General features: G+C 40.4%; 1 protein-coding gene and 2 long non-coding RNA genes across 11 annotated transcripts; 2 read left to right on the top strand and 1 right to left on the bottom strand.

The window, feature by feature from the left end:
* Positions 1 to 1,324: 1,324 nt before the first annotated feature.
* On the bottom strand, positions 1,325 to 89,976 carry RAB30 (RAB30, member RAS oncogene family). Of its 4 annotated transcripts, none has more exons than XM_070623995.1 (6): positions 89,078 to 89,291; positions 85,326 to 85,436; positions 24,017 to 24,117; positions 20,938 to 21,021; positions 15,207 to 15,390; positions 1,325 to 10,453 (listed from the first exon to the last, which is right to left on the bottom strand). In XM_070623995.1, the coding sequence occupies exons 3-6, from the start codon at positions 24,107 to 24,109 to the stop codon at positions 10,203 to 10,205; spliced, it is 612 nt and encodes a 203-aa protein (XP_070480096.1). In that variant the 5' UTR covers positions 24,110 to 24,117; positions 85,326 to 85,436; positions 89,078 to 89,291; the 3' UTR covers positions 1,325 to 10,202. The 4 variants fall into 4 exon arrangements, with proteins under 4 accessions (XP_070480096.1, XP_008537242.2, XP_070480097.1 ...); XM_070623996.1 differs by lacking the exon at positions 85,326 to 85,436 and adding an exon at positions 69,909 to 70,010 and having other exon boundaries at positions 7,316 to 10,453; positions 89,078 to 89,294; XM_008539020.2 differs by lacking the exon at positions 85,326 to 85,436 and having other exon boundaries at positions 89,078 to 89,976.
* LOC103563530 (uncharacterized) lies at positions 89,385 to 92,374 on the top strand. Of its 6 annotated transcripts, none has more exons than XR_011541113.1 (3): positions 89,385 to 89,531; positions 90,000 to 90,239; positions 90,485 to 92,374. It is a non-coding gene; the product is annotated as an uncharacterized lncRNA (long non-coding RNA). The 6 variants fall into 6 exon arrangements; XR_011541116.1 differs by having other exon boundaries at positions 89,427 to 89,531; positions 89,970 to 90,239; positions 90,485 to 91,803; XR_011541114.1 differs by having other exon boundaries at positions 89,441 to 89,575.
* Positions 92,375 to 100,125: 7,751 nt separating this feature from the next.
* On the top strand, positions 100,126 to 111,672 carry LOC103563535 (uncharacterized). The gene is made up of 3 exons (XR_547904.2): positions 100,126 to 100,248; positions 102,228 to 102,298; positions 111,412 to 111,672. It is a non-coding gene; the product is annotated as an uncharacterized lncRNA (long non-coding RNA).
* Positions 111,673 to 113,695: the final 2,023 nt, after the last annotated feature.

Below are 113,695 nucleotides of genomic sequence, written 5' to 3'. Positions count from 1 at the left end.
AAGGTGAAATAACTTGTGCAAATTCCCTTAGTGTCAAAAAAGAAAAGCAAATTGAATAAAAACACTTAAGAATCAAAGTTTCTCCTCCAGCTAGTGGTATTTGTCTCCTAGTCTTTGCTGCTTATGACTTAACAAATTCATATTAGAATCATATGAAATTGCCAGTATCTGACTGGTTTTGACCTACAAAAACACAATTTCATGTGGTTCAAATAAATATTAATAGAACACAAAACCACAGTATGTGTAAATTCAGAACAGAAATTTCTGCAAATATATCCTTTAATGAAAGTGCTAAAACAGCAAAAATAGTCTCATACCAACTGCAGAGAAGCTGTCATTGGACAACAACATAAAATTAGTGATTTTGCGAAGCCCAGTACCTTACAAATGCTAAATGATAATGACAAATAAGGTTACAGATTGCCTACGCTCAGATAACTAAAGAACACTGTGCCAGGGAGTCTAAAGTCATAGGTTTGATCCCTTTGTCAGCCTGTTTACTCCACTGTGCTCCCTGACCCACTGTACTCACTCCTAATCCAAGACATTCATCTCTTAAATGCACGTCCCAAGGCCGAGGGTGAGAGGCAAGGATTGGAGTGGGGATGAATTTCAAGAAAAGGTACAAATCTATGTCTCCTGCAGTGGAGCTAGGGATATCTAAAAGCAGATTCCTGTACTTGCTCTATAGTATATGCTCAATAAATTGTGAATAAGTGAATGGGTGAATGAATGAATGCCTTATTTGTAATGAATAAGTAGTCTTATTCCTAATTATGATGAATAATATCTTGAGTGATATCTCTAAAGAATATAGAACCATATAATGTTTTAGCTGGAAGGGACCCTAAAGAAATCTAATCTAGTGTCCATATTCTATAGTTGGGAAAATTAAGCCTTGAAATTAAATGATTAACTCAAAGTCACACAGCTTCTTAGAGCTGGGACTAAAATTTATGACTCCTCGTTCTCATTGTGACATTCCTTCCAATATATCATAGGACAAAGCATTTTTCTCACCATTGGAAATAATTAGAATATAATTTTTACATCCTGAATATAACAGAGTACTCGTATTTAGTGTTATAATTGGAGGAGGCCTTAAAGATTATTCTAGCGCCTTATATTACAGAGGAGAAAACCATAGTACAAACAAGATATTAAATGATTTGTCCAAGGTCAGCCAGTTAGAGAATCGACATTCAAACTAAGGTCTCCCCATCCCCAAATCCAGAGCACATTTCACATCATGCTGAAGGACATTAGTGTACTTAAAACTTATTTGCATTTTACACATTTTGATAGCATATGATCCTCCAAATGTGGGCAACAGGAAATGTTTATTTATATACAAGTACATGGGAAAGCAATTTCCATTCATCTTTTTAAAAAATTCTGTACAAATAAAAAGTTATTAATACATTCATCCTTTTCACACAAAATACATTCTTTTTACTTTTACTCTCAGTATGAATTATTTCTTAATAAAAACTTAAGCTACAATAAACAGTCAGGTGGTTTGATGATTTGACAATCTTTTCTCATGAAGGAAAATCCAAACTTTAAAAGACAGTCAACATATAAAGAAAATTGTATGTTAAAAGTGTCCCTTCCTTGAATCCTAGAAAACTGAATGAGTACTCCTCTCCAGTACGATTTGTAGCTGTCCTTTAAAACGATGCAGAAGACGTTAAAAATTCTCTACGTAACGACAACTCAGTTTCTACAAGATTGAAGCAGTGTTCATGAAATTGATTATCATGTCTAAATGATAGGCTCAATGAAAACTTTTTATGGACATATTGGGGAGTTAGCCATTATTCAGGGGTCTCCTAACTGACCAGTTGATGTAAGATTATAAATTGCATCCTCTAAGTAGGATTTTAAGAAGTTCTCTTAAAGACAAATGACTTGATTTGCTAGACTAATTACTTTTAAGAAATGTGGAAACATATACCCACACAAAAAATGTGTACGCAAATATTCATAGCAGCATTATTTATAATAGCCAAAAAGTGGAAACCACCCAAATGTCCATCAACTGATGAATGGACAAATAAAATGTGGTATATACATACAAGGAATATTATTTAGCCATAGAAAGAATATATTGATTCATGCTACAACATGAAACTTGAAAACATTATGCTAAGTGAAAAAAGCCAGACAGGAAAGACCACATATTGTATAATTCTATATATATGAAATGTCCAGGATAGGCAAATCTATAGAGACAGAGGGTAAGTTAGTGGTTGCCAGGTGCCGGGGTTGGAGGGGGGGTGACTACTAATGAGTACAGAGTTTCTTTGGGGATGAAAATGCTCTGGAGTTAGTGGTGATGATTGCACAACTTTGTGAAAATACTAAAAGACACTGAATTGTACACTTTAAAAAGGTGAACTGTATGGTGTGTGAATTATATCTTAATTTAAAAAAGAGAGATGCAACTTCTTTTAAAAATATTTTGTTCAGATTCCTGTTTCTTCTCCCCTCTTTTAAATGTTGATTGAAGTTTTCATACAATCGTCTTTCTACAGAATGTTTTCAGCTAATTACACTCAGGTCATCATGGGCTTATATTTCTAACAGGCTTTTTATTAAGCGAAAAAAAAATACATGAACACATAAGACACAACAGTGTATTGTTAATATCTGTATATTAACATTTAAAATAAGTATTATGCTTGTATTGAAGCTGCTGGTTAGATTTTATATACTGGTGTATTCAGATATTACTGAGAGCCTATGCGTAAAGTCAACAGCCAAATATTAAGAATTGAGTTCATAAGATATGATTAATATGTTTGTTAAAACTACGTGTATGTTAAAGATCCACGTTTTAAAGGAAAGAGATAGGAAAAGGAGGGAAATCAGGGATTCTCTAAGTCTTCATAAAACAGCTTCTCTAAATATTTTAACTAGCTGCTGAGAAGACCTCCAGAATTGTGTATTTTGCATTTTATTTCATCCCTATACTAAAAGTCATGCATTAAAGTATGTGCAACAATATATATGGGGCACACTTTTTCCCTTTAGATTATCAAAAATCTCTTCTTAACCCCTTCTTATCTAAAATTTTGAACAGTTATTTTGCTGAAAACAGCACCTTTACTCACACACTAGCTCAAATACACTCTGTAGCTCCCTTACATACCGTCAAAGGAGCTCCAAACATCTGGTATGTCTAGAGGACACTTCAATGAGCAGAAATTAGAAGCCAGCATTCCAGTCATTTCAAATTTTCTACAACAGAGACATGAAAGCCCCAACACGCCTTAAAGGGATAAGAGGATTAACAAAATACTTTTTTAAATAAATCAATTGGCAATCAATATCAAATAGCTTAGAAGAAAGCTCCACTAGCATTCTGCAATTGTATAGGACAAGAATATTTATTCCTAAAGATTACATTCCAGAAAGCAATATGTTTAGCAGCTGTTTTTCAGAGGGCTTATCAAGTTTTGCTATTGTTATTTAATCTAGGCATAACTGAGTAACCTTAAAAAAAAGCTGTGCACCAATCAACCAACTAGTGACAAATCCTAAACAGCCCAGCATCTTATCTTTTGTTATTCTGTACATGAATTTTTGCTTTATTAGGCATTTGGTACTCTGATTTTTATTTCAGAACTCAGTGCACAAGTAGAAAGGGAAAGAAATCCTGCTAAATTTGGGCGTTGGTAATTATGTCCATCAAATAATGTCATATATGAAATTAAATTCTAAAATCAGATGACAAAACAGGGATTTGTGACTCCATTTTTACCAAGAGGAGGAAACAAGAGCCACACAACCAGAATAATTCTTCAGAAGCAGACTTTGCTATCAATTATGTTACAACTAAAGAAGAAAAATACATGTATAATTGAAGAGTTAATCAACAGTACGATTATGATTTAATCTGATACCAATAAGAAGCTAAGAGTTTATAAATACTCAGCCTGACATTCTCCAAGGGAATAATTGTTAATTTTGATGAGCTTTTTCTGTCGTTAAAAAAAAATGAGGCAAAAGGGCAATAATAAATGGCAAACATGGCCCCTTTAAAAGGAGATAGGATCAACCCCAATTTTTCTTCCCATGGAGAATGGGATGAAGAAGAAAGAGGTTTAAATTGCACTGTGAGGTATTTCAGTAAGAAGGTTAAGTTTCCTGATAATGAGGAGTTTACAACCCTGGAATTGCCTACTGGGAGAGAGAGTGAGAGAGAATAGCTTTCCTGAAGTATGGAAAGTGAATAGCCTATTGGGTAACAGTAATGCCCAACGGCAGAAGGATACATAAAATAAGTGACTTCATTTTAAGGCCCTTTTCAGAAATGGAGCTCTTTTCTTCAAAGTCAAGAAGGGTTCTTTGTTTTGTCCTAAGGATCTATACTTAGACCATCCAAAGTCTGCTCTTAATCAAGGAGAAAAGAACTAATATTTGAGTGCTGTTTACCAAGCACTGTACTTTCAATTTATCTCATCTAATTTTCATAATAATCCTAACAGGTAATATAAGTTTATCTCATAGATGAGGAAACTGATGCTATAGAGATTGTGCTTTGCATCAAGTCACAGCTAATTCGTGGCAGTACTAGAACTCTTCATACTCAGCCTAGTGTTGGCCCTGCCATACACCTCCCTACATCAAAGTGTCAAAGTCACCCACCAAGGATTCTATCAGGAACTAGAACACATCTCCAAAAATTCTGCTTTTACTCAGTGGCAAAGTAAAATTTTGACTCATGCATCTCAGGAAGTCAATTAAAGAAGAAGTGGCTAGCTTTTGTGCTCTGACCTCTTATCCAAAGGATTCAAAGTCTTACCCAATCTCAAGTATATTTCTTACCATATTGATGCAAGACCAATGAAGAGCCATCAGCTGGCAAGGATACAAGTTATTTTGCAGGTGGAATCATTTGGGTCACAGGCTTTGTTAGCAAATGCTGCTTATAGTTATCTCGGATTTTCAAATCACAGACTTGTGTCTTGTCACTTTCTACATGAAGTGAGTTGGCCTCAGTTCTTTTGAAATCATTCTCAGATCACGTTTTTTCAAGGGAATCAGACAAATGTCATTTTAGATTTTTCCAAAATAGATCTTGGGGACTGCTGTATGCCAGTGACCTGCTAGCCCATCTCTGATGGGAAGTGCAAATCTTTAGTCAGTATATTAATGGGATCTGTCACTGAAGACTCTGCTCTGCTAAAAAGGCCTATTGAAGCCCTGAAGAGACACCAATAATTCACTAAACTCAGCATGACCTATGTTTGGTTAAGTGATAAATACATAATTTCCATGATTTCATGTACCTTCTACTTTCTATTTTTAACTCAAGAACCAGTTTGTGTTTTCAACAGGTCACCAATGAATGAACTGACAAAGCCATCCCAGCCAAGGGCATAATGGTAAGCCTGTCTCTTGGCCTAACGAAATACAACCAACCTCCTCACTGGAGGGTGACATGCACTTTTGGCAGAAGGGCAAAACCTTTAAAAAGAAAAGTCATTAGCTGTGAGTCAATAGATATTTAATGGAACACATTATGAAAGGCAAAGTACTGCATCACAGAATTTTAAGTTAACAGGTCATCTGGTCCAACCCCCACTTAGTGCTGGGATCCTCTGCACATCATCTTTGCTGAGTTCTTATCTAGCCTCTGCTTGACAGAGACTATTACCCAAGGCAGCCCCTTCCATGGTGAATCAACTTCTTGAGAAAGTTCTCCCTGACATGGAGCCCAAATCTGTGGCCTTATGGCCTCTGTTCAGTGGGCCTCATTCCATCCCTTTGAACCAGAGTCTTACTCTAATGCACTAATTATATTCCTCTCTCTTCCCCAGGTTAAATGTCCCATAATCCTTCAAATATTCTTCAAACATCTTAAATTAAGTTCCTTCACCATCTTTGTTATGCCTCAATTTGTTTTTAGTTTCAAAGTATGGCTCTCAAAAATGACTATCATGCCAACATCATGGACTGAGGAACAGAGATGAAGCGTCATCACCCTCGTTCTAACACTACGACATTAATTAGCTATTTGAAGGGATGATGATTTCTGAGTTCAGTATGCTTCACACCCAGTGTGAAGACTGTAAGGAAGGCAGCTTTCCTTCCAAACACGAGTAGGCTCATGTCCCAGAAATGAAATCCAAAAAGAAGAAAGAGAAGAAAACACATCCCTCTCTTATTCCAAAATTAGTGTTCAACCATACTGCTTATGTGGAGTACATTTTGTCTGAAGCATGAGATACACGTTTTTTCACTGCTTTTAATTTTCAAGGTAACTCTCAAAAGTATTATTATAGTTGCATTAAAACACACCTGTCAGGACCTTGGTCATGGAAAGTAAGTAACCAGTTGCAGTCAAAAAAAAAAATTCTAGAAAAAAGAAATGGCAAACTCTAGAAGAGCTCTTTCAGAGAATAATAGGACAGTGATCCCTAAAGTACTTTATGACCTGAGATACACAGTTTTGCAGGATTAATAAATAGAAAATGTCTATCTTTAAAGCCATTGGTTTGGTTGTGGGAAAAAAAATGAAGTTTTTTTCTGATTATAATAAGGTGATACCTGATTCATGTGGCTTGGTTTATAAAAAAACAAGTTTTCACTTTAGTCAGAAGACCAATTCAAAATCACTTGCAACTGGTATTTATTCAGAATGATTCATTAACTGAAACTTGATGCTGGATCTGGAAGAATTATGGGATAGCTTAAAGGTTAAATGAGGCAAATCATTGCTCTAACACTGGAAGTCACTGGTGTCCTCCAAAGGCATCCATTCATGGACAGAAGAAGAAAGAAGAGGACTCCAGTCGTCTATGCACTTCTGCCTCCTCCCTCCAACAAGTCTAAACTGCTTAAAATAAATAATCCTAATCCAAATACCTTATTTTGGCCAGTATTTTTCACCATACCAAACTCTAAATCAGAAATTGACATATTGTCAAATCAATCCTTTCGACTTTCATTTTTAGTTATTTTCTTGCAACTTTACTCAGGAAGATATGCGAACACGAAATGACAAAAAGGGAAAAAGAAAAGCCAATGGCCTAAGCTAAGTAATCCACAGAATGGACAAATGGCCCAGTATAATCAAAATTAAATGTTAATAGAATTCAATAGATCTAATAAAAGTATAGGAAAGCAATAAAAAGCCTTGCATAGGTAAAGGAGAAAGCACAAAATCCTTTGAGGCTACAGTCTACACAAAGCCATAATAAAATATCATTAATATCAGTAAGCTATATGATTTCACAGATTCTCCCAAACCCGACTCCTTGCCATGAATACGATGTATTTTCATTGGAAATTGAAAAAAAAATTACCATATATTTAGTAACTTTATTAAAAGAAGAAAAAGATAATACCAAAAATGGAAGCAGACATGGATTCTGGTAGTCTTTGAGTCAGATCAAGTCAAACTGAATTATGAGAAAGCAACTCTCTTTTTCATCCACCACTAAAAGAGAATTCATTTTTATTTAAGAAGGCTCACGTTAGCAAATATTGCCATGACAATAAGAACTAGTAGAAAGCCCAACAAGTTTCGGTCCTGGCCTGGGTTAAGATGACCACATTTCATTAGTATCCTTTCTCAAGTTCTGTTTGAGAAATTTCTCTTTAACCAGAAAAGCTCCTCTTGGCACTAAGTTGTTTATTCAACTAACATTTATCAAGCACCTACGATATTGTCAAGGATTGTTCTCAAACTTGAGATACAACAGTGAACAAGTGTCCACAAGGCCTAACCTGGAATTTGCACAACTAAGGGGAAAAAATGAAAGCAAGCCCTACATTCTCCTGTGTCCCCACTGATGGGCCATGGAGGGGTGACTATAAGTTACAGGAAGGCTGGGAGGAGTAACAGGGAAGAAAGGGGCCAGGGGCAGAGCCTTCTAATCCCCTTCTGAGAGTGGCCAAAGTAGACAGAGAAGGCTGAGCCCTGGGAATAAGAATTTCAGAATGCAAGAGTGGTCCTAGAAGCTGTTATTTTATGACAAAATTTGTCCAGTCTAACAAAGTCCCATCCTCTATGTTCACAAAGCAGCTTTATTTTCAACACACTTGCTGCCGTGAGACAAAGCTGGGCCATGATGTGCTGGGAACATTAGATTTATCATCTTTCATTTAGGGCAAAAATCCAAACTTAAGGACATTTCCTCACAGTTTAAAAAGAGAAGTTCTTCTGCCCACCTTGATCAACTTGTTTTCTGAATACCTTTAGTTGCTGGCTCAGTGAGGAAGAAGGGGAGGGAAAGGCAACGATTATAAATTATTTTGGTTGGTGTTTATGAAAACGATGTTTCTCTCCTGTAGAGATAGATTCTAAAATAAAAACAATTCAAACTTCTGGGAAATCTTTCCCTTACCCACAGGATCAGGACAGACACAGTGAGGCCAACCTAAAGTATCAGTCCATTGAACAATACATATAATTCCCAGGTGCAAGAGATTGGTCACTCTGAAATGTGCTAGAGAAATGCTAGAAATGCTGTATCAAGATCATGTCTCTATATGACTCACTTCTTTAAAATTAAATAGCTTTCAAAGATCAACACAGCAGGGTGGAGACTGCCACCATCTACAGCAACAGGGAAATTACATATCATCTCCTAATTCAATTCTCATCCATCCGTTATGCTAAGCAGCAAGCTACAGAAACATCTGACAGCATGAACAGCATACAGGTTTAATTATTTTCCCAATTTGCATTTATATCAGTAAACAAATTAGAAGGTATCAAAGTATGGCACTGAAGAAACAGTAACACATATTCAGCAGCATGTCTTCCATTTTGAGTCCTGTTTTAAAATTGGCTATGTAAAGGCATATACATCTCCATCTGAATTGGAGATTTGCAGCAACACATGCATATAAGGAAGGGAGAGAGTTTAGGAGGAAAGCAGGAAGAGACCAGGAAAGAGAGAGAGAAAAAGAAAAAGAAACAGGAAAGAATGTATGGTCATGAGTCTGAGAGTAACGTTACTACAAGAAGGAGGTGACAAACGACTACTCAACCTGCTTCCACAAGCAGAATTTTTCTAAGGTTATCATTGAAGATACAAAAATGGTTCGTGAGACTTCATCTGATGCTATTCTCACTTATCATACTAAAAACATCTACAAAAGCCTAAGCCTTGGTCTGTCCAAGATGGATAGTACCAGGAAGTAAAAGGTGCGACCTGCTACCAAGGACTGTTCTCTGCTTGATCTCTGCACTGCAGTCCGTTAATCCACAGTATTTTGGTCAGATCTGGTCTGTTTCCTCACACGACTCATAATGTCTTAGAGCTAATCTTTTATATTGGAATCTCATCAGACCATTGGGTTTTTTCATTTTTCAAACTTTTTTGTTTACTTACAGGGCAGGAAAGATGAGAAAATAGAAGAAGGTGGTAGAGATTTAGAGGGGAACATAAAAGGAAAGTATTCTTTTTTCCAACACACCCACCCTAGAAAAGGTAGTAATGAGACTTTGAGAAAGAGTGCTGATTCATAGACGTCCCTTATTTTTTTTTTATTTCTATGTAATACATTTAAGGACATCAATGTACTAAAACGTTTGGTCTGTGATAGAGTGGAATCATTAGCACCAAAAGGAGTCATGGAGCTTGGATATATTATTAAAACAATGACTGTTACTGTTGGTGATGGGTAAAGGTTTCATTTCATTTTTACATCCCAAAGTTCTTGAAAGTGCCTGTGGACAAGAGAAATAACACTTTTGAAAATCTCCATGGGGTCGTCAATATGCACCACAGAGACAGGACTTGGCCTTCCCAGTTTTGGTTTGTCTGGTAGACAAGAAAACCAGGGCCCCCAGAAGCCCTAAAGAACAGCCCCTTCATGCACCCACTGACGTGCAGGAGGGAACCCTACAGTACATTTCCCCCTGGGCTGTGCTCAGGAATGCGCTTTTACTTGCTTTTTTAAAAAAACAAAAGCAACATGCTCTGCAGATCATGGAGCGCCTAGTGCAAATTTTCTCCTTGCTCCGACTCCAGACTGCAAAAGGGTGAAACCATTATATGTTCTGCTAATGCTGGCCTGTGGACAAGGCCCTTGGCCTGCCATGCTTTGTAAGCTCAGGAGCCCACAGGAGTGAGAAGGTCCGAGAGCGGGAACCACAGTCATAGCCACATCTCCCTAGCAATTCGTGGCCCATCAGGGCAGCTGCTGATTCCTTTTGTTTCTCTTTGCCTCAGCCTTTAGTTGAAATTACAACAAGTCAAATAGCTAATGCTTTTCCCTTCTCCTGGTAAGGGTGAGGATACATTGTTCACAAGTGTGTTCTGCCTGGCTTCACTGATGAGGCGGCACGCCAAGTCAAGGAAGAGTTTCTCCACGTTATCGGATTCCTTGGCTGAGGTCTCCAGATAATACATGTCCTGAGCTTCTGAGAATTCTTCAGCTCTCTGCTGGGAGACCTCTCTCCTTTCGGCCAGATCAATCTTGTTGCCTAAAACAGGAGTAAATCAAAGAAGGAATCATCATTTGACTTTTGGCAGGCTCAAAAGAATCAAAATTCAATTCCATATCTGAAGTCAAACCAGACAGATGGGCGAGTAAAGCAAAGCAAATGTGACTGTGATCACTGGAATGTTTATTTTTAAAATATTAGTGCCATTTGTAATGGCAAAGAACTGGAAACAACCCAAATGTCCATCAGTGGGGGTGTTGGCTGAATAAACTATGGTGCATCTAAAGTTATTTGGAGTTATTTGCCACTGTAAAAAGCAATGAGGAATATCTCTCTATGCTGCCATGGAATGAGACACTAGGATATATTAAAGTGGAATAAAGCAAAGTAGAAAAAAGTGTATATAATACACTACTGTTCATCTACGAAAAAGGGATGAAGAAAATACACACGCACATTTTATTTGCTTATTTTTTCAATGGGAAAATAAACCAAAATCTTAATTTTAAAGATAATGCTTACCCATGAAAGGAACAAGGTTGGGGGATGGGCAGGAATAGAAACTAGACCTCTCTAAATATACTTCGTTTTATAGATGTGACTTCAGAATCTTATAAATGTTTTACATAATTATACAATTAATTAGAATTATACAATTAATACGAAATTAAATTTGAAAAGCAATTCCTAAAATTGAAAGCAAAATTAAACAAATGAGGCTGTTTATCATGAAGTAGCATAACCACACAGAGAGGAACTATTTTAAGTGAGTTTAAGATACAGCCATTTAACCAGGCATCGCCAGTGGTATACACCCTAAGGACAAAAAGAACTGAAGGAAAAAATCTTGACCCACTGCAGTGATCATCTTGTCAGTGGCAGTGTTGGTACTGTTATTCCAAGGCTGCTATATGTGGATAAGGGGATAAAGCAAATGAGCAATTATGCGGGTGTCACTGGGACTGTGATTTTTGGCATGGGAAAAAGGAAATACAGATATAAGATTAATGAGGTGAAGCATAATTTCTTCAGTCCTGAATTATAAATGGAAATATCAGTGTGAATAATTCATGGTGTATTTTATCTTTAAAAGATTTTCTACGTCTCTTCTCCCAGAAACCTGACAAAGGCAATATGTCAACTGTGTTACTTGGCAACCTTGCTTATGGTAAAAGTGACCCCTGATTGATAAATTCCATCTGGCCTGAGAATTTTATGTATGAATTATAAATATCTAGTGGAAAGCCATAACTTTGGGCTTCCCTGAGTGTGGCAATTCTTCACCTGAAGAGATCCTGAAAGTTAGGACTATGGAGTTGTTACAAGGGAAATTGGCTCCTATGGAGCATTGAGGCTTCTAGGCCAGGACAGATCCTGCACTTGCCTGAAGTGAGCCTTTTTCCGTCCCACTTGAACTGTCCGGGAGGTCCTGGACAGCTATGTGGATTGCTACGAGGACTACTTCCACTGAAGAGGAATGGCTGATGCTGACCTGCTCTTGAGCCACGTTTCCTGTCCTGTATCCTTCTACGTGAACATGATGCCAAGAGTGGCCTCTGGTACTCTTGTGAGTCAAATGTTTAGTAGAGCCTAGTAAGACAATCCCTTGCGGACACTACAGAATTCACTGCACGCACACACACACTAGTTCTGTCCACTGAAAGGCCTAAAAGCAATGACCCATCCACTAGTAAGGAGGATTCCTATCACCTAGGTTATAGTCTCTAAATACAGCTTTCCATTAAAGAGAAACAGTGCTTCTTGAAGAAACGGCTAATTCCAGGTTTGAGATAGGAAATGCACAAGTGTGCCTGGAACACTTCCACCAGAAAGCAAGAACATTATCAAAGATTCCATGTCATGTCAAAAGGACTCAGGAGCCCATTTGAAGAAGCTCCACTGTGAAAGCTGGAATAATTGAAGCATCATAATAATAATTGCAAGGGACTGGAATACATCAAACATATTGAAATTTATAATGATATCCAAAATATAAACAAACTTTAATAGTTTTAGAAGACATTAGGGAACAAACTCATTACTTTGAAAAGTAGTAAATAAAAAAGAAAAAATCAGGCAATTTTTATTGACTGTCCTATGAGAACTATCTTTCAGAATGCCAATTATAAGGTATTTTTGCTAAAAAGAGAAACAAACAGGGGCTGGCCCCATGGCCGAGTGGTTAAGTTCGCGCGCTCCGCTGCAGGCGGCCCACTGTTTCGTTGGTTCGAATCCTGGGTGTGGTCATGGCACTGCTCATCAAACCACACTGAGGCAGCATCCCACATACCACAACTAGAAGGAGCCACAATGAAGAATATACAACTATGTACCGGGGGGACTTTGGGGAGGAAAAAAAAAAAAAAGAAAAACAAACAAAAACTGAATCTAACCAGCCTATAGATTTACCTACAAATCTGCAAGAAAAACAAGTGATAGAGAAATATGTCAAATGACACCACAGGAGTGAAATAACAAAATTCAGACTGGAAAACTCTATAGGACAAACAAATGCTTTAAACAAATAAATTCCAAGGGAGAAAAAATGGAGAGATAACCTACAGATAAAAGGAGAATTAAAGGACATAAAAATCAATTACAACATAAGGATCTTATTTGGATCTTGATTTGAACAAAATTTTTAAAAATGTATGAGTCAATCAAGGACAGTTTGAACACTGTCTAAATTTTTGATGCTATTAAAGAATTAATATTTTTTAGGTGTGAAAATGGCATTGTGGTTAGGTTCTTTTTTTAAAAGAAAATATTATCTTTTAGAGATATACACTGAAATATTGAAAGATGAATTAATACGACATCTAGGATTTGCTTTAAAATAATCTGAAGGGGAGGGCAGACAATAGATGGGGAACAGATAAAATAAGATTGGCCATGAGTTGATAATTGTTGAAGCTGAGAGATGTGTACATAGGGGCTCATTATACTGTTTTCTCTACTTTTGCTTATGTTTGAAATTTTACATAATAAAAAGTTTAAAAAAAAACAAGCCAAGTGCCTCTTTCACACTGAAATGACTAATTATCTCCCCTCAAATCTTCATTCAGCTTTCTTAGATAGAATCCCAGGGAGTCATGCTTTAACTCAAGTTCTCAAGGGCTTTCTGTGAAACAGAAAGAAAGCCCAAGTCCAGAGTGGGGGCTTCCAATGCTTCATGGCAAAGGTTCTCCAGTGTGCAAGAGGGTTTCCAGGACTGGGCATGGAGCACTAGATCAGAGAGAGGCAAATACCTAATCCAGTGGCCAGAAGGAAAAGTCCAGCAATTTGTTACAAAGCAGCACATTACAGTTGAACAAACACAGGATTTGGAGTCAATGTTAGATGCTGTGCAACCTTCAGCAAAGAACTGCACCTCTCTGAATTTTGGTTTCCTCAACTGTAAATTAGGGATCATGACATATAAAGTTCCTTGTATGATTCCTGGCACACATATCCTAGCTATAATGCTTACCATAAAATGTTTACTTAGGGGCCGGCCTGCTGGCATAGTGGTTAAGTTCACATGCTTCACTTTGGAGGTCCACAGGTTTAGATCCCAGGCACAGACCTACACACGGCTCATCAAGCCATGCTTGGCAGGATCCCATATATAAAACAATAGAGGAAGACTGCCACAGATGTTAGCCTAGGGACAGTCTTCCTCAAGCAAAAAGAAGAAAGAATGGCAATGGATGTTAGCTCAGGGCCAATCTTCCTCACACACAAAAAAGAAAGTTTACTTAGCTTACTGTTAACCATAATTTGTAACTTCACAAGGTTTCTGAGTTTTTCTACCCTAATTTCTAAAATTCAGGTCTTGCTAGAATATACATCAATTGTTCTTTCCTGGGGAGAGAACTTTTTTTTTTTTAAAGATTGGCACCTGGGCTAACATCTGTTACCAATCTTCTTTTTTTTTCCCTTCTTCTCCCTAAAGCCCCCCAGTACATAGCTGTATATTCCAGTTGTGAGTGCCTCTGGTTGTGCTATGTGGGACGCCACCTCAGCGTGGGTTGATGAGCAGTGCCATGTCTGCACCCAGGACCTGAACCGGTGAAACCCTGGGCCACTGAAGCGGAGTGCACGAACTTAACCACTCAGCCACGGGGCCGGCCCCTGGAAGAAAACATCTTAACAACAATATATTATTAACATTTTTCCATCACCACTAGAGGTGTTTTTAAGGATCTGGTCCATTTCATTGCAATTCCATTTTTAATGGGTGTATGTGTCACCATAGAAAATCATGAGTTGTTTTCTGCTTTTCCCTCTAACTAAACAGAGGTTCTACCCTCCAAGATGAAACAAACTGCAGAATTGCCTTTAGTGCATTCTTTATGAAAATCAGAATTTCTCAAATCAGCATAAATGTAAGAAGAGAAATAATAAACCAAAGTACATTTTTTAGGCAATAAGCAATTGCTTCAATAATGAATTCTGTATCAACCTAAGACATATATTTACTTCTAGACCAGCAGTGTCCGTGATCTCATAATTAGATTTTTAAAAATGTTTAGCAGCCCACATAACTTTCATGGCAGTCCATCTTCTTCCCTAGAGCCTGCACTGATAAAAAATCAATCAGTGATATTTTCTCCTTTACTTTTCTAAACCATTACCATGGGATAGGACCTATTTCATTTTCTCTTCAGTTGCAGAAGAACTGAATATTGACTACATGAATTATATAGCTGTACACTATATTCTTGGAAGGCACCAAGGCACAAGGCTTTGTGTGATTATAAATTCTCTGATGCCCATAAATCAATTTCCCTCCTCGTTAGTGCTTACTTACCCACTAGCACAGTGATGACCTTGTTGCTAGCATATTGTTCTATCTCCCGCAGCCACTCGGGAAGGCAACGGAAGGATTCCTCACAGGTTATGTCATAGGTGAGGATCAAGGCATTGGCGCTTCGGTAGTAACTCTGGGTAATGGACCGAAATCTCTCTTGACCTGCTGTGTCCCAGATCTGAAGCTGTAAAGGCGTAAGAGAAGCATCAGGTTGCAGAAGCAGGAAAGAAAGCAAGCATTGTCTTACTTTAGTTTAGAAATGGGAGCAAATAATTTCATGGTTATTTTTCTGCCCTAAAAATAAAGCACTTCAAGTTTTTTTAATTTGTTGATTGTGTCTCGTTTAGGAGAGGGGCTTACTTTGCTTTTTGTTTTTTTCTTTGTTAGATTATTTAAGAGTTTCCCCTTTATTCTTAAAAAAAACACACACACACAAAAACATACCAAATATTTATCATGTGCCAAGTTCTATTCTAAGCACTTTACATGTAATAACTCACTTAATCTTCATAACTCTATGAGGTAGGTACTATTACTATATCCATTAATCACTTGAGGAAACTGAGGCACAGAGAGATTAATTAACTTGCTCAGCATCTCACAGCCAGTATATCCCAGAGTCCATGCTCTTAACCACAATGTATTATAAAAGTCGGGATACATCGCAAGCTGTCATTTTGTGATTATTGGCATTTCAGTCAGCAACTGGAGAGGGAGAAAATCCATCTTCACTACCTTTTCCAGTTCAAAATTCAAACGACTATATTAAGGCACTATCTTTGTTAATGAAAATAGGAACAATGCCACGGCAGACAGAGAAAATAATTTTCTTCCACTACTTTCAAACCCTGTGACCTTGGGCAAGTCACTTAATCTCTTTGGGCTTCAGTGGTTTCTTTACAAAAAATGATTAATACTATGAAACCTGCTGAAAGTTCACATTTTCTGAAGTCATCTACCAGTTCTAAGACCTAATAACTGATGGTTCTAATAACAACGAAGGCAGAACACTTCTTGCTTCTCCCTGAATTTCCCCGCACAGAGCAGAAGCCAACAGGAAGAGAACTGTTTCCAGAGAGATCGCTGTGTGGAACGAATCAGAAGGACTGAGAAATAACATCAACAATAGTAATAATCTTCCCTTCTAACTGCATAAATTTGACATGTCACAAGGTGCATTCACCCCCACTAAAGGAACATCGTTTCCTCAGGGAAGGTCTTCTGGAACCTTCAGACTCGGGCAGGTTCCCCATCCTCTACCCCCCACATATTCTCTCCTGCAACCCACCCTGTAATTGTCCCTCACAGCGCCTGACGTCTTTGAATTATTTATTTATTTGTACTAATTTGTTTAATAGCTGTCTTCCTCACTAAACTGAAAGTTTCATGAGGGAGGAAGTTGGGGTTCATTTTACTCACAGGTGTATCCTGGGCACCAAGTAGAGTGTCTGGCAAAAAGTAAATATTCAAATATTTATTGATGGTCTCATTTAACCCCTTTAACATCCCAGTCAGGGAGGCAAGTTTACGCCCCCTGCTTCATTAACAGGCAACCCCATCTCCTCACTGGCCGCTCACGAGGCTGGGACCCAGACTCCAGGCCTTTCTTATTGCCAGCTGAGGACTCATTCCAGGCCATCATGCTGCCTTTGCCCCGGAAACTGATTTAAATATACACCTGCATCCAAAGAGGATGAGGCAGTTGGTGTCACCCTCTGCTCATACCAGTTTAGCTGAAACTGATGAGTGACCGGCAGTCCCTGCCACCAACAGCAGCACACAGGCTCTCCTTTGATTTGAAGCTGCAGCTGCTCTTCGATGATGCACATGAAAGTCTGTGCATGCTGAAGGCCACCATACAGATGTTAGGGCTTCTGCTGGGACAAAAGCTATTTCTCTGCTCTGCCTCAAACCTAGGGACGCGGTTCCCCTCTGCCAAGATGTGCCTTAGAATAACAGACTATTGTCTGAATGCCACACTGAGCCTCTAAAAACACTTGTGGTTGGAGTGAATCCTGTCAATCATTAGAAACCAGCATGTTCTCATGACTGGCACATCCTGAGAACAGCTTTGAGAATGAAAATCACTGAAATATTTTCTAGAATAGTGATTGTATGGCCTTGCCAAGATGTGTGCTGCTTTCTCATAGAAGGCTGCCTGTTTCTAGCTTTATAGTTGATTCTTGAGGATATCTGTATTCCACTGCCCTTATCATTCAATCTGGTTTCGTCATTCTTTCTGCATTTCCTTTGCTCCTTTTCAGCATTTACAGGTCATTAATATATGCAGAGTGTTGTGCTAAGCACAAGGAGAATACAAACATGAATAAAACACGACCCCTGATCTCAAAGAGCTCACAGTCTATAGGGAGGACAGTCACAGTTAACTAACCATAAGAAAATACAAGATATCCTACTAAAGAGGCACCAGCAGGAGAAAGAGTCTCCTAGTGTTAGTCTCTTGCCAGTCACTATGTTCTCAATACCACAGCCATGGTCTTTCTTACCCTCTCACCTCCAGCACACACTACTCTGTTCATCTACTCTCTTCTTTGCACCACTACTCACACCTCTATTGCCATACCATCATAATAACCTACTGCAATCACTGGTTTACTAGTGTGTCTCCTTGCTAGACAGTTCTTTGAGGTAAGGGCTGTCTGTTATTTAACCCTATACCACCAGTGCCTTCCTAATACAGTACCTGGGTACGTGGTGGACACATTTGAATGACAGCTAACTGAATGAACAAAAGATATGGACTCACAAAGGAAGAATTAATTCTATGCGATGATTAGTAGGGTATTAAAGAAGGTTTCATAGATAAAATGTTTGAGCCAGATGATAGCAAGTTCCTTGGGAGCAAACACGTTTTACTTAACACAGTACTTGGCACAAAGCATCTACTATAACAGAGGATGGACGAATAAATGGATGGAGGAATGGTCAAATGAGCAAATATATGTGCATACTTTTAAGACTTTCTTATCTATGCAATACATACCAGATTCGAGAGAAATCCAGCAAATCTTCTATTTCTAATATGATTAGTCTCCTAAGGTTAAAATGTAGTTTGAGCTTAGAGTTTTGCTTATTACTCATTAATTTATGATTGACTAAAAAAAAAAAAATCAATGGATACAAGAAAATTCTATATATGTTTTAATTCTATTTTCTGCCCGTCATAATACAGACCACTTTAAGAGAGGGGCCTCTTCCTCAACTTTGCCTTTACTGACCTGGCACTAAGCCTTAATAGCTACTAACGTCTTACTAATACCTTTCATCCCCTGCCTTCAATCCTGGAGCCATCCTAGAAACCCTCCAGGAAAGAGGAGGCTGAGGGGGTGATGAGAAGTCAGGAGAGAGATCCAGGTTCTAGTCCTGCCCTGGCACTCGCGTGGCAGGTGATCCTGTACAAACCACCAGTGGATTCTCTTTTCCATTGCCTCTATGGGGCTCTGAGAAAGCCTGCAAACTGCTAGCAAGAAGACTTCAACGTCACCAAGAAGAGGCATTCACCAAATGTTAAAGAATGAGGACAACAATAAGACAACTGTTTCCTTGGTGAAGCCTGAGCAGCTCTGCCCTCTTCTACTGAAGGACTGAGAAGTTGCTCTTCATGTGTCCAAGTGTTAATGAGGCCCTTGGATTAATGTGGTTGAAGAGGGTCACTTTGTATCTTGAATCTACATATATGGCTAGAAAGAACCACAGGTGAATTAATTAGGACTGGATTTAGGAGATTAGCAACACTCACTTCTCATAGATTAAGGTCTAGAGGCCTAAAGCCACGACGGGGACAGGAGCTGTACCAACACAAGAGGAGGAAGATAGAAACCTTGCTCTTGGAGAGCCTGTGGTCTCATGGTGGAGTCAGATGTTATTAAAAAACAAAATGGATTTTAGCTGAGTGTAATAAGCACTTAAAAATGAGGTTATGGTTCACAGAAAATGGAATAAATATAATACCTACACCCAGGGATTCAGGAAAGAAAAACGAGCCAGTTCTTTCACAGTGGCCACCATTTCTTATCCACATCTATTCATTCCCAGTGCCTAGCACACGGTAGGCACTAATATTTCTGGTCAAAGGAATGAACTCCCACACATACATGTATATAAATGAGAAACTCAAACATTTGGAAGTAAAATGCCTGAACCAGTATTTATCTTTACTCCACTCCTCGGGATGACAATCACTTCCACTCTGCTGGAACAATAGAAAGCTACCAGTGGCTCTTCCCACCAACACCTCTTGGGGCCACACTCCTGTGTCCTTCCCATCCCCGCATCCTAGCTCCTTCTCCCCACCCCAACGCACTACTTTTCTGAGCTTTTCAGTTGGCATTTACGTGAATTTTACACTCTGCTTTTGTTTTCCAGGGCCCCCAGCTCTCCATCACCATCATTTTGGGTGTAGATGTGTCTACAGTAAGGAATCACTTTGAGGAGTCAGGGCTGGAAGAGACGCTGGGAGAGCTTCTGCCCCCACTCAGGAGCCTCATCCTAAACACTTCTCTGTGGGCCTATGAAATGCCGCAAAAGCACCTGGAGCTCCTCTGCCCTTGCCAAGGCATTCGAAGGCAGGAGCACACGTACACATGGGAGAAGGGTACAAATGACGCGGACTCAAACTTGGGATGCTTAGGTTGGAATCTAGCTGGAACCCTGATGCCACAGTTTTCACTGTGCTGCTAATGCCAGGGTCATCGCTTCTTTCCATGGGCCTCAGCTCTGAATGATCTGAGAGTGGAATTTCACAAACTCTGAGGGGCAGGTAGACCACCGTGCCAAAGATCAGTCTCTCTATCCTCCTTCCACATGATTCAGTCTCACTTCACATTTCTTCCCATCACCTTCTTCCTTTCCTTGCTCCAAGGGGACAGGCCTATTGTGCCTTCATTCCTCTCTTCTCTCACGGCAGAGGAGACCCAGGGAGGCAGCGGGTGCCCTGACTCAGTAAACTGGTTCAGATCCTGCCTACCTTCCTAACTGTTTAGCCATGGACAAATAAGTCACTCAACCTCTCTGAAACCTATAAAATGAAGACAATTTACCACTTACCTCACAGGGTTCACAGTAAGGATTAAGTTAAATATGACAGCACATGTAAAAGCACCTAGCAGAGGGACTGCCACATATTAGGCCCTGGATAAAAACTACCTCCCTTCACCTGTTGCTGGACATACCATAGTTCTTACAGGTACCAAACCATCCAGAGGCCACAAAGGGGAAGAGAGAGATCATGGATCCCTCCTGGGCCCCTCATTTAGTATTTCTCTCTTCCTAGGGATAGGGGTAGGGTGGGAGAGACAGGATGACTCTAGTAAATGATTCATATAACTGAATGACCCACAACAAACAGAGGAATCAGGAGGCTCTCTCCTGGGGCTGCTGTTCAGAAGAGGTAGCACTGCTTATTGGCCCAACTCAGATGATCCCAAAAAGAAATTTCTTCCTTTTTTTCCATCACCTCTGATGGGACAGGAGACAGGACCAACTTGCCTGAGCCCTTCTCTCTCTGTCTTCCCATCTGTAAACACATCATCCACAACCTCTTCCTGCCCCCATAAAGGAAAGAGAAGAATTCTGTTTGGAAATAAACTGCCAGGGCCGAGTATATCATTTTCAATAAGGGTTTCAATGAGGAGATTAAATAAATGTTAGGAAAATACTACTTCTTCTCACACAGCACAATGAGAGCCTTACTGAACACTTTGCATCTTACCTTCACTTTTTCACCATTAATCTCCACTGTCTTAATCATAAAATCAACTCCAATTGTGGCTCCTTGACCTGGGGGGAAAAGACCCTACGGAAGAAATAATGGAAAATAACAATTAAGCCAATCTTTCAATTAAATGACATTCTCCTCCCTGTCTCCCATCAGTACCCATTGCCAGCCCCTTCTTTTGGCTGAGTTAACTAGGAGAAAAGAGAACTCTGTTTAGTGTCCTAGGAGCCCTGTTTAACTTAACTTTGCACGTATGTTTTGAGGGGAGGAGAGAGAAGCGAGGAAGGGGAGGGAGAAATGCTTGAAAGAAGAAGAAAGAAAGGGAAAGGGGGAGAAGGACAGAGAAGCTGAAGGGAGAGAACTGGGAAGGGGCAGGGGGATCTGATGTCAAAGAATGAAACAGAAAAATCAGACACAAGGATACAACCGAGGAGCACAAAGCCACAGGGATGAGATCAAGACTGTGAGAACGAGGACAAAACAGACAGGCGCTGTAAAAGAGGCAAAATCAAGGAAGATTAAAACTGGTTATCAGGCTAGGGCATAGACAGCCACGGGGTGGACAGCCAATATGAAAAAACAAATAAGCACTCAGTACGAGAAGTATGAATGAGACAGCGAAGCTTTTGAATTTCCCTCTGCCCTGAGGGTGACAACTATTTTCCTCAGTGCAATGGTACCATACATACATAATTTCATGAGATCAGGGTCAATGACACTGGGAAAATAATCAAGGAAAATAAAATCACTCAGGGAGAAAATATAGTAGAAATAGTGCTAAATCAGGAGGCAGTAGCCTTAGGATCTCTGTGTGATCTCAGGCAAACCAGTTCCCCTCTCTGGGCTCAAATTCAATAAATTTGAGGCTGACGCATTTCAAAACAAAAACCCAGCTTTACCTCAAACCGAAAGCTGAACTAGAAAGATAAGATTTTAGCAAAATTACATGTATAATGTAATTTACTGTTACATAATATTTCCTGTAAGCTTAGGGAGGGAATTGGAGGTAGTAGTTCTATCAAGAACGAACTCCTCACCTCGTTTCTCTTTCCACTTCACTTATATTCCAGAATTTCCAGAAATTAAAGTAAAAGAGACTCTATTAGCTCTAGCAGCTAAGACTGGGGCATCTTTAATTAAGTCCATTCCCTAGCAAGAGAGTTCTTTAATTAAAATTTGAACTTAAAAGACTGAGCTTCAAACCAATAAAAATGTTCCAGTGCACGTCTGCAAAAGATGTAAATATAAACATTCATAACTTTACTTACAAATATTGAATCAATTTTCTTCTATTTTGGTTTGGCTCAAACACAAGGCTGCCAAGCTTGAAGTTTATAGCTCCAGCTGTTTCTCAGTCTAACAAATGCCAAAAAATAAAACAAATCCTCCCCAATGTCTCCCCCATCATTTTGTTCCCCAACTCCTTAGGCCTCAAGAACAGCTGAATCCAATTCATTTTAACTGTCTATTAAATAACAAACAAACATAATCCTGTCTATGAAATATGAACTTTGGGGGCAGTTGAGGGACTGGGAGGGGTAAAAAGTAGACAAAAGAGAACAATAAGAGGTGGTGTGCTTATTGGTAAAAATCAGTGTTCAAAAACAAGCACTTTTACCTCTAATAACAAGGTTTGTTTTAAAAGAGAAAAGCCAGATTTCTATGGTCTCAGAGCTTAGAACATGCAGAAGATAAAAATGATCAGGCTGAAAACCAGGAGACCTAGGTTCTAATGCTAGCCTTGCCACTAACATGACACAAGAGGCTAACAAGTCATTTCATCCCTCACATCTGAGTTTTTCATGTGTGAAAGGAGAGTAGTGGGCAGAATAAGCTCTAAGGGATCTTTCAGTAATAAGACAAGGTCAAGGGCAACTTTTGACACAGGGACTGAAAACTTCTCTACATCTCTGCAGTCTTGTCCTCCTGCCAAAAGCAGAAAAGATGACTAACGTAAAGTGGAAGTAAAACCAGTTGGAGTTTCCAACATAACGCCATGGTGGTTGACTGAGCCCAGATGCCTGTTAGCTTGCTACTTTTGATTTCAACCAGGCCAAGGCTTAGTAAAAAGCACGTGCTCATTATCACGGGAAAAACCTTGGCATTTCCAAAGGTGCCCATGCCCTGAAGCTGTTTGTGTTATCCAATCTGCCTCTCCCGTTTTCCACAGAACCACAGACTGGCAGAGCTTGAAGGGGCCTTGGAGATCACCAGGCCCCTCATGTGCAGCAGAGAGGCAGGGAGCCCCTCCCTCATCACATGATCAGCCTCGGGCAGAGCCAGGACTAGGACCTGTGTCTCGGCTCTCGGGCCAGTGTTCTTTCCATGGCACCAGGTTGCCCTGCGCCTTAGAGAGAGGAGCTACTCTCAACTTTCCCAACTGGCACCTTATGAAAATGCATGATAATCCTGAAAAGGATGCCATTCATATTCTTCCAGGAAAACACAAAAGAAAAGTCAATTTCAGAATGATTTCCTACTCATTTCTATATAAAAACAGGTATATAATCGCTGGCAATAATTCTCAAAAGGGTAGCTCCAAAGAGAAATTGTTCTTAGATCATGCAAATTTCATTCCCATTTAACAGATCTAGAAAAATCAGCACATGTGGTTCTAAACGAAAATGATTCATTCCGTTTTCTGGGAGGACAGGAGAAGGCATACACAGGGAGTTCGACTGGTTTAATTTGTATTTGAGTTTTAAAAAAATTAATAGGTATAATTTGATGTCCAGATTCATTGGTTTCTACCTTTGGATTCCTATTAACTAATAATCTATTTCTTACCTAATAATGTATTTTTGATACTACACACTGAAAGCAAAACTACTTGCCCTTTTCATTAAAGGAAGCAACAAGAAGAATGGTGGGGGGGTGATCCACACAGCCATACTCCCTCGAGAAGGTTTAAAAAAGTCTAGTCTAGGCTGCAAAGCTGGAGCACTTTCAAAGGGCATGTTAAGAACTAGCAGCCAAGAGCCTAGCACTGGGACCCCTCACCCTCCCTATTAGGTTCCCCTAACCCCGCAGGCCAGACTGAGAAACCCAACCCTGGCCTTGTGAGTTCTCTTACCTGAGTGAATCGTCGGACTAGGCACGTCTTCCCCACACCAGCATTGCCAATTAAAACAATTTTAAACAGGAAATCATAATCTTCCATACTCATTTACACAGCTGCAAGGCAAACACAGGCAAGTGTGAGAGGGGCCTGGTCAGACTTGCCCACGGAGCTCACGCTGCACCAGCCCCGTCTCCTGGGAACAACGGGTCTGACTCATTTGAAGAGCAATTTAATGCTCCCCTCTGGTGACCCTGCCCGTGAAAGAGGAACACAGGTGTTTGGTCGCAGACAGACTTTATGCCTTCTCAGTTACGTCACGCCACAGAGAGTAAATGACAGAGATGTCCTTTCACCTGGTAACCTTTATTCTTCCAAGTAGTCAGGTCACAGGTCGCTCCTGTGATAAGATCTGTGTTCTTTTAGCATGGACAGGAGATTACAATCTATGTGCAGACAAGCTGGAAGGGCAGGGAAGCAGAGACAAAAGGGAGCCCTTCCAAAGTTTAAAGCAGATTACGTAATGACTGTGTATGCCTCTAGGAAGGAGGCCTAGGGACTGGGAGACTGCATGACTGGGAAGGGCCCTCTCAGTCTCCTGAAGGCCCTGGGGACCTTGGGGTCTTACCAGTGGGAGTTATCGCCATCTTTTCCTTCTACCAGCACCCCGTTCCTATGGACCTCCTGTCAGCCAAGCTGATGCTGCAGAGCCTCCCAGAGTGCCTGTCTTCTCACGCCTATGAGCTGTGGTATATCCTCTGCCTGGGATGCCCTCCCTCCCACCCTATCTGCGGCATGAAGTCAATCCTTGAAGGTTCAATGCAACCATTTCTTTCTCTCTGAATTTTTCGCTGATCTTCCCTATTTTTAAATAAAGTTAAATACTTTCATCATTTCTTTGTCCTAAAACTTCACTTGCTGTGTATAATTATTTGTTCCAATGTCTGCCTCATCCTTGAAGGAAGGGATTACCTCTTTCAGCTCTCTTCTCCTAGCCCATGAGACAGATTTACACCTAGTAAATCTCTACAGAATTAAAGAATTAACGGACATATTGCTTAAGTGTAGGCCTTAGTTTCTCCAACTTGTGCTAAAAAGAATACTACATGTTCATTTACTTCAGAGGACTCTTGTGAAGATTTAAAAAAAAAATCTTGGGGCTGGCTGGATGGCATAGTGGTTAAGTTCGTGTACTCCACTTCGGTATCCTGAGGTTCGTGGGTTCAGATTTTGGGCGCAGACCTACACCACTCATCAAGCCACACTGTGGCGGTGACCCACATACAAATAAATAGAAGAAGATTGGCACGGATGTTAGCTCAGAGCCAATATTCCTTACCAAAAAAAAACTATACAAAAGAGCCTTGGTATCCATAAAGCCCTACCCTGGTGAAAACAATTGGTAATCTATTGAGTCCCTAATATAGTACTGTGCTAATCACTGTAGGAAGTACACAGTTGAGACAGTCTCTGCCCTTGAGACCAATAAAGTTAAATACAATTCAAACCAGCAAAGGAATTCATTTCATAAGGTGTAGGCAAAACAAGCCCAGTGGACTCCAGAGGAAGAGGAAAAGGATGCTCAGGGACTCCATGAAGGGAAGGATGCTTGGGAGAAGCAGAGAAGCCTCGGGGTCACCCCTACCAGTGAACTGAAGCTCAAGTGACTGCAGGGCTGCAGGCCAGAAGGAGAGCCCTCTGCACTGAGACCCGGCAAGTAGCTCAGGGAGTAGATTCCCTTCTACGAAGGTGATGCAAAGGTGATTTCTAGGTGGATTTCAAGTGGTCCTTGGAAAGATGACTGACAACCAAGCCAACAAGCAGGTGGCAGCTCATGGGGTTCTGTCTCAGTTCATGGGACCGTGAAGGGAAAACATTTCTCTGTCAAGAATCTGGGTCCATAAGCAGTCATTGAACTTGCTATATGCCAGACACTATACTGGGCACTTTATGTATATTCCCATTTGTTTTTACAAGTCTATGAGCTGGTATTTATTAATATGCTACCTATTTTACAGGTAAGTAAACTGAGGGTAGTCCAAAGTCATAAAGCTAACAGCCAGACTTCAAGTTCAGAAGGCATACAGTATCATCAATAGAACTCTAGCTTTGGAGCTAGAGAGACCTAGGTTCAAATCCTGACTCTACTATCTTCTAAGTCTGTGCCTTTGGGTAAGTGACAATTTTTCAGAGCCTAAACAAAATGGGTCTAATAACACCTATATCACAGAGTTGTGATGCTTGAAGGAATTAATGGAAACCCCAAGGATAATACCTGGCTCTTAGTCATTCGAATTCCTCAACGTGACTCACAAGTTTTCCATGGTCTGATTTCTGACTTCATTGCTAGTTCCATGTCTCACCACTCTCCTCACATCCCATGCTCTGGACTCACTGGATCTCCTCAGTTCCTTAAATACCACAGGACTGCTTTTCTCTTCAGACTTTCACGTATACTGTTTCTTCTTGCCCAGAACACAGAACATAACCTCCCCTTACTGCCCCTCGCCGAGCTAACTTTTATTCCTCCTTTCAATTTCACTCGAACATCACTCTCTCTAGTATGCTTCTCTGACCTGAGACGAGGCTGGGGCTCCCTGCTGTGCACTTCCACAATACTCTCCGCTGCCCTGTAGTAATACTCACTGTGCTTTACTCTACTTAATTCTTTATACCTGTCTCACATTCCAAGTCCATCCCTCAGCACCTCTACCCTACACTCACACTCATACACACACATACACGACTGTGAGCAACATGAGAGCAGTGAGTGTCTGTCTGGTTGAGTCCTGATCCCAACCCCTCTCCATCATCGTTATTGTCATTGTCATCATCATCACCATCATCATCTCGCTCTATATTATTAATTCATTTCATCCTCACATCACTCCTATTGGTGGACACTATTAGCATTCTAACTTGACAGATGGGGATCCTGAGGCACAGGAGATGTTAAATAAGAAGATGTTAAGGTCCCACTTACCAGTGAGTTCCACTTAACCAGTAGAGCTGAAATTCCAGCTCCCATGTCCTGGAACCACTACCCTGTAGTGCCCTTCACAATGCCTGGCTCATAGTAGGAGCTAAAGAAAGATCTGATGAATTGAATGGTGAAGTGCAAACACTCAATAAATGTGATTTCCTTTTCCTCTTCCCTTCTGGCTTCAAATCCAAAACTCTTTCTACCCCACTATAGTAGTTTAAATAAGAATCAAGGTCAGACTCCAGGAAAAAACTCAGGGACATGGTATGTTAACTAAAACTCAATAAAGCTGTTAAAAGCAAAAAGAAAATACAAGTCAAGGATAGGCACAAGGAGAACAGGAAGATGGGAGGCCCTGCAGACCACACACGGACAACTCGCTGCTTTCAAGAGCCAATGAGCAGAGAACACAGGACTTGGCTCCATTCTGTTTCTGTGCTTAAACTGTTTGCCACACATGTATTTCTCCATCTTTGGCAAAGGTTAAAGAAACAAAGCAGAGAATCCAGAGGAGAATGTCCAAAAATAAAGACCTGAGAAACAAGGCTCCTAAGAGAAGGTTAACAGGGCCCAAATTATGCACCTTCAGGAAAAGAAGGCAAGAAAGTCACTTGGTGAGTGTCAATGCTCATAGTCAAGACTCATGTGGTTACCACCTGGAAAGAGCCACAGAGTAAACGTGAAAGCCGTTCTCCTTTCTATAAGAAATTATAATGCTAATGCTCTGTTGAATGTTTTTTAAATGAACATCTGGAAAAAACGTGTTTGTTCTCTTTAAAAATGCAGGCTGTCTGTGGCAGGGCTGGACTTAACGTGCAGGTTACCTGCTGTGGTTACTGTTCTGTTTCTAATAGAAAACACACTGGTGAATGAAAAGCTCACAGGATTCTCTGGAAACTACTCTGAGGAAGCCCTTCTGTTTGGTAGGTAACAGCTCAGGCACCACCAATCACAAGGTGATGAGACAGCATCCCAGGAGGGGGAACCCTTTCAGAGGCGGTTAGTTATTCTCAGCCCTAAATCGACAAGAAAACTCATACTTTGGGGAACAAACATGTTGCAAGATACGCTAGCGGCCAAGCACTACTCTAGGGATTTGAGGGTCTATTATTGTCAATAATAATAATAGTTGACACTTACTCAACACTTATTATGTGCCAGGTACCCTTCTATATGTATTCACTCAATTAATCCTCACAACAACCCTGTGAGGTAGGTACTATCATTATCATCCCTAACTTACTGAAGAGGAAACTGAGGCAGGAGGGGTTATGCTAAAGTCACACAGCTAGTCAGTCTTAGGACAAGGATTCAAATCCAGATCCATTTGACTCCTTCTGAAATAGGGTGCTGCCGTCCCCTGCCTCATGCTATACCTGTTACGAGGTTTCAGAGGCTCAGCTGAATGGAATCCCAGGCCCCTTTGAACCACAGTGTTCCAGAATCTCCCTGCTCTGGGAGCAGCACACCCACATTGATAGGGCCACACACAGATTCCAGATCATACAAACCCTGCTCCTCTCTGCGCCCTCAGAGCCCAGGTCTCTTTTAGGAACTGGACCTACCAGACTTTTCCCTCGCATACCTCTCCCACAATTCAGTCATCGTTCATCCATGTAACTTAAGTACCGGGCACAGAGGATATAAATAGGAACACTACTTGGATAAACAAGCAAAACCCCAAATATCATAATCACCACAAAAGCTCTAAATAAATGGATGTATATATGAGACTCAACAAGGGAAAAATAGACGAGAAAAAGAAAAATGATTTTTAAAACGACACAGGAAACAAGACATACTATGAAAAGCTTAAAAAGAAAAAAACATTCTAAGCAATGTGATTTTGGCAACACAAATCATTTATCAAAGTGACTTTTCTTTTAAAAAAAAAAAAGCCAACTGTATTCACTGTTGTACATCAGTACATTTTTCTCCTTGCCCTTTGGGCTCAGTGTAACAGATAAAGTCAAGGTTTCCAGTGAACAGACGCCAGATCTCCACCCCACCGTCCTGCCTTCTGACCCTCAGCCCCCGCTCAAGAAAATGATACTTTGGCAACTCGTCCTTGTTCAAAATCCACGTATCTCATTCAGGTCCTCTTCCCTTTTGGGGTCCGAACCTCGGTCTATAAACCGAGGGAGCTGGGTAAACAGGCGCCTGGCCCCTGCTCAGGACAGTGTGTGCTGCCATTCTCTCAAACCAAAGAGACAGCACGCGCCGGAAATCAAGAGACCTGGGTCTGCCAAAGAGCTGTGTAAAGTTTCCTTATCCATAAGATGGGGATGACAGACCCTGTATCACTGAGTTGCTAGAGAGGCAACTTTAAAAAATATAATAATCAAATGTTTTCTTAACCCTTTTGACAAGAGTCATATATATTGAATGCAGAAAATACAGCCAAACAAAAAGGAAGAGAAAATCGCCTATTATCTCTTCCCTACCCACACCCACTCCTGGAGATAATTATGGTTAACATTTTGGTATACATCTTTCTAGTTTTTTTGTTTATATACACCCACATCTATGTGCATATTTTATAAATTTTTAAAACAAAAATATAACCATAATATTATACAAAGGTTTTTTGTTTCCTACAGAGTGGTATTTTCCCAAAACCCAAAATCAGAACTCATGATCTACAAACAGAACTGATTCCCAAAGACCCCCAGCATTCAGCCAACGTTTGTCCAACGATACTAAACACTCAGGAAGGGGGAAGGGGGGAAGAGCTTCACGGGGACATAACTCTGAGAAATACTAAATACAATAACTCAATCTTGGAGATGTCAAAGGTACTGAAAATCCCCATAATAAAGAAAACTGGCTAACCGTGTTTAATCCTGGATTTCTCAAACATGATTTCAGCTGAGAATTCTGTTCCAATACCTTTTAATATCGCTCGCTACTTAGGCTCCATGAAACATCAGTATAGCAAATGCCATTTTATAGTATTTCAAATCAGGGCTGCCCAGGTAGGGTTGTTAGACAAAAGAAAGAAAGAGAAAAAGAGAGAGAAGGAAGAAGGGAGGGAAGGAGGAAAGAAAAAAGAGGACATCCAGTTAAATTTCAATTTCAGATAGCAACAAATAAATTTTAACATAAGTTTATTCCAAATATTGTACAGGACATACGAATAATTCTTTAGTACATGAGTACAACCCAAATGTTGCATGGGACATATTATACTAAAAAATTATTAGTTGTTTATGTGAAATTCAAATTTAACTGGGCAGCTTATATTTTATCTGGCAACCCTACTCAGAGAAAAATTAAGTAGTCAGGTCTAATAGGAACAGAGGTCCTAAGAACAAGACCAGGCCCACCCAGAAGCCGTGGAGGGAGAAGAGCAGGGCATGAGAAACAAGATATGCCTGATGAATCCAAAACAACCAAACAGAGGAACACAAAAGGAGAACAAGTAACATTTGAAGAAGGCATTACTGAGCTGGGGTTCTTTAGAATTTGGGCCAGACTCCAGAGACTGGGTTCAGACTGACATAATGGGCTCTGCAGGTGAGTCTTTCCCTCCTGGACGACCCCAGGGTAATGGGGACCTTCCTCCAAGCACCTCTCCACGTGTGCATCTGCCTGGTGAAGGGGGCTGTGCTCCACATGTCAGTTGCCCCTACTGACCTTAAGGACAAGGACCATGCTTCAACAAGACACTCATGTCTGCATATCCCACTGCTGTGTTCAAGATGTATACATTGAACTGAAAGCACTTGATCCCACTGTCACTCTAACAAGGTTCTGTCTCGGGAAGCTCGTTATCGCTTAATTACCAGAAGGCAATTACGAAACATTACTGTCATCAACGGCTGCAAGCTCACTTGCTATACATCAGCTGCTAATTTCACGTTACTGCAAGTTAATTATTCTTCCTGGCCAGAGATGTCAAACACCCACCTGTGCCGTGGCTGCTCCTCATTCACTGGGCCATAAGCTCCAGCATTTTTATATGGCTCTTTACAGTTTACAAAATACTTTCATAGAAGTGATCTAATCTGGACCTGCCACCAGTCTCATGAGCTAGTTCTCATCATTCATTATGCAGATGAGGAAAACTGAGGGTTTAAGTCATGACGTGATTCACCATAAGTCACACACTAGTGTGTTGCAAGGTGACCTCTGTATCCTAGCCACCTAGAACTTCTTCCCTTTGCTGAACAAAGGGAATGTTTTCCCAGGTTCCTGGGTATCTGGACCATAATTTGAACACTTACTATGTGCCCGGAATTGTGCTAAATGTTTTCCATATATAATTTTTTTCTAAGATTTTATTTTTTTCCTTTTTCTCCCCAAAGCTCCCCGGTACATAGCTGTGTATTTTTAGTTGTGAGTCCTTCTAGTTGTGGCATGTGGGATGCCGCCTCAGCATGGCCTGATGAGCAGTGCCATGTCCGCATGCAGGATCCGTCCGAACCAGCAAAACCCTGAGCCGCTGCAGCGGAGCGCGCAAACTTAACCACTCAGCCACGGGGCCAGCCCCTCCATATATAATCTTATTTAACTTTTTCAACAGCCTCATTAGGTAAGTATTACTATTCCCATTATACAGATAAGGAAGTTGAGGTTCAGAGAGGTTAATTAATTTGTTCAAAATTACACAGCTAATGAGTAGAAGTGCCGGAATCAAAACCCATGTCTTTCTGGGAAAAAATTAAGTTGGAACTCTATCTCACTCGTTATACTAAAATAAATTCCACATGGATTAAAGATTTGGATTTTTAAAAATAAAAGCATAAAAGTACTAGAAGACAGCACGATACGTATGAAAGCTTAAAGTAGGGAAAGGCTTTCTAAGAATTACTCAAAATCAAGGCCATAAAATAAAGAGATTGATGAATTTGACTAATTTAATTTTTTAAAAATTCTGCGTGGCACGTTATTCACAATAACCAAGACATGGAAGCAACCCAAGTGCCCATCAACCGATGATTGGATAAAGAAAATGTGATGTATATATATATATATATATATATATATATATATATATGGTATATATATGTGGTATATATAAATATATATATATATATAATGGAATACTACTCAGCCATAAAAAAGGACAAAATCATCCCATTCACAATAACACGGATGGACCTTGAGTGTATTATGTTAAACAAAATAAGCCAGACAGAGAAGGACACACTGTATAATTTCACTCATATGTGGAAGAAACACACAGGCAAAGAGAACACTTCAGTGGTTACCAAGGGGAAGGAGTCTAGGGAGTGGGCACAGAGGGTGAAGGGGAGCACTCACATGGTAACAGACAAGAAATAATGTACAACTGAAATTTCACAATGTTGTAAACTATTATGAACTCAATAAAAAAAATTCTGCATGGCAAAACAATAAAAGATGAACTAATTAAAATATCTGAAATACATATGACTAAGGACTAATTTCCTTAAATGTGTAAAGACTTCCTGCAAATCAATAAGAAAAAGAGAATAACCCAATAGAAAAAAACGGGCAAAGGACATAAGCAGATAGTTTACAAGAAAGAAAATAAAAATGGCACTTAAATATTTTTTAAACGATCAGCCTCACTCATAAGAGTAAATTCAAAACTCTAATGAATTTACAATTGTAATTTTAAGTATCAATAAATTTTTTTTTGAGGAAGATTAGCCCTGAGCTAACTACTGCCAATCCTCCTCTTTCTGCTGAGGAAGATTGGCCCTGAGCTAACATCCATGCCCATCTTCCTCTACTTTATATGTGGGATGCCTACTACAGCATGGCTTTTGCCAAGCAGTGCCATTTCCACACCCAGGATCCAAATTGGCAAACCCTGGGCCACTGAGAAGCAGAACGTGCTATCTTAACTGCTGCGCCACCGGGCCGGCCCCTAAATAATTTTTTTTTAAAGATTGGCACCTGAGCTAACAACTGTTGCCAATCTTCTTTTTTGTTTTTTCTGCTTTTTCTTCCCAAACCCCCCCAGTACATAGTTGCATATTTTGGTTGTGGGTCCTTCTACTTGTGGTATGTGGGACGCCGCCTCAGCATGGCCTCATGAGCGGTGCCATGTCCATGCCCAGGATCCGAACCGGCTAAATCCTGGGCCGCCAAAGCAGAGCATGTAAACTTAACCACTCGGCCATGGGGCTGGCCCCAAGTATAAACAATTTATAATGAAAACTATAATGACTTTATAATCAGAGGCCATTTTCCATCTCACGTTGGCAAAGTTCACTTCGCATTGGAGAGGGTATAGAGAAGTGGGGTACTGATATACCACTGGTGGGAGGTAAATCAACACAACCTCTATGGAGGGCAGTATTCATTTAGAACTAAAAAGACTATGACACACCCTCTGACCCAGCAATTCCACTTCTAGGAATCCATCCTACACTTATACCGATACATGTGTACAAAGACACATGGAGGAGGGTATTCATTACAACAATGTTTGTAATAGCAAATAGAAAAATAACCTAAAAGTCCATCAGCAGGAGAATGGTTGTAGAGATTATGGAACCTCTAGATCAATGCATGCTGCAGCCTGCTATGGACACCTGCAAGATGCATTAAGTGAAAGAAGCGAGTTGCGCATAGTACATAAAGGGAAGCATATCATTATTTATCTGTTTATGCATAAAATATCTCTGGAAGAGTACAAAAGAAAACTGACAACAGTGTTTGCTTCTGGGGAGGCTGTACTATCTAGCTCTTTCTAGGGAAGAAAATAACCTCTAACTCTTAACAAATTATACTCTGCCCTTCCATTCAGTCTATAGTAGTGCTTGAAAAGCAAGACAGTTTTCCTGGGGCTGGCCCGGTGGCACAGAGGTTAAGTTTGCACGTTCTGCTTCTCAGCGGCCCAGGGTTCGCTGGTTCGGATCCCGGGTGCGTACATGGCACCGCTTGGCAAAAGCCATGCTGGGGTAGGCGTCCCACGTATAAAGTAAAGGAAGATGGGCATGGATGTTAACTCAGGGCCAGTCTCCCTCAGCAAAAAGAGGAGGATTGCCAGTAGTTAGCTCAGGGCTAATCTTTCTCAAAAAAAAAAAAAGACAGTTTTCCTAATATAGTGAGAGGCCCTTTTAAAAAAAATCTGTTTGCAGTGCTCTATTTCTACCTTTTTGTTTTTCTCTGTTACTCTGCTGCACCCCTGCACAAGGCAGGTAAGGAATGCCCCACCCAGACTCTGGGGTTGCTTTATCCAGTTTACTGTGTATACCAGTGCTTCTCTGTTAAACCACGTCTCAGCACAACGAGTCCCCTACATGGTGGATTCATTCTTTCATTCTTTCATACCGACTTCCCTCAAACCAAGTATCCATTGTATGACAGCCAAAACCAAGAGGTAGAACAATAGTTTATTTGTGTCACTAATGAAAACCAAACTCTTGCACATCTGTATCACGTATTACCACTCAGAAATCACTCTCACTGCACTCTGACACAGAATCTTCCTGAAGCAGGAGGAGCCATCTTTTTTCTCCCCATTTTACAGAGATGGGATTTGAAATCAAGAGAGTGACTTACCTCAGGCCACAGAGCATTCAAGCAACAGAGCCAGAAGGGCGTACACAGGTCCCCTGACTCTAAGTCAGAGCTGCTGCCAGGATAAATGAGGTCTGCAAAAATAAATCCCTACTGGGCAAGGCCATGGGCATAACCACCAGGGGAGGCTGGCATGGACCCATCGATGAGAGGGAACTCAAAAGCAGCCCTTGGGAATATTTTTTAAAACATGGAGAAGATAAAGACAAAAATGAGAATAAAAACTAAAGTAGGCCTGAGATTGCCAGAATACTATTTTCAAAAATAAAAAAGAAAGGCAATAAAAAAAATTATTATTTTATTCTTTACATTTATTGTCTTTTATATTTTCCTCTTTCCCAGAAATACACAACAGATTTGAGGTACCAGACGTAAGGAAAATGAAAATCCAAGAAACAGCATTTCATCAGCATCAACCAAAGCAAATGTCTGAATTATCTTGTTGAAGTCATAGTGCTCTGTCACTTTCCACAGTGAGAAGGCGTCATTCACTAAGCACAGATTTGGTTTTCCACAGAGAGGTGAGAGGAGAAGGAAGGCCCACTGCTGGGACCCACGGGGGGGGGGGGGGGGCCCCCATTCAGACAGCTCCCCAGGCAGACCTAATTTGTTTTGTACCACAGCACCTGGGCGCAGGTGCGTGACAAAAAGTCTTGAATGTGCCTGGAAATACTGGCGCCTTGCTTCCCGGGAGAAAAGAAAGATAACCTTCCCACTCATTAATCCCTTTCTGAGATGGGGAGCTTCTGTCTGTTAAACATGTTTGTTGAACTGATCTAAAAAAAGGCCTTCCCAGACCCAACCTGCTGTTTCCGTCTTCTGCACAAGCAGGTCAGGCTCCCTCTGTTGTCCTCCTCCAATTATAATCAACAATACCACTCCCAAGGAGTTTGGGAGGGGCCGTATTTGTCCCACTGCCTACCCCGTTGTTTTCACTAAATCAGAGAATGTGTCTAATCTTTCCTCTGCAGAGGCTTTCCTGCGCCTGTTTGGCTGGACCGGAAGTGCCTCCTTATCCGCATCTTCAGTCTCCTCCCCCAGGCTGAGCACACAATGCAGCCTGGCCTGGCAGCCAGAGGTCAGGCTGCAGCCCACAAGTGGACTCAAGTGGTTCCCTCTGCCTTAGGGACCCAAGACCTACCAAACACAGAGGTATCTCCTTCCATGCTGGAAGACCGTCAATCCAGCCTGGACCCTTCCCTCAGCTGTTTAAACAGATTCCCTCCTCACTGGAAGCAGGAGAAAAGTAAAAGGGAAACAAGTGACCACGTGCTCTGAGACTCAAATGGAGGAGAATAAAACGTAGGAATTCTCCTACATCTGTCTCCCTAGTTTGTGCCAGGTCCTGTGTCACTCAAGAGAATGACTATTTGTCTACAGCCTTGGTGCTCTACACACACCAGCCCATTTCATCCTTGAAACAGCTCTGTTGGGCAGGATTGCTTGGTTACCACCACTGTCAACAAGTTTTTTCATCTACACAGCACCTCAAGTTTGTTTTCCTGTAAATTATCTTATCTGCATCCTGACAAATTCCTGTGTGGAAGATAGGGTAGAAATCTCCTTCAACATGGTCCCCCAACACACATATACAAAGCATGCCATAAGCCATCTGTCACCAAGGTCTGCAGATTTTCTGTCAGAAATGCAGCTTGCATTTTCCCTCTGCTCCATCTTTGTCCCCACCCACCAACCTGGCTCACGCCCTCATCAGCTCTCACCCAGTCAGTCTACTACAGACTTCTAATCAGGTGACATATTAAGTGGCAAAACTTTCCTCAATAGCAAGTTTTCAATATTCATCAAAAGCCTTAACAATGTCCATATTCATTTACCTAGCAATTCTCCTTGCGGGAATTTTCCTAAGGAATGAGTCCAACATGTGCACAAAGATTTATTCACAAGAAAGTTCACTCTAGTATTACTTAGAATAGATCCCAAAATAGAGAGAGGAGTAAAGCCTTTATGCAATAATAGAGAAGAGGTTATACTTTCATAGAGCCACATGATGTAACATTATGAAATATATACTTGGAAGGAAAAATATTTTTTAAGTGGATATTTTATTTCCTTCTTTATATATTTATATCTTTGCTAAATTTTCTTCAATAAAGATGACTGATTTAGGGGCCAGCCCTGTGGCCGAGTAGTTAAGTTTGTGCGCTCCACTTCAGTGGCCCAGGGTTTCACTGGTTCGGATCCTGGGCGCAGACATGGCACCGCTCATCAGGCCATGCTGAGGCGGCATTCCCTACATGGCACAACTAGAAGGACCCACAACTAAAATTATACAGCTATGTACTGGGGGGCTTTGTGGAGAAAAAGGAAAATTCAAATCTTAAAAAAAAAAGATGACTGATTTAAAAACAATACACTTTATCAAAATATCATGGAGGCTCAGTAGTGGTACCTCTGAGAAACATGAGACACGTACACACGTGCAGAGCTAGTGACCATCCACATTTAATCTGCTCTTCTAGAAAGCAGGATCTTACTTGGTACAAACCAAAAGCCATAACCGAGTTCAAACCTTTTATGCAGTGAGCTCACTGCTGGGAATTCACTTTAAGGAAAGAACTGGACAAATTCAAAATACAAAATGAACAAAAATGCTCATTACAGCTTATCTAAAAGAATTGGAAACAATCCAAATGTCCAACAAGGGATAGCTCAGTATGGAACATCAACACCATGGAATGTGGGGCAGCCATTAGAAATGCCAATAATGAAAACTATGTAGAAATATGAAATAATGTTGACAATAGGCTGTAAAATAAAAAGAATACACAGAGCTGCATTTGTCAGGACAGCAACTATGAAAAGTAAGCATGTATGTGAACAAGGGCATTCCAAAAGTAAGAACATATGCTGTGTTAGGATCATGGGATTACAGGGAGATTTTTATTTTTTAGGTTTTGTCTTTTTTTTTCCCACAAGTTTTTAACATTTTGCAGTACCACAGACATATTTTTTAAAACTTAGAAAACACAGAAAAGGGAAAAATAAATTAGCAAAAGGAACACAATCACTGTCAGCATTTTGATGTATCCTCCCTGTCTCTTTCTCCTTTGTACTGGGTGGTTTTGTTTTGTTCATTGTAATCATGTCAACATTTTCTTTAAAGTAGTTACAGGAGTCATGTCAGCAACTGGTGGAGTGAGCTGTTCCCTTTGTCTCTCTCCCTCTAAATTACAACTAAATGGACATTCGTTAACCACCAAAGGATACCCACACAGCACAACAGGATGCCTGAGCGACCCACGCAGCTATACATCTGAAGGTGGGTGGATTGGATCCCCGGAAAGCAGTGGAACTAGGTGAGCACACCCCCTATCCCCCGCGGCAGCAAGCCAAGTCTGGAGCCTCACACAGCAGCCGGCGTGACTCTAAGAGGAGACGGGGCAGCCCAACCTGCACGCAAATGCAATTGGACAGGTAGCCCAGCCTGTGGGAGCACCCACTGTGCTGCAGCGGCCCCACCAGTGGGACCACTCCCCACTAAGAGACCACACACCAAGTGCAGTGGCCAGAGCGACTATAAGAGGAGGTGGGGGCAGACAGGCAGACATGCAAACGCCTTCAGAGAAGTATCTGGGCTGTGGGAGTGCCCACCGTGCTGTGGCAGCCCTGCCAATTGAAATGCTCCCCACTGAGTGGCCATGGCTCAGCACCTGCGAAGGTGCCCCATCCACCAAGCACAACAGCTCAGCCAAACCACCAGCAAGCACAGTGCAGACCTGCACTTGGGCAACCCATCCACTGAGCACAGAAGCCATGCCTAGCGGCTGTGGCTAGCCTGCAGAAATGCAGAACAGCCATACATGCACAATTTCCAGCAGACGGCAGGATCAGAAACACAGCTCCTGCTTTCCCCCAGTGGTGGCAGTTGGAATCTGCAATCTGACACTACCACAAATGCGCTGGCAAAGGATGAGTTAATCAAACACCATGAAAAACTACAGTAATACTTCAGAGCAGAAGGAAAATGACAAGTCTCCAGAAACCAATCCTGAAGTCACAGAAATTTATAACCTAAATGACAGAGAATTTAAAATAGTGGTCATAAAGAAACTCAACGAGTTAAAGAAAACTCAGAAAGACAGTTTAATGAGCTCAGGAATAAAACTAATGAGCAGAGGGAATACTTCAGCAAAGAGATTGAAGCCCTTAAAAAAAAAAACTACAGAAATTCTAGACATGAAGAACACAATTAATGAGATAAAAAATAATCTAGAAACCATAAAAAGTAGAGCTTATATTATGGAGGACAGAATTAGTGAATAAGACGACAGGAATCTAGAAATGTTTCAGGTGGAGGAGGAGAAAGAACTAAGATTTTTTAAAAATGAAGAAATTCTTCGAGAAATATCCAACTCAATTAGGAAAAGGAACATAAGGATTACAGGTATTCCAGAGGGAGAAGCAAGGGAGAAAGGAGCAGAGAGCTTGCTCAAAGAAATAATAGCTGAGAACTTCCCAAACCTGGGGAACAAAGTAGACTTACAAATACATGAAGCCAATAGAACTTCTAATTACATCAATGCAAAAAGACCTTCTCCAAGGCATATAACAGTAAAACTGGAAAAAATAAATGACAAAGAAAAAATATTAAGGGCAGCAAAGCAGAAGAAAATAACCTACAAAGGAACCCATACCAGGTTTTTACCAGATTTCTCAGCAGATACCTTACAGGCTAGGAAAGAATGGAATGATATATTCAAAATACTGAAAGACAAAAACTTTCAGCAAGAACACTCTATCCAGTGAAACTATCCTTCAGATACAATGGAGAAATGAAAGCTTTCCCAGATAAACAAAAGCTGAGGGAGTTCATTGCCACTAGACCTCCCTTACAAGAAATGATAAAGGAAGCCCTCATGCCTGAAGCAAAAAGGCAAAGGTTTACAAAGCTTTGAGCAAGGAGATAAATGGACAGACAAAAGCAGAAAATTGCAGCTCTCTATCAGAGCAGGTTAGGAAACTATTATAACATAAAAGATAAAGGGAAAGAAAGCATCAAAAATAACCATAAACATTTCAATGTAGTCACAAACTCACAACATGTAACAGAATAATTTGTGACAATAACTCAGAAGAGGAAGAGGAAGGGGATGGAACCTGCTTAGGCTAATGGAGATAAGAGGCTATCAGAAAATGGACTATCTCATCTATGAGATCTTTTATACAAACTTCATGGTAACCACTAAACAAAAAATCAGAGGAGAGCCACAAATCATAAATAAAGCAAAAACTGAGAAAACCACCACAGAAAACCACCAAACTGAAATGGCAGTCAGAAATACAAGAGAAGAGAAATAAAAGAAATATAGAACAACCAGAAAACAAGAGATAAAAGGGAAGCATTAAGCCCTCTATATGGATAATCACTCTGAATGTAAATGAGTTGAATTCTCCAATCAAAGGACAGAGTGGTGGGATGGATTAAAAAACAAGATCCAACAATATACTGCATCCAGGAAACATATCTCAACTCTAAAGACAAATGTAAGCTCAAAGTAAAGGGATGGAAAACAATACTTGAAGCAAATGGCAAGCAAAACAAAGCAGATGGTACCATACTTACATCAGACAAAGTGGACTTCAAGATTAAAAAAACAATGAGAGACAAAGAGGGACAGTATATAATGATAAAAGGGACATTCCAGCGCCTCCCTATGGACTAGTGGTTAAGTTCAGTGCCCTCTGCTTCAGTAGCCCAGGTTCATGGGTTTAGATCCCAGGCATGGACCTACACCACTCGTCAGCCATGTTGTGGTGGCAACCCACATACAAAACAGAGGAAGACTGGCACAGATGTAAGCTCAGGGCTCACCTTCCTCAAGGGAAAAAAAAGAAGAGGAGGATTGGCAACAGATGTTAGCTCAGGGAGAATCTTCCTCAGCAAAAAAAAAGAGGGACATTCCACCAAGAGGACATAACACTTATGAACATATATGAACCTAACACAGGAGCACTAATAGATATAAGGGGATAAATTAACAGCAACACAATAATAGCACGGACTTCAACACCCCACTTAAATCAACATATAGATCAACCAGACAGAAAGTCAAAAAGGAAGTAATGCACTTACATGAAACACTAGACTAGATTGAGTTAATAGATATATATACAACATTCCATCCAAAAAGACAAGAACACACATTCTTCTCAAGTGCACATGGAACATTCTCAAAGACAGACCATACGTTGAGAAACAAGGCAAGCCTCAATAAATTTAAGAAGACTGAAATCGTATCAAGCATCTTTCCTGACTATAATGCCATGAAACTAGAAATCAACAACAAGAAAAAAGCTGGGAAAGTCATAAATATGTGGAGACTAAACAATATGCTACTGAACAACCAGTGGATCTTTGAAGAAATCAAAGGAGAAATTTAAAAATACCTGGAGACAAACAAAAATGAAAAACACAACTACAAACTCTTATGGAAGGCAGCAAAAGTAGTTCTAAGACGGAAATTTACAGCAATACAGGCCCACCTCAACGAACAAAAAAAATCTCAAATAAGTAATCTTAAACTACAGCTAACAGAACTAGAAAAAGAAGAACAAAGCAAGCCCAAAGTCAGCAGAAGCAGGAAAATAATAAAAATTAGAGCAGAAATAAGTGAAATAGAGGGTAAAAAGAACAGGAGAAAGGAGCAGTGAAACTAAGAGATACTTCTTGAAGAAGATAAACAAAATTGATAAACCCTTAGCCAGACTCACTAAGCAAAAAAGAGAGAAGCCTCAAATAAATAAAATTAGAAATGAAAGAGGAGAAACTACAATGGATATCACAGAAATACAAAGGATTATAAGAGAATATTATGAAAAACTATCGATATGCCCACAAATTGGATAACCTATAAGAAATGGACAAATTCTTAGACTCATACAACCTCCCAAAACTGAATCAAGAAGAAAGAGAGAATCTGAACAGACTCATCAAAAGTAAAGAGATTGAAACAGTGATCCAAAACCTCTCAAAAAACAAAAGTCCAGGACCAGATGGCTTCTCCAGAGAATTCTACCAAACATTCCAAGAAGATTTAATACCTATTCTTTTTAAACTAGTTCAAAAAATCAAAGATGGAACACTTCCTAACTCATTCTATGACGCCAACATTACCCTGATACCAAGACCAGACAAGGACAACACAAACAAGGAAACTTACAGGCCAATATTGTGGATGAACATAGATGCAAAAATCCTCAACAAAATATTGGCAAACCGAATACAGCAATACATTAAAAGGATCATACACCATGATCAAACAGGATTTATACCAGGGACACAGAGATAGTACAACATCCACAAATCAATCAGCGTGATGCACCACATTAACAAAATGAAGAATAAAAATCACATGATCATCTCAATAGATGCAGAGAAAGCATTTGACAAAATCCAACATCCATTTATGACAAAAACAAAAAAAAAACCTCAATAAAATGGGTACAGAAGGAAAGTACCTCAACATAATAAGGGCCACATATGACAAATCCACAGCCAACGTGATACTCAAAGGCAAAAAGCTGAAAGCCATCCCTCTGAGAACAGGAACAAGACAAGGGTGCCCACTCTTGCCACTCCTATTCAACATAGTACTGGAGGTTTTGGCCAGAACAGTTAGACAAGAAAAAGAAATAAAAGGTATCCAAATTGGCAAGAAAGAAGTGAAACTCTCACAGTTTGTGGACAACATGATCGTATACATAGAAAACCCTAAAGAATCCACCAGAAAACTATCAGAAATAATAAACAACTACAGCAAAGTTGCAGGGTACAAAATCAACCTACAAAATTCAGTTGCATTTCTATACACTAATAATGAACTAGGAGAAAGAGGAGTCAAGAATGCAAACCCACTTACAATGGCAACAAAAAGAATAAAATATCTAGGAATAAATTTAACCAAGAAGGGAAAGACCTATACACTGAAAACTATAAGACATTATCGAAAGAAATCGAAGAAGACATAAAGAAATGGAAAGATATTCCATGTTCACGGGTTGGAAGAATAAACAAAGTTAAAATATCCATATTGCCTAAAGCCATCTACAGATTCAATGCAATCCCAATCAGAATCCCAATGACATTCTTCACAGAAATAAAACAAAGAATCCTAAAATTTATGTGGAACAACAAAAGACCCCAAATAGTTAAAGCAATCCTGAGAAAAAAGAACAAAGCTGGAGGCATCACAACCCCTGACTTTAAAATATGCAACAAAGCTATAGTAATCAAAACAGCATGGTATTGGTAAAACAAAACAAAACAAAACAAAACAGATGCACAGATCAATGGAATAGAATTGCAAGCCCAGAAATAAAACCACACATCTATGGACAACTAATCCTCAAGAAAGGAGCCAAGAACATACAATGGAGAAAGGAAAATTTCTTTCCAGTTGGGAAAACTGGACAGCCACATGCAAAAGAATGCACGTAGACCATTCCCTTACGCCACACAAAAAAATTAACTCAAAATGGATTAAAGACTTGATTGTAAGACCTGGAACCATTAAACTCCTAGAAGAAAATAAAGAGTACACTCTGTGACATTGGTCTTAGCAGCATCTTTTCGAATGCCATGTCTACTCAGGCAAAGGAATCAAAAAAAATAAACAAATGGGACTACATCAGACTAAAAAGCTTCTGCAAAGCAAAGGAAACCATGAACAACATGAAAAGACATCCCACCAACTAGGAGAAAATATTTGCAAATCATATATCCAACAAGGGGTTAACTTGCAAAATATATAAAGAACTCATACAACTCAAGACCAAAAAAACAAACAACCCAATCAAAAAATGGGCAGAGGATATGAACAGACATTTTTCCAAAGAAGATATACAGATGGTCAATAGGCACATGAAAAGATGTTCAACATCACTAATTATTAGGGAAATGCAAAGGAAAACTAGAATGAGATATCATCTTACACCTGTTGGAATGGCTATATTTACCAAGGCATAAAATAACAAATGTTGGAGAGGATGGGAACCCTCATGCACTTCTAGTGGGAATGCAAACTGGTGCAGCCACTATGAGGAACAGTATGGAGATTTCTCAAAAAATTAAAAACAGAAATACCATACAATCCAGCTATCCCACTGCTAGGTATTTACCCAAAGAACTTGAAATCAACAATTCAAGGAGACTTATGCACCCCTATGTTTGTTGCAGCCTTATTCACAATAGCCAAGATGTGGAAGCAACCCAAGAGCCGATCAACTGATACATGGATAAAGATGTGGTATACATATACAATGAAATATTACTCAGCCATAAAAAAAAGACAAAATCATCCTATTTGCAACAGCATGGATGGACCTTGAGGGTATGATATTAAGTGAAATAAGCCACACAAAGACAAACACCATGTAATTTCACTCATATGTGGAAGATAAACAAACATGGATAAAGAGAACAGACTAGTGGTTACCCCAGAGGGGAAGGAGGTTCAGGGGTGGGCATAAGTGGCAAAGGGGCACGTATGTATAGTGAAAGAAAAAAATTAGACTATTGGTGGTGAGCACAATGCAGTCTATACAGAAACTGATATGTAATAACGTACACCTGAAATTACAAAGTTATAAACCAATATGACCTCAATAACATAATTGAAAATAAAGTAGTTACAAAATCATTTCAATTTTTAAAAACAAGAAAACTTAAGACCCGTAAGAGCACATAGTGGGGGGTTTTTTCAAGCACTATCAAGAGAACCGACCTAATACAACGCCTGTTTATAAGCAAAAAACAGACATATTGCACCATTACGACAGGACAGATGGATTGTTCAAAGTTCCCAACACCTGCAGCAGACTCTTAGGCCTATTTCAACAACCAGAAGCCAGGAGCATGGAGAGTAGAGTGTTACTAAAGCCGATATAGTTGGAAATTAGAAAGAATTTTACTAGACTTTGAAAACAGAAAGATACAATGATGCACTAAGTTTTCAGATCAGAAAAAGCTTTAAGGGAACAAATCCAATCAGTCATTAGGTCCAGAATATTTAACCTCCTTCATATCTCTCATAGCCTTATTCTCCCATCCACTTGCCCCGACCTTCACTGGGGTCAACCTCTGGTACCTCGGCAGCAGCTGCCCTGTTCTGCCTGTTCTCTCGACCTTCTTCCCACTTCTCCACTCACATGCAGTCCTTCCTCTACTCTGCTGTCATCATACACAGGCCTAACTTCCATCCGTGCCCCTCTGGACTTCCCCCGGGGGAGAAACATGGACAGGGAAAATCGCTATCTAAGCAATGCATGGGCCCTGCTGCCCATTAAGAGAGAGTAACAGGCCCTAGAGAGAGGGAGAGGGGAGGCTATCTGCTGTCGCCATGGAGGGGCTCAGGTTCTGCTGGAGTGTGACGCTTTTGTGCTTTTCAAACAACGGGGCCCCTCAACACAAACTGATCATTCATCTTTTACATGTGCCTCTCCCAGAGACTGCCCTCTGTTCCGAGGCTAGGGGGAAAAGCTGGTGCCTTGGGCTGCCTGAGACATGAGATGCCACCGCTAACATAGCAAACCTCACTCAGATACTTGTCACCTCAAGGAAAATGTAACTCTGCATTTTTTGCCTCAGATGATTTTAGAAACTAACCCCTATACAACATGCAACGCAACTTTTCCAAAGAACTAATCTGACCACGTCATTCCCATGCTTAAATGTCCGCAGGAGCTCCCACCGCCTACTCAAAGCCATGTGTGAGATGGAGTACAATGCCCTGGTGAAGAGCGCAAACTCTGGAGCCGAGCTGCCTGAGTCTGAGTCCTGCCTCTGCCCTTTGAGTTGGGTGACCTTGAGCAAGTTCCCTTGGTGACTACCTTTCTTTATTTGTAGATATGGATAACAACAGTGTCTACCCCATAGGGTTGTTGTATGGATTAAAGGAATTAATATAATAAAGCATGAAGGAGAAAACCTGGTATATAGCAAGTGCCCCATAAATGTTAGGTGCTGCTCCTGTCACTGTTATTGTTGGAGAAAAGTTCAAATTCACTAGCAGAGCATACAGAGCTACCCATGACCCAGTCCCTGCTCTTCTCTCTGGCTTTGCTTCTCACAACCTTCAAGTTGCCACTGCCACTGCGATCACACAGCCATGCCAAGCTCCCAGAGTGTGGATCCGGAGGCAGGTGCATCCCTCCACATCTTTACTCACACAGCCATTCTCTCCTTGTTGGCTGGTGAGCAACCACGTATCTGTGAAACGTTCCTTCCCCGCTCCATGTGAATTAGCCACTCTTGTCTTTGTATGGAGCCACTCCTCCACTATGTTCTACGGAGACTCTTCACAGACACTTGATTATCTTCACTGGTTTCTGTATCCTGCTTCCCCCACTAGACCTTAAGGACAGAGGCCCCTATGAATTCCTATCTGTATCCCCACTGCCTGGCACTCAGTAGACCCTAAATAAATATGTGTTAAATAAATGCAAAAGAAAAATTGACGGAAACACACAAAAGCTAGGAATACTTTTCAGAGAAACTAAATACCACAATGAGGAACTCAAACCCCAAAACACTTTGATCCTAAGGAGAGTTCATTGGCAAAGATCATATAACCAAAGAGAAGAAGAAATTTATAATTTCCCAAGAGAAAGCCAAACCTTGTCATAATGCAGTGTTTCTCTGTGTACTGGGGGATGGGAGACAGAAGTGACATTAATAATGGTTCTAAATTAGCTGATGTTGACTATTCATTGAATAGTCCTTTTTAAACCTGTTTTTCAGAAAAAACAGTCACAGCTGACTCGGGAGTTCCTTTCACCTGTCCACAGTTTGTCTTATTTAAATATAAAATGCCACAAGGGACCCAGACTAGAGGAAAGAAAAAGAACTAATCCTTGTTGAATGCCTATGATAAGCCACATACTTAAAAAATAATATAGTTTCTATTTATTAAACACGATGTGCTGGACACAGAACTATTCACTTTGCATGCAGTATCAGATTAGTAACGCAAGTCCTCAACAATTCTGAGACATAAGTATCAGCCTCTCCATTTCACAAATATGAAAAACACGTTCATTCATTCCACACATTGTACTAAGCATCTACTCTATGCAAGTCTCTGATCCAGGAGCAGAGAATACAGTGAGGAACAAGCAGACAAAGGTCCCCCCACCCTAGAGCATATGTTCCAGTTGGGCAGAAAACAGAGCAATGGATGAATGGGGAAATGAGCATATATATAAACGAACAAGAAAAACGTGAGATAGTGATGAGTGCGAGCAGAGAATTAAAATAAGAAGGGACAGGGAATGACCAGACAGATATTTTAGACTGAGTTGTCAAAGAAGGCCTCTCCGAGGGGCTGTGTGAGTACGAAAGAGCCAAGCACATGATGACTGGAAGAAGAGCATTTCAGGCTGAAGGAACAGAAAGTGCAAAGGCCCTAAAGTGAGAATGGACTTGGCATATTCAAGGAACCAAAAATAAACAGTGAGGCTGGGTGCACGGTCAGTGAGAAGAGGCTGAGAGACAGACATGGGGCAGGTCACTCAGAACTTGGTCAGCCAGGGCAAGGACTTTGAATTTCATTCTGACTGCAATGGGAGGCCACCTGGGGGTTTTAAGGAGCATGACACAAACCAATTAACATCTTCTCAAGATTTCTCTGGTTGCTGTGTCGGAGGTTATTGTAACAGATACAAGTAGCAGCAAGGAGACTACTGAGAGGTCACTGCAAGTAGTCTAGGTAGGAAACCATGTGGCTTGGACTAGGGTGCTGATAGTGGAGATAGAAGGAAGGAGACAAATTTGGGAATGTTTTTGAAGATAGAGAAGACAGGATTTGCTGAAGGATTAAATGATGATGGAGAAGAAAGAAATCAAAAGTAATGCCCAGATATTTTGGCTTGAGCACTTGCGGGGATAGTAGCACCACTTACTGGGGAAGGGAAGATGGAAGGCAGAGCAAGAATGGGATGGAGACAAAATCAAGAGTTCTCTTGCTGCCATGTTAAATTTGCAATGCCTATTAGACTTCTATCTAGACATGAGTCTGAGGTTCCAGAGAAAGTCTGAGGATGCAGATAAAAATTGGAAAGTCATTAGCAAACGGCTGTTACTGAAAGCCACTGGATTAGAGGAAGATATCTAAGGAAAGTGAATAAATAGAGAAGAGAAGGGGGCCATTGCAGAACATGGGGTACATGATCACTTAGAGGTTGAAGAAAGCCCAGAGAGAAAGCCCAGGAAAGTGGAGTGTCGAAGAAAACAGTGATCAGTCTTGTCAAATGCTGCTGAGAGAATACATAAGATTAAAACAAAGCAGTGGCCTTCAACTTGGCAACATGAAGCTCATTGATCGACACAGACAAGAATAGTCCTGGTGGAATGACAGGAAGAGATTAGAGGGAGGGGAAGAAGTCAAAGCCAAAACTATGGACAACTTTTAAGTTTTACTGAAAAAAGGAACAAGGAAACTAGAAGAGGGGAGATATAATATTAGCAGAGTTTTCAATTAAATAATGAATTTATTTTGCAATATTTAAGAGACCAAATTAAAAAACATTTTGGAATTTGATCTTTTGGTTTGTCTGTATTCAGATAAGAAACAGTAGAGCACGCTTATTTGCTCCTGAGGATTATCCAGTGATGAGTGTAAATTTCATGATGACAGAGCAAGTGGGCATAATTACAATATCAAAGATCTACAAGATAGTCTTAACAGGGTTAATAACATGCCCACAGTAAAGAACCGGTAGGCAGAGGAGCTGGGATAGTAATCCAGATCTGCTTTGACTCATAAGTGCCTCTCTTTCCACCACACTATTGACTGTAATACAATACAGTAGCATTTGCAAAAGACCCCAACTCCAGGATCTAAAGATAATCAGCACAGTTGAAAGGAATCTTTAAGAGAACCTGGAAGAGCCAACACAAACACACAGCTCCTTCTTCTACGTAAGCAGGCTCTGTTCCTCATGTAGACTTCCGTTATTACATTTTCATTCAACTGTCATTTGTTTGCACATCTGGCTGTGGTCCTACTAGCTGTAGGACCCTCAGTTGCCCTTTTATGTTCAGAGTGGGTTTGAGAAGAGGATGGGGACGCTGAGATAAATCAGAATTCAGTGTAAAGGGGAACACCAGAGGGAATAAACTCTCCAGTGACTGTAATAAGGTAGTAAAGATATTTTTTAAATGTGAGTTGTGTATTTATATTCAGTAAAAGTGAAGAAGAAAATTAAGGTACATGATCATTTTGTTTCTTTTCTCTTTACATGGCTATCTCAGGAAGCAAGCGACTATGGTTGTGCTAGGAAGTGGCCTCTTGTCATCTGTTTTTCACACCCACTCCTGCTCTACTACACAGCGGCACAACCCTATCCCTCCAGCCCCATCTTTCTCTCACCTACCTGGCGTCTCTTTATCTGTTCTAGTTTACTTCTTCCTTCAGAGCAATATAGATGCCATCTCCCCCATGAAGTCCTCCCTGATCTCTCTTTCTCTGAACCATTATAGCATTAAGTACTATTACCACACAAATTCAGCTCTTGAACATATTAGGTCTTAAAAAAGTACTCTCTGATTCAAATATCAGAGAGTAACAGTACTTTTCAGTAGGAAATTCAAGACAATTGTTGGCCATTGTTACTTTAAGATGTAGCTTAAAGTGGAGAGATTCAGATGGACTTGAGTTGAAATTTTGGCTCTGTTCCACCTGACAAGCTGAGTGATCTTGGGCAAGTCATTTTCTGAGTCTCAGTTCCCCCATCTAGAAAATGGGACTAATACTACCTACCACCCACCACCTGGATACATATGCAAACATGCTGGACAGATCACTCTTCTGCTGAAAACCCTACAATGGCTTCCCGTGATTTTCAAAATCAAGTCCAAAACCCTTCAACCTGTTTACAACATCCTGTCAACTTCTCCAGTCTCACTACACACCTACCTCACATTTCATACCCTAGTAACAATGAATTCCTCATGCCCATGCTTTTGTTTTTTTGGTCCCATCAGTCCCTGATCTCTTATTCTACCTCGCTTAGGCATCACTCTCCTCCTGGAAGCTTTCCTGGATTTGTCACCTTCCACTTCTTCTCCCCATACACAGACTAGGTTCTCTATTTGGTTCTCCCATAATACCCCAATCATAGCTTAGTCACTGCAGTCACCCTGCTGTTTATAATTGCTTATAGCACTACCTACTCCATATAAGGTTCCTTGGGGGAGAGGACTAGGTTTTACTCATTTTTTGTATGCCCAGCATAGTACATGGTACATACAGGTACTTACTTCATTTTTTTTCTCTGCTTTTTCTCCCCAAATCCTCCCAGTACATAGTTGTATATTTTAGTTGTGGGTCCTTCTAGTTGTGGCACATGGGATGCTGCCTCAACGTGGCCTGATGAGCAGTGCCATGTCTGCGCCCGGGATCCAAACCAGTGAAACCCGGGGGCCACCCAAGCAGAGCACGCGAACTTACTCGGCCTCGGGGCTGACCCCTACAGGTACTTACTTCTAATTCACCTTTCTGATGTTCCATTTCTTCATCTATGAAATGGAAAGACTATCACCTACTTGAAAGGCTGGGATTAAATTTAAATACTCAAAGTTGACCACAGGGTATCTGACCTATAACCAGCCTTCAAGACATTGGATTTCTATTCTCAGCATCTCCTGATTTTATATTCCTGTTCTGTCCTTCAGGACGAGGCTCTTACACTGGCCCTGTGTCCTCGATGTGAGCCTTCTCTGCCATCCATATCCCTGAGCAGGAAGGGCCCCAAGCTGGTTCTCACCCCTGCCAGTGCCCTCCAAACTCTGAGGATGACTCAGCAAATGCACCAAGATAGTACTGCAAACATTTCTTGAGCACGTTTGTACAAAGCAATGTCCCAGACGCAGTGAAAGTAATACAACAGGTACAAGGAATTTATGATCTATGAGGGCGTAGGGAAGAGATAGGAAGACAATTAGACAAATGAAGGCAGTGCAACTCAAAGGAAAAGGTCATATATCTCTTGGGGAAGACAGGAAAGCCTTAGAGGAAGAGGCATTTCAACTGGACCTCGAAGGATGGATTTAAGCTAAGGAGGTGTTTCCAGAGTTGTGTGTGTTCCACAAAATACACCACCAAAATTTCCTGATCCTCAGATGAAAAATAAATTTAGGAAATGTGCTTACTCCACACCCCTCTAGGAGATTCACAATGCACCACAGCAAGGCTTTGAGAAGTCTTAAAAGTAAGAAACCTATTTAACTTTGTTTAATCCAGCATCCAAAATTTGTTTGACCACTAGTTCTCTATTTCTTTCCCCCAGAGGATATTTATAGCATCTTGAGGAACATACCTTAAGAAACAACAGGTTAAGAGTTACCCTTTCAAAGTTACATATTTGCATTGTAACAGGATCTCTCATAGATAATACCTTAATGTCAGATTTTTTTAACAACGCAGCCAGCAATTTAAAAAATTCTCCTGGCATTATTGTCCGTAAAGGAAAAGGCAACGGAAGGCACTGCAGAACTACATAGCTGTCAAGACAGAACAAATTCGTTCCTTCTCTAGTGTGAGGCGGAGTGCAGACCACAAGACTTTCTATCGAGGGAGGGAGACAATGCATCTCTGACTGAGTCTATTCCTTCTTTGGTAGGATGTTTACAGTCCTATAGCTGCCTTCCCTCCCTCTCCAACCTGCTGACTGGGTAAAAAAAACCAGACTTGAAAGCAAAGGGAACAGCGTTGCATAACAACAAGCCGGCAAGGCATATTTTGCTCCTTAATATTTACCAAACAATCGTGCCCTTGAAAGAGGCACTGTACACTTGTCTGTCCCCACCCTGGGAGCAGATTGCTTAATTATCCAGTCTGTGAGTTAACACATGTTTACTGGGAGCAAGGCATTGTGCTCATGATACAGAGAAAAACAGGACATAGTCCTACTCTCCAGTCCTGCTTCATAGGCCAACAGAAAGACAGACAGGTAAACTGCACTGCAGCACGTGAAGTGCCAGCAAAAAAACCCACAATTCTCTAATAAGAGGTGAGCACAGAACGCCGGGGTGGCACAAATGCAGGGACTCCTGAACTCTGTCTGGGCTTAAAGTCTGGAGAGAAGCGCAGTAAAATAAGGAAACTCATCTTAGTTCTCAGAAGATGGGTAAGGAGTTTTCCAGGCAAATAAATCAATACAGATATGAATCAATAAACTAGGGTTTTAGGGTTGAGTGAATAGGGTAGGATAGAGCAAGACTGAGCAAAAAAAATGAGCAGCTGATCTTCCTGAGAAGGCGGCACAGTGAACAGCTGCATCTAATTTCACTTACTCCTGAAACCCCACAAAGGTTCAGTAGAGTGCTTTTTTTCTTAACAGCAAAGCCGTACAAGTACAGGGAAAGAGGAGAGAAGATAATGGTGTCAAATTCTGGAAGCTTGAGGAGCAGATGAACAAGTAGTAACTGACTTGGCAGACTCAGGAAATCTGAATCCTAAACCAGAGGGGAAAGCTGAGAATTCAGCTGATGGAACCACAGAATCCTTACCAGGCCCAGGACTGGCAGTACCGCGTACTCCTAGAGCAGGGGCGTAGCATGCTACAATAAAGACGAGAATAGTGAAAGCTGCGTGAGGAAGTTAGATCCCTAGATCCCTCTCCTCCCTGGCCGAATTCTGGAGGCTTAGTCTCTGCAGAACATAAAACAGAAATGTCTAGTATTTACTTTAAAATCATCTGGAGAAGGGGTTGGGGGATACAGATGAAATGAAAATGTCCATGAAGAGATCACTGGTGAAGCTGGGTGATGGGAACATGGGGGTTCATTGTATTATCCTCTCTACTTTTGTAAATCCTTGAAATTTTCCATAATAAAAACTGAAGAGTGTCTCTGGCGCAGGAGTACCCAGCATGGTTGAATGGGAACATAACAAAGACAGGACTCTATGTTACTGAAGGTGGAGAGCAACTGATTCCCATATTCCCTCTCCTCTTGACTACCAGAACAGTGTCAGGTAGACCGCACTCTGCAAAGGAGCATGGGAGATGCCTCCTGGGTGAATGCAACCAAGGGAAAAACTGAAGACACTGCCTCAGGGGCCCCCCACAAACAGCCCCCCAGATCATGCTGAAATGAGGCTCAGAGTTAATGATCTCCAGCCCACATTCAGTTTCCTGACAGCTTTTTTTTTTCACAGCTTTATTAAGATGTAACTCATACCCAATTCACCCTTTTAACGCATACAATTCAGTGGTGTTTTGTATATTCACAGAGTTCTACAACCATCACTACAATCGGAACATTTTAGAACATTTTCATCACACTCTGTGCCCAGCAGTAGTCACTCCACCTTCCCCCCACTCTCCAGCCCCAAGGCAACTACTAATCTATTTTCTGTCTCTACAGATTTGCCTATTCTGGACATTTCATATAAATGAAGTCATACACTATGTGGTCTTTTGCGAGTGGCTTTTACCATAACGTCAAGGTCTTAACAGCTTTTTTTACCACCCTCTCACCCCCCACGCCCCACCACTGCTTCCCTTAATCGAGAGCAATACAGCCGAGGATCAGAGTCAGAGTGACATCTTGGGAAAGCCTCTAATGAAGATATAGACCACAGCAAACACAAAAAGGCAACTTGAAGGAAACAGATACTATATGAGGAGCAGGGGGAAACATACCATTAATATTCTCAAAAAAATGAAATAAAACTGCATCTATGAAGTCCAACCAGGATACTACTAAAAGGAAACAGAGAACAAAAACCTTCTAGAAATTGACAGCTTAATAGCAAAAATAAAAAATTCAATAAAATGACTGAAAAATAAAGTTGAGGGAATCTCCTAGAGAGTAAAATCAAAAGACAAAGATAGGGCAAACAGGGGAGAGAAGTTACGAATATTCTAGAAGACAAATACAGGGGTCCCATATCTGCCTAAGAGAAATTCCTAGAAAGAGAGAAAAGAAAAAAGAAAGAACAATCATAATACTATAATTCGATAAAACTTGAAAGAACTGAGGGGTGCAGGTCGCCAGGTTAAAAGGGCCTGGCACACCAAGCACAGTGTTAAATTTCAGAAAACTGCAGACACAGAAAAGACTCTACAAGTGGTCAGAGAGGAGGAAATCATACAAACAGGCTAGATACAAAGGATCGGAAATCAGAACACTTTTGACTTCTCAACAGCATCAATAAAAACAAGAAGACAAGGAAGAATAGCTTTAAAATCCTGAAGGAAAATTATTTCAAACTGAGAATGTAATACACAGTCAAACTATCAAGCAAGTATGAGAATACAACAAAGATATATGCAGGTATACAAATCTAAGATATTGTCATTCCATGCACCCTTTCTTAAGAAGCTCCTAGAGGACGTCCTTCACTAAGCAATACACAAGAAGCAGAGAATCTAGTAGAGATGGACAACAGAGAACCTCAAGATGACTACCACATGAAGAAGCCAACAAGACTAGAGAAGTATCAGTCAAGGAACAGACATGTTGAAGACAGTTATCACCAACAACCCCACAGGGGGTGCCATTAAACTCTCTTTGGTGGTGTTGTTTTAATTATTTTAAATATATGATTATAAAATTTTCAAACATACTCAAAAGTAGACCCCCAAAACCCATCACTCAACTTCAACAATTATGAACATTTAGGCAAGCTAACTTAATCTATCCCCTTTTTTCTATTTTTTTTTTGTTTAATATCTTAAAACTAATTCCAGGGGCTGGCCCCATGGCCAAAGGGTTGGGTTCGCGTGCTCCGCTTTGGCAGCCTGGGGTTTTGCCAGTTCAGATCCTGGGCGTGGGCATGGCACTGCTCATCAGGCCATGCTGAGGCGGCATCCCACATGCCACAGCTAGAAGGACCCACAACTAAAACAAAATATGCAACTATGTACTGGGGGCTTTGAGGAGGGAAAAAAGCAGAAAAAAAAAAGATTGGTAACAGTTGTTAGCTCAGGTGCCAATCTTAAAAAAAAAAAAAAAATTCCACATCATGTTATTTTATCCCATGTACTTCAGAACTCATCTCTACCTTACCCATTTTCTAACATCACAATACTATTATCACACCTACAAAAAGTAACAATAATCCTTTGATATAAGCCCATAATAAAATTTCCCCAACATCTCAAAAATGTCTTTTTATAATTAGACTGTTATGAGCTGGATTATGTCCCACCAAAAAATTTATATTGAAGCCCCACACCCCAGTAACTCAGAATGTGACTGTACTTGGAGATAGGTCCTTTAGAGGGAATTAAGTTAAAAACAAGGCCTTAGGGTGGGCCCTAATCCAACCTGACTGGTATCCTTATAAGAAGAGGAGATTAAGACACACAGAGAGACACAAGGGCCACATGTGTGCAGAGGGATAATCATATGAAGAGGCAGAAAGAGGGTGGCCATCTGAAAGCCAGGGAGAGAGGCCTCAGAGGAAACCAACCCTGCCAGCACCTTGGTCTTGGGCTTCCAGCCTCCAGAACTGGGAGAAAATAAATTTCCACTGTTTCAGCCGCCCAGTCTGTGGTGCTTTGTTATGGCAGCCCTAGCAAACTAACACATAGACTATCCAAATCAAAACAAGGCTCATACGGTACATTTAGTTATCATTCTCAAGTCACATCATGATTTTCTCATGCCACTGACTTGTTGCAGAAGCCAAGTCAGTTGTCTAACACTCCGAATTTATCTGCCTGCTTCCTCAGAATGTAATTTAACTTGTCATCCTTCCCCTAATCTTTCCAATAAATTAAAGTGAGCTCCAGAGGCTTGATTAGATTTAGAGGTCAATTTTTAGATAAGAATGTTCCAGAGGTTGTACTGCATACTCTCTTTTTAACCTGACAAAGAATGATAGGTAAATTGGTCTAGACTCTTTTCTGACTCTATTTGCCTTGACCGTGTGCTGATGAAGTGTCTGTTCATCCCCTCCGTGGCATCTGTCTGGGTTAGGTGATGGCATCCACTTCATCCCACAGATGAGTTTTGCCTTGACCTGCTCCCTGAGAGCTAGAGGTAGGCCATGGAAGGACTAGAGGCAGAAAAGACAGAGCAGTGCACTTCTCTGGGACCACATCCTACCAGATGTCCAGGGCCTGGCCCATACTACAGCCCTGTCAGATGCCCCAGTAGTGGTGAGCCTTATATTTCCTAGGATTCACAACCTTGCCCACTGACTTCGCCATAAGGACCTTTTGCAAGCCCCAGGGAAGCTAAGGCCAGACTATGACCCTGAGTCAGTCAAGCTCATTTTTAGATCTAATAGTGGCAATGTTGTCCTTTTCTTACAAAACTGCAAGAAGTATGCTTATTCCTTTGTTTGAAAAAACTAAACAATATATAGTTTAGTAATACAAGCATGAGTGGTGAAACCATAAAGAAAAATAAGGGAATGATCAACATGAAAGTCAGGATAATGCATGCCTCTGGTGAGGAGGGAAGGAGACATGATTTGGGGGCAAAGGGTACACAAGTAGCTTCAAGGTACCAGTAATCTTCAAGTTGATAAATTGGATGGTGAATACACAATTTTCATTTTATTGTTCTTCTTTAAACTGTAAATGTATATTTAAAATACTCTTTAGTATGTATATTATATATTAATTACTTTGTTGTGAGCAGTCCACTGTGGCTAGAACACAGGTTTTGAAGAGTAGAGTGAAAAGAGAAAAGACTGAAAATGGAGTTTACTCTGAAGGTAAATGGGAGCCTCAGTGATGCTGTCTTGGGAGGGTCATCAGGATACATTTATACCCAAGATCAGTTAAAAGGGCTTTCTCAGCGCTGGCCCAGTGGCGCAGCAGTTAAATGCGCATGTTCCGGTTTGGCAGCCCAGGTTTCACCTGTTCGGATGCCACATGCGGACATGGCACTGCTCAGCGAGCCATGCTGTGGTAGGTGTCCCACATATAAAGTAGAGAAAGACAGGTATGGATGTTAGGTCAGGGCCAGTCTTCCTCAGCAAAAGGAGGAGGATTGGCAGCAGATGTTAGCTCAGGGCTAATCTTCCTCAAAAAAAAAAAGGGGCTTTGTCACAATCTATCCACCAAGAATGATAGGAAAACCCCTTTTCTTTCCCTACTAAGTTACTTATGGATGAAATATCCAACATTGTAAGACTCACTGGGAAATGTAATAATTTAGTTTTGATGTATTTTTTCCCGTGAAAGAAGATTCAGCTTGCCCTAGGGAACACGTTTGCCTCACATTGTTAAATGATACAAAACTGGGAGGGATACAGAACAAACATTTTAGATGACAGAATTGGGATATATCTTGGTGAGCTGGAGTGACAGCCCAATTTATATCAACATTTCCCATTTCCAACAATATATGATATGCCAAGAGCTTAACATAATTTATCTCACTTAATCCTCAAAACCCCATTGGGAAGCTGAGACCCAGGGATGTAACTTGCCCAAGGTCACAAAGCAAGTGAATAGAAGAATCATGATTCAAACCTAGGTTTTCAGAATCAAGTTTCAGTCTCAAGTGAGATCTCCTCAGCTACCAGAAATGAACATTTCACAACTGAATCCTCTTTACTCAAATTCAGTCTCTCACCCTCAGAGCACTGCCACCTAACCCCTGTCGGCTTATGAGAGTATCAGAATCTCAGAAAAATAATTAGACCAGACTGATTTCCTTCATTAATGCAACATTTGGGGACCCTCTGACAGCTGCCAGGAAACCTCTGTCTGCCCTCAAGAGCAAGTCTGCCAGCAAGAGCAAGCTGTAAGAGGCTTCCCTCTGCTCCCCATTCCCAGCTCAGCTATGCCTGCTTCCCCATCTGTATTTAAGACTTTGCCAAACTCAAGCTCTACAGCTGTAGATGGGGGTCCCTTATCACACAGATTGCTAAGAAAGACCCCTCAGCCAGACTCTTCCCCACCTTCAGTTTTCTCTCATCCTCAGGGCCACTGTGATTTGATGGGTGTGTGTAGCTGAGAGAACAGGCTACAGTGCACAGTCATATCCAATGGAGCAATCTCGAAAGACAGCCAGAGAATTTTAATGAAAACCAGAAAACTCCTGGCTGCTAAGTCCAACTGCAGTCCAGGCCTGCCAGCCCCTCCCCCGGCAGCTAAGAAGCCCTGAGCAGCTTCACCCCGAAGAGCAGGGAGGAAAATCCATTTTGCATTCAGCAACGTCTTCCACAGCAGCCACTTTCCAGGGTCATCTAGGTGAGAGGCAAGGCACAAGCTAATTGCAATAGGACTCAGGGACCCTGAGAAACACAGGGTGCGGCAGCAGCAGATCTGAGCCAACAGATTATGAAACAGTCATTTAAAAAAAAAAATGCCTCTTTCCTTCTGCCAAAGCTGTCTGAACACAGCTGCATACAAGGCTAGCGAGGAATCTTAACAAGCTTAAAGGGACCGTATTTCAGATACTTGAGAACCAAAGGTGCAGGAAATGAGTATTTTGAGCACTTACTACGTGTTAGGCGCTCTGATCTCATTTCACCTTTAATGTGAGGTGGAAATTACAAACTGCATGTAACAGATGAGAACAGTGACTCAGAGAGGTTAGATAACTTGTCCAGGGCACACAGCTAGCAGGTGGGGAAGTAAGATTCGAAGTTCAATATGGGTGAGGCTCATCAGAAATAAACTCAATATAGTCAACAGTTGTAAGTATAAACCAGCCTCCATTTCTCAGGAGATTTATAGCTCGAACAAGCATAGTACTATCATGGCAGTTCCCACTGCCTAACGCATTTGAAGTGATTCTGTCCAGTAGGACTTTGGAATCATCCCACTAAGTACTAATTCTGCAACTTGCAAATTACGCAGCAATGAACATGTCAAACAGCAACCAATCTACGTGGTTAAAAGCTTTGAGGTAGTCTCAAAGGTAGCCCAGAAAGAGGGAGTGAGAAATAATTCAGAAACTAGAGAGTTTCAAAACAAAGAAAGAAAGAAACTCAAAATCCTGACCCGTCCGTTTAATAAAAAGAATAATCATTTACTGAACATTGACTATGTGCCTGGAACTAAGCTAAGATTTTTGCATGCACCATCTCATCTAACCCTCACAGCAATTAGATAAGATAGGTGTCATTATTATCCCCACTTTTGATGAGGAAACTAAGGCTAGATGCTAAGTAACTTGGCCAAGGTCATGGTATTGCCAGGATTTGCATCCAGGTCTATCTAATTCTGTGAAAACATTCACCCTGACAGCCTACAGAGGGGAACCACCTAGGCCACCACGCCAAGCAAACAAGCTGCATAGAGACTTCTGGCCCCCTTCTCAGCAGGCAATCGATGTTTCAGGGTTACTTTTCAATTCTTCCGAGCACTCCTCAGTGGGGGCACAGAATCACTAGCTCCAGGAAGGCTGACAGTGACATTTCCACATTCCCGTGGACCATGGGATCTGTTGACACTGCTTGTGTGAAGGAGAAGCCTACCAGAATGATCCCAGGACACCTGTGAGTACAGAAGCTGACAGCTCCTATTGCAGGCTCTGCTCCACAGACCCACACACCGCACAGCAATCCCCACCTCCGACAGCTCATGGGCCTATTTTGTATTCTTAACAGGAGACCATGTGCCTCCTCTTAGAGCAACAGTGATTTCCCAAGGGAGGCAACTGTCTAGACAGAGGATCCCAATCCATCTTGACAAAAGATGGGCCACACAACGTCAGGTTTGATCATTTAGTTTTTTGGAGTCTGTGTTCAGCACCCCAGGGAAGGCTCTGGGTTTCATACCTCTCAGTTAATAGACTGACTATCACTCAGCACACCAGGGGATATCTGGGCTTAGAACTGTCTTCCCAGCCAAGCAATCACTACTTGAGGGAAGTCACAGGCATCTTACCCTCAGGCTTATGGGTCACACACACACACAAGCACACCACACAAACGGTTCCATTAATCAGGCTGAAACTTGATAGAACTGTTCTATACACGTTCAGAATTAAGCACGAGGCTTTGAGGTGGACTGAACAGCTATTATGTGCCAGATATTGTGGCAGGCACATTCACAGCCGATATCTTAATCTTTACAACATTCTGTCAGGTAGACAGGACTGCTATTATACAGATGAGGCAACTGAAGCCCAGAAAAGTAACATAATTTGCCCAAAGTCACACAGGAAGTGGCAAAGCTCAGAATCAATAGCATTTTTAACATGACTCCAATGCTCCTACGTCCAGTCAATCATGAGTCCATTCATTTATTCCTCAGATATTTATTGAGCACTTTCTACAGGCAGCTACTGTGCCACCGGTGGAGGATACGGCTGTTAACATGATAGCCTAGGTCCAGTCACCAAAGAAGTTATGCTCTCATCAGAAGAGAAAACAATGCAATCTGAAAGACAGGTACAGGATGATGAATGATCAGGGCAGGCCTCTCAGAGGAGGTGACACTTGAGCTGAGACCTAAAAGATGAGAATGAGCCAGCCATTTGCAAAACTAGGAAAAGAAGAGCACAGGCAGAAGAAATAAGTGGGAGGGCCGTCTGCAGGAAAAGGCTTGGCACATCTGAAGATCATAAAGGCCACCAGGGACCAAGGCAGAGTGAGCCAAAGGGAAGAAAGAATGTCTGAGATGAGGCAGGGCCTGTTGACCACAGAAAAGAGTTTGGATTTTGTCGTAAAGGCAATGGGAAACCAAAGAAGAGTTTTAATTAGGGGAGTGACATGATCTGATTTGTGCTCTAAAGAGATAATTCTGGTCTGCTGTGTAGACAAGGAAGTACAGGGAGGGGGCAAGAGTAAGGAATCAGGGGAGGAATGAGGGTGGCTTGGACCAGGGTGATGGTAGCAGAGATGGATTTTATATTTGAAGATGGGATTCAAAAGACCTGCTGAGGGCCGGCCCCGTGGCCGAGTGGTTGAGTTCGTGCACTCCGCTTCAGCGGCCCAGGGTTTCATCAATTCAGTCCTGGGCACGGACATGGCACCACTCGTCAGGTCACACTGAGGCGGCATCCCACATGCCACAACTAGAAGGACCCACAACTAAAAACATACAACTATGTACCCAGGAGCTTTGGGGAGAAAAAGGAAAAATAAAATCTTAAAAAACAAAAGACCTGCTGATAGACTGTAGGTGAGTGGTGAGTGGAACAAACTCCGAGGTTTCTAGCTTGAACAACTGGGTTGATGGTGGTATTATGAGAAAGACTAGAGGAAAAGCAAAATGCTCATGAGATAGCCATGCTTTGTATTCTATATCACACCAAGGAGAAAAAAGCAGACCCAATTGTGTTTGTCCAGGGGAAGCTGTGAATTAAAGACTTGAAGCTGCTTAACCTGGTGAAGAAAAGGTATTGGGGGTGAAAATAAAGAGTAAACAGCAAAAATGTAAAAGGTTGCCTTAGGAAATATGAGTTCCACTGACCTCAGGTGACCAACAATCGCTGCTAAACTGGGACCAATGGGCAGAAGGCAGACATAGGAAACGAGTTCAGCTGTATGCAGGGAAGGGCTGTCTTGTGGTCAGAGCGGTGGGAAGCAGAATGAGCTGCCTTGGGGTGCTGATGGTTTCCCTGTCATTGGAAGTGATAAAGAATAAACCACATGACCCCTTGGCTAGGTGGTTAGAGAGAGAATTCAGTAACTGGGTTGGCAAAATGCTACCAAAAATCCTTCTAAACCCTAGAATTCTGTGGTTTTAAGATAAAATCTTTATTAATCTGACCTTCAGGACTGGAGTTTCCCCAACAGGGAAGAACTTCCTTGGTATGTCCTACCTTTTAGAAGTGAACTGAGAACAATGTTAGCTTCCTTCAATCACTAGGAAGAGACTCCTACTTCATTTCTAAGTGTCATACAAAATGCTGAAGAGCTTTTGGTGTAAGCAAAAGGCAAAAGCCATGGAATTGGATATCCTGGAGCCTCAATTTATTAGTGCTGTGACCTTTGGCAAGTTATTTAAATCCTCTGAGCCCCAGTTTCTCTCTTTGAAAAATGGGAAAAATAACGTCTAATTCAAGATGTTTGCTGTAAGAACCAAAGCCCAGTGTCTGACACATTAAAGTAAGAATAATGATACCTAACATTTATTGAGCTATTAATATATGCTACACATGTGCCATAGGCTCTATGTGCATTTTTTTTCATCGAATCCTTATAACAATCTAGAAGGTAGTCACTATTATTATCCCTGTTTTAAAAATTAGGAAACAGATTTCTAGAGGTTAAGTAGCTTATACAAGAGTCATATAGCCAGTAATCACTCAAATTAGGAAAAAACAAACTTCAACAAAGATCGAAAGAAAAAGACAAAGAAAATCTTATTTAGATAATTTTTAAAATGTAACCTACTGTTGAATTTAACAATCAATTCAATTCACTGACTAGACATTTAGTAAATATTTATTGAACAAGTAAATGAATAATTGAATGAACGAATTTATTCCAATAAACATTTATTGAGTTCCTACCAGGCACAGCATCAAAAAACTAGGGTTACATAGAATTTACATCAACTTAATTGAGAGTTTGCCATTAAAGCCACAATCTTCAAACTGTAGATAAATAGCCAACATAATGACCCACCATCCACACAAAAAAGGCCTAAGAAATGTCATTCTCATACAGACCAAGAGAAGCCAGAATTACTCTTGTCCTTTCTTTGGGAAGTGGAAACTGTTAGACGGGTGCTCAGAGCAGCAAGCAGAACACTAAGAGCACACAATCAATGGAAGCCGAGGAAGGAGATGATCTCGAAGGAAAGATGAGTAAGACTTCCAAAGGAAGCCGAAACCTAAGAGAACAAAGGCTGACTTGGAGTTTGCTGATGAACTTCACTAGAAATGTGGGGAAAGAAACCAAGTCTCAAATGGCATTTGGATGAATGGGTTAAGGAGGAAGAGGAGGCAGTCTTTTAAGAAGATGGATGATAAAAAGGAGAGGAAGCGAACAGCAGCCTGGTGAGGAGAAGCGAAGGACTGTTGATAAGCGTAGAAGGTGAGGAGCAGGAGCCAAAAGAAAAGGAGAAGCTGAAGACAGAAGATAGATGGAGGAGAATCAAGAAAGAAATAGGAGGAGGACTGACCTAAGGAAGTCAAAGGGGCGGGACAGAACGCACAGGGGAAAGGTTGCCCTTGGGAAAGGAGAGGTCAACTTGTACTCTGCAACAGAGCTTGGCTTGAATGAAGCCACGGAGAGGCGTGGAATGAAGGAGAGACTTTAATGTATGGGCATTGTGAAAGTTACTCTCAAACAAGCTTGATGCATAGAGAGTGATCAGGTTAGACAACACAATTTTGAGATTAAAATGATATTGATTTTCTTGGGCCACTCATACATTGTTATTAAAAAGGACAACCGTCATTTGTATATAAATTCTATACAATTAAAAATCAGACTTCCCGGGGCCAGCCCAGTGGCGCAGCAGTTAAGTTCACATGTTCCGCTTCTCAGTGGCCCAGGGTTTGCCGGTTCGGATCCAGGGTGCAGACACGGCACCACTTGGCAAACACCATGCTGTGGTAGGCGTCCCACATATAAAGGAGAGGAAGAGGGGCATGGATGTTAGCTCAGGGCCAGTCTTCCTCAGCAAAAAGAGGAGGATTGGCAGCAGTTAGCTCAGGGCTAATCTTCCTCAAAAAAAAAAAAGAAAAAAAGAATACATAATTAAATTTAATCCAATCCTTAATTGGATATTGAATTAAAAACAAACCAACAATTATACTATTAACATTACTATTAATATTATTTGGACAATAGGGGTATGATAGATTATTTGCAAAAATGGCTGTAATTGTTCACGGCCTTGCCTCCATGTTCCTGAGCACAGAATCACAAGCATTAATAAATGGTGGTTGTTTGAAGACACAAAGTTTTGGCATGATTTGTTATGCAGCAAAAGGTAACTGATCAAAGTCAAGAAACAAATATAGACTGTACATTAGACAACAGTATGGAAATCAATGCTAAATTTCCAAGGCCAGGATAATGCTACTGTGGTTATGTAGAATGTCCTTATACTTACGAGATAAATACTGACACATTTAGAGAGAAAGTGTCACAATGTCTGCCACTCAAAAACATAAATCTGCATATATAAAGATAAAGCAAATATGGCAAAATGTTAACAATTAGTAAATCTAATAGTTTTTGAAAGTTCTTCGTACTAATCTATCCATTTGAAATTTTTCAAAATAAAAAGTTAGAAAGAAAAAATGCACACTTCTCTCGAAAACATGGTGGCACTGGATGTTTATCTGGTTACACAGCATGCCACTATGCAGTGAACAGATCCTTTGCCATCCTCCACGTCCTACCCCTGTTTACTCAAACCAGCTACTGCTGCTGAAGGGGAGATGGAGCAGACAGAAACTGCACCAAATCACGGGAATACCCTGGTATAGTTAAAAGAAAGATGCCTTAATAGATTAAAAATGTTTAAAAGTAGGTATCAACAGCAAGCAATCACCAAGTGAAGTTTTTCTTCCTGGTATAATCAGAAAAAAATTGTGGCAAGTTGGCTGAAACTTGAAAAGAAAAAAGCTTTGGCAAGAAACATGGGTAGGTCTTTGAACTATTTTCTGTTAGAAAACAAATATTCATGTGTTTCTCTATTTTAAGGGATTTCTCAAACGCCTACAAATGAGAGGGGTATCTTGTATTACATCTCTTCCCCCTGAAAATCCCTCAAGATTCTTACCAATAGACCCTAAATCTGTTTTTTCACAACCTAATGAAAGCCTCTTTTATTTAATTTGGATTTTCCTTCAAGTGATATGCAGCAATTATTAATGCTGTGTATTGACTTATATGAACCAACCCAAGGGGCTAGGTTCAAAAGATATAGCTTTCTGAGATGAAATCCAAGATCCTTGGCCATATAGAGAAACTCTGCTTTCAACAAATGGTAAACAAAGCCCATACTGTTCTTTATACAAAAAACAGTAATCTAGGTAAAGAGGGTTTGTTTTTTTTTTTTAGAATAATCTCTACAAATCTGCTAAAATGTCTTTGACTTCAAAAAACTCCAATCAATGGGCCGTCTCAGTGGCATAGTGGTTAAGCTGGTGTGCTCCACTTTGGCAACCCAGTCTCCACAGGTTCGGATCCTGGGCCCGGACCTACACACCACTCTTCAAGCCACGCTGTGGCGGCGTCCCACATACAAAATAGACAAAGATTGGCACAGATGTTAGCTCAGGGCCAATCTTCCTCATCAAAACAAAATAAAACAAAAACAAGCAAACGACAACAAAAAACTCCAATCAAGCAAGCCCATGTATCACCATCGTCAGGTGAGAAAAACATTCAACTTATACAAGAAAGGAAAGAAAACAACACAAAGTACTGTACTCTGAGTCAGTTGTTTTCATCTGTCAGAACTGAAAAATTAACGCAGCAAAGATATTTGTTTTAGGCATTATTGGCTCAAAGCCAAATCCATGCCCAATTTTTCTTACAGAATCCCTCAATTCTCTAGCCCACAAACCCCAGGATGCCTCAGATTATAGTTTGAAAGTACAAATTTAAATTAAAATGGTTGTGCAAAAGGAAGAAGGTACCATATGAAGAGAGAATCTTCCAGTTGTCTCCATAAAGTTCATCAGATTAAGAGAAACCAACCAGGCTGTCATGTCTTCAAGGGAGCTTTGATGTTCAAAGATTAAACATTAATTGTCAAAACTAATTAGCGACACTGTAAAGACAGCTGCAGAGCAATGGGCTTTCCTGGCCCACATCTGCATATTAGCAAATGCGTCTGGTGAAGGGACTAGACATCAACAGACCTGAGCATGGGTCTAGTTCAGCCACTGAGTTTCCATTCCTTTGTCACTAAAAGTGTTAACTGCTTATTGATTCACTCATTGTGCAAGCATCTGTTGAACAAATTTTACATGCCAAGCCCAAAATGGGGAAACACCAATGAAGGGGACATGGCCCCTGCCCACGCAGAGCTCATAAGCTAATAGGAAATCACAGTACAAACACTTTAAGCAAGGTGAAGTAAAGGGCTCTGAGCCGGCTGAGCCTGGACTGGAATCCTGGCTCTACCACGTATTGGCTGATGACTTTGGGCAAATTTTACTTAATCTGTTCAAGCTTAGTTCCCTCAGCTGTTAAATGGGGATGGTAATCATACCTATTACATTGAGTTATTGCCAGAATTCAATGAGATAATATATATTACTATACATGTCAATAAACTTCAATAAATGCTGGCTATTACTATTATTCTTTACTATTATCTGGGTGGTTATACTAGATATCTTTTAAGGTCCTTTACAACCTTGAGATTTTATGAATTAGCTGTGTGACCCAGAGTAAGAAATTTAACATCTCTGAGCCTCATGCTTTTTATCTGTTAAATGAAAGAGTACTGCTAAGTGATCTCTAAGGTCCCTTCCAGCTCTAGAATATTCCAAGGCTCTATGATTGATCCTATATGGTTTCATACATGTCATAGTGCCACTGCCTAAATAAACTGGTACAACAAAGCAACTGCCAAATAAACCAACTTTCTCTGGTGACTGAATCTTTTTTCACTTTAGTTCCTTTAATCTCACAACCCACCCATGCATACAGAAGAAGTGCAAAAGGTATCAGTCCCCAAAGAGAAAAACAAGCAAGTGCGGAGGAAGCCAGTTCCCTGTCCCCTTCCTTTAGGCTGGGTAGTGGTTTCTAAAACACAAGTCGAGGAGGTACAGTGAATGAATGGACTCATTCATTCACCCACAGAAGCATCCCACATACTGAAAAAGTTCCTTCCTGTGCCCCACGGCACCCACTACTTGTCTCCATACGCCACTTTCCACACTGCCATCTTATCTGCCTGCACCAACAACTAAGCTGATTGAGGGCTGGGACTTTGTCATGCTAACTTTGCATCCTCAATCCCAAGCACAGTGCCTGGAATATGGTAGGCACTCAATGACTAAACAATTAACTAAAATTCATACTTCCCTCAGGACCAAAACTATACATGTGCCAGTTTGAGGTGTGGGCCTGAACTTCTGGGAATCCTTTATTAAGGGTCACTAATCCAGCTGTGTCAAGAACTAGCTCTGTGACTTTGGGGGGTATTGGGGGGGATCATCTTACCCTCTGGCTCTCAGTTTCCTCTCTGACAAAAAATAAATAAAATAAAATGAGGGAAATGGATTAGATCAGGGTTAGCAAACTATGGCTCATGAGCCAAATCTAGACTACGCTCCCCTCCCCCAGGTTTAGAATAATTTTTACATTTTTAAATGGTTGTAAAAGCAAACAAAGAATAATATGCATCATTTGCATGATGTCCCTGTATGTCCCCCTAAGACAAATCTATTCATTCTCTGGCCCTTTACAGAAAAAACTTGCTGACCCTGAATTAGATAATCTCTAAGCTCCCTTCAAATGCAGAAATTTTAGCATTTTAATTCTCCTGGGTTTCCTTGAACAGTTTGATTCTGGCTTTTCGCACAGTATTCCCAAATCGGAAACAATACTGGAGGCACAGCGGGAGCTCAACTGTTATTTGTTTAATTGAATAAATGGATTCTGCAGCAGTAATCCTAAGAACTAAATCCCTCACCAAGAGGGTAAATTGGGTTAACGTGTATCCAATGTCCACCTAATACATGCCCCCAGGATCGGCCCGGCACAACAAGGAGAGCACGCAGCTCCACTGGCCCTTTGGATGACAGTGGCACCGGTAACAGCCTGAGCTCAGATAACCAGGATTAAGACTCACCTTGTTCCACCAAATAAAAAATACATTTAGCAATCCCCTGAACAAACCTGTTGGGCGAATTATAAAGCTATCTACAAGTAGCTATCAGAAACACAGATCAGCTGAACAGATAGTCCTAATAGCCATGGGCTCACGGGAATAAATCTCATCCAAAATAAGGAATATAGAATAATTTAGCTCATAACATTCTGTTTCTCTTTCTCCCTGTTGTAAGAATAATACCAAAACAAGGAATTCAAACATTCATGTCAGGGCAGTAAGCCAAGGAAAGTCTAGAATATATGACCCTATTAACACTAATGGGAGTTGGAACAAGGTAAAAGAAAATAGAGCTCCCCGCCTCCACTCTCACTACACGTACTTTTCCAAAATAAACAACCAGCAATTATTCTTTTAATGTTCCTCCTCTACATACCCATAAATCACTCCTGGGGATATACCTTTTGCTGATTTCAAAGGATGGGTTTCTTTTTTTTTCCCTTCCTTTTCTCTTCCTCTTTCTGGACACTTACAAGGAGTTCTCCTGAGGGGGCTGGGGATGCTTTTCTGCCATCTCTCAGTTGAGCAGCTCCAGCATAAGTACAGCACACCCCAACCACGTACTTTATTGTCAGACTGTTTCTTAGAAATTGCAAAGCTGATTTAGAGATTCCACCCTCTCTACTTTGCTCTAAAGAAGCTACTTGGAGCTCTCTCTTCTCTCAGCTGACTAGAGAAGCCCAAAGGCCCCCCACACCCAGTGATGAGGTGGATTCACCCATCTCACTCCCCACACCCCCAGGCACCAGGCTCCAGACATTCGGGCCTGGAAGGTTTAAAAAAAAAAAAAAAAATCCTGTGTATCTCAACGCTCATTTCCAGGCTCTTCAGAAACCAGAGGAGAGAACAGTGAAAATTTGGATTCTTTTCCTGACTCATTAGGTAAGCTTTTTCTAATAACGAGAACAGACACTGGTCCTCTGCTGACCTCTGTATAAACCTCAAAAAAATCCCTTTACTTCCCAGAATCTCGTCGTTGTTTTTAATGTTTTTCAACTAATAAAAATAGGTTTAATCTTAACTGGCATTCTTGATTGAGAGATAAGGAACCAGCACTAACGTTATATTGTCAGAGCTTGGGGACTCTCTAAGGAAAAGTCCTGCAATGACTGCTCCCCGATCCCCAGCCCAAACAGTGTCACCTACATTTTCTCCAAACCCCATCACTGTAATCCCTGCTTCAGGATCCAGCACGGCCCCGAGAGGCTGCATCAGCCCGTCTTGGCTGCTCCTGCTCTGCTCCTACTGGAGCATGAGGTCCAAAGCATCCACTAGGGCCAAAAAATCACCACGTGGTTAAAATGATTCCTTGGAAGGAGTCGAGGTAATTAATGTAGACAAATGCAGACTGCCTCCACCATAAAACAAATCTGATATCTACTCACTTTGTCTCTATAACAGGCATGGCAGACTATTCATAAACATTTGCACAAAGAAAAGAGACCCACATGTGCCTTTGGAATGTGAAGTTTAATACGAAGTTTGAGGTGATTCAAATAGGCGTTGGAAAACATGTTGGCCTACTTATTATAAGGAATATATGGAAAAATTGCATATTAATACTCAAAATAGACTATTGCTTACTCTTTTAACAATGCACAATCATCTTAATAAACATGGTACAACCATTCTCACTCCTCAAAGCAGAATTGACCATTCCCTCTACTTTGGGGGCCCACTGTACCCTGTAAGGACTTTAATAACATGACCTGTGACCCTTCATTTACTCATTTGTTCGTATGATTGTCTCCCCACACCCTTCTACCTTCTAGCTTCTACCACCCCAGGCTGTAAGTCCCTTGAAGACAAGGATCCCATCATATTCCTTCTTGAGCCCTCTGTGTCCAAAAGACTGCCTGGAACACAGCAGATACTTCATAACACGGATAGAAAAGGGGGAGAGGTGGTGAGCACTAAGGGGGCAGAAACGGATTCTGTCTTATTCATTGTTACCTGGCCTATAAGTACTGCTTTAACTAGTAGATGGACAGAAGAAACAAAAGAGCAGTGATACTTGGGCATGAAAGTATAAAGCTTAGTTGCGGAGGAATAAATATCATGTTTCATCAGTTCTAAAAACATGTTTTCTTACATTTTGACAGCTTGGAAATTAGGACGTGTTTTACAATGGATGGCATCTTAGCATTGTGTCAGAGTTTACTTGGAACCTTATTTTCTCTTTCTTTCTCAGTGGTACACAGAATAGTCATACATGTTAGAAATAACGGTGTCATAGACTCCGTGAAATGTAATCTTTTGATGTGGCTGTGGTAAGAAGGGTTGGAAAGATGACTGTAAAATTGCACTGACTTTCCACAAGAGTAAAAACAAAAAGACAGGCTTGACCTTTTTAGTGGCTGGGAAATGGAGTGGCTTTTTTGTCTCACAATGATTCCCCCTTCTCTAAGAAAAGCCCAAGTGGGGCTCCCAGTGGCCGCCTTTATGCTAAATGACCCTTCCTTTCTGCTGACCACTGACTAGTTCAGGAGTGGTCACATGATCCAAACTGAGCCAATCATTACTCTGAGATTTTTTACTTGGAGCCAGTGAGAGTGTAGGTCAATTCTTCTTGGGTATTAGCAACAGTGAGATTTCAAGTTCAAGAGCAATCTGTGGCCATGCCCCGTGCCATGTAGGAGAAAAGCAAAGGCAAGAGACAGAATCTTGACATCATTTGAGTCCCTGTGTGGCCTGAACAAGCGACATGCTCACCAAACCCATTTCTTTTTCTTCCTGGGCAAACAGGCCTTATTTCTCTTCCAGACTTGGCCCATGAAAACCTCCCAGATGAGTTCCTGCAATCTCCTTCTCCATCTGCAGGTTAAAAGGAGAGAATACTGAGACACCTAGAGGAGAAGGGAGCCACAAGATGGAAGGAGCCTGGGTCTCTGAAATATAGAAGGCAGCCTAACCAGGAAAAACCATGTTGAACTGCCATATGAACAAGAAATAAACTTTGAGTTAAGGCCTGAAATTTGGGGGTTGTTAGAGCAGCTACCTGCTCTAATATCTCCTGGTTCCAGCTACACCCATTTTTCCTATGGTTACATGAAACACTCCAGTATTCTTCCCAAAAATTCCATATTTGCCCAAGCTAGTTTGAGTTGGGTTTCTTTCATTTACAACTCAAAGAGTTCCAAGGATCACAACGAAGAAGAATGAATTGCAATCGTTTGAAGTGGCAAGAAGATAAACGTAAGCAACAATCCCCAAATGTCTAGGAAACACCTAGAAAATTTCTCAGAACAGAGTAATAATTCCAACAAACTGATGACAATACACAAAAGACTCTTCAGTTTCCAAAGGCTTCTAGCTCTAAACTCATAAGCCACTTGCAGTAAGATATTCTCTCCTCATTCTCATTTCACTAACAGAAGCATATACAAAGTTGTAATAGTCCTGCTTTAGGGTTTATCTACTATCAGATACTCTTAGGAGTTCTCAACCATCCAGAATTCCAGCAAGCAAGATAAACCTCATTTATCATACACAGCCAACTCTGCTGTCCCAGGATTTATCGGGAAATAGATGCACAAACAGCTCCAAGAACTCAAACAATTACTCTGGAGTAAATAGCTCTAGGTATGAGTGTACAACCCTGACCAGAGTTTCCAAAGATAAATATTCAAGAATCACCAAAGCTTCTGGGAGCTTTTATAAGACTATAAATGAAAGATTATAAAAATAAACAGGAGAAAGATGCCATGAATATGTACTTGAGCAATGACAAGGTTTGCCAGGAACTGGGGGCCAGTCATGTCAGAGCATGCATCCTGCTCAGTTTCCAGAAACGTCTCTCATTGAGCCAAATTTGTTTTATAACAGCAAGCATTGACATCTGTAATACATTCTACGGGCTTATTATAAAGCACTTTTATACTATACATTGACTTATTTGATTCTCACAACAACAGTTTGAAACTTGGATTGTCATCAGTCCTTCATTTACAGCTAAGAACACAGGTCAAGTGCTCACAGCCTCAGGATTTGTGATTTGAGCCAATCTCCTGACCCCACATTCTCTGTCTGTTTCACTGTAGCCCAAACTATGGAATACCAGGGCAGAGAAATGGCCCAGCTGGAGGAGACTTTTCCCCAGCATAATTCATAAACCCATTTGGAGGTTAGTTTTCTATGTTTCGTGTGGGAATTTTCTGGGGGGGTTAAAGGGCCTGGGATAAATGCCTGGCCTTCCCCCAAAACCAGCTGGGAAAACACTCCCTGACAAGACACCATAGCTTACGCTCAGAGGGAGGCCTTGAGGGAGGAGGAAGGAACCTGAGGCAGGGGTTAGAAGCGCCGAGACCTCCATGTGATCCTGTCAGAACATCATAGCTGGAGGCCTCTGAGAGCCAGGCACTAAGCTCTCTCAGGACCCTAAAGATAGAATCTGGGGCAAATGAGATCAAGTTCCCCTTTCTTGGGGAGGGAGAGGGGATCAAATACATAAATTCAGTTGGCCTTAAACAGCATTCTCTCAGGTAGCCACCTCTGGTGGCCTAGTGGTTAAGTTCAGCGCTCTCAGCTCCAGCGGCCTGGGTTCAGTTCCCAGGCATAGACCTACATGGCTCTCTTAGTGGCCATGCTGTGCTGGTGGTCCACATACTGAAAAACAGAGGAAGACTGGTATGGATATTAGCTCAGGGCGAATCTCCCTCAGCAAAGAAAAACAAAACAAAACACATTCTCTCAGATGATTTTTATGAGCCACTTCTAAAGGCAAATTGCCAAGATCAAACTATCATATACTACCCAGGAATTCAAAAAATTAACATTTTAGTAAAAGCCATTTATCCCTAGGAGCTGGTAATCCCCTACCTGGGAAGGAAGACATGGGAAATTGCGGGAGCTGTCATTCAGTGTGTTAAAAAACTTGAAGAGCTGACCTCTCCTAAATATCACTACTTTCTAGGCTCCAAGGACGAGAGGGAGGCCCTGCACCCTGGGGCAGTTCCTCCAGAAATAGAAAATCCAGGATCCTGAAGAAGCATGGGGTAGTGGAAAGGGCAAAGTTCTTGGTTTTAACAAACCTGGGGTTGAACCACTACTTAGTCTCTTGTTAGCTGTGATCTTCAGCAAGACGCAACCTCTTTGAGCCTCAGTTACCATATCTGTAAAGGATTAAGAACACCTACCTTACAGGATTGTGGGGAAGATAAAACAAAATTATGAATTTAAAGGGCACAGCACCTGATACATAGTAGCTGCTCAACAAATGATAGCTCTTAACTTTCCCCCCTCAAACCTCACTTTAATTCCTTAGTATTGGAATTCTAATACTTATTCTAATTCTTAGTGCTTTGTTGATCCTTAGCAGTCTTGAGAGAATCACGTATATCATCCAATATCTTGGCCATTTCACTTGCCTCTGAAATAGAACCATCTGTGACTTTAGTTGTGAACATCTCAAGTAACTCTGGGCCCTTGGGCCTCTTACTAGTCTACTCCATGCTTCCCAAATTCCCTTTAAAAAAAAATTAACTCCCAGGTCTTTCTCCAACCCTATAATCCTTTTCCAATCTGAAAACGAATCCAAACCTTACAGATATTTGGCACACAGCTGCAATCAACAACTGTCAAATTCAACTAAACTTTCCACAAGGCTTAAAATAAAAAGACGTTCTGAGTTCACCACAGCTTTACTGAATTTAAAAAATATGTAGTATGCTTATGTCCATAGGGACTATAGGAAGGATGAGGTTCTTGTGGTCTTCTTCATTATCTTCCTAGTCTTTGGGATCATTTCCTCTCGACATTCTCTTATCCAAGACAGGGCCAGGTGCCTCTTCTCCATGCTCCAGTCTTCTGTATACACCACTATCAGCACTCTGACCATAATGTACAAGAATCATCTATTTTATGTCTCCTTCATTAGCCTATAATCTCCTTTCAGGCAAGAACAGTGTTCTTCCAAATCTTGATTACCAGTACCCACCAGCACAGTACCTGGTATATAATAGATACTACATTAGTGTTGGAAGGATGGATGGATAGAGAGAGGGATGGATGAATGAATAGGGTTTCTAGATCTGGGAGAAACATTAGAAATAATCTGGTCTAATACAAGGTCTTCATTTCATAGATAAGGAAACTGAGACTCAGAGGTATAAGATAACTCAGTCAAGATAGCCACAAAAACAGCAAGAACTTGACAACTGATGGCAGTCACATGCCATTTTGACCGTGAGTTCAAAGGCATACATCACTTCACACTCATCACAAGGGGAGGCAGTGTAGCTTGGTGGACACATCATGGGCTCCACAGGCAAAGTCTTGCTCCTGCTACCTATCAGTCATGTGATTTGGGGCAAGTCACTTCATCTCTCTGACTTACAATTTCTGCATCTATTACTGGGACTATTAACAACTTCAAAGTTGTTGGAGGTATTAAATCTGCCAACACACACAAAGCACCTAGCACAGCACTGGCAATGTGTGCACTGGTGCTAACTAAATGTTTATTGAATGAATCATGAATGAGTCCCTCTCCAGCATACCACAGCTCCACGGACTTGGTTTAGACTTTGCATCTAAGTCTCCACCCACATGGAAGGTGGCTGGGACACCCATAGTTACAGAACCATGTACTTGGGGATTTGTTCCTTGCTAGGATTGGATCCTAAAGCAGCACCAAATAGCCTCTATAACTTTGCTCACTGTTCCCTTCTCCTGGGTTGCCCTTCCCACATTCCTCACTGCCACACAAATCTTATCCATCTTCCATTGCTCAGCCAGATCTACCTGTCTAGCAAGCCATCTCCAATTCCTGTGACTTCATCAGTCCTTCCTGTCTCTAATTACTTTCCACTCTATAGGAGAGCAATGTATCTGTTTGAGTTTTTTTAATTGTGTTAAAATACAAAAAACACAAAATTTACCTTCTTAACCATTTCTAGGTGTACAGTTTAGTAGTCTTAAGTATATTCACATTGTTGTACAACCAATCTCCAGAACTTTTTCATTTTATGAAACTGAAACTACACCCATTAAACAACTTCCCAATTGCCCCCTCCCTCCAACCCCTGGCAACCACCATGCTGCTTTCTGTTTATTTGAGTTTTACCACTCTAGATACCTCATACAATATTTGTCCATGTGTGTCTGGTTTATTTCACTTAGCAAAATGTCAAGGTTCATCCATGTTGTAGCATATGTCAGAATTTCCTTCCTTTTCAGGGCTGAATAATATTCCATTGTATGTACAGACCACATTTTGCTCATCTATTCATCTGTCAATGGACACTTGGATTGCTTCCACCTTTTGGCTATTGTGAATAATGCTGCTATGAACATGGGTGTACAGGCGTGTATCTGTTTTATCTACTCTACTTGACTGCAACCTTCTTAATGACAAGGAGTGGGTCTCAATAATCTCTATAGTTCTCAAAGTGTCTGATGCATGATGGGCACTCAGTAAATACCTATCAAGAAATCAAGGCAGGACTCTGCTTCAAAGATGAGGTGAAAAAATAATCATCTCCCATACAAAATTGCAAAATGGCAGTATTGCACTACAAAAAAGCACAGGCTTTGCAGTAAGACAGTCTTGATCTCTGCATCCTAGATCTGCCTCTTACTATTCAAATGATCTTAGGCAAGTTACCTAAGCTCTCAGAGCTTCAGTTTCCTCATGTGATTTTCACCACAATTAAATAACATAACATATAAAGAAGTTATCACAGGCTTGGCATATTATAAACTCAAAAAATGTTTGCCAGTATTAGTACTATAAAGTTACATAATAAAAGTTACTGATTGCACATACAAACATGCCATTTAGCTTCCTGGCCTTGATAACTTTAAAAGCAAAATGCGTGCAGAATTCTGAGACCAAACAATTTACGGCAAGTCATGGTCAAAACAGAAAGACAGTCCCACAGTAGTAACAAGGAATCGGGATTGGTATCACCAAATGCAGAATCTTGAACTATACAGTTGTAGCTCCAGGAGTTGGAAATCTTGTCACTTCAATGGGACACACTTAAATGTCATACTAAGGATCATCTCACTCAGCAAAGCGGCCTGTACAAGATCTCACGTTTTTCACTCAGGACTATTTGAGGTTTTTTGGTGCCTGGGCTAACTCTATTTTGAATTTAATCATTCATGTTTTGAAGCTTTTAGCAAAAGAATGAAAGAAAGAAATAGCTCTTTATTACTATTTCAGACAGAAGTATTTATTTCAATCTGTCTCAAAGGAAATTGAGCTGCCCACCCTGCTCCCAGTTCCTCTGGGCACTGAATTCCTTTTGAGGTTACTATCTGAATTTTCCAGACCAGAGACATTTCTTCCAAAGTTAGCTCTTAGAAAGTAGAGTTTTTGAGTCTTAGGAGGAAAAGCTTACTCAAGTTTCTTTTTGTCTGCCAAAACAATTAACATTTGACATGACTAATTAAAATGGCTCTCTGAGACAAAATGAGAAACTTGGTTGTGTGAGTAGAGAGAGAGAAGGGAGAAAAAGAGAAGGTAAGAGAAGGTTGCCCAAATGCTAATACTGGCCCAAATATGGCCCCAAGTGACCATAGTCCCTAACTTTCCCAGGACAACCATGACTTCACATAAATTTAACACTATACTGAGATGACTTGTTAAATGGATAACTAAATGTGATTTGAAATATATATATATATATATATATATATATATATACACACATATATATTTTGGGGGGGGGAAGACTTTGCAATTAAAGGAATTCATAAATAAGAGAGAAAATTCTTTGTCAGACCATGAATCCCAATTTCGGATTGAGAACAATACTGTCACCATATGCCACGTGTCAATGTTAATTTGGCTCCCAAATAATGGCTAAGAGCTACCAGCTGCCCTGCCTATCCAGGATGCTCACACTTACTTCAAGGCCCACCAGATGATGGGCACCATGCTGAGACCTGACATACAGGGCCCTGTTTAATCCTCACAACCATCCTACGCTCTAAGTATTGGCATTTCCACTCCCTCCTTTTTTATCTCTTTATTTTGAATTAATTTCTAACTTACTAAAAAAGAAAGTTACTAAGAATTCATATATATCCTTCACCCAAATTACTCAGGTGGTAATATTTTACCACATTTGCTTTATTATTCTCTATGTACTTTACCACTAAATACTTAGTATTTCCTTAAGAATAAGGATATTCTCTTATATTTTCACAGTCTGATTATCAAAATCAGAAAATTAATATTGATACTATATCATAATCTAATCTCAACCCGTATTCAAATTTTATCAATTGACCAAGTAATATCCTTTTTGGCAAAAGAAAAAGATTTTCTCTGGTCTAAGATCCAATCCAGAATCATGTGCTGCATTTACTTCCTAGGCTTCTTTAGTCTCCTTTAATCTAGAACTATTCCTCAGTCTTTGTCTTTCAGGACCTTGACACTTTGGAAAAATATAGTCTGCTTATTTTGTAGAATGTTTCTCAATTTGGGTTTATCCGATATTTCTTCATGACTACATTCAGGTTATGCATTTTTGACAGGAATGCCACAAAAGTGATGTCCTTCTCAGATGTTGATTTGTCTCATCACTGGTATTAACTCTGATCATTTAGTAAAAGTAGTTCTGCCATGTTTATCCACCACAAAGTTACTCTTTCCTCCTTTGTAATTAATAAGTATCTTGTGAGAAGATGCTTTAGATGAAGCTCCTCTATTATAGATGAGGAATCTGAGGTTCAGAGAAGTTGTCGCTTACCCAAGATCACACAGTTTAAACAGGCCAGAACACAAATTCAAGCTCTAGTTTGTAGGGTCCCATACTTGGGATTCTTCTAAAGCATCCCACTGCCTCCTAAATCAGTCACCAGTGGCTAAAGCAGCCTTGTCCAATGCCCTCACCATGCTCATTGGGGAAACTAATGTGAAGACATCATGCTCACAGAATCCTGGTACTTCCTCTGGTCTTAAGAACTAATATGGTCCTAGCAACTTTGATCTACAGCTGCTTCTAAGTACAAGAAATCCTTAGGCAAGCACTTTATACCCAAGCCTCCCACTCTCTGGGCAATGAACCTGGGAGAGCACTGAAGGAGGAAAAGTCAGCTGGTACTAAAAAGCAGAAAATGGAAATATATATGCATCAGGACACCAGGCTGAACAAGGACAACCTGAAGTCATACCTACCCTAGGGCCATCTCACCACACTCTGACCCTTCCACTGGCCATCTGAAACTTTTCTTTTTGAGTTGCCATTTCTTTCTAAATCTTTAAAAATTTTATTTTTGGAATAGATATTACATTGCTAATACATTGATGTGGTTTAAAACTCAACGTGATATACCCACTAGAGTGGTTATAATAAAAAAGACATGTGGGTCGGCCCGGTGGCACAGCAGTTAAGTTCGCACATTCTGCTTTGGCAGCCTGGGGTTTGCCGGTTCAGATCCTGCGTGCGGACATGGCATCACTTGGCAAGCTATGCTCTGGTAGGCGTCCCACGTATAAAGTAGAGGAAGATGGGCACGGATGTTAGCTCAGGGCCAGTCTTCCTCAGCAAAAAGAGGCAGATGTTAGCTTAGGGCCAATCTTCCTCAAAAAAAAAAAAAAAAAGACACGTAATAACAAGTGTTGGCAATGATGTGGAGAAATTGGAACCCTTATACATTGCTGGAGAGATTGTAAAATGGTGCAGCTGCTGTGGAAAAGAATTTGGCAGTTCCTCAAAAGTTCAAACATAAGAGTTATTACCAGTTGACCCAGCAATTGTACTCCTAGGTACAGACACAAATTAAATTTTATTAAAAATCCACTTGAAAACTTGTATGCAAATGTTTATGGCAGCATTATTCATAATGGCCAAAAAGTGGAAACAACCCAAATGTCCATCAACTGATGAATGGTTAAATAAAATGTGGTGTATCCATACAATGGAATATTATTTGGTAATAAAATGAAATGGAGTACTAGGAAGCCAGCCCCATGGCTGAGTGGTTAATTTTGCACGCTCTGCTTCAGTGGCCCAGGGTTTTGCTGGTTCGGATTCTAGGCGCAGACACGGCACCGCTCATCAGGCCATGTTGAGGCAGCGTCCCACATGCCACAACTAGAGGCACCCACAACTAAAAAATGTACAACTATGTACTGGGGGGATCTGGAGAGAAAAAGCAGGAAAAAAAAAAAAATGAAATGGAGTACTGATGTATGCTACAACACGGACAAACCTTGAAAAGATTATGCTAATGAAAGAAACCAGTCACAAAAGACCACATGTTGCCTGGTGTCATTTATATGAAATGTCCAGAACAGGCAAGTCTACAAAGACAGAAAGTAGATTAATGGTTGCTTGGGCTGGAGGGCCAGAGTGAGGGAGATGGCAAATGACTGCTAATGAGTACAAGGTTTTTTTCGGGATGATGAAAATGTTCTAAATTGATTTTGGTGACGGTTGCACAACTCTGTGAACATACTAAAAACCACTGAATTATATAGTTTAACTAGATGAATTGTGTGATGTGTGAATTATATCTCAATAAGGCTATTTAAAAAGTCAGTGTTGGGGCCAGCCCCAGTGGCCTAGTGGTTAAATTCAGCATGTCCCACTTCAGCAGCCCAGGTTTGGTTCCTGGGCACAGACCTACACCACTTGTCTGTCAGTGGCAGCTCACATACAAAAAGAGGAAGACTGGCAACAGATGTTAACTCGAGGCAAATCTTCCTCAGCAAAAAAAAAAATGAAAAAAGAAAAAAAGTCAGTGTTACATAAAATAGTAAATCTTAAGAAATCTCACTACAGGAACCAGCCCAGTGGTGCAGTGGTTAAGTTCGCATCTTCCACTTCAGCAGCCCAGGGTTCACCAGTTCAGATCCCGGGTGTGGACCTAAGCACCGCTTATCAAGCCATGCTGTGGCAGCGTCACACATATAAAACAGAGGAAGATGGGCATGAATGTTAGCTCAGGGCCAATCTTCCTCAGCAAAAAGAGGAGGATGGGCGGCAGATGTTAGCTCAGGGCTAACTTTCCTCAAAAAAAAAAAGAAAGAGAAAAAGAAATCTCACTACACACATATACCTCCCACTCATTCCTATGCCCTGTACCAGTAACCACTTTGTTATTTTATATCCTTCCAGGGTTTCTTTGTGCAAATTCAAATATATTTTCTTACTCTTTCACAAAATATACACTCTTCTCTACCTTCCTCCTTTCACTTAATATATCCTCGGAGGTCTTTCCATATCAGTACTTGGTGAACATCCCAATTCTTGTTTGTAAACAAGAAACTCTTGTTTACACACACCGATTTTCTCTTGTGTAAACATACTGATTTATTTAACCAGTTACCCACTGATGAACACTTAGGGCTGTTTCCAGTCATTTGCTGTTGGCAACAATGATGGGATGTTTGTGCTTTCTTTTTAACTTGGTTTTATCAGGTCACATTCTGCTCTGAGACTACCAGGAAGCAGCACAAGTAGCAGGAACCACTTTAGAGTGAGCAGAACTGGGTCTGCATCTGGCCTCCTTTGCTAACTAGCTATGTGACTCTGGGCAAGTGACTTGCATTTTCTGAGCCTCGATTTCCTCACTTGTAAAATGGGCAAAATCCCACCTACTGTATCAGGTTGCTTTTAGGGTCAAATAAGATCAAACAGGCTCCCAACGGGCCAAATTTGGGACAATCTGTGTACCAAAAAGTGTTAAGTTTGAAAAAAAGGCAGAAGGTTGGTAATGAATTATAACACATTAGGGAAAAAAGAATCCTGGAGTCCAAGTGATACTAAAAGAAAAGGAAAAGAGGAGGAGAGCTGAAACCAAAATCTATAAGAAAAATGCCAGGTAATAAACATAGAAGGAAAGAGACTATTAGTAAGTCATCCTTTCAAGGGCAGGCCGCGTGGCTGAGTGGTTAAGTTCACGAGCTCCGTTTCGGCAGCCCAGGGTTTCACGGGTTCAGATCCTGGGCGCGGACACGACACCACTCATCAAGCCATGCTGAGACATGTCCCACGTAGCAGAGCCAGAAGGACCTACAACTAGAATATACAACTATGTACTGGGGGGCTTTGGGGAGAAGAAGAAGAAAATAATAATAACAAATGAAGTATTTTTTTAAAAGCGCTTTAAAGTTTAAAAGAAAAAAGAAAAAGAAAATCATCCTTTTATAGATACCAGTTGACCTAGGCCAGGATTATAGATAGATGTTAAAAACACTGGATAAGAGTTGTTGAGCAACAGGATATCCAAACAATCTCAAAGTGTCACCCCACAGATAATTTTACTAATTACAAAGAGAAAAGGGTACCCTTACAATGCAGAGATCTGGCAATACACCTCATCCAAACGATCAAACCTCACAGCACCGGTGAGGTCACAAACTGACGTTATGTGTCACCTAATGTGATGCAAGGGCAACTCTTACCACAAATGTTTCACCTCAGTCTAACAATGAGAAAACAATCAGACGAAACCAATTTACGGTCTACAAGGCAACAGACTTGGAATCTTCAAAATTTCAATGTAATAAAAAACAAAAAAGGCAGAGGTACTGTGTGCTACATTAAAGGAAACTGAAGAGACACAACAACTTTGTATAAGTAATCCTTGATTAGATCCTGGGTCCAAAAGAAAAAAAAATACGGTTATAAACAACCTTGAAACAATCAGGGAAATTCAAAAAATATTATTGTTTCAATGTAATGGTATTGTGGTTACATGGAGAATGTCCTTGTTCTTAAGGGATACATGCTCCAGCGCTTAGAGATAAGGTGCTGTGATGTCTGCAACTCACTTTCAAGTGGTTTAGAAAAAAATGTGTGCCTGTGTACACAGAAAAAGCAAATGAATCTAGATGAAGGGCGTATGGAGCGTTCACTGTCATATTTTTGCAACTTTTCTATATGTTTGAAATTTTTCAAAATAAATTGGGAAAAAAAATCAAATAAAACATGTAAACCACCTGGCACCCATTAGCTCACACCACGGCTTCGGCTAACTCAATAGATCCACAGAAAGCTCCTCCTCCTGTGCCTCTAGGTAAAATGAGTGGCATCAAAGTAAATGCCACCAGCCAGTCCTGCATTTTTGAAGCTTATACTTTTGATCAGAAGGCAAGGCAAAAACAGGAGGCCGATGGGGAAGCAGTATGGTTTTGGTTCCTGAAAATCTACCTAGGGCCTACATCTGCAAATTTTCTTAAGCCAGGTAACTTTAAAAAACAAAACAAGTTACTTAACCTCACCAAGAACTGTTTCCTCATTTATATGGAAAAATGGAACTAAAATCTATCACCTAGGATTGACAGAATAAGAGAGCATACATAATACACATTTGTAAAGCACTATTTATTGAAAACTCTCGTTAAAAGACATTAGTCTCCTAGAATAAAAGTGAGGAAGAAGAAAAGCTCCTGGGTGATTCCACCTTTGTTTCCCCATCAGAACACCCAGCACAGGGTCTTGCATTTAGCTTATGCTCATAAACATTGGTTAAAGAAAGTAACTATAGCACATTATGAGACAGAATGCCTAGAAAAAGTCTTTCAGGCTACAAATGTCATTGGAATTAAAGGGAAAATTAATATGAGCTGGCCCAAAGATGGCAGCACCTTAACAACAGCACATATTTATGTGCACATAAATTTGATAAAGCCCTTTTACACACATTATCTCATTTAAGCCTCACAATAATACCCATTTTATAGATAAAGAAACTGAGGCTTGAAAAGATAAATTACTCACATAGCACACAGATCAAATTTGTGTTTGCTCCACCCAGACACAAAAGAATGGAAACGATTGGCATTGTAATGGAATGGAAATAATTCACAGTTCAGGATCCTTATAATCTCTTCCCCAGGGTCTCTGCCCAACAGTGAGTCACTGCTGGCCACTGCTAAAACTCATACCTTTTCTACAGAAAAATGCCAAAAATCTGCCCTGGGATTGCTTATATTGATAAGGAGAAAGATGAACAATCAGGCCTTTAACCACTTGCTTCAGATATTTAAAAAGTGGAGCTTAAATTCCCCTTTCTAGTGTGGTTGTGAGACTGAGACGGAGAGGAAGTGAGCAGAAGAGGTTATTTTCATCTCAAGGTTGATGGCGTCCACATTTTAGTGAAGTTAAACATAACTCAAAACTAAAATTGTTCTGCAGATTTTTCTGGGGAAAGCTCTTGGTTGCTTTATTGTTTCACTTCACTTTTCAAACATCATGCTGTGTTGCAGGCAGAGATAATGTATTTTATTTCTCTCTTCCAGAGGTTTCCACATTATTTACATATCAACCTTTATCACAGCCATCAGAAAAACCAGCAGGAACTCTGTGATTCCATTTTTGCCCACTTTCTGTACATGCACCACAACTTCCTTCCTTAGTAAGAGAGCGTAGCCCACATGCCTAATGGACTTGGCAAAGGGATGTAGAAATGGAACAAAGACTGCTGCTAAGAACTTAAATCAGGGGCAATTAAAGAGAAACTGTTCATGTCCTCTGACCCAGCATTTCTACCCCTAGAAATCTATCCTTCAGAAATATTCCCAGGAGTTCACCACCACAGGATGCGTACTCCAATGCTCGCCACAGCAGTGTCCAAGAACGGTTAAAATGAGTAAGTTAGAGCAATATGCAAATACATGGGACAAATGCCCAAAATACATTAAGAGAGCAAGCAGAATAATACGTATTGTAATAATATCATTAGTATATGTGTGGGAAAAAATGACAGAGGAATACATCTCAAAATCTCAACAGTTGGTTATGAGGTGGAATTAAGGGCAACTCTCCCTATGTATTTCATTGTGTATTTCTGTAATGAATTTTGATTAGTCTTATGTTATGTCTAGAATCAAAAACCAAATTTAAGATACATATTTATCTTAAATTTATTTTGTATTTAAATGCCAGTTCCCGTCCTTTCCTCTTCACTTTGGAAACAGCTAGTGCTCCACCTGCATCACCACCTCTAGTCATATCACAGATCAGCGCCAGCTGCAGAAGTTTGCATTCTTGTACAATGACAGGATCATGTTTCAGAAAGGACATAAAACATTACTCACAATATCCCCAACAAGTGGTATTCCAGCCCATAAGTTGATCAAATACTTGCAGTGACCAAGAAAATCACTGCCTTCTGAAGCAGCCCTTGATGTCTTCTAGCTTTGCCGTGACATTCTTAAAGACGACATTCAGGAATGGCAACGCTTCTAGACACCAACAGCTACAATATGTTAGGCTAAGGAAACGGAATCATTACCACATCCAAGAAAACTAACATTGTTACTGATCATCTAATATGCAGCTCCCATTCAAATTTCTCCAATTGTCCCAAAAACGTCTTTAATAGCTTTTATTTAAGTGCAGGATCCAACCAAGGGCTACATGTTGCATTTGGTTGTCACAGCTCTTTAGACTCCTTTAATCTAGATCAGTCCCCCATACATTTTGTTTTATTTTATTTTGTTTGTCTTTCATGACATTGACATTTCTAAAGATCACAGGCCAGCTGTTTTGCAATATGTCCCACAATCTGGATTTGCCTGATTAGTTCCTCATGATTAGATTTAGGTTAAACACTCCTGGCAAGAATTCTGCATGTTGTTTACTTCCCATTGCATCAGGTTGTCTAATCACACTAAGTTTTCTGGTTCTTCATTTTGTCATTGTGGGTACTAAGAAAGCATCAGCCAATAAATAAAATATTAAAAACAATAAATGAGTAGAATGTTAAAAACAGCTACCATGAGCACCAGTTATAGAATGTATAGTGCCAGACATTTAAAATATATTACCTCATTTAAACATCACAACACTCTTGCAAAGAAACAGAGATTCAAAGAGGTTAAGTAACTTGCCCAAGGACATACATGTGGTGACAGAAAAATGCAAGCATGCACATGTGAACTCACACACATGCACACATACACATTTTAACATATGATCTCAGGGGTTCATGGTCTCCTTGGGGATCCTTCGGGGACAAGTTAAGAATCCCTACTTTAGACCAATCTACAGGAGGCCTACCTAGTTTTAGAGTTGGATTCCTACAGCAAAGAAACTGAAAATAAATCATCTGAGGTCCATAGAACATTCTCCCATACTTGGAAATGTTCTTACTTGGAGAGGGGCCACATTTCCACCATAATTGAGAAAATAGGGCAATGGTTCCATAAACTATTATAACATTCTGGTGTTTGTTTGTTTGGCTTGATTTTTACTATTCTGCAACAAAATGAGAAAAATAAAGACAATGTAGAGAATTTTTTATAAAGCTAAATGTTTTCTAATTTAAAAATTATACTCTTCCTAAAACCTTTGATACTAAATGTGCTTTATTTTATGAGATAAAAGTGAAGGAGGATATTTAAAAAATATATCTTTACTATAGGAAAATAACCATTTTCAACAGTTCATCCAATTTTATCTTATTTTTTGTAATTTTACTTATCTATAAAACTAAAAAGTCTGCAACCCACTGATTTAGGGAACTCTATACAAATAAAGTAATTTTTGAGAAACTAATTTGAGTAAAGGAAGTTCAGCCCAAAAAGAAACCAGATATGAAATATTTCTGAATTTCCCTAAAAGTCATCCACAAAACATCTCAAAGGCTGCCGGGCTCAGGAAGACACTTCAATGCATTTGTTAAAAGCATTTTACTTTTGATATTTGCATTACTAATTGCTCTCTTCCAGTGTGTTGATATTTCCTGCTTTTGAATGGGCCCTTGGTGACTTAGGTTAGTTCATTCAATCAACAAACATTCACAGAGTCCCTAATTTTGCAAGGCATTCGATTAGGTGCCTGGGAACACAGCCTGCAGAGTTCTTTCTTGCCTTCATGTCTCAGGTCAAAGGTCACCTGCCACTTTGTGGACACTGCCCCTCCGCCCAGTAAGGAAGAATGAACACCTCCCACAGGGCTGTGCTCTCCTAGCGGCCTACATACCTCTGCGTATGTGATTATTTGTTTATGTGTGTCTCCCTCACCCAAACAAATTCTTCCAATGCAAATGCTATCTGAGTCAATGCTGTATTCCAGCACAGTACACATATAGCTGAGGATCAGTACAAATTAATGGAATAAATATACTTTACAGATGAGGAAACTAAAGCTCAGAAAAAGAACATGACATGTCCAACATAACACAGCTAATGATTAAGTAGTACTCGGTCTTAGAAAGCCTCACCAGAGCTTTCTTCTATTCCATCATGCCGCATCACACACGGACAGGATGAGTGAGAGAAAGATCTTAGATGTCTTCCTGGAACCTCAAACTCAACATGTCCAGAAGTCCCTCCTTCTCAAAAAAAGAACAAACAAAAACCAGACATTTAAAATACATTATCTCATTTAAACACCACAACAATCTTGCAAAGAAATACTGGTCCCCATCTCCTTCCTGTAAATGGCAAACCCAGTGGCTCAAGGAAAAACTAGAGTCATCTTGACTCCCTCTTCTCCCTATCCCCACATCTAATTAGTCAACAATCTTATCAATTATAATCTTCAAACTTAGTGTCTCTCCGATCTCTTGCCTTCTCTCCAAGCCCTCTGCCACCACCCTAGATCCAGGCCACCATAATCCCTCACATAGACTACAAAAATGACTTGCTATTTGGTCTTCACATATTCACTTTGGCCAATTCTCTCTAATTTCTTCTCCACTTAGCCATGGTGATGTCTTTAATATCATTCTAGACTTGTAATTCATCCAGCTAATTCAAAGCCCTTCACTAGGTCCTAATACTCTTAGGATAAAGACCAAATTCCCCTGTAGCTCAGAAAACTGCCCCCTCTCTAGCCTCTGCCCACCTCTCCAGCCTCACTCTTCTTCATTCTGGTCTCTCTCCCCTCGCTTTGCCCCCATATACTGACCGACCTCCTTTCAAATTCTCATACCACTCTTTCCTTTACACTTTGAAAATGCAGTTCCCTCTGTCAGAAACCCTTTTTCCCCCTCAAAGCACCTTCCATTGCCATCCTAAATTACTTCCACTCACTCTTCAAGTCTCTTGAAATGTCACTTCTGACAGGAAACCTCCCCTGATTCCCCCAGACCAGAGGAGAGCACTAGGTAGGCATTCCTATTCCACCCTGTAGTACATCCCCCTTTGGCAATAACATTCCAATTGCAATGCAATTACTTGTCCAATGATTGTCTCTTCTACTAGAATATAAACTCCATGAGGGCAGGGGAAGCTTCTCTTTTCACTGATGTAGCCACAGTCCTCAAAACACAATAGCTGCTCAATTAATACCTGTTGTCAGAATGACAGGCTGGGGCCAGATTGTAATGGGCTACTACACGAGGCCAAGTAAACCAAGGTGCAAGGACCATTATCCCTTTGCAAATATGTAAACTGAGGCAGAAAGAAATGCAGTCATTCAAGGTCACAGAGATAGCAGTGATGGAGCCAAAGCTAACCCATCATTCAGCTCATTTCTCCTCCCTAAAACACTAAAAAGCGTGGGTAGGAGGGGGAGCATCTTAGAAGAAGAAAACTAGGAATGAGAAAATGGTGAGAGAGAGGTTCAAGATGACAGCTTCTGAATCTGCGTGTCACACTCATTGCCTCCAGATGGACAGCAGTTAAGACTTTCCATGCCCAGAGAAGCACAAACATTAAACAAACAAACATTGCCACCACACCCTTCTCCTTAAGAGGGGGGCATAAAATAACAAACTTCCTTCATCCACAAAGGAGAAGAAACCACAGGAGGGAAAGCTGTTGCCATGCCAAGTGTCTTCAAAAAGACAAACAGGCAGGCTGGCCGCCTGGACTGCTCCTCAACAATCAACAGGGAAGGGAGGGGAAAAGACAGTCTTTCCACCACTTTCTGGAGGAGGGATAAGAAAAAAAAATGCATTAAATGAGGCAGAAGTCTTTTGAAGTCTACTTATCCTTTGGGAATTATGAGAACAATTCATGTAAAGCATTTAAAAACCTTGCTAACCCACTGGCAGTTCTTACTACAGGTACCAATGAAAGGGAAAGTAGCATGAGCTCCACTCCAACATTTCACTGTCCACATGCTGCTGGGGCCAAATGATGTCTGTCACAGAAGCCACTAACCAGGCCAAGGGGTCAGGCTCGTTGTTGCTCATCCTGACTAGCACCAATTGCAAGAAAAAGAAAAGGCAAAGCCCCTTCAAAGAGGACTCTGTAGAACAAACATTCACACAGTCTATAGCTACCCTGGACTTTCTGGGTGAAGAGGTTATTCAGAGACTGGAAAGAGACTTAGAGAAAGAGACGTGATACACTGGTTGAAACAGGGAGATTTTGAAACAGAGAGGAAAACGATAATTGCAAATGGAAACACTAGGGGAAGAAACTGAAAGAACTTCAAGAGATATAGAGGGGTAGGGAAAGAAAGGTACAAGGGAAAAGGGTAGGGTGCCCAGAAAAGCAGACAGTAAGCAACAGAGAGACGAAGAGAGAGGCAAAGCCAGGCAGCCCATCTTTTCCCAAATCCCAAAGCTGCTCATTGCATCCCAATAAATCACTCTCCCACAAAGCCCATACAATGGACTGTCCTTTGCATTCAGTAACAAGCAGCAGCATTTAACGAAGCATCGCCCAGCTGCAACTTTGAAGACCTAAGTGTCTGAATTTAAAATGAACAAAATTGGTTCAGCATCAGAAGACAACCAGTAATGACTTTCCCCCTATGCCTGACTGGGCTACGAAAAGGTTTGGTATTTTAGAGTTAAGCATAAAACACTCTGGCATTTCTCCTTCTTTTGACATTCCAAGAGGGGGTGTGGTTGACCCCAGGTCCATTCATTTCCAAGGTTGTAGATCTCTCAGCAAAGACTGGCCCCATCTGTTCTGGAGTCAGCCAGCTGTTTATCTGAAAGTAACATATTTATTGCACTAATCATCCTAATAATTCTTACAAGAACAGAGCCAATATCACACAAGTCAGAATGCTTTCCGTCCTGTTTAACGTGTCAGTTCGTTTAAAAACAAAAAGCAAAAAAACCATGCTATGCTCCTCGATTTCCCTGGTCAGGATCACTCTACCTTTCAGTAATGGCAAATGAAGGTTAACAGCGCTTCTAACTTTCCCTTTCCCTAACATGTTAAAATGAACCCAGGTTTCCCTAATGATCGCTTTCCCAAGCTATTTGTGACTGGTGACTTGCCTCAGGAAACAGCAGCTCATTATGGTACCATTGTCAGTGGCAAGGAGCCTATCGCAATGTAATTTAAAACACACAAGCACAAATCTGTCGGCTCCACTTCCAAACAATCCTGAAATCCTGCAGTCAGGAGAGGAAAAACACTTAACAAAAATGCTGCTTCCAGTAGCCTAAGAGAACCTTCCCCAGACACGTGAAATGTTTCTGACTGGCACGGAGTGCACCAATAAAGGACACTGTCACCTCAAATCAGCAGAAAAGGCAAGACAAACGATCATAGACACACATAAAATAGAGCCCCACAAAACTTAACCTACTCAGAAGCACGCTCATCTAAAAAAACAGTGTGTGCTAGCTCAAGCGACACAGAAATGTGCTGAAGTAGTGCGACCACATTAAATCAGTGTCTCCATTTCTCCCCACGCATCACCCCTTCCCACTCAAACCTCAGCCCTCGGGCTGTATGTGACAGGACTGCAGTCCCCCACCTCTGCCGCCTTCTGATCTTCCAAGAGCACTTCCCAACATCCTCCCCAGCCCATTCCCCTCTCCAAGCCTCAAAAAGGTTGAGGAGAGTTGCGACTAGGGAATTGGCAAGCATTGGTCCTCTGGCGGGGGAAGGTTGCTGGAGTTGTTCTTTGCAGTGACCCAAATTGCACGGAGCTTTTCGCTTAGCAGCTCTTAGGAGCACCTCCCAATCCTCCCGCCCCCATCTTCCCAAAAGAAAGCCTTGAGAACTAAGCGGGAGGAATAACTTGGTAGAACCATTTGAATAAATCACTTCAACTCACCTGGATTGGGATTTTTCTCCCCACCCCAGACATAAACAGAAATGATGTGCGAATGAGTCACGCACGCAAGAGAAGCTGTTGCGTTGTCCTAAGTCCAAGGGCTGGAGTCAGTCCCTGCCCTGGTGCGGCTGCTAGTCTTAGCTCAGCTGGAGCGAGCGGCAATCGCAAGCCTAGCAGCAGCAGGGGGGTGGATAGACCGTAGCACAATGAATGCAGTGAGGTTTTTGCAATGACATCATCTCTCTGTCCAAAAGGCCCCAATAGCCATGCTCAGGAGCGCTGCATTCTGGGAATTGTAGTCTTCTTAGGGCCTGGCAGGAGGACGAGGCTAACGCCGGAACTACAATGCCCAAAATGCGCCAAGGTCAGACGCGCCCGGAGCCGGTGAAGGGAGCTAAGGAGACTCGGCCGCCATGTTAGGAATGCTGGGACGATTCCGTGGAGCCAGGCTAAGGTTTTTAGGGAGCCCTGAAGCCAACTGGCGGTGTGGTGGGGACGGTGAGGTGAAGGACAAGCCGGTCGGAGAGCTGGGGCCCCGACCTGGGAACTGCGGGGGTGGAGGCGGCATGGGGGGACAGAGGTAGGGCGGGTCCGGCTGGAGGCGGCATCAAGAGGCCTCGGCCTCACGGTCTTGCAGGAGTTGTATAGGCCGCCTACGCCTCTTGCTCCATTTTCTAACTGAGGTGTTGAAGGCGTCACTTTACTTCTGGGCGCAGAGTGTCATTTAGACCTTCTAGCCGGACAGTTGGGGCGGTTGGGTGCAGGGACCCGGGGCGGCGACCCTCTCACCTTTGGTCGGAGAAGCTTCCACCCACGGAGTTGGGCTGTTCCTCCCCAATTTATTTTTTATCTTCTTGTCATTTATTTTTAACCTTCCTTACCCCTCCCCAAGGTTTCGGACCCTCATTGGTTTTTCATACAGGAATGGTTTGCGAAAGGGTCCAAAGAAATCAATGTTGCAAGGTAGCCAAGCTGGAAAGGGACGGTGCGTTGGCCCCACAGTTAAGAAGACAAGGAGAGCCTAAAGCAGTAACGCGCCCGCTGTGAAACGACGTCCCGGAGAAAGCAGGGAGATGTTGAAAGGGGATGTTGTTGATTATAGGCCTGTTGATGGCTGACGATCGGTTCCGAAGTAACACGGGTTCTTGGCTAAACCTAGAGTGTACGTAAAATACTGTGGAGACGGGATGTTCATTAGCTTGGATAACCAACTTATTTTTAAAAATACCTTTAGTGTTTAATTTGTGGTGCTCCATGTATACGACTAATTAAAAAATCTTTTTTTTAATTAATTAACTGAAACCAAAGTCACTGGTCTTTAAGTTACTTAGGCCGGTATCTCAAATGAACTGTGTTTTTTTCCCAGTTATATTACTAAAACAATGCTGTGTGTTTGTTCTTTTTCAGAGTCTGTCTACAGTATGGGAAGATGGGGGATTTCTTTACACTCCTGAGGGTGTCTGAAGGGTGAAAAATGCTGATGATGTGCTGTTTTTCTCCTTCCCTTTTGCATATTATTCTGAAAACAAAATTAACTAGTTACTTTGGATCAGTAAGAGTCGGCACGTCACCTGTTAGGAGTTAATGAAATTATAGCTGATAAACGGATTCTTCTGTCAAAGAAAGGCTAAACAGAGTGATTACAGATGACAAAAATGTGGTAGAAGCAGTCTCTCAGATGTATGCAGATAACTACAAAAACAGTGTTGTGAAGAATGATCTTATGTGTCATGTTTTGGGCAACAAGTCACAAGATAAATGGCTTTGTTTCATTTTTAAACAAAGGTGATACGTATTGGTCTCATCCATGAATACAGCAGTGGGGAGGGCTCATGGAAATATTTGTTATTTAGAAATACCTTCTTTGCAAGTAATGGTGGTAGGTATAGGAAAAGGAACAAAACGTTTAGTATTTTCTTTCCCACCTCCAGTATAATTATAGTAGTGTTTTAGGCGTAATAGAAATAAGAGAGCCTGGACAGGTTTACGTTTAGGCTTAGTTTCAGACTCTTAAATTATTTTTAGAGGTTGATGATTCAGAGATGTTCTTGCCTTTTATACAAACTTACAGTGAATATTGTTCATTTTACAAGGTATTTCTTTATATAAGCAATAACCTCCTTGATCTGATACTATGGAGGACACATTTGTGGGAGGGAAAAAACAGCAGATTTCTCAGAAATCTTGTATGTGAGAAATGAGACCTGTGTAATGTAGAGATTTCTATAATTTGTCATGTGTCGTATGTTTGGGTAGTTTGAAGTTTTCCCAGCCTTATACCCAATGGACATCTAACCATAAAGAAATGAAACAAATCTAAGTAATGTCTAAAAAAAGACTCCATTTTTTAGCCCTTAACTTTTAGGGGGAAAAAAACCATACATTTCTTTACAAATTTCATTTATAAAATTAATATTTCAGAAGTTGTTGATGCTAGCTTCTGCAAGAATAACCTCAGTGTCCTGGAGAAAACACTGTGTTAGGAGAACTTTGGAAGGTGGATTTAGAAATGCCTTAGGTAGATAAAGAAACCAACGTTTTCATCTCTCAAAAAAGAATTAGGACATTTGTTTGTATTATAACTATAGGTAGCTCATTAAAGAGTATTGAGTCAGTTGCTGTTAGAGCAAGAGTTTTTTCAACAGGGTTAAGTGTCAGGATCACCTATAGAACTCTTAAAGATACTAATCTCCAGGGTTGGAACAAGCTATTCTGTATTTTTAAAACTCTGTAGTCCACGTCCCATTATTTGTATTTTTTGTGGTGTGTCGCACTAGTAACAAAAGATTTCGTAAAGATTTCAGATTTATTACTAATAATACCCATAAAGGAATTTTGAAAATGTGTAGATGAGGAAATCACCTAGGGATCAATTTATACATGGTAGTTGGAGGGGAGGTTGGAAGGGAAGAGAAGATCTGTTTTAGCCTTAAGAATACCACAATATCCTGACTTAACTAGCTGTTTCTTAGAGTGAGGGTTTAGCCTAATGCTAAGAAAGTCTGATTATTAGAGAGACTTATCCAGTAAGAGCTTGGTGTTACAACAAGATTAAGGTAAAGCTATTTAGATATTTAAAAGAAACTGAACTACCTAGACAGAGGCAACAAAATACTAGAATTTTCTGAAAATTTAATAACTTGCTTTAAATCCTAAATTTTAAAAATTATTGATGTATTTTTTTATTGTGATAACAGTTTATAACATTCCATAAATTTCGGATGTACATCATTATATTTCCTTTTCTGTGTAGATTACATCATGTTCACCACCCAAAGACTAATTACAATCCATCACCACACACATGTGCTTAATCACCCCTTTTGCTCTCCTCCCTCCCCGCTTCCCCTCTGGTAACCACCAGTCCAGTCTCTCTCTATGTGATTGAGTGTTCTTTTTATCTTCTACTTAGGAGTAAGATCTTATGGTATTTGCTTTTCTCCCTTTGATTTATTTCACTTAGCATAACATCCTCAAGGTGCATCCATGTTGTCACAAATGGCCAGATGTCATCATTTTTTATGACTGACTGGTATTCCATTGTGTGTATATACCACATCTTTATCCATTTGTCCCTTGATGGGCACCTAGGTTGCTTCCAAGTCTTGGCTATTGTGAATATGCATCAGTGAATGTCGGGGTGCCTGTATCTTTACGAATTCATGTTTTCATGTTCTTTGGATAAATACCCAGCAGTGGAATAGTTAGATCGTATGGTAGTTCTAGTCTTAATTTTTTGAGGAATCTCTATACTGTTTTCCTTAGTGGATGCACCAGTTTGCACTCCCAACAGCAGTGTATAAGAGTTCCCTTCTCTCCACATCCTCTCCAACACTTATTTCGTGTCTCGTTAATGAGAGCAATTGATGAGAGCAATTGCGACAGGAGTGAGGTGATATCTCATTGTAGTTTTGATTTGCATTTCCCTGGTAGTTAATGATGTTGAACGTCTTCTCTTGTGCCTGTTGATGTTAGCTTAGTATTCTTGATATTTGGGTATATGGTATATAATAGAGTATCCTTTTTTTTAGCTCTAAATTCTTTGACTTAATTGCTAAATTTGGGGTCTTTACATTCAGAATCCTGTAACGTTCTTTCATCCCTACCTGTCAAGGAATAAAGATAAGACCCAAGAAAACAAGCATTTGAAATTCTTAAAGCAGCCCCAAGAGTCAAACACTTAATGGGTCCATCTTAGAGCAAAAAGATTTTGGAGATGGTACATGAAAACTGACTGCCTTTAGTGTTTTGGAGAATAATACCAGTGGCCTCTGGATTCCTGTTGCTTCAGTTTGAAATTTATCTTGAATGGCTTGCTCAGTATCACAGAAATTAGTAACATTCTAAGCTTCAGTGACAATATAGCTTCATAGCAGTGTTGGTGAGGATTAAACAAAATAATCTATGTAAAGCATTTAGCAAAGGACTTTGAGACATGTAAATTTGTTTTGGATTTTTTAAGTTTTTAAAAAGTAGTCCCAGAGCAGTTAGGGCCACGAGGACAGGGATTACCTCAGATGTACTCTTTCAACAGTTTGTTAAATCAAACTTGTATGACTAAGTTCTTATCAAAATACAGTTCCATTTCTTCCTTTGATATAGTGAAGATATAGGGCAACAATCTTTTTTCAACCCATACCACATAAGGAATGCAAAATAATAAGAGGTTATGGTAGTGCCTGGAGTGGCTAAAGTAAAAAAAATTACGTAACAGTAAGATTTTGCTTGTGCACCTGTACAGCTTAAAAAGCCCACAGTTGATTATGAAAATCAGGCCCTGTCTTCATTGAGAATCGCTGTAGCTAATTCTCTAGAAGAAAATGATGTTCTAAATTATGAAAAATGTTTCATGCCTTACAAAGTTCTAAGGTAATGCTTTTATATTCCAAGCTATGAGAGAACAGCTGTCTGTCACGTTGTCTGCCTTTCTGTATCTGTTTTCCAAAGTAGAAACAATTTTCTTACCTGTCTCAGAAATGAAATCCCAGCAACCCAAATGCAATATAGACCTAACAGTTACATTAGGGATTATTCTAACCTGATCACAGAGTTGAGACAAGCAAATTTAAGGGGGAAAAAGAGAAAAGCATTTTACCAAAAGATCTTTCCAGACCTCACCTTAGATTGAGTTAAATGTTTTCTAATGTACGTTTCTGTAAGTGTACATAGATGAACATGCCATTCAGGGTTCAACAGTTGGAGTTTCCCTAGGGAAGATCTTTAATTCTGGAAACTTTTAATATTTCATATTTTAAACATTTTGAGTTAACAATATTCTGGAAAAATTAAAACATTTTCTAGTTTAGTCAACCCACTGTTGTGTTTGTAACAAACACACAGTTTTAGCTGCTAGATTTAATATGCCGCTAAAGGTAATGCAGTAAATATCCCAAGGTCAAGATTTGAAATCCAAATGTCCATATTTAATGATTAACCAGAAAAATGAGCCCTATTTATCCTATGATTTTTATTTCTCAATTTTTAATAGGTTTGGATAATGAAGGTGGCACTAGAAAACATTTCTTTGCAAGAGTAAGTACAGATCTTCCTCAACTTAGGGTTGGGTTATGTCCCAATAAACCCATTGTGTATTGAAAATATTTTAAGTTGAAAATGAATTTAATACACTTAATGTACCAAACATCGTAGCTTAGCCTCGCCTACCTTAAATGTGCTCAGAACACTGACGTTAGCCTACAGTTGGACAAAATCATCTAACAAAGCCAATTTTGTAATAAAGCATTGAATATCATGTAATTTAATGAATACTGGACTAAAAGTGAAGAACAGAATGGTGGTATGGCTACAGAACGGTTGTGTGAATTGTTTACCCTAATGATCGCGTGGCTGACTGGGAGCTGCAGCTTGCTGTGTGTGCCCAGCATCACAAAAGAGTATTGGACTGCATATTGCTAGCCTTGGAAAAGATCAAAATTCATAATTTGAAGTATGGTTTCTACTGAATGCATATCGCTTTCACACCATCGTAAAGTTGAAAAACCGTAAGTCGAACGAACCATCATAAATTGGGACCATCTGTGTTTGAAGATAAATTTAATTGAATATAAATGTTCTTGAATATAGCCATGTAAGGGAATTGCAGAGATGTGCAATTGTAAGCAATTATGTAAGTAGGTACATATTCATAATTCTTAATTTGATATAGAATCTTTGAGGGTGCTGTGTGCATTTGGATTTGCCGTAAAGGTTAATCCTCAGTGAGTTCTATCTTAAAACGTTTTAGGAAATGTTCATCAGAGCCACCCTCTTCACACCTAACTCCTCATTTGATGAATTTAGCACATAGGTGCTTTTCAGATTGAATAGCGTGGGGACTTGTTTGAGCTACTTCACCACCGGAAGATAAAGTTCAGTAACCATAATAATTGACATAACCTAAGTTATAAATGTTTTAAGACTTTGAGCCAAGAGAAAACTCAACTCTCCTGCTACCTTACCCTCCCCCACTAGACTTTTAGTCATTAATGTAGTATTAAGTGGAATCTTTTATAGTTTCTTAGCAGTTGTCCTCCTCGAACTGGACAGCATTTATTCTCCTGGCTCAGCGTCAGCATATGTAGAGCCATTTCCTTGTGACTGTTTCATAGTATTTTATATACAAGACAGAAAAACCTATTTTAAGTTTTTAAATATGCTGAAATAAAGCAATTGCCGAAGTGGTAATGTATAAAACTGTACTATTGCAAATAACAGTAGAACACTTCCGTTACAATTGCTGTACTGCACGTAAGTAGCATCTCACATAAGTTATAGTGTACATGACCTTTACCAGTCTCATGCTGTTTCAATGAAATACCTTCCTAACAATAGTATGGTGCAACTATTTTTTTTTTCACTCTGTCTCAGCAATTGAGAATGTAATGAAAATTAGTGTTACTTTTGGTGATGAACTTTACATTTATTTATTTTGCATTTGACAATCTCAATGCAAGACTCTCCATTTCAACTCTGTTTACTTTTTTTTTTAATGTTGGGCATTATGCCTCTTTTGAGTTGCAGTTCTGTGACATCTGTTTTCAGCATTCACATTTGTGTGTCTTTCTAAAATTGTTTGCTTCTCTGTTTCTTGCTCCTGAGATAATTTATGAACAATTTTTGTTGCTTTTCATCTGGCAATGTATTTGCCTGAGACAGGTTGCTGGATTTTCTTGTTTTCCAGGTACACTCTACTCTCTCATCTTTTTCGTTCTTGGGACCTGTTTGGCATTTGTTGGAGTTCTGGGTTGCTTGTATGGAAAGTCTTAAGAATTAGTGGCGTACTAAGAAGCCAGGTTTCAGAGATTTGAGGAGTGAATGAATGGGAGTGGGGAAAGAAATAGGTTCTGAATGTAGATAACTTTTAAGAAGTTTGGCTCTGAAAGAGGCAAGAAATAATAGGTTACAGAGGGCATGTGGCATCAAAAGATGGTTTATATTTAAATCTTCCTAGTTAAAGGTCAAAATCACATTCTACTTTAGGGCAGTCTGATCATTTCCCAAAGGAGTCAGGACTTAAAATTATATCCTGCCCTGAAATGGGGCCAGGAGTTGAGGGGGAAGAGCTCTAAAGTACTTTTGCCATTTTTTTCTACCTAATAATGCTTTTCATTTGATTTATTTTTCCTTCCCACTTCTCACTTATTTCCAGGTCTTTCATGGCTGCCTATTTAACCAAACTGGTACTCCACGAGTAGTGCATTTTTATGATTATTCCAAAAAAACATAGCAATAACCATGAGCCTCAGCTGCTTTTGAGAAATTTCTGGTTCTAAAAGGTGGTGGCCGCCATTTATACCTGTATCATTAATGCTTCATGGCCAAATCTGACTGGGGTCCTTACAACCACTGTTAGTGAAAACAGTCTTCAGGTGAACCAACGTTACGCTTGAACAGCCCTTGTCTCTTCTTGCCCAGCTGTGGTTATCAATATACGTTACTTAGAAGAAGAGAAATCTGAGATAGTTGAATTCTTTAGATTCCTTACGTGAGGAAAGTATGATTGTAGAAATACAGAAAAATACCCAAGGAAAGAAAAACAACAGGGCAACAAAGCCCTCCACAAAAGTGGAAAATGCAATTCTGATACAGTTATGAACTAAGTTTTCTATAATCTGAACTTTCTAATCCCGTTACTGAATTTAAATGAGCTGCTGTTTCCCTTCAGAGGTTTAACTGGCGGAATAAATGGAAAGATGTCAGCAAAAAAAAGGGAGCAGCTGGGGCTGGCCCCGTGGCCGAGTGGTTAAGTTCGAGCACTCCGCTGCAGGCAGCCCAGTGTTTCGTCGGTTCGAATCCTGGGCACGGACATGGCACTGCTCATCAGACCACGCTGAGGCGGCGTCCCACATGCCACAACTAGAAGAACCCACAACGAAGAATACACAACTATGTACCGGGGGGCTTTGGGGAGAAAAAGGAAAAAATAAAATCTTAAAAAAAAAAAAAAAAAAAGGAGCAGCTAAGACAGATAAGATTCAGTATAATCAAAAAATATATCAAAGGAAGTTGGTTATTACTAGATATGGCATTGGGACTCAGTATGTCCAAACATGATTTCATTACCTTTGATGAGATATGCACCAGAAGGAGTTACCTGAGGTATTTCTAGGAAAGGACAAGCTTATGGCTACCAGTTGACTTGCTCTCTGCTCTAAGTTTAATTTTGAACTACAATACATAGTGCAAGGCCTCATACATCCAGTGTGACTCCCCAGTTTAGACTAAAACTCGACTGTGTCCAAGCTAATACCTCTTTCTGGAGAATGTAAGACTGTCCAGCGATCTCCTACCATTTCACCGTTTGGAGGGAGGGAGGGAAAGGCATGAAAACAAATGTTAACATAGTAATTGTTTATTGTCATGGGTCCAAGGTTATATGCACATTCAGAAAGCTATTTGACACCCCTGTTTACTGCTAAGGTGATTAGTTATTAACTTCATTGTTATTTATTAATGTAATACCTGCTCAATTGTCTGAGAAACATCATATAGGCTGTTCACTTACATGCCTGAGCCCATTCTGCTTTTTCAGTAACCTAAGTAGAGACCCAAAGGTTATGTATGACCCATTGTAGTTTGAGATAACCCCAAATTTTGAGAATAAATCTTGGTACAGTCGAGTTCAGTTAAAAGACATTTAACAGTTCAGACAACTTGAAATCAATTCCTCTGATAACTGACAGGGACATGCTGTTAAAATATTTTTGCACTAGTTGAGGTCAAAATAGAATTACAGCCTTTCACATTGTGTGTGTTTATACTGTTAGACACTAAGATGGATAAATCCTCTTAAGATCATCACCATATGATCTTGGGAAGTTGGTTTAGTCATTAAGACTATGGGCTTTAGCAACAGAATGATTTGGGTTTGAATCTCAACACTTAACATGACTTCAGACATGTTTGTTATTCTGAGACTCAGTTTTCAATACTATAAAAATATTTGGGCCGGCCCGGTGGCACAGTGGTTAAGTTCACACATTCCACTTCTCAGTGGCCCAGGTTTGCCAGTTCAGATCCCGGCTGTGGACGTGGCACTGCTTGGCAAAAGCCGTGCTGTGGCAGGCGTCCCACATATAAAGTAGAGGAAGATGGGCATGGATGTTAGTTCAGGGCCAGTCTTCCTCAGCAAAAAGAGGAGGATTGGCAGCAGTTAGCTCAGGGCTAATCTTCCTCAAAAAAAGAAATAATAATATTTGCCGACTTCATTGAGTTTTGCTAAGAATTAAGGAAATATATGAAAAATGCTTAACATTTAATAAGCACTCAAAAGGGAGTATAGTGTAGAGGCCTAGAGCGTAGTCTCAGAGCAAGTTGGCCTGGGTTAAAATCACACTTCTGCCAATTACAGTGTTGACTTTGAGCAAGTTGTTTTGCTCTGTGCCCCAGTTTCATCTGTGCAGTGGGGATAATATCTTCCTCATTGGGTTGCAGTAAGAATTGAATGAATATGTAAAGCACTATCACGCGTGAGATCACTTTTTGAGGCAAAAAGTTTTTTGCAAGTCTGCTCACCATAAATTAGGATTTACTGCAAGTACATATACCCTTCAAAATTAAGCCGTTTTTTTATCATGAAGAGTATGATTTTCTCTGCCTTCAGTGTTGTAAGTCAATGTCCCATCAGTTTTGTTTACCAAATACTTAGCTTAATAAATGATACTTTAGACACTAAATATTTTGTGTGTACCATATATATGATGTGTGTATATATGTGGTACACACACATATATGTGATATGCATTGTAAATCATGAGAGAGATACATATCTGAAGGACTCTATCACTGACTGTGTAAAGATTGAGAAGATAAGGAAAGTATTGTGTAAAATAAAACCATTTTCAGGGTTTGGTCTGCAAATACCTGAAATGAGTTCAAGCTTTATAACCCACTTGAGGAATGTTAGATCTGTAAGAAATTCCAAAGGCATAGCTCAAAAGAACTGCCTTGGAGTCAGGCCTGGTTTCTGGATTCCTGGTCTGGTGACTAGTAACTAAGGTGTCAGTTTAGGGCAAATTAACTTTTTGAATCTGTTTCCTTATCTTTAAAAATGTAACATTTAGCATAGAACAACAGATACATAGTTTTCTGTAATGTATAGTGGTCTACAGGCTTCCAGCGTCAGATTCTCCTGGGATACATGGTAAAAATGCAGATTCTGGTGTACGAACCTAGATATGCTGCTTAAAAATCTGAGGGTGAGATCTGGGGATCTGCATTTTTAATAAACTCACCAGGTGATTCTTCTCCATCTAATTTTACTGAAAAGCATCAAGGTAAAATAATTCACCAAAGTCAGACCTCTAAATAACAGGCCCCCTCTCTTTGTTGTCTTCCTAATGCAGTCTTTTTTCCATTGTGCTCAGTACCTCTTATTCCTGCTCCAATTCCAAAACACAGATGTCAAAATTTTTTAAATGTTTCTGTGTATGTATATTCAGCGAAGAATATAATCCAACCACATTAACAAGTATTGCTTAATTAAAGTGTATAATAAGGTATTTTTAGGGAAATGATCAAATTATATGACCCATGTCTTCATCTAAAGTATTTGATTAAAAAAATTTGTTTTTCGAATAAGAAGCCCTGCAATACTCTTATTATAGATATCCAAAGTATCAGTATTTGGGAGGCAGAGTTTCAACCAGATCTACATCCATTTCTTTCATTCTGTAAGTATATATTGAGTAATTACCAAGTATAAGGCCCTCTAGACTATTAAACTCAACCTTTTTATTGTCCTGGACCCCTTTGTCAATGTAGTAAAAGTTAATATAGGCCACCTTTCAGGAAAAAAAAATGTTTTTAAATGCATAATAAAGTACAGTATATTGGATTACAGAGGAAGCCAATAATATTGAAATAATTATAAGATGTTTAACTTTTTTTTTTTTTACTTGAGGAAGAGTTGCCCTGAACTAACATCTGTGCCAGTCTTCCTCTATCTTGTATGTGGGTTGCTGCCACAGCATGGCAACCAGCAAGAGGTATAGGTCTGCACCTGGGAACCGAACCTGAGCCACTGAAGTGGAGCCTGCCAAACATAACCACTAGGCCACGGGGCCAGCCTCCCTAACAAAATTTTTTTTTTTTGAGGAAGATTAGGCCTGAGTAGCATCTGCATCCAATCCTCCTCTTTTTTTTTCTTTTCTTTTCTTTTTTTTTTTTTGCTGAGGAAGCCTGGCCCTGAGCTAACATCTGTGCCTATCTTCCTCTATTTTATGTGGGATGCCTGCCACAGCATGACTTGACAAGTGGTGCGTAGGTCCACACCCAGGATCTGAACCAGTGAATCCTGGCCTACTGGAGCGGAATGTGGGAACTTAATGGCTGTGCCACCAGGCCAGCCCCACAAGTTTTTGATAAAGAACTATGTATGCTTTAATGACTCATTAACAAGATCTAGCACTGGCTCTAATAGCTACTGTAATTTCAACATAGTGATGAGCGTAAATGATATTTCAAGTTGTCTGCAGCAATCGTAATATGAATATATCAGTTCACCTGTGACAGTCACATTTACTGTTCACACTACTGTGATCCATTGCCTACATTCAAATTTTATTAGAAGCTCTTGAAAATAGAGATGTAATTTTTCCCGTCCAAGTTCATGGACCGCCTGAATTCTGTGAACTTCTGATTAAGAACACTGGTTAGGGCTGGCCCGGTGGCACAGTGGTTAGGTTCACACATCTGCTTTGGTGGCCCAGTGTTTGCCATTTGGATCCTGGGTGTGGACATGGCACCGCTTGGCAAGCCATGCTGTGGTAGGCGTCCCACATATAAGGTAGAGGAAGATGGACATGGATGTTAGCTTAGGGCCCATCTTCCTCAGGAAAAAGAGGAGGATTGGCGGCGGATGTTAGCTCAGAGCTGATCTTCCTCAAAAAAAAAAAAATACTGGTTAAACTTTTTTTTTTTTAAAGATTGGCACCTGAGCTAACAACTGTTGCCAATCTTCTTTTTCTTCCTGCTTTTTTCTCCCCAAATCCCCCCAGTACATAGTTGTATATTTTAGATGTAGGTCCTTCTAGTTGTGGCATGTGGAATGCCACCTCAACATTGCCTAATGAGCGGTGCCATGTCCACGCCCAGGATCCGAACCCTGGGCCACCAAAGTGGAGCGCACAAACTTACCCACTCGGCCACAGGGCTGGCCCCTGATGAAACTTTTTGATGATAGGAACTTTCTCTTTTTCACAGTTGTATCCAAGGCCTGATTAAAATCTCTAGAGACCTAAGCGCTGAAAACCTTGTGATGCCTTACCTCATGTAATTCAAAATCAAAATATTTACACCATAAAGTGGATTTAAGGAAGTTATATTTCTCGTGGTGAAGACTCAGATACTTTTTAGAAAGTGCTAAATTAGGGGCCGGCCCAGTGACACAGAGGTTAAGTTTGCACGTTCTGCTTCTCGGCGGTTTGGGGTTCGCCAGCTCCAATCCTGGGTGCGGACATGGCACCACTTGGCAAAAGCCATGCTGTGGTAGGCATCCCATGTATAAAGTAGAGGAAGATGGGCATGGATGTTAGCTCAGGGCCAGTCTTCCTCAGCAAAAAGAGGAGGATTGGCCGTAGTTAGTTCAGAGCTAATCTTCCTCAAAAAAAAAACCAAACTAAATTATCTCTATTTGTTCCATGGGGAGCAGGGGAAGAGGCTGCTTTGGAATTGTCTGAAAGTGGATTTAGTATCCAAGCTGGTCTACATCCACCACATTTGGTACGTTATTAGGAGCTCAATAACAGAATGCATGAATGCACCTTTTTCATAAGGGATTCACAATTTTAGAGAACATTCATCAAGGTACAACATGAAAGACAGAACAACATAGTAGGGACTAACTATAGAACTCTATTTACTCTATAAATGAACAGATTGGAGGGGTTGTTTGTAACCCAAGTAGTGTCTCTTGTAGATAGAATTAAAGAGTAGAGCTTAGCATCTTCAAGTGGTCCCAGTGGTGTGCAACCTCCATGAGGGAGGGATTTTTGTCTGTTTTGTTCACTGTATCTGATGTATTCCAAAAGCCTAGGAAAGTGCCTGGCATACTCAGTTTATCCTCACCTGGTCAGCTTCAAATCTGTGGTACCTCTGTTTCTCAACGCTACTCAAACATTTCATTGTTAACCTACCTCCAACTGTAGAAATTAAAAATACCTCTTCTTCCTTAGTAGACATTCAATAAGTGAATGAAGAGGAATATTCAGTTTCAACAGAAAGCTAATAAGTACTGCCATAAGTATATATTTAGCAACCATTTTCATTAGGAACCACCTCCATTTTAAAATTAAGGCACAAATCTGCCCAGGGTCACACATTAACAAGTAGAGGAATTGAGAATAGAACCCAGGATTGTTCAACCTTTAAAATCTGCTACACAAGAACTACTGTATCCTTTACTTTAGGGGAAACAAAAAAGGAAACAAAGTAAATGTCCCAGACTTAAGTATCTCCATTTGGCCAAGACTACAAATGTAGTCTTTTTCCCACATTTCCCAAAGAGACACAGTTATGGGAAACTAAGACCGGATGATGAAATAAAAGTTCCGTAACTATTTAAAGCACATTTATAAAAGTCTTATTTGAAAATATATAGTATTTTTAAAACTTGATGGATAAGCTGTAGTTTATCCTGTAATAATTTTCTCTGCTTTGCCTTCACAATATGCTTGGTATCTTTTTTGCTTTTCTATTCTACCCTCCAAGAACATTTCAGGGTTTCTGGGGTTTGTGTTGGTAATTTACAGCTAAAGGAATTTTTTTTTTTTTTTTTTAAAGATTGGCACCTGGGCTAACAACTGTTGCCAATCTTTTTTTTTTTTTTTTCCCTGCTTTATCTCCCCAAATCCCCCCTGTACACAGTTGTATATCTTAGTTGCAGATCCTTCTAGTTGTGGGATATGGGATGCCGCCTCAACGTGGCCTGACGAGCGATGCCATGTCCGCGCCCAGGATCCAAACCCTGGGCTGCCGCAGTGGAGCGCACGAACTTAACCACTCGGCCACGGAGCCGGCCCCTAAGGGAATTTTTTAATGCCCCCTCTACCTCCCCACCCCCCATCAATATCAGTGGGGTATATTTTCACATGGCTTTTTTAGAAAGCAGTAAAGTAGCTTGGACAAAAACATCATTGTTAATGATGACTAAGAAAATGTCGATGAGAGTGAAGAGTGTTTTTTAAGCCCTTTTGATCCACATGGGGAACACTAGAACAATATCTCTAAGTTAGTGCATATACAGATTATTACAGTTCTGACTCATGTTGGTCAATCCATAACTTGAAGAAAATAAATAGAAATTTTACATTTGAAGAAATTGGGTAGCTGGGAAGTAAAACCTGGCCTGACCTGTACTGATGTGAAGCCATTTACAGGCTTTACCCATGCTACTTAGTGTGAGCGTTCATTCACTTCACTGCAGAAATACTGTTTCATTGTAGTGTGCTCTGCTGGGGACATCCCATAATGCCTGGTGTATGCACCTTACTGCCATTCTAAACTCTCAGGATTTCTAAGTTTTGCATCATACCTGGTCCCAAGGATTTAGGATAAGGGATTGTCAACCTGTAGTCATTTCCAGAATAGTTATCTAGGTGATTTGATACTTGGGAGCATAAACACAGTGACAGCATAATCCCAGACTTTACAGAATAATTTTAATTTCCAGTATCCTCTTTTATCTTGTAGTTCTTGTGCAGACCACATGACAATTTATATTTTGGTGAAAATAATTGTGAATATACTGCATCATTTATTACTTGACCTGGGAAAGGTAGAACCCATGACTAATTGTAGGCCAGTGGAGAGAATCAGAAAACCACCTTTAAAGTTCACAATGTTCCCCAAAAGCTGATTTCAATGTCTAGGAAACAACTTGATTCTACCTTCTAACTTTCCTTCCCTTTTAGCACAAAGCTGCAAAATGACTGCCTCATAAACCGGTAAGCTGACTTTGGCAGCCCGATGTTATTGTTACCTGTAGTTAGTACACTCTTTCTTCTGCCTGACACATACACAGCAGGTATACAGCTATTGTTTAAGGAATAAGTAAATTATAAAACTTTGGATTCCTTAGTCCTTTATGTAATAATTGAATCACCCCTTATCACCTAATTCTTTTGTGACACATTTTGTGCTAGTGAAGTAGACTGTTTCAGACAGTGAAGAAAATAGAACATTGCTTCATGAAATCCTACATGGCCTGGACTAGAGACAATTGGAATCCTTGATTCCCAGTCCAGAGAGGGCCATGATATTTGAGAATAAAATATTATTTCTTGATAGCTGAGCTTTTATGTCCTATGTTTAATGCCATGACCATAAAGCTATTACTGTAACACTTAAGTTTATCTTCCAAAGGAAGCCCACAAAATGTTTTCCAGAATGACTTGGTTTTCGGTGACATTAATTATTGTTTTCCTTTGGGACTTGATTCTTTATGGTAACAAATTCTAAGATGATGCAGTTTTGTCTAAGGCTGTCCATCTCAATTACTTTAAAAATAAAAAAATATTGTGCAATTAGGGAAAGCATTTTTAGATAAACTGCTTACATCTGTTCTATTTTCCTGTCACCCAGTAAGGTTTTTTATCATCAGCCACAGCTGTATGAAAGGACATTAAAGGGTCTGTTCCACACTATAGCATTAATGTTCATAATAGAACATTGAGATAGGTGAAGCCTTCACTCAATCTTTCCCTACCTTCTGTCCTCCTTTATTTCCCACTTAAGTTTGCGTACTGCTCACTATATTGAGGATACATGACCACTAAGTTGTAAGTTCCTTTGAGATCAGGAGCTATACTATATGTATTTTCACATTTCCTTTTGTGCTTAAAACAGGACTTTTGTTTCTTCAGCAAATATTCATTGAGTATCCACTAGGTGTCAGATATTACACTAGGTAGATTCTGGGGCCATCAAGATAACTAAACACGGATGTGCCCTTGGAAGTCTAACAGTCTGGTAGGGGAGAGGTGGAAAAATAGGTCTGTAAGCCAAAATCTCCTACTCGCCTGCAATATGATATTTAGTTTGATGTCAGAAGCTGCAAAGTTAAGACTGATCTGAATTGGGCTCCGGTGATAGAGCTCTCTGACCCTCAGTCTTCTCATTTATAGAATGACTGTGTATACTCTAAGGTCCCTTGTAGTTTTACATTTTATGACTATGAAACCCTCTAAAACTTACCAATGTTCTATTCTCACTTCCTCTGGGTCTGTACCTGTTGTTCTTCTGATTTTGATTTTTTTGTTTGTTTAAGTCACTATTCATTCAGTACCTTCTGTGTGCCAGAACTTTTAATGTAGGGTATTTGACCTATCTTATTTAAAGACTTACAGTGCTCCATCCTTTATAGGTGTGTAGATATGGGAAAATCACACCATGTCTCCTACTCCCATCGTGGATAACATACTCCAACAGCAAGAACTCACTTCAATGAATATTAACATAGCACTAGAGAGGGGGAAAAGGTGGTGGCGATGGATGTGGATTTAAATTGATAAGTGAAGGGACAGGAACTTGCAGTTGAGGGCCTACTGTGTGCTAGGCACTTTATACAGGCCTGTCTTCTGTAGGTCATTAAGATAGGCAGATGGATAGAGAGACATCACAAAGGGAGCCTGTTTGTCCAATAACAAAAAGAAGAAAAATTTTTTCATGCCATAAATCATTGGAAGTATTCAGAATAATTGTTTTTCATATCATTCTCTATATGAGGGCACAGACAGCATGGTACCTTTACATAGTAAGTGCTTGGTGGATATTCGTTGAATGAATAGGGATTTTTCTCATGCCCTAGTAGTGATTCTTTGGGTGTGTGGACCTCTAAGAATTTTGTAAAAACTGTGGACCCATGCAGGATGTCACCTCTCCTACTATACACAAAAAGAAACAATCAAGTCCCTTGCCTTACCCTACACCTCCACATCTGTATTTGTGTAAAACCCATACTTTTGGAGTGTTCTCAGCCCCAGGTTAAGAACTCAGCCCTGGAAATATCTCTGGGTATCTAGGCAGCCTAGAAACATAGTTCTGTTAACTTGTAGTACTTACAGTGCTGTATAGTGCTGCCATTCTTTATCAGTCCTTTGTAGATTTGAGAAAATCACACCGTGCCTCCTGACCATTAACTAATGGTCATATTCAATTTTCTTTTTTTTTTTTAAGATTTTTATTTTTTTTTTTCCTTTTTCTCCCCAAAGCCCCCCAGTACATATACTTCATTGTGGGTCCTTCTAGTTGTGGCATGTGGGATGCTGCGTGGTTAAGATGAGTAGTGCCATGTCCGAGCCCAGGATTGGAACCAACGAAACACTGGGCCACCTGCAGCGGAGCACGCGAACTTAACCACTCGCCCACAGGGCCAGCCCCTCAATTTTCTTTTTATGAGCAGAAATTGTATCCAACTTATTTTTAGGTTCATTAATATGTGCTACAACCAAAGGACCATGATTACATTCTTTATCTTTTTAAGGCTTTTGAAGTAGGGATTATGTAATTTTACAGATAAAGAAATTAAGGTTTGTCACAAAGCTTATTTTATGTAGGTAACATATCTCTGGCTTTCTGGATGGAATGATTTCTGTTTCTTTTTTACCTCTCCCCATTCAGAAACCCACTGAAAACTCTTTTAGACCAGTGTTCTCATCTGTGAAATTTTATCTGGGTAGAGAAAGATGACGAAAAAAATTGTCCTTGTCTTATAGTGGAGGAGAATGATGTGTAAAACAAATGTTCTAAATAATTCCAAATGTAGTATGAAAACTATCCCATAAAGTTGTGAGGATCAGATTGGTTACAGGAAAACTGAATGTCATGTAAACTATACAGTTTTCTAAACACGTCTGGCCCTTACCTTGATATAAAATCCTTAAGGCCTAGTACAGTCCAGCTAGAGAAATTACTTGGATGTTTACCTAATCTCCAATAGTGTTTTCCCATTTGTACTGACAGCAAGGCAACACCTCACCCAGGCTTGTGATGGAAGAAACTCCAGTCATTTATTATTATTAAAGTGGAAAAGAGAAGAGGAGTTTACTGATCAAATGGATCAATGTTTGGAGCACTTGCTCTGTGCCAAAGGTTTTTTAATTTACACAAGAACTTTCTAGGTGGAGAGGAATAAAGTCTCCATTGAATAGACTCTCACTTACCCCAGGCTAATAGTTATAGATAACATCTGAGTACTTATTGTAAGCAAAGGCACTGTTCCAAGTACATTACATACATTTCATTCACATGCTTCTCGATCTTTATAACAACTCAGTAAAATATCCTTAATATTTTCATCACTAATTTATGAATAGGAAAACTGAAATTTAAAGAGATTAGACAATTTGCCTAAAAATATTGCAAACTGAGACTTTGAACCCTGACAGATTTGACTCCAAAGTCTTCGCTCCATTCTGATACACTACCAAAGCTTTCAGCGTTGAGTATCAATCACTCGTCATTTATGAAGTAAGTGTGGCTGTCCATGGCAAGAGATGGACTAAAGGAGTTACTAGGCCATTTCTGAGGGAAATGGTGCCTTCCCCCGCAAACAAGTTTCTTGTGGCAAAATCAGGTTGGAAGGATAAGAAAGGTTGAGGAAGGTGGAGGTGGCGTGGTCGAGCCTGTTCAGGAGCTGATTAGATCTGAGCCTCTGGCCCTTTTGCCTGCCAGCTGACTCAGAACTAGCAGATGGGCCAAAGCCCAGGCAGGTTGATTTCATGGGCTCTATACTTCAAAGGATCTGATTCCTGGCACTGCTATGCACATTGCTTTTCTGAGGGCACAGCCTTGTGAGGGACGGAACAGGATGGTCTCTATGAAGTGTTTGTGAATGGTCTATGCAGTGTTATCTCTAAATCAAAATATATACAGCTTGTTCTGTGTTTGGCAATAAAACCACAGGACTAGCTGTGAGCATGGCTGAAAATTGGGCATTTAAACCTTAAGTATTCCTCTGCAGTGAACATGGTGGTTAAGAATATGGGCCCTAGAGTCAGATAGACCTGAATTCCAATCTTGGCTCCACTGCTCAACTGTGCATAAATTACTAAGCCTCAGTTTTCTCATGTATGAAATGGGGATTAAGGTAGTACCTACTTCATACGGTTGTTGTGAAGATCAAACATATATAAAGCATATACCACAGTACCTGAGACATAGTAAACACTCTTGAAATATTATTATTCAAAGAAAACTCATTGTATAAGAGAATCTCAAAGCTTAAATTAATTGGTTCATCATTCTTTCACTTAACATGCACTCAAAAGATATTTATTATTGTGTTGGGTGAGAGGGGTAGAGAAAACAGTAATAACTTTCAATGAACAGTGAAAATAAGCAAAATATTTTTTAAAATATTGTCTCTTTTTTTAAAAAGATTTTATTTTTCCTTTTTCTCCCAAAGCTCCCTGGTACATAGCTGTGTATTTTTAGTTGTGGGTCCTTCTAGTTGTGGCATGTGGGATGCCGCCTCATCATGGCTTGACGAGTGGTGCCATGTCCACATCCAGGATTGGAACCGGTGAAACCCTGGGCCACTGAAGCACAACCCGCAAACTTAACCACTCGGCCACGGAGCTGGCCCCTATTGTCTCATTTAATGTTCACAGCAACCCTATAAAGTATTTTCCCACTTTATAGATGAGACCCTAGATCAAGAGAAGTTTGGTAACATGTCTAAGGTCATATAGTCAGTACTGTCTAACTCTAACACCTGTGAATAAGATAGCCTTTATCCCCGCCAGAGCATGTTATTCAGCAGGTAGGCAGACACGTGAACAAGGTGTCTGCATTCAAAGTGCTGTTATTGAGGTTTATACTAGGTGCTTGGGAGCACAGAGCAGGGAAGGTGAACTCGGGAGTGGGGAGTGAGGTAAAGGTAGTCTCCTTCACAGGAATACATGCTATTATTGGGACTTCAGGTGGGAATGAGGTACGAGGCTTTTGATGGTAGAGGAGGAGTTAAGAGGTCTTTCTGGGTTTCCTCAAGTCACTCTAAAAGAGAGCCTTTAAAAGGAGTCCTTTCTGGGATTCCTCAAGTCAATATGACTGCCTTTTAGATCTAACATTATAAGTGTAGCAAATTTTATGGTTACAAAGAAACTGTCTCCAGAAAGACCAGATGACATTGTTTACTTGAGGTGAAATGGTGGGGTTTATAGTAAATGTCTGTCTGTCTACATTAGAATCATCTGTACCTCCTTGGGCTTTGGAACTGAACGTAGGGTTAATAGTAGCAAACTAACTTCTATTGCATGATCATTAGGTATTAGTCTCTGCTGTGTTACAGGCGAGAACTCTTAGTTGGAGAAAGGTGGAAAGGCTTTGTCTAAGTCAGTAATCTCAAATTAAGTACACTTAATTTGGGCACATACCCTCAATATAAATAGATTATTTCTTGTATTATTATACAATTATCAAATGTAGATGAAATAAAAATTTTTCAGGAATGACATGAAGTTGAAATAAACTATTTCATCTCAAGGCAAAATATATACTTAGGATTCTGTATTTGTTATTAATGGTGAACACAAATTAATATTTCAAATAGGCTACTTAATAGTTTTGGATTTTTTTGGTCGATTTGTCAGATTTGGTTAGATCATCATTGTATTGAACCTCATAGTGTAACTGGTGCTAAGTAGAAGCGTCAATTTTTTTTGTCCTGCTATGTATCATCTTCAACTCACAGGGGTTTTTTCTTTCAGTCATCTTTTTAAACCAGTGGCTCACTTTGTGAGATTTAGTTTAGCGAAAATTAGACTTCAAAAAAATCTGTAAATCCTTTTTTGAACTGCCATATGTCACTAAATGCTGAAAGTGAAAGAACTTCTATTCATACCTCATGTGACATGTGAGCATCAAATGTAGGGAAAGTGTGTGCATGCCAAGTTCAATCCATATTAATAGAGTTTAATTTTTTATGAATAATAAACATACATAGAAGTTTAAAAGTTCTTACCACATCTCAGTGGATTGTCTTGTATACCTCTAGAGTGAGCACACTCCACTTTGGAAATTAGGGGTCTGTGCAACAGAAATTGTAGCAATCAAGCGACAGTAACCAATCCCATCTTTAGCCATGATTGGCTGAAATTCATTTATGAATGACAAATGGGAAGGGTACAACATGACTTCCCAGGAAATGAGAAGAGCTGAACATAGCCGAACCTTTGAGAGCGTGACCTGTCTGAACAAAGGTAGGACCTACGAGCATCAAGTGCCTCAAAGAAATACATTTTAGAGGCCAGCCCCATGGCTGAGTGGTTAAGTTTGTGCATTCTGGTTCAGCAGCCCAGGGTTTCACTGGTTCAGATCCTGGGCGCAGTCCTAGCACCGCTCATCAGGCCTTGCTGAGGCAGTGTCCCACATAGTACAAGCAGAGGTACTCACAACTAGAATATACAACTATGTACTGGGGGGCTTTTGTGGAGAAGAAGAAGAAGAAGAAAAGAGGAAGAAGAAGAAGAAGAAGAAGAAAAATGATTGGCAACAGTTGTTAGCTCAGGTGCCAATCTAAAAAAAAGAAATACATTTTAGTTTTAAGAAAATGGACCTTGTCAGACCTACCTAGATTTAATCTCAGCCCTGCTATTTACTAGCCATGCAATTTTGGGAAAGCAAAACCTCTTGGAGTCTGTTTTTCATTTCTAAAATCAGGATGATTAATACCAGTACCTATCTCACTGAGAAGAGTTTAACGGGATACTGTTGAACCCTATGTGCCCAGAGATGCTGCGCTAAACTCTTTACAAGAATTCATTTAATCCTCATAATATACTATCATGGTAGAGGCTAACTAGTTGTTCACCAAAATATTTTCCTTTTCCTCCTAGGCACACAAGAGGACTACGTTTCTTAGTCTCCCTTGGAGCCGCATCACTGTGTTCTGGCCAATGAAATATGGGCAGAAGTGAGCAACATCACCTCTAGGCCTGACCCATGAAACTTTCCCTTGCAATTCTCCATGCTCTCTCCCCTCATCTGTCAGAGGATCTAGGAGAACCATTAGGTGCAAGGGGCTCCCTGTTTCTCTCCCTACCTTTAACCTGTGTTGGATTGTGATGTGAGCCAGAAATAAACTTTTATTGTGTTAATTATTGAGATGTAGGGGTTGTTTGTTACAGTAATTAGTGTACTCTAATAAAACAAGGTTTGATAAGAACTCAGAGAGGGAGAGAGAAAATGTTCACAGTGTCTGGCACATGATGTACAATCAAAAGGGTGATTAACTTAAGAAAGATGAAGATTACTTTTATGAGATAGCTTATGAGCAAATACCTGTAAAGGTCCTTTGGGTATGAGAAAATGCCAGGAATCATTGATTTATACTCTGGTTTCCAAAGCTTTTCATAGACACCACTGGGAACACCTCAAGGAATGGAGATACCATGCCTGCAGCACCTTATGCTCTATAGACTAAGTTTTAAAAATATGTAAAAACTATAAATACATTTTCTTTCTTTTTTAATAAAAATTGCCACCTGAGCTAACATCTGTTGCCAATTTTTTTTCTTCTTCCTCTTCTTCCCAAAGCCCCCCAGTACATAGTTCTATATTCTAGTTGTAGGTCCTTCTGGTTGTGCTATGTGGGACACCACCTCAGCATGGCTTGATGAACAATGCCGCATCTGCACCCGGGATCTGAACTGGCAAAACCCCAGGCCACTGAAGCAGAGTGCGCAAACTTAACCACTCAGCCACGGAGCCAGCCCTGAATACATTTTCTGTACTGCCTCGGGAATCCTTCTTCCATCTTGATGAGGTTTTTCTCTTGTTTATTCAAATCCAGGAGCTGAAATGTGCATTTTAGATTTCTCCCTCAAGTTAGCCTGTATATTACCAATAGTTTCCTTCACTTCTAGACATTACAATACTTAACTGGAGCCTTTTTTTTCCAAAGATTTTATTTTTCCTTTTTCTCCCCAAAGCTCCCCAGTACATGGTTGTATATTTTTAGTTGGGGTTCCTTCTAGTTGTGGCATGTGGGATGCCGCCTCAGCATGGCTTGATGAGTGGTGCCATGTCCGTGCCCAGGATTCGAACCAGCGAAACCCTGGGCTGCTGAAGCAGCACGCGTGAACTTAACCACTTGGCCACGGGGGCCAGCTCCCCTGGAGCCATATTTTTGTCTTGAGAAATTGAATTCCTATAATTTGGATTACTCTTGGTCTCTGAATGATCTCATGTCATATTTTTGATCTAGTAACTGTTGCTGTGTTTTCCTCTTTTTCATGCTTATTTGCAAAATTGATTCCTATAGAATTGCATGGATAGCTACTTAGGCACTTGACTTCAGATTTTCTCCTCAAATGCAGATGAATTATTTCTTCTTGGCTTTGGTGAATCAGAATATTAGCACAGCCTCCCAAGACTATTTGCTGCTATTACCCTTATCATGCTCCTCCCTTCTATCTTCTGTCTTAGAAACATGTGGGAGCTAGGCAGTTGGCTTTGAAGCCTTAATAAATGTTCACGGAAGCTATGTGGCTTAGAGGGAACAAACAGGCTTTGTGTTCAGACAGACCTGATTTTCAGTCCTGGCATAACCACTAACTAGCTCTATGTGGCATTGGTGAGTTATTCAACTTCTTAGGAGTCATAAGTAAAATGCAGTTACCAAAACCCACTTTGTAAGATTGATAAGAAAACCCACTTTGCAAAGGTAAATGGCTGATTTTACTCTTGAATATGATATAGAAATCTTAAATAAAATACTAGAAAAGCAAATCCAAAATATGCATCATGATCATGTATTTATATCAGGAATATAATTTTGGTTTAATATTTTTAAAAATAAAAAATGTGATTTATACCTTAACTGATTTTGATAAAATTTAACATCCACTCATAAAAACAAAACACGTGGCAGGTTGGAAGTGGAAGAGAACTTCTTAAACTGATAAAAGATATCTATAAAAAAATTTACACTTAGGGAGGCAGAAGCTTTCTTAAGTTGATAAAAGATAACTTTAAAAACTATATCATACTTAATGGTTAAAAGACAAAAAATTTCCCTTTGAGATCAAGAATGAGAATTCTTTTATTCACCATTGTCCTAGAGAACCTAGCCACCTCAGTAAAGCAAGAAAAATATATAAATAAAGGTATTAAGGATTG

Source organism: Equus przewalskii, chromosome 6 (genome assembly GCF_037783145.1).
Source record: "Equus przewalskii isolate Varuska chromosome 6, EquPr2, whole genome shotgun sequence".
Lineage (NCBI taxonomy): Eukaryota > Metazoa > Chordata > Mammalia > Perissodactyla > Equidae > Equus > Equus przewalskii.
The sequence above is the reverse complement of the archived record's forward strand: the minus strand, read 5'-3'. Positions and strand labels throughout refer to the sequence as shown.

Coding starts and splice junctions, on each gene's coding strand:
- RAB30 (XM_008539020.2), bottom strand. CDS start 24,109: ATGAGTATGGAAGATTATGATTTCCTGTTTAAAATTGTTTTAATTGGC. Junction 21,022..24,016: donor TAGTCCGACGATTCACTCAG/GTAAGAGAACTC, acceptor TTTCTTCCGTAG/GGTCTTTTCCCCCCAGGTCA. Junction 10,454..15,206: donor GGTCATCACTGTGCTAGTGG/GTAAGTAAGCAC, acceptor CTCCTGTTTTAG/GCAACAAGATTGATCTGGCC.